Source organism: Calonectris borealis, chromosome 3 (genome assembly GCF_964195595.1).
Source record: "Calonectris borealis chromosome 3, bCalBor7.hap1.2, whole genome shotgun sequence".
Lineage (NCBI taxonomy): Eukaryota > Metazoa > Chordata > Aves > Procellariiformes > Procellariidae > Calonectris > Calonectris borealis.
This window is the reverse complement of record NC_134314.1, coordinates 81,872,219-82,012,701: the sequence shown is the minus strand read 5'-3', so window position 1 is coordinate 82,012,701 and position 140,483 is coordinate 81,872,219. Positions and strand designations below refer to the sequence as shown.

The window sequence follows — 140,483 nt, the reverse complement described above, 5'->3', positions numbered from 1 at the left end:
TCTCCCAATCTGAGAGATAGCTCTCTGTTTTTATTCCAGGTTTATTCACAGAGCGGTTTATTGCTCCGGCTTACAGAAATACCCATGCGTTTTCGTGAGAGGGTGATGGAAAGGGTGCCACGCTGCAGGACAGGGTGGTTTTGGGCAGGGAGGATGCGGCACGGGAATCCCTGAAACTGCCAGTGTGGCCACAGTTCTGGTATCGCAGGAATACAGCCTCGGTGTGCCAACTCTAAGTGCGTTTCTTGCGCCTTTTATGTTTTCTCCTTTTTTCCTTGACATGTTTGTATCTCTGGAGTCTCTTGAATGAATTACGGCAATTTTGGATCATTCAAAATCCAAACCGAAGCAGGGGATAAAATTGGAGTTCTGGGAATGCGCTGCCATTGCAAAGCCAGATTGTTTAAAGGTGCAGTCCTATTGCCACAACCCTGCTTGCTCTGTGGGGTTTTATCTTCAAGAAATAACCAGATATGGAGATTTTGAGTTAAGCCTCTACGTTATTTTCAGTTTTGTTCCCAGGCTTGCATGGCTTTTTCATGGTTTAAATGTCATCAGACTCTTGTTTTAAAACAACTCTGTGCTGGTGTTGGCTGGGATAGACTTAATTTTCTTCATAGTGGCTTGTATGGGGCTGCGTTGTGGAGTTGTGCTGAAAACAGAGTTGATAACCCAGGGATGTTTTCATTACTGCTGAGCAGCGCTTACACAGAGCCAAGGCCTCTTCTGCTTCTCACCCCACCCCACCAGCGAGGAGGCTGGGGGTGCACAAGAAGCTGGGAGGGGACACAGCCGGGACAGCTGACCCCAACTGACCAAAGGGATATTCCAGACCATATGACGCCATGCTCAGCATATAAAGCTGGGGGAAGAAGAAGGAAGGGGGGGACGTTCGGAGTGATGGCGTTTGTCTTCCCAAGTAACGGTTACGCGTGATGGAGCCCTGCTTTCCTGGAGATGACTGAACACCTGCCTGCCGATGGGAAGGAGTGAATGAATTCCTTGGTTTGCTTTGCTTGCGTGCGCAGCTTTTGCTTTACCTCTTAAACTGTCTTTATCTCAACCCACAAGTTTTCTCTTTTACTCTTCCGGTTCTCTCCCCCATCCCACCGCGGGGGGAGTGAACAAGCAGCTGTGTGGGGCATAGTTGCTGGATGGGGTTAAACCACAACATGCTTACAGTGGAGGAAGCTTTTGCCAATCTTTATTCATGTTTACACGCTACTTTAGGGATTGATTTTTCAGGTGACCTGATGTGCTTTTTAATGCTTTGTACATTGGAATCAAGAAGATTTTTTTTTTCCTGTTTGTCATGATGCCACTTCTGCCCAGGTCGATTGTGAAAAATAAAATAGTGCTGACAGCTTTTATGAAACTAAAGGCATTTAAAACCATCCCTATTGTAGATTAAAAGCATCAACAAACCCCTCGTCCTTCCAGGCCAAGAGTGCCTGACAGCAAAAATATTGATTTGGTTTGCTAAGGATGTAGGCGCTGTATTATCTTCCTGCTTATTAACGAATATATTTATTTGTTCTCCTTCCAACCTACCCCCCTTTTTTTTTCCAGATGACAGCTATTTGGAAAAGCTTATGAATATTCTTACTTTATCTAAACCAGCTTATCTTAATTATTTTTTTCAGCTTGCCTGATCTCATTAGATTCTAAGTGCATTTTCTTCACACTCGGGTCCTTTAGACACCTTTATTGCAAAAATCTTTATGCTGGCTTACTGCTCAACTTTGTCATATGAAAAATAAAAAAATTTACTTTTTGGTTTCTCAGCGACCCTTCTCTCAGTTGGCAACCTTATCTAGCCTTCATTCATATTAAATTCATAACAATCCTTTAAAATCTAAATCAACTGCTTTATTTAGTCTGACCTAGTTATAACATGGTGATAATGGAAGCTGGAGTCTTTTGCAGTTATGTCTTTTGGTTACGGAGTACGCTTTTGTTAGCTGTATAAACCTCTCAGTCTTTGTTGCTTCCTAGAATTGAATTACAGAAACGTGTTACTCGTCTAAACTGTCCTTTGCTAAGGACGTTACCTAAAAAAACCCACATTAAAAATACATGTAGTTTATGTCATAAAGAATTAGGCAGTGCCAGAAGAGAGGTGTCCCATACCATTTCCTTACGCAAGTGCATTATGGTGTATTTTTAATTTATATATTCATACGTGATGTTTTTTCCTTTCCTCATTCATTAGGAGGATACACAATGCCTGTGTATCATTTGTACATCATTTACTAGCATTCCTCTTTCCAAATGTGGTGATCTAGACGCATTATAGTGTATCTTGAATTGATATGTTAAGACTTGTTTCCTACAGCCTTTTCTGTGATGCTTTCCCCTCTAATAACTGACTTATCTACAGATGATAATGAATTCTTCTTTACGACAACCCTGCAATAGAAGGTGGTATTGTTATCCACACTGGAACCAGGACACGGGGAGCTAAATGTAGGTCATGGTAAAAAAGGTCTACTAATTTTAAGTGCCTGGTTTGTGATTCCTAGGGATGATTTTCCGCCCAACAACTGACAGAAGGACGTATGCCTCTGCTTCAAGCTACCCTGCACAGAGGGGCACCTTTGCTTAAAGCCACCTTCATTGGAGATCTAAAGTAAGACTCCAGATTTTGCAGTGATGTGGCTAATGTCACATTTTGTCCTCTGTGAAGCAGGGATATCTTAAAACTTGCCAAACAAGATGCACCAGAACTCATCTGTCGGTGCCATTAGCCTTTTTAAGTCCTTTTTGTGTCTGCAAGATGTCTCTCATTGGGTTAACTTGCAGTCAGGATTGCTTGTCAAGGACATGTCAGAATCCAGGTATCACAAACTGGGCATATGCAAGACAAATTAATAATAAGTGACGCATGCTTTACTCTTCCATTTGCTCCCGTAGTCAGAGCGCCTGAGCATACTCTGTTTCTCATGAGGCCTATGGTTTTTATCACTGATGTGGAGGAACAGAGATGACGCTGTTCTGTGGTGCTCTGGGAATGACGTGAAATTCAGTCCTTTGGCTAAGGAGAATTTAGAAGATGCTGGGTATAATTGGCACCTGATATACAATGCTACGTAGTGGCATATCCAAACAGAAATTAGATTTTCAGCTAAGGATCATTCAATTCTTAGGCATCATTTTTCATCAGAGAAGTGGTTTTAAATAAAAATGGCCGAGTCCTAATTTGACACTTTTTTTTCCTAGGTGTATTTCCATATCTATGCCTAAAAGGTGAAAACCCAAGTATGTTCTAACACACAGAATATCACAGTGGCTTTCAGCTAGATCCCTAGCAAAGCGGTATCCTTAGATCTAGAGCAGAGATCCTCCTATTTAAGCTACCTGAGTAAACAGGAGCAATAGTGGGCTGTTAGCTTTTTTATAGGTCTGCTACCACATAAATACCCAAGAAAGACACCTCAGCCTTTATCTGTGGGGTTCAGAACTAACTGCTAGAAACACAGAAATACGAAGATTTGGGGATCCAGGCTTCAAAGTTCTCGATGAAATGTATTCTTGTGGTTATAAACCCTTGTGCGTGCCACTTCCTCTCCCAGCCTGTTCCTCTTGCCCTTGTTGCTGGTTTTTCACCAGTTCCTGTCTTTGTCCTTGCATGGACCCTGTTCCAAAGCAGTGTCCCTTAGCTATGGTCTCTGGTGCCTCGGTTCCTAACCCTGCCTTTTGCTTTTGTCCCTCTTGCTTCAGCTGCCACGCGTGCACTCTCGCTGCTGCCTTCCTCAGCTTCTCTTCGATATCTAATGCTGCCCTTTAGCCCTCTGCAGTGAAGTCAGACTGCTAATTCTTCCTTTGTCATGGAGAACCAAAAAAAGCAAAATTTTGATGATAGGAGAGAACGAATGTGTCTAGGGCATGGGGGATAGGTATGACAGAAAGGTGATTAGGACTGGCCAGAGCAAGGGCAATAGATTCAGACGGAAGCAGAAATCAGACGTTACACGCAGGGACTGGTCTGTAGAGATCTGTAAGTGTGTGTTAGTAACAGTTTCACCACTCAAGGCATCTCCCAGCCAGCAATAACGTGCATGTAGAGTTACTCTTTTTGCCTTTCTGTTTGCAAGTGGCAGCTACTCAAAGCAGAGCTCTGTTTCCTCTCTCCTTTTCACAATGAGGATGGTATGGATTTTTGAACTAATTTATGCCCAGTGTAAAGCAGTGAGAAGCAGTATGGAAATCCGAAGAGTATGTGCATGTGGCAAATAGGTAGTTACATTTCTGCAATGATGAGGGGTCTAATTCCTTTCTCTCGCTGTCTTTTTTACATTGCACTCAGTTACCAAGTGCTGCTGGTTTGTGTTGTGAAGGGGGGAAAAAAAGAATCAAAGTCTGTACTTTCATATCAGAAATTCTGGTTCAGGATTATAGGAAGGATCATGTTCAGGAGAAGTAAGGACTTGATCTGATGGTAAAGTTGATGGGACTTACAGTTAAGGTAACCAACCATTTATTTTCCTGATGATGCCAAAATCTGGCTTATTCACATCTCTGTTTAACCTTAGATCAAACTATAAATCTTCTCCACAGTACATCACTCAGTGCTCTGCAACATTGTTTTAAAAATCTCCTCACTCTGTCCTCTCACTTTATTAAATTAGATGTAGCGGTATCGGTCTTTTTTTCCTACCTCTCCAGTCTCATTGATTCTTCCCCATTATGTGAACTCTAGCAGAAAAAAGAGTTGTTGTTTCAATATTCATATTCCTGCAATGTGTCCTTGTCTTCAGGATTGCTGTTGTAATTAAGGAAGCAAGTCATTTAAGTATTTTGTATCAGCTGGTAAAAGCAAATCCCCCAAAATGAAATGAGAAGCAATGGTAGGCTGTAGGAATTAATAATTTCAGTATTCTGTGAAAATTCACAGCCATGAAAGAACCCAGCAGAGTTTTGTAAGATAATTATGTAATAAACTAGCCTCATGCCCACAGCTCTTAATGGCTCTGAACATCTTCCCTTCATCTCCTTTTACTGTGTCAAAAATACAGAAGAAAAGAGAGACTTCAAAGTGCCTTTTGATATTTTTTCCCCTTTTCCTATGAGTTCAATATAGTTCTGATAAGCATTTTGCTTCTTCAAAAAGATGGCTTGAGGGGGCATTTATTACTGCTGCTCTGCTGTTAGTTCAGTTTGTTAGCCTCACAACACCGCGCTTCTTACTCTTAAGAGTAGCGACTTGACTTGCAGTAACAGCTTTCCAGAATCTGATTACTGAAAGCAGATAGCCGGGGGATCAGGGCTACAGGCTTTAAGGGTATTTGTCTTATTATCCTAGTGACACTGAGCAGACCCTTTCCTTTAGCGACATCTGCATCGGGGTCAAATCTGAAGGATGCTGTCTAAGCTGGGCAGAGGTCGTTTGAGGTAAAAATGACGGGAGTTCTAAATCTGCAGGCAAACTGCACAGCAGAAAGAAAGCGCTGCTGAACAGGGATGGCTGCAGTGTGCAGAAGAAGTAAGAAGGATTTGTGCTTGCAGACTGCAGAATACTGCAGATTCTCTAGTAATTTGATGTTTGCCTTGAAGCATTTTTAAGTGAGGAGTAGCAGTCAATCGTTTTTTAAAAAGAATTATTTATTTCTCTGCAAAATGGTCAGTTATAAGCAAACACGGAAGTTTCTAAATGCTATTATGTTCAACTAATGTTAATAAAGAGATTCTATCTGTTGCTTCTTTCTTCAGTGTTCTCTCTTAGTACATGTATATATGAGATTTTTTTCCAGGCTGAATATGGAAATCTGTTAGATAACTTTTCCACAAGATAGATGTAGATTACACTGCTCAGGAGATAAACACTCCTCTTCAGCTGTGAATGGCTACAATGCTTGCTGGGGAGGGGGGCATAATTTTATATGCAGAGGTACCTGTGTTCTTGAAAAATGACCTTCCTCTCCCACAATGCAAGTAGGCAGATTTGTGCCTGAACTGAATTGCTGAATAATCAAATGCAAATCCGAGGCCATAAAAAAACCCAATTCATACCCTTCAGTTCAGCTGGGCCAAATGCCACTCTCCCATACCGCCCTCCGCCTGCGCTGGAGTACTACCTGGTGGTGCAGACAGCCTGTGCTCCTGTGCAAGCTCTCAGAAGGGGAGAGTGACGAGCAGGTTTCAGCAGGGCCTCTTCCTTCCAGCAGCTGGGGTTGCACGGGATGGACGAGGCTACGGCGATGCCCGAGAGCACAGCATCCGGAAGCCGAATGGAGGCTGGGCCAAAGCTTGTGTGGAGCATCCTTGTATGGACCTGGATCTCTTTGTCTTGTGCTGAAATTGAGCCGTCTCTGAGGTGGGACAAGGGCAATAATTTAACAGAGCATAACATTATTTCTAAACAGTTTAGAGGAGAAAAGTATTCTCTGTAATTGAAAGTTCATTTAGGTAGAGAGAATGTAATTACCTGGCACAGTTAGAGGAGCAAAGCTATTGTGAGTCTCTGATGAAAGCTGTCATCAGTTATTTAATGGCCAACAAGTGATTAGAATTTTTGTTTCATACTTCATACAAGAACAGCACATTCAGCAGCCCAGTGACCCCTAAATTCAATGCAGGGGCACTTGGTAATTACTGACTCAGAGGCAGATGTTCTACTAGCTGAACTATCATCATTGCTTCTTGCAGCATTTTAGTATGTGGCACCCAAACAGCAACAAGACTGAGCCTTATTTAGTACGGGCAATCAACTTTTATAATGGTATAGGCAAAGGAATAGCTTTAAAATACTGTCAGTATTTAAAAATAAAATATATTCCCTGCAGCAAACATGACGCTTGAAAAGAACTTCTTGGTGTGAGTACTTATGATATCAGATTTTTACCTGATGGGAACCTGTCAGAGAAATACTAGCAAAGCAGTTCACATTTCAAATAGTGCAAAACAATCCACCCCTCTTCTTTTCCCTCTTTTCCTATTAGAAATGCCCCTCTCAGACCCTGCAAACTGCGTGGTTGCTTCTCGAGACTCGTACCCAAGAATTGTAGCTGTGCCTGCCAAGGGGGAGGATGCTCCCTCTCATCACGTGCTGAGTCTTGCGTGCTTCGCAGCACAACCACTCTTAATGTATTGCAGCCAGACATCATTGTCTCAGGCAGACGCGTAGACTGAGAGAAACACACCTGGAGCACTGGAGGATCCAAAGGCTCGGTTCATCTTCCCTCCCTGAAGTCCCTCCAGCTTTTCGGAGTTGTTCTTCCTCGGCAGAGCCGTTGGGGAAGAGCTGTAATGCCAACAGCCGTTGCTGCCAGGAGTTGTGCTGGAGTGCAACAATTCCTGCGCACACCTTGGGCACCTCTTGTATCGTTGGAGACAACTCACACGTGGCAGGATCAAACCATAGGACAATGCAGTCTTTTCTTTGCCATTTTACAACTCGGTGCCGTCTGGAGCATGGCACAGACAGAGCCTAAACCAAAAAGCAATCTGCAGAATCTGTTAAGGTTGCAAAAGGAAACAAAAAACTGAAGTAAAACAAAACAAAAGACTAAAACCCCTGCAGGGGGAAATGCGACAACAAATCTCCACAAAGAGGGGAAGCGGCGAAAACCAAACATCTGTGCTGGAAATGAGATCAGACCAAGCCCATCACTGCAGCCGTAATCAGTCGCTGACAGGAACAAACAGGTATACAAACAAGTTAGAAGGAAAGAACACGGATTTCTGAAGTATTTTTGGCAAGTCTGGAAAAATAAGAGTCATTCTGCCTGGGTGAATGTAAACTTGTCTTTCTTTGCTGAATTGGCCAAGGAAGATGGGAGCCTACAGACTGCCTGAATAGGAGCCATCAGAAATACGATTGCTAACAGCTCCAACACTTGCTGTGAAAACAAACTTCTGATAACGTGACGTTGTACAAGCTTCTGTACTGTTTCATAGGCTCCTGTTTCTTTATTTCTGTATGCTTAGTGCATCAGTAACTCGCAACTTTGTACTGATGTATAAATGTAGGTAATAGTAAAAAATACGTCCTAAAGTCAGTTTTAAGGCCTATCCATAACTTGATTTCCACTTGCATCCCTAGAGAGTGCTAGGGAGACAAAAGTGGTGGAGATCTTTTGCAGCTCTTGAGTTTACAGGTCTGATGGGCAAAAGGAACTTGTTCCTTCTCACTCTCTTTACTCTCTCAGCTTCTTTTTTAGAAACTGTGACAGGGTAAACCAAGTGTAATCTATACAAGGCCACAAACCCCTAGAGTGTGAGAAATAAGATTTGGAGTGCAAGGTATACATGCATTGAGTTCAACTTACCATTTTTACATGGTCACTTTTCAGAGTGCAATTGATTTTTAATCAATTATGAGTTGTCAGAACTTTTTGGAATATCAGTGACCTGAAATAACTTTAAGATACCTCACAATTCTTGTCAATTTTCAACTGTAAGCAGAAAATAACAAGAACCAGCTCTTTTATATTTCAATGATTATGAAAATTTTTAGAATAGAATCGACATAATTCCGTCAGCGCTCTGAAAACAGGTTATTTGCGTCCTGTGGCACTCACTCTTTTGATGAAGCCATTTCTATTTACCAACTTTATTCTTGTCGAGTCATTCTTTGCTCTGATATTGCTTTGAAGCAGAGAGAGAGAGAGGTAAGATGATAATTTTATATCACTTTGGTGAACTGTCATAGATCAGAAGACAAACAAGTAATAACTTATAAATACTGTGATTTTTTAATCATTTCAGAACTTAAATACTTTGCTGTCTCCGCTCTAGACTTGATTCTGAAAATGAATTACTTTTAATTCTCATTCATTTAATTAAATACCAGCAAAGCCCTAGCTAGTTAAAACTGCAAGAAGCGTGCAATTTAAGATAGTTTCCAAGATTTTCCTAGGAAGATGCTTCCTCATATGTCCTGGAGACCTCTGGCATTCCTAAGACAAGCCCCACAAAGCCTGATCCAAATCTCATGGAAGTCAGTGACAGTCTGTCCACTGACTTCAGCGTAGAGGGAATTGGATTAGGTCCTAGGACTGAAATAAGCTCCGTATAGAAGGCCTGTGCATGTCCTGCTCATTGAGTAAGTGATAAGTAAGTGAACCTCAAAGATGAGCTTCTGTCAGTTTTTAGCGGAGGCAGCAGCCTGGTTGTCAAATGCATCCCAGCAGCAGCGATGACTCCTTCAGCTGTTCGTAACACATAAACACAGCACAGCGTAGAGCCAAATCAATGCCAATGGGGGATTTTTGAAGCCAGCACCAGATGCAACTATATTGTCAAGGGAGGTATGGCCTCTTTAGCTTTTGATCCTGTACGTCCACACCTTCCTGAACTACACCTTGGACTGTTCTTGGGGAAAATGGGCTTTTTGGGACTAGTGCAAGCCTGTGACATAACAGCCTGAGATAGGTTCATATAGCCCTGCTGAATCAGTGCAGTGATGGTGTTTGGGATTTCTTGTTCACCCCTGGAAGAAACAAGGGTAAACTGAGCTGGACACGGTTGGTCCCACAGATCATTGTGACCAACCACTTCTCCCTGCTCTTAAAAAGCAACTGGATGTCTGTGGTGTCTGAATGTTGAATGTTGAATGTTTCAGAGAAGAGCTGACTGACAAACTTGCTGTCACCCTTTTACCCAGGGGAGCTAGGTCCTTATAGCAATGCTGATGTACCAGATAGAGCTGGAAGGTGCGTAGTAGTCACGTAAACAAGGATCAGGAAAGACAGTGTCATTTGTAATACTAGCCTGCATAAAGGACACAATCAGATAGTTTTATAACAGAAAATGTAGGGAATTTGAAGAGGGATTTCATTAAACTAAATGGGAATGTTTTATCACATTTCACAAATAGCCACTAAAATGTTTATTCTTTTTAGCTGAGGGCAAGCACTTAACGTGTGATTTACAAATGCTACTTCCCATACTGGCAGTACTATGAGACGACCTGAAGGACTGTAGGTGACCATGCCCTGGATTGTTGGTGTAGGGTAACACCACCATTTCTCCGCCAAATGCCCAAGCTGTGCAGTTAATGTGTCCTTAGTCTTGTCCTGATTGGTTTTCATGCTATTACTCCTTCTTGCTGATACAGTTGAGTGTACTTCAGCCTTTCTCAGTTTTAACCTTCAGCTTTCCTCAAGTATTTTCTTTATTTCATTTTTTTCTTCCCCCCCCCTTTTTTTTTGATAGCCATACAGCAATACCTTTACCATTGCAGACTGAAAAGCCTGATTTGATATAATCACTCCTTTTCCCCAAAACTTCTCCTAGAAGTGCTAAGTCAACAGCCACATCCAGTTGATCCTCAACATAGCAGGACTACCGCAGAGCAGTTAGGTTGCGTAATGCACTTTGCTAAATCAACTTGAGCAGATGGGAAGGAAAATAGCTTCAGCTAGCAAAGCGCAACTCCCCTTGGGCACTTCTCAGATGGCAGCGGAAGTGCAGCCTGGCAATGTCCTACTGTCTTAATTTTGTCCTCTCGGATGACAGAGGCAGCCTAGCCTGAACAAAGGATTATTCCCCTCTGCCTTTTCCTCTCTCCCCCAGTTTACAGAACTGTTCGACTACATACTTTTAAACATTTCTTGCATGGTAATTTTTCATCAATCATCATGCATTGCTTCATTTCTACTGGTATTTAGGCAAAAAAATAAAATAATGCATAAATTTAAAATTAAACGCTCGAGTGAAATATAAACAAGAACAACGTAGGTTCAAGGATGACTAAAAATAGTGGTATTAGTAAGTCTTGTTTTATGCTCATCAGGTAGGGAGCCACAGCTGTAAGAAGAAATTAGACCTTGTCAGTTTATTAAAAACCCATGACCACAACTGGTTAATTTATCAAAAACAGAAGGAAGGGAACACTCCGAAGCAGGGCTAAACACATCACTTAATTCAGCTCCACTGAAGTCATTAAAGTCATACTGGCATAAATTTGTGTTTAGCTGGCATCATCTGTTCTCTGGTGTAGAAGCAAATGGTTATATAAAAACAGTGGAAAAATCAAGCTAAAGCTGACTGTTGCAATGGACCTTTAGAGAAAACAAGCTACATTTTAAGACAGTTGAAACAGACTCCATTGGTTTTGAGCAAAAGCTTCACCTGCAGAATTTGTTAATGCGAAATGAATTGCACACATGAATGTCAGTGGCAGTGTCACGGGTTTTAAAGTCCCGGGTCAGCCAGTCAGTGAAGGAGGGACACATCCATGATCTGGCTGGAGGTGCCGCTTGTTCAGGCTGGTGCGTGCTAAAAGGAGGAAGAGCTCAAGTCTGTTTAGCACCCTTGCCCCAGAGCAAGCCATGGCTGTACCTAAGAATCTGCCCGAAGGGCTATGAGAAGATCACGGACTCTTCTCCTGTCCTTGCTCTGTTAAGACCGCAGCAGTGTCTGCCCTCTTTTTCTTCTCGTACTTTATCCAAAGATTCAGTTCATTTCCAACCTGCTTTCCTCATATAATTTATTGATGTCAGTGGTTGGGAAATTGCTAACTACTTTAAGCTCAGGATTTTCAAAAAGACTACAGCCCTGTGTGCAAGGATATTCCCTTATGTGTGTCCTCTGCAACTTAAATTATGTTAGACCTAGTTTAGGATGACGGCAATATGGGCCAAAGAACTGATAAAGCTACAGAGGATTTAGGGTGTCAAATACTTTATAGTCTAGGGACACACATTGACTATTAGAGAGCCTGGGGCAGCAAGGTGCCTTTCTAAGCCAACTTGGTCGTGATTGCCTATATATGCAACAGTTGGGTTAACTAACTTTGAATTTCCAGGCTCTAATTTCTCCTGATCTCCTTTTTTTCCTATGAAGTTTCCTAAGTTTTATACCACTCTGCTCTGTATCACCCTTGCATCTTAACCCAGCGCTGTGTATTTCCTTCACATTTCTGAAACCCCTTTAAATGAGTCATTCTGCAACATTTTGCTGCGCTTCGTTGTCTTGCAAAGGTGGAATATATTTATCCCTGCCTTTTTGAAGCTTCAGTGTAGTGTGAAGCACCAGGGGAGACCTTCCAGCTTTTATTTTCTCTGCAGGAGTCCGTGCTTAGTTTATCGTCTTTGCAGGATACCATGTGAACGGCAGAGTTCATGATTGACATGGGAGGCTCGAAAGGGCTATCGCTGTCAGCGCAGGTAGAGCCGATGCATATTTCATCACTTTGGCAGGGGTTTCGACGGGTCTTGTGATCTTTGCAGGGATCCTTATGGGAGATTCAATGAGGAGAGTCTTCGGAGAGGTTGGAAGACAAGAAACATCGGGGGCAGCTTTGAGGTGGTTGTGTTGGTTGTGGAAAAGAGAGATAATGACATTGAAAAAGAAGCAGTGAAATAAGAAAAAGGTAAAGAGAGAAGAAAAGCCTTTTTTGAGGTTAAGACCTCTGCAGGGAAGAAGGAGCTGAGTTCAAAGATCATTGGGGCTTTGGCTGGAGCAAAGATAATGGGGAGGAATAAAGAAATTTGAAATGTGTGTTTGGGGGATATCGCCTCAGCAGTAGGGTAAGGTGTGTAACCAGTGAGACAATAAAGAAAGAAATAAAAAGAAAGATGTGGCAAAAGGAAAGAAAAGTCTGCTGGAAACAGCGCTGAGAAAAATAGCACCCTTAAAACAGTTATTAAAATCGTCAGCAAGGCAGAAAGGAGAAGCCAAAAGAAGGGGGAAAAGAGAAAACCAAGAACAGCTATGCTGAAATGCATGCAGGGGAGAGGGGGCTCTGATTCCCCCCTTTCTTCTCAAATTTCTGTTAATGTATATAGTGAAGAGCTCTTATTTTTCCATTCACATCTCTCTGTTTGCACCTGCACATGTAGCTTTTCTATATTTACCCATATATATGTGACTTATGGATGGCGTTACCCCATTTTGCATCACCCCTGAGAGTTTTCAGAGAAGTCACAGCCTCAGCAGAACACAGCTGTCAAAACCATCTGATGGTTTGCAGTGTGAGCAATCTGATGGGCAGTAACTGATGGACATTCCTGACACCCTGATTCTCAACAGTTGGAGGGGTTTCTTGTTTACTTCTGAATATATATCAGCATTTGATTTTTGACTGCCACAGAGTCAATTCTTTCATTAAGAGTTGTTGGGGGTTTACAAACCACATGCCTAGGTCTAATGCGGCATGGCTATGCAACATTCCCAGTGAAGACCTCTGCTATGCCATGTCCTAGTCAGGCAAGGACTGTGAGTGGCTTTCAGGGAAAGGTTACAATTTCATCTCTTTCCCCAGGTCTTTGTCTGCAGGAATATGGAAGGATTGGATAGATGGGGGATGTGTTTATTTCAGGAAATACTGTCTCTTCTTCTGTCTCTGAAAGGGAATACATTTGGCGATGTGTCATTGTTAAACTATATACGTGCTCTCTGGAGAGTCTTGTAGACAATGTACTGTATCTGTCTGTAAGAGGAATAAACAGGTACCTGCTGGTACAAAGCCGGGATCTGTAACAAGAGCTCAGCTCTTCATTGACAAGGAAAGTGCAAGTGACATTTGCGCAGGACTTTGCAGCAGCTTCTCACACAATATTACACAGACTGAGAAAAAACAGCCCCTGAAGAAACAGATGAAGACGCGTTTCTCAGGGATTACTGTGTGATGAGACTTCAGGAGCAGTGTGCAGCATCGGTAGCCAGCATCCTGAGAGCTGCCCCAAGGCAGCCTGCCTCTCTAAAACTGGGGGGAGAGAGAGAGTTAAAGGCAAACCTTGACGTCTGGAAATTAGTCAGCCAGGCTGTCTCACTCCTGCTTGCCTGCCTGTTTGGCAGCGGAGCAGGCTGGTGAAATGTTCCTCTGATCACAGACGGTTTGGAAGCAAACTGGCAGATCTACAGCTGGAGCATGTGTCAGCATTACCTTCAATCAAAATGCTTCACTGAAGGATTCACTTCAGTAGCACAAAAAGTAAAGGCTCGACTTAATGTTTTGTCCCTCTTCTCCTTGTCTTGCTCCTTCCCCCGGAGGAACCTCGCGCACACCCCAGTGAAGGGGAGGCAGTTTCAAACAAGCTTCTCCCAAAGGAGCCACATTCCCCTCCCAGGACTTGTACCTGCCTAACCCCAGTTGACTCCCATCCCACAGTTCTCCAAAGCTCCCAACTGATGTTCAGGATAAATCAATTCCAATCCCAGAATCTGTTTTATGTCCTTATGTAGCCCAAACACAAACTTGAGGCTCTTTCTTCTCCAAGTTTTTGCCCATCTCTATGTCAAATGCTGCCTTTGCAGAAACTCTCACCCCAGTTAATCACCTTTCCTTTCTCCCTCCCTGTCACACTGTTTTCTCTCTGCCGTACCACATGTGGCTCAGGCTCTTCTCGTCAGCTCAGCCTCCTTCCCCACGGAGGTCACAAGTCCCCAGGGTGGAGGATGCTGCTGCTGAGAGATGAGGAAGAGCAGCGAGGCAGTGAGCCCCTTGCAAACGGGAGCTGGAGGGGGCTCTTCTCAGCTCTCTGCTTGCTCTCTGATGTACTTCTTGTCAGTCTGGCAGCTCTTGGGAGAAAGTGGCAGAAGGGCTTTTTTTGTCTCAATTTGGCAGGCAACCAGACAGTCAGATAGGGCAGAGGGGTGCGTAGCTACAGATTAAGAAACGAATAAATATCTGAAGTCACTGGAATAAAGTTGCACAAAGCCAGAGAGTGATTGTGAGAGACAGAGACTTCAGACAGCTTCGCTCTACGGTAACCTTCACCATGTTGGAAAATAGTTTTTTACCATTGTTGTAATAGAAGTATTGGGCTTTGACAAACACGTCTTTCAACCGCTTGTTTCTTCTTCCTCTGACAGAACTCTCTTTCAATAATTCAAATAAATTCTCCTTGGGAGCTGCGTTTCTGTACTTGAATAATTAAGATCTGAGATTATTCCCCTAAACTGTTAGACAGTGTGGCATCAATCATGTCTGCCAGCAAGACGTACCTCTGCCGTAGCAGCAGGAGCATTGGCTCAGCAGCGGTCTGCGAACACAAGAGAAGCAAGATAGGTAGGGAGACACAACACTTTTTATTAGACCAAATGATAGACCTGAAGAAAGGCCTTTGTATCAAAAGTTGCCCATTTTCTCCAATAGTGTGTGCTGGTCTAATAAAAGACAGGATTTCTTCCTACTAGCCTTGTGTTGCTCCCATTACCTGTGCTTTGATCAGGGTCTGCAGTTTGCTTCAAACACTTCCCCAGGACATTTGCTTGTTTTAATCACCACTGCCTGTCTCTTTTGCTATCAAAGGAGCTCCTCTTGCTAGCTTTTGATATGGGGAATGCATCACCCTGTAATCAAAGTGGTGTTTAACTCATCCCTGAGCATCTGGAAAGAAACCTTGAACAGCAGTTACTGGCTAAATGTAAAATACATATTTATTAACAGCTGTGCAGGCTGAGGGAGGGTGTGTGTGTATAGATATGTATATCGTTTGTCATGCTGTATTTGTATTGCTGGAATGTGAAGGCAGCTGCTTTTTATATTACAGATTCAAGGCATACTATCTTTACTTTTTAAATAGGGATGTAAAATAAAAAAATAATGCACAGGAAAAACAGTTTGAATTTCTTATTATGTAACACCGTTCAACTGAGTGTCTTAGGACATCACAAAACCACACTTTAATACTTACAGTGATCTTGTGATTATCATTGTAATTATTAGTAGTGGACTGACAAATGGTTCAGCAAAAATATTTGAAATTTTAAATATTAAAGAGGAAGAAGCAAGTGGAAGGCAAGTGCCTTTCTGGTCTCAGTGGGGTCGCCTCAGCAGCCTCTTCCAGAACTCCTGCAGACCTCATTCACTCCTGGTTCCCATCCACATTCTCTGGGTTGTGATGGAGCTACAGAAAAGCAGGCTGAAATTACTTAGAGCTGATCAACAGGTGTGTCTTATGTATATATACTCACACAGAACAGGTTTACATGCGTGAAAAAAAATTCTACTATTTTGAGACCTCTGTTGTCTCAAATAATGACTTTACTGATGCTGTCACTACACATGGGTAATAATACAGGCCAACCTGTGTATCACCCAAGTTTTAGCTTAGAATGTCCTGTCTTTTGCCTGAGCGGGGGATGTTTGTCGGTGGCAGTTGCACCTTAGATTGCAATATTGGTAATTATGGCTTCCGCTGAAGAAGCAGAATTGCCCTACCCAACAAGCTTCGAAGCGAGCCGTCCGGGAATAGTAACAATTTCTGAGAACACAAGGAAGAGCGAGGGAATGTCCTTCAGCATGCAAGAGGTAATAGAGGGGACCAGTGCCCTCAGTGGGGCCGGGGCCGGGCCATCTCCGAGGGCCAGCAGAAGGCTGCACAGCCATGCGGCTGCTCCTGGATGCGTGCCTGGGACAGGCACCACAGAGAACCTACAGTCTCATTGAACCCCGGGGCAAAACGATGACAGGAGAGATGAAGGGCTCTCCAGACAAGGATGCGTGGCCTATTTCAGTGTATTTATAGCGTAGCCTTTCTTTGTTCTGCTCCATGTCCTTGAGGGATGAGGGTCAATTAAGTGTGAATGTCAGAGCTAGCATTGCTACCCACAGTCACCGTATGAACAGAAATGGCTGTCAGCAAGGCCAGAAATAACCTGACGCCCAGAAGCAGGCAGGACAGTGAGTAGAGTGGGGATCTGTTGTACAAACTGGTATTTTGCCAAAAGAATGATGCCCCATCTCCTCTGGCATTCGTGTCTGCAGTACCTCTCCAGCCCCTAGCCGGGGGTGCTGCTGTCTCTTTAGCAGGCAAAGTCCCCCGAGGCAGCATTTCCCTCATCCAGCTTGACCCACCTGAAGGGTGGCTGTCAGGTCTAACCTCGCCAGCTGCCTGGAGCGGCACAGGCGGGCGGCGGGTGGCTGGTCCCCACGGCCGGAGGCGCCTGTCCCGCGGTGGGATGAAGCCACGCTCTCAGGGTGAAGAATCCCACCCTCCACCTCTTGCTTGCGGACCTGCGCTATGCGCAGATCATGAACGGAGACTCAGTTTTACCAAATCAGAAAAAAAAACCCAACCCAGCAGCATTCATATTGGAGACATTCCAATTATTAGGAGCAAATAGAAATCACCGCACTCTCCTCGTGCAAAACATTTGCGGTGCTGCTAAATGAGCCGCTGCAAACGTTGCAATGCTCCACTGATTTTTTGTTATTCAGCAACTACTGTGGTGGTTCAGGAGTGAACAGGCTAAACTGCGTTTTCCTAGCAGAAAAATAATGAAAGAAAATGCAAAGATTGGGACACAGAAAGGGACTGATGACACCGGTGGCACAGCAGGAGGGAAATGAGGAGCAGATGGAAGTTTGGCAGTCTGGAAAGGTTAGGTTGCAGGCAGAGCTCCTGGAAAAGGATCAGGGGGTCACCATCCTATTAGGAGATCAAGGGAAGGCAAGTTGTGAAGCCAAGTGGAGTAATTTAAAAGAAGGCTAGTGAGAGGGAGAGAGGAGGACAGCACAGCATACTACTAGGGCAGAGATCTGCCTGGTTGGGGACAAAGGGGTTTGGTAGGACCGTTATAATCTTAATCTTCCCGTTAACTGAACAATTACAGAAGATGCCAACACATACTTTGAAGATACACGATTTCTGCTTGCAGTTAAAACTGGTTGAATCTTAGGGGCAATATCTCAAGTTAAAAGAAAAAAAAATTAAAAATGAATGGTTGACCAAGTCCCCGCTGCTCTGCCTCTGCAGGCAGGAGAGCTGATCTCCATGCACTGCTGTCAGGTAAGGGAGCACTCATGCACAGCCAAGAGCGCTGCTCCCTGCGAGCACCGCTTCTGCTTGGAGCTGCCTCTCTAGAAATCCATGTGCGCTCACCCATGGGAGTAAAGCCTCGCGTGCACTGATACGGTGCATCTACAGCTGTCTACAAAATTAAGGGAATTATTTTAGTTCCTCCACCTGCCTTAACCTATTTTTCCTCTTCCTCAAATTCTCCTTAGCATTTTTTTTCCCATCTGTTTTGTTGCACTCCTATTTTGTAGTCTTCCCTCAGTATCCATTACTGGCTGCTGTCAAAGACAAGGTGGACCGGATTCATCGTTAGGCTGCTGTGACATGGTCTTTTTTTATGTTCTTCCTTGGGTAACGGCTTGCTAAAAATTAAATAATTTAGTAAAAGGACAAATTAAATAATCTGTTGGGGTACTTTTTTCCTCAGGTAACGTAAGATCATGTATGTTACCTTTTGTTTGAATTAAGGCTATAATCATATACATATTGCTGAAACTATTATGTTTCATAATTTTCTGCATATTTTTCTTTGTGTGTGGAGCTTTTTCCTTCTATTAAATTGCATATCCATGGAGGATTTGGGGGCACTCAGCCAGTCAATCCAATTTGGAGTTGGATGGTGGTTGTAGTGGGCTAAGTCCCTTATCTGTCCCCTTCAGCTGTTTTACTTCTCTGCTATTGACGGAAACATAAAATTAAAAGTGGAATCAACTCAGAGGCAAGAGCCCAGCAAGAGTCTTAGGAGGGAAAAGTTGAGGGGGGAGATTCTGACTAATCTCTCTGCAGCTGGTGTAATTGTGCTGACAGATTCGGTTTTAAATATGCATGCAGTAGATTGGGTGTTTCACAAATCTTGCCATTTCATTTACCTTTGTGGGTATCAAAGCAAGTATAAGAAGAAAACTGAAATCAGGTTGGTAATGGTTGAGGTTTTTTTGGAGAAGTGGGATTTATGGAATTCTGGTTTCCCACGTGGTGTGTACTGGGAAATGATGAAGCTCGAGGAATGAACAGGAAGCCTGAAAGTGGATTAGCCATTCCTACAGGACAATAGCAGAAACATAAAGAGGAACAAGTCAGCAAATATACTTGATTCTGTGCATGCCTCATGTTATGTACACATTACGGTGAAAAGCAGCTCATGCTATTGAAATCAGCGGTTATAATGGTGCAAAATTGACATAAATAAGAATTTGAAGCTGATGGACCAGATTGTCTGGTGTGCTTTGTAGGATTCACAGTTGTCTTTGTACCTTCTGACTCTGGACCAGAGAGGGCCTTGCATTTCTTCTAGGTTAGTACTTCCCTGTAGGCTAAATGGTGACAGCTTCCCACGTCCCTCAATGACCTAGATTGCTGGAGGTGCACAGGGCTCTGGTGATGCTGCTTTCTTCATGCAAACCTCTCTGCTGTGCTGCTGTTTGTGGGCTGGCATTAGGCAATGCACACTGACGAATAAAATCTCTTAAGTGAGGGGTTCTCCCCAGGGACGATCCTCTGCCTCTTGTATCACAGCGATGTGAAAAAGAAAACCTCATGGTCAGCACTGCACCCCATCAGCTGGCTGGTCCTTCCCCTGCCGTGAGGGCGGGAGAAGGGTGATCCTTTAGTGCCTGAGGGACAGGTAGGCAAATCTTCCTCCTCTTGAATGAGAGCTTCTTGCCACGGCCGGTACACAGGACTGATGGGATAAACCCCACCTCTTTGTGTAGGAATCATGTTCTCCAAATCGCTTCCCTCTCGTCCATGGGGGAGACGAAGGTGCACCTGGGGCTGGGCTCGGTGTGAGGTGGGGAACAAGCAGAGTACTGGAAGGTGGAGGCGTCCATCTGTGAGACGAGTGGTGGGAGAAGGGCAGAAAGGCTGCGATGGGCGTCAGGAGGGGAGGGGGAAGGAGAAAGGGAGTTTCTCTGCAACAAGGAAAGAATGGAGTGAAGAGTAGTGAGGGAAAGCAGCATAAAGAAGTGGGAAGCAGAATCTCTGTACTTGTTCAAGAATATTGAAAGATACTATCATAGATGAAAGGAAAACATAGCACAGGGAAAGAAAGGACAAAGGCAGAAACAAGTTGCTTTTCGAATCAGAAAATGTAATGCTAAATGAAGCAATAAAATACATTGCTGGTGCGAATGCAATTGATTTGGCTGACTTCCATTTCCTCCCTCCTACTGGGCAGCTGCTGAAAGAGAGGGGCACATAAAACTCAGGTAAGTGAGGTGGCGTGTTGATGAATAAAGGTATATAAAGCTTGGCATCTTGCGGACTTGCCTCCCCACTTGATTGATGCTGATGTCTCAGGCCACGGACGTTGCTTTTTGGATCTGGTATGAATTCTCAGTGGTGCTGCAAGGGGCCACTCCTCCCCACTCCTTGTGTGGGCACGAGCATCTCTGAATCGAAATGCTGATGCTGAGAAAGAACTGTTCTGGGCTGGATTAATCCTTGTGGCTGTGTGAAAGCTACCGTGAGCACAGGAGGGGCAACGAGAATGGGAGGCTAGGGCTGGTGGCAGGAAGGACCTCCCTTTACAGCAGTGACACAGATTTATGCCAGATTACGGTGCTCGCCTAATGGCCAACTGGCAGGACACGAGTCCCCATGCTCATAAGAGGCCTCTCCTGTCTTCATTCTCTGGTGTGTCATAATGTAGAAATTCTTGTTTACTTAACAGAAACCCAGCTACGAAGAGAAGGGGAAGCCCAAGGCAGCCCTCGTTTCTGCAGCCTGTCAATCTGGGCCTCACTCACAATTATCATCTCCTACGTTTCTCTCCAGTGATCCTGCTTTCTCGGCTCCTACCCCTTATTTCTCCATGCAGCTTCCAAGTCTCCTCCCGATTTTCAATGCTCCTGGATGACATTGCAATAAATAGAGGAGCTTTGATCAAACCCACTAGAACTCCATCTAAATTTTGTCCCAGTAGCTACAGCCAAGGCAGGTTTCACAGGTCTCCTGGTCTTTCAAATACGCGTTCAGGGCACGGTTTCTGGACACCTTGTGGGAGGTTCTGATCTTGAGCTACTTGCAGAATAGAAAAGCAAAGCCCATCTCTTAGGGTATTTATAGATCCTTTACGGCTTGGGGAAATTTTCTCACTAGTTGTCTTTTGCTACATAACAATAGCACTGTTTATCTTTTCTTATGTATAGTTAAGCTGTAGAAAAGCTACTTGGGCCTCTCCTCTAGACAAAAGACCTTTCTCAGTGAGTCAAAATAGATCAGCTCCCTAGCCCAGTTCAGAGAACACTGCCTGCCCTTTCCGGGACAAAAATTCACTACCCCCTTTATGTATGTGTTTTCTTTACACGTGGACAGATTGCCACAGCCACTTTACAATTGTATATACACATACCTAGCCCAGCCTAGCTTCTTTTCCAGCTGTCTGTTTTCTTTCAGCCCGTCCTATGCTCTTAGGAAACGCTGGTACTTCAATGTTAAGATTACTCGCTCTTCCTTTGGTTTTGTCGGGGGTGTTTGCCCCTCTTCTCTCTTCCCTCCCTCCCCCCAACGCTTAGGATGCCATTAGTTTTTCCTACCTCCTTCCAGTCTTCCTGTCAGAAGAGAATATTGGGACAGGTTTGGATTTTATATAATCCTTGGCTAGTTTCTTAAAAAGCAAAATAAGCTTCTTTCCCTTATAGGCATGAGTGGGGTGACCATGGGGACAGCTGGGAAGAGCAGGGAACCACGGCAGGATGGGTGCAGAGGGTTGAGACAGGCTGCAAGTCCGTGCTCAGGACAGCTTCCTATGGCCCTCTCCTCAAGTGGGCACGGGGAACAAAATGAGGAGCCATAACCCAATCTCCGCCATAATACCATTTAAACCAAATCAGCTCTGTGAGAAGTTTACACACGTGCTTTAAAAAAAGGGCAGCAAACGCAACAAGAGCTCTCTATAATAATCATGTTATGAAGACACTGACCATGACCCCATCGCCAATGGTGTTCTGAAATGGGTCCAAAGCAGGGCACAATTTCCTGCTCTCCTTTGCACGCAGCGGCTCAGGGTCCGGCGCTCTCGTCCTCTCGCCTCTCAAAAGAGCAAGCGCCCTTCTGAGGATGCTGCCTGCAGGTTGAACTGTAGCAGCGAAGGAAAGGGTCTCACTCCACTGCAGGAACAGCAACAAAGAGAGGGCTCCTCAGACAGCAGAAAAGCCAAGATGTCCCTGGAGTAATTCCAGAGGCTTGCAGGCTGAGGTATTTTTACAACATCACAGAAACATGAGATCCTGTTTTTCAAGAGTCCTGATTGCAGGTTAGTGCCTTTTGTGCTTTCTTTCTGCTTTCTTTTCAATACAAATTTGTTAAGAAGTGTTGAAACCGACTTGTTACTGAAATTTGTCTGTGCTAACCTACCACTTTTTGTTGGCATATATGTTTAAAGCAGTATTTTCCTCTGTATCGAATTTCATTCACAGATTGCTGAAACAGATTTAGAAGTGTGAGTATTTGTCAAGCAATGTTTAGGATCAAGCATCATTTTTTTGCCATTTAACCATCATAACAAGCATATACCTAGCAGTCAGTCTGAATAAAATTCCATTGTATAGAATTGTCCTCTGCTGCGAATTATATTTTTACGGCAGATTTACTCCTCTGACAAAGAAAATTCAATATGCAGCTGCATTTCTATTACAGATACAGTCTTCTGCTAGCCAACAGATAAGCTTTTTATCAGCAGCCATGCTTCCATGGCACTCTTCTGGGCTCCTGCCAAGCTCTGCCTTCATTCCTTTCATGAACAGATCAATGTGCAAACATTTGAAAACCCGAAATAACATAATAGCTACTTGAATTCATGCTCAAAAAAACCTCCAGAACCAAACCGATTTCAAAACTGTTACACCTACATAATGTACCTAACGCAAATCTACAAAACCAAGGAAAGAAGGGAAAGGGGTAGCACATTGCTACCGCTTCCAAAGCTGCCCTGCCCCACAGACCGTGTACCTCAGCTTTTCCTCTAAGCCAAAGTGGAAGCCTAATCTCCCATGCCTCTTTGCCACATCACCCTTCAAACAGAACATGCAACACCAGCATCAACCGCAGCCAGTAACGTTGGGAAGAAGAGTCTGGGTAAAGAACATGATGAAGAACAAGCAGAGAGGGGAGATTACAGTGTGGCGTCTTGTTTGTTATGCGTTAAAAGCAATGCCAAGGTGTCATGTATGTGTGTGTATCAAAACATACCGCCACTGGTTAGTACTCCAGCCTAAAATTCAGCGATGACCAGCTGCTGCAGCTGCGTTGTCCGCAGGGGTTGCTGAGGGCATCCTCCGCTGATAATCAGCACCATGCATTTACAACGAGGCAGCGAGACTCTTCACCTTACACTGCCACACAAGCTGCTGGCATTCGCCCAGGTGCATTTTGTCTTCTCTGCTCTTGTGAACTCTCTCTCTCTGTCCTTCTTTTTGTAATGGAATAAGCACTTGGGGAGATAAGATGCGTTTTTTCTCTGTTACCCTTCAAACCACAGGATGTGTGCTTGGAGTGATGTCCGTTAGCGGGAGCAACGCTGGAATACTGGAATCAAAAAGCTCCCCATGGGGAAACAGCAGTGGTAAAAGAAGACAACTGAAGAAAGTGAAGTGACCTTGGTGGACAGCTATTGAAGGAAAAAATAAGAAAAAAAAAAGAGGGAAAACTGATAGGGAAGGGGGTTAATGTGTGAAGGCAATATAAAATATAAAAAGTACAAGAAAAGAAATGGGAAAACAATAAAAAAAGGAACAACAAACAGAAGGAGAAGACATAAGCAATAAAACAAGAGAGGCAAAAAGATGAATCAAATCTCTCTCCTTACTGAGGGGTTGTACCGCAACCTGCCTTATCTTTTTTTTATATAAATTTATAAATAAACTTCATTAGCTCTTTTCCTGTCAGGTGGGATATAAAAGATGCTAATAAGTTCTTACAGAGGGTAAATAGTTTAAGGGGATGATACTAGTGATACTGAAGTACTAAAAAAAAGATCAAAGCCAGGACTGCCAGAATAGGGTTTCTAGGTTATCCATACACCGTTACAGCTCTAACAGATTAAAGACTCATTTGAACATAAAAAGAGGAAAAATCATAGGGATCATCTCCATTAAAAATGAGGGCTTGATTACAAAACATAGTAAAGGCCCGATTCTATCAGGCTCAGACCGAACAGTGCTTTTTGAATAGCTCCATTAAAATTAGTGGGATCGGCTCGGTGTGGTCTGTTCCTCAGCAAGAGTAAGGGTGCTTAGATCAGTTTTTGTTCTGGCCTCTGGAGCAGTAAAGATGACAGCAGTGTTTTGGCTGTTCACCTCCATCATCATCAGCGCACTTACAGTTATATAGATAAATATTTGTCATAAGGAGGAAAATCTGTGCTCTGCAACCTAAACCCATCAGAGCATTGAGTATTGTTACAGTAGGTGCTAATTCCACCAGCAGTCTCTGGTGCCATGGGGGTGAAGGTTTCTGTATTCAAACTCTACAATTCCTTGGAAACAATCCCCTACTGGGATCCGTAGGATAGGTAAACAGGCGCACTGGACCACGCAGCTCTCCCTGCTCTCAAAGCCATAGCTCTCCTGGGCATAAACGTTTCAGACAAACTTCTAATGTAGGTGAAAAAAGACCCTGAATAAAGTAAAAGTCACACCACAGTTCAGAGAAGACCAGGTCACTTTTTCATCTGCATTTCAAATGTCATCTATTATGGCGATATGCTCTCAGGCCAAATCAGGTTTGTGGAGAGGAGATGTAAAGTTCAGTTTGAAAGAGAGTGGTTGTACTTCAGAGACCGTTTCTTTCCTGCCGTATCCCTCTGTAGTCAAGCGCAAACAATTCTAAGATTTTACATAAACTCTAGAGTAGCGTTCAAAATGGAAATGTCAAATTCACTGTATTAGAACTCTGGAAGTTGTAAGCCCTGGCTAAAAAGCAGCTATAAAGGGGAGCTGGTTGGGTTTGGTGTTCATACCTTTACATTTCCACCACTTCCTGGCTGATATGTCCAGTTTTGCTCAGATGTCTCAGACCTGACACTACCATTACACACGTTATGATCACTGGCACCTCACACACAGGACAGGTGAAGAAAGCAAGCAAAAGTCCAGGAAAAAGCTACTGTGCCTTCCTAATTGCCTTTAGGATTATGCCTTCCAACATAGAATTGAAATTTGTGACTTGGATTGCAAGAAATCTTCAGCATACATCCACTCCCGCTCCTGAGAGATGGTAGAGCAGAGAACAGAGACTATGAAGATGACAGCATTTCACCCACAGCTTTTTCTTGCAATGTAGTAGCATAAGGTAGCTATGAAATCAATGGTGTTTCAGAACATTTCTTGCACTGCTGAGGCTTCTGGCTGGAGGTAGCCCAAAACACACAGTCAGTCTACAAACCCTCAATCTCAGCACAGAGGTCACATAAAAGAAAAAGATACCTAGCCAGAAGACAGGCAGGTTTGTGTGTGTCATGGCTGTTTCTTTTATGTGCCAGAGGACAAACCTGCCCCTTTTCACCTTGAACTGGGGAACTACAAAGCTTTAAACCCCTCAGGACCTTTTTCCCCCTCGGCTTGTCATGAGAGCAGCTAGGCAAGATACAAGACGGAAAACTGCAGAGAGGAAAGACTGAAAAAACTGGAAGCTTTAATATGTTCCTACTCTCTGGCTCTACTCCTCCTTTTCTATGCATCAACAGTTTTAATAATCTGGCAAAAGCAAAACCTGAAACTAGAAAATCTTTTCCTACCCAGTGTCACAAAATGCTCATCATGTAGTAAGAAACATTATGATGAGAAGCGATGCATTTAATACGTTGTCTCCTTTTTCATTTGACACCAGTTAGTTCTGCATTTTTAAACAGTTGCTCTGAAACAACTAGCTCGTATTTTCAAACAAACAAAAAATTAGGATCTGCTTATGGAACTGAAATTAATACAGAACTGGCTTTTAAACAAGATAGATGAATAAAGAAAAAAAAGCAGTGAAATCACTCTTATGTATAATCTCTTCGCTATGAAAATAAACCACTGTTACATCCACGCTAAGCATATGTAGAGTAAACAAAACAGATGGGGGATTTCCCACTGCTGGTTTCTTTCTTCTAAGGATGGTTATTTTCAGTTCATAAACTCTCAGCTGTCATCCCTGATTTATCTTCGCAGCAAATTTCTGTTGGGGTTCCACTGCTAGAGCTTGGGCGATGCGGCACGTCTCCCCGCTCCCTGCGCTCTTCCGCCCCTTCCAGCCACAGCATCTGTAACCGGGGTTCGCGCTTCCCTTTTAACCCCTTTTTCACTCTTCCCTTTAACAGCGCCTGACATTTTGAGCATCTCGGTTGTGCTCCAGCACGGTGAGGTCTGTACGAAGGGGAAACACACTCCTAGTTTGTTGGAAAGCGTCCTCCTCCCTCCTTCCCTCGGGGAGGGGAGAAAGGGCTACTAGGGATAACGAAACCCCGCCTGCGCTCAACCCGCTACCCAAACAATGGCTTATTTAAACGTATAAAGACATCGCTGTATAGAGATCCTTTAAAAAACGTTTTCGCCGTCCCCAGCCGTAGCGCGAGCGATCACGTATTTGCTGGAAAGGGCTCCTCCCGCCCCCTCCTACTCCTGCCCTCCCTCCTCCCCCGCCTCCCTTCCCCATATATTACTACTCTATGCCACCAACGTTAAAACAGCCCCACCGCGCTCCCTGCCCGCGCCACGGCCGCGAGTGAGCCTTTCCCTCGCCCCAAGCTGCCGCCAGCCGCCGGGCGGCTCCTTCGGCCCCGGCCCCGGCCCCGGCCCCGGCTCCGGCCCGGCCCCGCCGCGCCGCGCGGAGCTGTCTATCCCCGGCGGGTGCTGAACCGCCCGGCCGCGGGAGCGACGGCCGGAGCCCTCCCGGCCTCGCCCCGCCGCCCGGAGCCGAGGTAGGCGGCGAAGGGCGCCGCGGGGGATGGGGGGAGCCGGCGGCTGCGGCGACCCCGCGCCGCCCGCCTGAGCCCGCCCGCGCCCCGCACACAAAGCCGCGCCGCGGCCATGGAAGAGGAGCTGAAGTGCCCGGTGTGCGGCTCGCTCTTCCGGGAGCCCATCATCCTGCCCTGCTCGCACAATGTCTGCCTGCCCTGCGCCCGCACCATCGCCGTGCAGACCCCGGAGAGCGAGCAGCACCTGCCGCCCCTGCTCCACCCGCGGGGCCCCGCGCCGACCGCCGCCGCCGCCGCCGCGCCGGGCCCGGGAGCGGCCGCGGGCTCCGCCGCCTGCCCGGACTTGGAGTGCGCGGCAGGCGGCGGCGGCGGGGACCACGCGGACAAGCTGAGCCTGCACAGCGAGACCGACAGCGGCTACGGCTCCTACACCCCCAGCCTGAAGTCCCCCAACGGCGTGCGGGTGCTGCCGCTGGTGCCGGCGCCCCCGGGAGCGGCGGCAGCGGCGGCGGCTCCGCGGGGCGCCGGTCCCGCCAGCTCCTCCCTCACCTGCCCGCAGTGCCACCGGAGCGCCTCCCTGGACCAGCGCGGCCTCCGCGGCTTCCAGCGCAACCGGCTGCTGGAGGCCATCGTGCAGCGCTACCAGCAGGGCCGCGCCGCCGCCGCCGCCGCCGCCAAGTGCCAGCTCTGCGACCGCAGCCCGCCCGAGCCGGCCGCGGTGCAGTGCGAGCAGTGCGAGGTGCTGTACTGCGCCGCCTGCCAGCTCCGCTGCCACCCGGCCCGCGGGCCCTTCGCCAAGCACCGCCTGGCGCCGCCGCCCGGACACCCGGGCGCCCCCGGCGGCGGCGGCGACGGCGGCGGCGGCGGCGGCGGCGGCGGGAAGGGGGCGGGCGGCGGCCGCAAGCTGCCGACGTGCGCCGAGCACGACCTGGAGAACTACAGCATGTACTGCGTGACCTGCCGCAGCCCCGTCTGCTACCAGTGCCTGGAGGAGGGCAAGCACGGCAAGCACGAGGTGAAGGCCCTGGGCGCCATGTGGAAGCAGCACAAGGTGAGTCCCCTCGGCCGGCCGGGAGGGGCTGAGGCAATGCGCAGCGCTGGGAGGTGTTCGTCCCAATGCCCTGACATCGGGTCGGAGTTTGTGGGACGTGAGGACGCTTGACGTCCATCGTCCTCCCAGACTTTTTTCCCCTTGGCACGGTGCTCTTAGGCCTTCGGTCCTTCTTGACTGCCCCGCGACTCCGCGGCCTCTGCTCAGGGTTAGAAAACCCACAGACTCCCTCCCGTATTGGCCTCACCTTGTCTCAGCCAGCAAATCTCAGGCTAAACCAGGCACCCAGAGACACCTGGGATTAGCGAGTCTGTCTCACTAACTTGTTTGCCATTCACAGGGTCTTTGGCCACCCCATCCTCTCGCAGGTGGCAGCAGCCGCCTGTGAGGAGAAGGAGAAGACAGGATGGTCATTCCTTCCTTTCACCGCCTCCCTTTCACCTGAGTCTCAGTGGGAGCTGCCACAACCATTTCCCACCACATCTTCCTCCCTGCCATTGTGTCAGTGAGGGAGAGTGGCCCGGAGCCACCCAAATGTTTTAGACAGGAAAGTGTGATAGAGAGGATCACGGGACATCATGGCGTCTCCTGGGCCTCAGAGAGACCTCCCCTCCCTCTCAGTTCCCAAAGAGGCCAGAAGGAATGGCTGGAGGGACTTTCGTGACACGAAAATGAGTAAGGAAGAGTAGGATGGATGGGGTCTGGGGACAAGTAAAGCTTTTTCTGATTCACATAACATTGCGATCTGATTCATGCTTCCCCGCAAGCGATGCTCCCTAGCCCTCCCTGGGGCCCCCATGGGAAGTCTTCAGAGCCAGCCGCTTTGCAGCACAGGCAGTTTGCCGGGTTCTAGTAGAGCTGCTGAGTCACTTGGCCACGCTCTCCTTGTTAGAAATAAGACTTTGCCACCATTCGAATAAAGAGCAAGACATGAGCTTAGAAGTTGAAAAAGTATGTGAAGTTAGCTCATTCTTGCTAAGAACGGTGGACTCTGGAAAAATGATTGGTTAAAACATATGAACGTACAGAGGGGACTTCAACACCTGAGCACTGAGAGCAGTCCTTTGCAGCTTCCCGCTGTCCTGGGGGGAAAGGACTTCTCCCACAGCTGTGCAAACAGCGCTTGGCTAGCTCTGCGGGCAGCGGGATTCCCTTCTTCTCACTATGCTGCAGTTAGCAGTAAAGAAAGCACAGAGAGATCCTTTCAGACACTGGAGGAGAGGACAAAATCTAGACTGGTCTCATCATCCCTCAGCCATGGAGTGGCTGAGCACTAGCTAGGCTAAGACATTTGGGAGGGAAAAAAATCAACTTTCGATTTTAAGATTCAAAAAAGGTGCCACTTGGGGTGATCTGCATGGTTTGTCCATCTGAGAAAGACAAACTTCTTCAATACGTGTTTCAGTTTGAATACTCTCTGCCACGGGCTCAGCCATCTCCTCCCTAACGTGGTGGGTGTTTGTGCTGAGGAGACGTTCTCTTGGCTCAGAAGGAGCAGGTTACAAATTCACAGCTATTGCTGCTCGTGCTAATGGCAGGATCCACTGCTGAGCAGAATTATTTTCATGAGCAGGGACTGCGTTCACTGTGCAGGTGTGGCTGATGTTTTGGAGTGTGAGAGACCAGCTTGTGCTGTATTATGGTCTACCTTGAGATAAAACTGTTTGATGCCTTTTGAACATTGTGATAAACTCTGGTGTAATCAAAGTGCACAGTCAGTCATTTTCTTTCTTTCCTACTGTCAAATGTTGTCAAAAGAAAGAACAGTACCCTGGTGGTTTGTATTTTTACTGCATTTTTTTCTGGAGTAAGGTATCACAGAATGTGATTTTCTCTTGATTTACAGACTCAATCAATGTGAAAATTCTAGCAAAAGAAAAAAAATACTCAAAATTAACTAATTTGTGGACTCTAAAATTGTGCTCTTGTGAATAGTATTTTTTCCCAGAACAATGAACTTGGCAGAAAATAAATACAATGGAACCATAGAGCCAGACAGCCTAAATCATCAGCTCACATTCATTCAGATAAATTGTTTTGGAGTTAGATACTTCTGCTTAGAAATAGTTGTCAGATACAGCAATTTCTACAAGTTTATTACCTGTTACTTTGGCCAAACCATAAATTACTTACATTGAGTGGTATGCCAAACGTAATTCAAGTTTTATGTGTTCGCTCCAGATGCTCCAGGTGTAGCTGGTAGAGGCAGGTAGAAGAGCTTGTCTGCAAGCGTTCTTAGCCCAGGAAATTTGACAGACTGACAGCTGTTCACCATCAGCTGATAAGCACCTGCTTATCTCCTTCTAAGGCCAGTGGCTGGTACTCTTCACCTAGGAAATGCCAGAGCCATTTCCCCACTTTTCACAGTTTCATCCCACACCAGCAAACTTGAACCAGTTTTTCTACAGACTTCTAGAACTGCTTCTCCAGAGACCCTGCCTGCCTTCAGCTTCAGAATCCATTCCCATTCCACTTCTGTATCAGCCTTTTGTTCAACCTGTTTGACTGCTCCTTTGTCTGGGCCTTATATAGTGATTTAGTGGCAAATAGAGTGTATAACTTGTCCATACAGTGCTTCAGACAGTGCAGTGAAACGTGCATTTACCCTCAGCTGTACCGCTGGCGTGAAAGCTGTACCAGACTGGTTGGCCCTTGTTAAAGGTGCGGGTTTCCCCTTTACGCTGCTGTATGTAACTTCTTCAGAGAAATTAATAATTGTGTACAATAAAAACAGGGGCCCAATGGCATAAATCAGGGTAAATCCACTGACTTAACTGGACTTTATTATATTCACTTGCATGAACTGTGCACCTAGACCAAAAGTTTAAGTTTATGAAGTAAAACTGTGTAAGTCTACTGCCAAAATGAAGTCCTTTTAGGTCTTCATAACAAGAACAGTGATACTGTTGTCAGATTTAAGTTGGTAGGCTTTTTGACCTACTAATACGAGGAATGATGGTGGACACATTTCAGCTCTGCCCATTCTGAATGGTGGTGTATATATATATACACACACACACACCAAAACGCTGAAAAAAAAAAGCCAAGCTGGGTAGGTCTGTGATGGGCAAGCAGGCAGGTGGTCGAAGGCAAGTATCAGAGCCTGAACACCTGCCTTTATTTGCCAGCCTGAAGAGTTGTCCCAAAACATGAGGGTTGTTTCAGAATTCAGCGCCAGGGTAAGCTTATCTAATCAATAGTTAATCTGCTGCTAAAGAGAGATGGAGGGAAAACAAATTAAATGAGCATGAACTGTTCAGTTGAAAAAGGATGTTGGCATTATCTGGTTCATTTTCTAAAATCAAAGGAAGCATCGGTCTTCCATGCCCATCTGCGTTTAATTACTCACCCTCATTATCTCTCTGTTCCTGTATTTGATAGAAGTAGAAACTTGGTATCCATCTCCAGCATCCACATTTTTGGTTGCAAGACCAGGTATTCAAGTAAAGATAACGCCAGGGAGAATAGCGTTCGTCAGGAGTTATCAATCGTTGCAGTCAATGGAGCTTGTAACATTTCACTTTGGCTTCCAGTAAATATTTCTGCAGCACAAAAGATTGCTCGGTGTGTACAGGGCATTTTTTATGGCTTGGTCGGTTTACTGAGGGCTTAGTCATGTAGCTCCATTTGATTTTAATGGGAAGTGCATGACTAAATTCCACTGCTTTGTAAGGTATCTTTTACAAATACTTGGAAAAACAAGGCTATTATCTCTAAGTAGGTTTCACAAATGGAGATCTGGTCTTCTCCTCGGCTTCACACTGCAGTTGCGTTAATGCAACCACAGGTTTTAACGAACACGGCAATTCACTTATGAGCCCTTTGAACAATGATGTCGTTGCGTTTCCATTGCAGCTCTTCGCGATGGGAGCGTGCCGGGAGCCAGGCGTGACTGTGCTAATTGCCATCGTATATATGCGGGTTACAATTTGTCTGCAGCGATTCAGTTTCCTGTGGCTGCTGTGATGCCCACATACAGCTTTTGGCTCTTCTTATCTGGTGAAATGCACTTTGAGTTGATTTGAGAGCTAGGGCAAATGTTGGAAAAGTGGAAATTTTACTTTTGTTGGGACCAACCATTGGTTTTGATTTGAAAGAAAGGAGCCTTGCCTCCCTGGGACAATTTGGTCGGGTCAGTCAGTGGCAGAGCATACCACGCTTTTGCCACCTATTTCTTTCTCGCTTCCTCCCCAGCTGCTTGGTCATATGCCGCTTCCACCTTGTCCTGCCTCAGCTTGACAAACCAAAGGCTCAAACGTTGCCTTATGGATGGAGCGCAAAGTGCAACCACGACCAGCCCCTGGAGAGCTGATCTGAAATCCTGATTGTCTGATCTGGCAGAAAGGGGCCCTTTCAAGGACTTAGAGTTTTGTTCTGTGATCTCAAGTACTGCTCATATCAAACATCATTGCTTTAAATTTTTGTGAAGTGACAGGAGTTTGTGTAAGAGAATATTAAATATTCAAATATTGAGAAACATACACAGTAACGTGTCTTCCCATTACATTTGCCACAAATGAGTTGTGGTAGAGCATATTTTATTTTCAAATTTAGCGCTAATGTAATACCTACAACTGGGCTGAAAGGAAAAAGTTTGTGTGAATATGAGGAAAAAAACCTAAGACGGCTTTTTCTCTATAATTCAGTCCCAGCTGTCAGTCAGGGTTTGTACCCACTTCCCGCAGAGCCGTGTGGGGTTAGGCAGTGCCTCTGCCTGCGTAAGGCTGCCTGCCTCGGAGCTGGGCTGGGAAGTGCCCAGAAGGAGCTGCCAGGGTCTCCTCTTCCCTCTCCCGCGCGAATGAGCGAGCACAAGGGGAGGATGAGTAGGAGACATTCAGGCAGGAGGTAAGCACAAAACTTTGGGAGCCTGAAGAAGTGAGCTGTGCCCTTTTCAGGGATGGAGTAATTTACTTCCCTCCAGGAGCAAGAGGGAAGCAGAGAATGAGTGCTGACTTATTGAATTCCAATTAGGTCTCCTCTTAGAGGCTCATAATCTTTGTGCCTTCCTACATACAAGGCTCTGTCTCGAGGCACGCTCTAGTCCTAGGGAATCAAGAAGAGGAATTAACCTTCTGAAAGCCTGACATGAGCAAAGATACTTCGTTTTTCATTTCCTGATGTCAGTTGTCGTATCCATTTGGCGAGAATAATTAACTGGGCATTGGCAATCTGGTAATTGCCAAATCTGCCTGAGGGGTGGAGCCACGAAGAGAGTGTCTAACCTGCAGGACACTCAAGATGGGACCTCTCTGGTCACTCTGTGTTATGTCTGCACAGAGGAGTAATGCTGGGGTTTCCCATGGGCTGACAAGCGGAGCAATACAGTTTCTGTAATCCCAGAATCCCGCTTCCCGGGAAGCTGCGCCAGCGCTGCTCGGCTCAGACCGCGGTGGTTCTGGGTCTTCCACAGCGGCAGAACCACCGTTTCCTTCCTGTCTTGGAAGTCCCTCAAGAAGCTGCTTGCTCATTTTAGAGATCTCAGGTACCAGCTGAGGAAAGAGGATGTTGCATCTTCAGTGTGGACTTAAAATAGATACAGTCCTTGTCTCTCACCAGTCAAAAGTTAGAGAAAGGTTTTTTTCCCAACTTTTCTAGAAATAGTCACCATTTTGTTGGGTTGGAGCATGGGAAACCGGAGCCCCAAAGGGACATTACTATAAAGTCTGAAAATGCAGATTTGTCTTAGTCCTAGTGTATCTCAGGTTTGGTAGAATCAACGACATGTATAAAAAAATCAGGCTTTGATGAAAAAAAAGTGCCATTTTGGAATGCACGTGGGGATTTTTCAGCACAACAGATGCTACTGTGTAAGTGTAAGACTATTATTTCCTTATATATGTGGGTAGCTGTCTTTTGAAAAGGTATTTTGACTTACCAAGTCACTGCACTAAAGTGGAATGTGCAGACACAATACTTGACTGCACCCACATGCATATTTTACCTTTATTAAATCCTATTACAATTAAAATTTTAACTGTTCTTTTCTAGCACAAACACTCTGTGCATGTAAGAACACATGTGACAGCAAGTAAGCCCTTTAGCACATTATTAATCATCAAAACCAAGGATTAGTAAGAAACAGATTTGCATTTTATCTCTAATTTTTCCTTTTTTTCCCCCCTTTTTTTCTTGCAGGCACAGCTGTCTCAGGCTTTAAATGGTGTTTCAGATAAAGCAAAGGAAGCTAAAGAATTTCTGGTTCAGCTGAAAAATTTATTGCAGCAGATCCAGGTAACTGTAGAATATTAGCTGTTTTGATAATACAGTAATCAATAGAACTGAGTGAATAATTTATTTGATGACTTTGTCTCCTGTGCTGTTCTCATCTTTCCTGGAATCATCTAACCTTTCTTGAATGGATTTGCTAGGCAAAATTATTCATCAAATAATGCCTGCAAGACCCTCTTAGCTTCTAGATTGTTTGCTGTTTATTGCAAGAAACTGATACTCAATACTGGACATCTGAGCTGTGTTGATCAGTATTTGATTGAATCTATCGGTCATGCTTCTGGGCTCCTTCCTGACTGCAATTGCTTCAGTTGGGCATTTAGGATAAGTTCTCATTTTAACACATTCAAAATTTACTACTCATCTTACATTTTCTAAAAATGTACTCGTTTCTGGACAAAATCCAGTCAACCTGTTTATTAGAGAATTTGTAGGAAATCAAAAAAAAAGAAGAAGAAACAAATGCTGCTAAATCAATGTGGTCATTTATTGAAGCAGAAGATATTTTCATGCCTATAATTGCCCAGCTTTAATAGTCAGAAGAGGGCTCATGGTGAGTGCAGTAATTGAGGGCACAAACCCAAACTGAAATAAGTCCTGTTTTCAACCAAATTTAGACTGGTCAGTGCTGGAGATCAGACGATCCTCAAGGTCCTTCTCACCCTGCAGAGTGTGGCTGGAAATATGCTGCCGTAGTTTGAGCTTCACAGCACCCGGGAGGGGACACTTTTATCCGCAGCAGCAGTGCTCTGCGGCGGTGGTTTGTCTGTGGGATGTACATCATTTGGTCTGCGATATGCCCGCTCTGCTGCTTGCTCATCTTTTATCAACGAGCAAGTCCTGTGCCTGTTACTAACAGAAAGCCAAAGCGGAAGTTCGAACACCTGTATTTAGTTTAGAATTTAATCATTCAAATATTCCACTTAACACTCCAGATGATGAATTCATACCACAAATGCTGCCCAAGCTCTCAGGTTGCCACAGGGCAGTGTAGCTACCCACCCTCACAGTCTTCTGCAGCCACGTGGGCAAGGGAAGAAACCAAAACTGGGAAACTGGTAAAAAAAAGCACATCTAACTGAAAGAAACCAGTGCGAAGCCACCGACTGGCACCTGTCACATGCCACGTTTCGGTCACAGTGTGAGGTTTCTCTCAGCTGACTTTACCCATCTAAAAGTTAAGTAGCTCATCTAACCTAGTCCTTAGGGCTTCTTTCATTGTCCAAGGAGAAGGACAGGCACCTCTAGAGAACAGTTCTTCCTGACTCTTCTTGAGTCACCTAGCCCTATTAAAAATGTATTTTTCCCTCCTGAAACCTAAAAGTGGCCTATTACAACTATTTATGACTATGCTGTAAAATCCTTTAATGTGTTTCAATAAAATCACTGCCAAATTGCTTTGCATAAGGGAACTGCTACAATTAGATCAAAAGACCAAGCCATTTCTTTGATGCTGCTCATTGCTTAAAATGCTAGAGGAGAACACCGAAGAGGAAATTGTATCCAGCAATCACTCTCTAACATTTAGGCATATCTGGGCACAAAGCTGGATCTGAACCTCACGTGTTGAGCCGGTCTCCAGCATGAGTCTGAGTGAGGACATCAAATGTCAGCAAACCAAAACAGCAGGACTAATCAGCTGCATATGTATTAATAAGTAAAACAAGGCTAGGGCATAACTCTGAGTGCTAAAGGATGATCACCCACGGAGTTTAACCCTTAATGAGCTCCCTGGCATGGTTTTGTCCCGTGACAAATTGCACTCTTCCCAGGTGATGCCTGAGCAGCATTTGATGATAGCACATACCAGGGAATACTCCTGGTAGGCAGGTTTGGTACAGCCACGCTATTTTAGGGGAAAGGATTTAGATGTATCATGAGCTGATCTGTGCCTTTTGGCATCTGGACAAAAAAAACAGTTCTTGGACTGTTATTTGGGGGGGAATAGCCTTTGTGTGTAGAACCAGAACCATGTATCTCAGAGCAGGTTATTTCTAATGGAAGTATTATGATGGTTGCCACACACAAACATACAGACATTTACCCCTCAGCAAAAATGTCTTTAAAATGTATGTTTACACAAAGGAGTGAGCAATATGTACATTTTATTACCCTGTCTCAATGCACAGCAGACCAGACAGCCATCTGCATTCTTTATCTCCTCTCTGAGTTTGCCAGAGCTACCAGGAGCTACGCTTTTATCTTGCCTGCGGCAGTTTGCAAATTCATAATGTACTTTTCTTTTCCCTGCTTTGCAGATCTCTTGTTTCCCCCTCTTTTTTCCTTCCCTTCTCCTTTCTGAGGTCACTTTTAAAGCTCGCGGTCTCTTCTTTTCCGAAACTGCCTGTTCCTCATTGCCCCTCTTGCTTCCTTGCTCCTTCTCGTTGCTGTCATCATCTGATTTTCACATTTTCCTATCTGCTGTAACAATTTTATCGTTCCTCACTTGAAAGAGGCACAGCGCCAAACCCCCCGTTTGATGTGTGAACAGGAAATCAGGGGAGAAGTGGTTCAGGCTTTGTACACAAACCAGCACTTCAAGAGTAGCTGGGTGGAAATGGGCTTCAGAGGGAGTCGGGTGTGATAAAAGCCGAGGAGGGAGAGATGCAAACAGGAAGAGTCTGAGACAAACCTGTGAACAGTAACTGAGCCGTCTGGTGTCTCTCCCCCCACCCATCTTGCTGGCGGGGTCTGGGACTGCGGCAGGGGCCTCTCAGGGAAGTGTGACCCTGCGTCCCTCAGCTGGAGAACGAGATGCATGGATCACAGTGAGGGAAGGGAATACAGTGCTGAAAGTTTTGCCCTCTAAAGAATGAAGACAAAGCAATGAACAGAAAAGAAGAGAAAAGCATAAACAAAAGAGCTAAGAGGTAGTGATCAGTTAAGGGTGTGCGATGGCTTTCCATGGAGATGCTTCTCCTTCAGCACATGTTTACAATCTTCTCGCATTTAATGTTTCTTTTTTGTTTTTTTTTTTGTAACTTGGGGGATTGGGAGGAAAGCTCATAGAGCACCTGAATATCTCCTGGAAAGAGGGGCTTGAAAGCTTTCTCCTTCTTCCAGTCTGACAAGCAGGGGAAGCGAGGGAGAGCCTCCCTTTGAACGGGTGCTACAGCATCAGTTCCACGGCCAGAGAAAGCCATCCCTAGGAGGGGCAGCTCAGGACCTTGTAGTACCATCTACTCAGACTTCTACAGCTGCAGTGGGATTCTGTGGTAGCAGGGTTTGTTCCCAATTGATAGAACAAGGGTTTATGTAAGGCTAAGTGATATACAAAATCTGAGGGATTTGTACCTGATTAATTTCCTTGTAATAAGCCTGTAGACCAGATTCTGGTCCATAATTCTCTTCTAATTGCCACAGTGTAGAGCCAGAGATTTCAAAGCTGCTACAGTGGGATAATTAAAACAGAATCAGGCAGAACCCTCTTACGTATACGTATGCACTGTGTATGTTAGGTTTAGATTTTACATTATGTTGTACTACATCTGTTGTCCAGAAAGTGCCAGTAAATCAGGGTTTTAAATAAGTCCATTTTGTGGCATAGCGTCTTACTGTTTCATTTTATAGCATGCAGCTATTACTGGTACAGCTATAATGAAATCAGAAAGGCAACAGAAATGCTGAAGTCTTGAAAGGAAATCTTTTCTGAATGGAAAACCAGGTAAGAATGAACAAGGTGTAAAACATGCTTTCTTTGATGAGTATGACTCTTGCCTTCTTCTAGGAGAACGGGTTGGATTATGAAGCCTGTCTTGTCGCTCAGTGTGATGCCTTGGTTGATGCTTTAACGCGACAAAAGGCAAAACTGCTCACAAAGGTGACCAAAGAACGTGAGCACAAGCTGAAGGTGAGCACGACTCTCGTCAGCTGAGCATGGCTGTTGATACCTGGCGTTACTGTGCATTTTGTTAAGTCTCCAGCCCTTTACACCATGAAAACTCCTAACGACCGAATCTTAAAGTCCTTCAGCAGGTTCCAGTTCAGCAACTTGGTGGAACTGTGCTTATACACTTAAAATGAGGCTTATACTTCAGCAGTTTGTTGAATCAGGCCATCATTCTTTATTTATCTGATCGTTTTGGGCTGTCTTTTGAGAGGTGCTTGTCGGTGAAACCTGTGTGGTTTGGATTCTGGGACCTTCCAAATGCAAGAAAGCCCTTCTGCCCAAGTGAAATGTTGGGATTTTGGTGTCTCTTCAAACCTTTGAAATTCAGGCAAGCCACCCCCAGAAATCCATGTGCTTACTCAAAAGATATTAAAGAAATGCAGTAAAGGGAGGGGTGCGAGAAGAAAGCTATAAATGGTTGAACAAAGTGGTAGTCAAGAAATGTTTGAACAGACACATTTCTTGAAACGTCAAACTGCATATGTGATTTTGAGGTATTCAACTGTGCCAGTAACATTAATAGTATCTAAGACAGAAGGAGAAATTGAAGTGAAAAATCTAACATGACAAACAATGAATAAAATCTACCTGAGATCAGCATTTAAAAAAACCCCATGCTTAACAAGAACTAAAACTTAGGACATACTGCAACAGCACAGCTAATCCTGCAGTTTATTCCTGTTAGGCTGTTGTACCTCAGGCGCTGTGCTATCGAACACAGTGCTATTAGGCCTAGTGTACAGCCACGTGGCAGCAGAATCAAGTCCAAAATCTGGAAAAATGAAATGCAGCTTTTTTATTTCTTAATCCCAGCAATGCGTTCTTAAGCAGAGCAGGATCAATGGTGAATTGTGAAGAGAATGGTGGAGTATAATCTGCAAGAAACCTCTCCTGCAGTTATCCTCTATAATATTTGCTTTTTATGTGAAGGATTTTTTAAAAGCTCAGACTTCAGTGAAAGTGTGATGGTAAATGTGAATACTGCAAATGCAGAAACGTGTTCTGTGCTCTTTCTGCCCTGAGCAAGCCTGATCTTTGAGCAATTAATCTGCTCTGAAAATTGAGATTCCCTGTGCACAACATTTTGCCAAGCTAATTATCGGTATTTACAATACAGAGCGAGTGAGTGTAGCTGACGGAGATATGGCAATAGCCATATGGCAGCTAAATTAAGCATAGCTTTAGCACACTCTTCCATTCGTTGTCTCTTCTGAAATAATTTTATACAATTCACTGTGAACTGAGGCAGTCATCAGAACTGTACTGATGCTTGTTCTCCAGGTTGTTTGGGACCAGATAAATCACTGTACACTGAAGCTACGCCAGTCAACGGGGCTTATGGAGTACTGCCTAGAAGTTATCAAAGAAAATGATCCCTCTGGGTTTTTGCAGGTATTTTTCTTTCTGATGTTCTGGGGAAAAAAAAGAAAAGACATTATAATTAAACTAAAAATGGATGGCTTTGCTAATTAACCTCTTCCACCTCCAAGGCAGGTTCACCTTAGCTCCTGTTAGTGCTGTCTAAAAGCTCAGATAGCCTGGTGACTGCATGAATGTCCCAGCGCACTCTGACCGGGGTGTGGAGTTAGCGGTCACACCTGACTGCTGACGTCTTTCCTCTTGCCAGCCTTTCCTTATGGGCCAAAAGAGAGATGCTGTGCAGTTAATGATAACTTTCTGCAGAATACTATTTTATTCTCACCTGAGAAACCCAACACAGCGCCTCACAGAGCTCTCTGATTAATTTGGAAAGGTCTATGACTCAACAGAGTAGTAGTACTCCCCTTTCTGCTTCTCCCCTTTGCATTACTCTTTCCCATGTGAAAGAGTCCTTTCAACATCTCCCCTGTGAGGAAATCCAGCCTTAAGGGCTTGCGTGTAGCTTTGCTTCACTGGGGTTGTTGCACCTCACAGGGCTACAAGACCTATCGTGTAGCTGGAGGATCCAGGTACCCCCTCTTTGCAAAATATGGCCAACAATTGCAGGATATTGTTTCTTAGGTGCAAGAGGTGAAAGTGTCTATTGAAGAGATATAACAGTTTTAATATCCAATTAATTATTTTGCCTAATTGATTCTATTATTTTTATTAATTATTTTATTTTGCCCTATTAGTTTTGTTGCCTTATTAATTGCCTAAGGAGAAAGGCACATCAAATAAAATGATCTGGACGTGGCTGTCAGCTGAACAGGGCATGCCACACACATGAATGCATGAGTGTCAGGGGGCTGTCACAGCATCCCTAAAAAGCAGGATGAGAATTAGCCAGCTTAAAACCTGTTAGCACTCCAGATTGATTGTTACTGTCACGTCTGGTCTCAGGCAAGAGTGGGGAATGTGTGGTGTTTATTAATCTCAAGACTATGCAGATTTTAGCAGGCTTGTCGGCAGGACAAATGAAACCTTTAGGTCTTATCTACATGCTAGCTAGGTACGTGCTTCGTTTTCATTTCAGCTTACTTTTCCTGTAACCTTTGTGGCTTCATTCTTTGCAGTCACCTTTTACAAAAAAATACTTTTGTTTTTACCTTTTCCTGGTTTATCGAATGATGCTTTCAAGGCAACCAGCAAAACACTGAGACACTGCCTTACTTAGAGCAACTGCTTCTGCAGCCAGGACATTGAAAGACAGCCGAGGGATCCAGCATCCCAGTAAGTGACTCCAAGGTTGCAGGGAGGCTACAAGATGCTTCTCCACTTCCTGCACAGACTGACTAGGAGCTGTTGATGCAGGGGCTAAGACAGGAGTGTCTTTCATTAACAGTAATGAGAAAAGGTATCTGAAACTCTCTCTGACCTATCCAGAAGAAAATTCAGCTCCCTGTGATTTACAGGAGGCTCACTGGGAGGGACTCCAGGTAGCCAAATGGCAGCTTCACTGAACTCAAGGACGGTTGAGTTCATTGATTTCTGCAGAACCAGGATTTCACTTCTAGACAAGTCCGTTGCGATCATCTTAGTCTGACTTTTGGCCTAATTGTCTGTGGGCTGAGCTAGAGCAAAGCTTTAAAAATGAAATTCAGTTTTGATGTAATGATAGAAAATCCATCATATTCTTCAGAATTCTATCTGACAATTTACCACCCTCACTGTGAGAAATACACACCTTCCTTCCCATTTGATTTTTTTATTCTTTTCGGCTTTCATCCACTGAATCATCTCTGCTGAATGGAGAGACCCTCTAACATTTAAGCCTGTCTTTATGCAACTGCTTTTTAAACAGGAGAGCAAAACTAGACTGTGCATATCAGAGAGCAGAGTGCAGAAGTATATATGGCATTCAGAGGCGTGATATGTAACATAATCTTAACTGGCTTTATAAATGCGATTTTTACTTTCCTACCCTAAGATAAGATTTCTTTTGAAAAGACGAGGCGAAAGGATGCAACATAAATGGAACTCACCCCAAAATGACCAGATCCCGTCTCAGCTGTCGTGCTGTCATATTCCGGGTTTCATTGTGCTGTATCTATCTCGCAGGCATTCTGCCACTTTTAATGTGTGCATCTGCTGTTTCATTATAAGCCTGACACTCTCTTTCAGATTTCGGATGCTTTAATCAAGCGTGTTCAGGTATCTCAGGAACAGTGGGTCAAAGGAGCCTTGGAGCCAAAAGTGTCTGCTGAGTTTGACTTGACTCTGGATAGCGAACCTTTACTGCAGTCGATACACCAGCTGGATTTTATTCAGATGAAATGTAGGGGTGAGCTTTTATGATTTTCTTTTTTCTGTTTTTCATGCATGTGTTGAAACAGTGCTGGGAAGAAGGGGGACATGGAGAGAGGAAAGAGGAATTACTTGAGATTGCTGGGTAGTTTTAAAAGGTTTTCAAGCAAATTCAGATTACTGGGTGTTTCCTAGAAAGGTGTGCTCACCTCACACGCAGTGACCTGAACAAGCTCAGACAGAGATACCAGGTGCAGTTAAAGATTTGAAAAGAGATTCTTCAGAATAGGACCATCTATCAGCTTTGAAGATTAAAAAGACATTAGCTGCATGAAACTTTATACCATTTTACAGCATTCCTAGATTTAACATGGTTAATTCAAAATACCAGTTACCCCTATCTTGTCAGGAACAGCTGAAGTAGTAAATAAATATTCCCGCACACACACATATGCTTGAATAGGGACACCCCCCTCCCGCCGCTGCCATTTGACTTATATCTGGACTGTGCTGCTAACAGTGCCCAGCCTAAAAAAAAATCGTGAGGCAGAGATTCACAAGGGGAAAGTAGCTCCATGGCTATACCTTCCTTGATTCCAGGTATCTGAATGATCTCGAGGGACACACTATAGGGAAAGGAGGTTAAAAAAAGTATTTAAAAGCAGAAGCTGATGAACGGTAGATGCCATTGGCAAAAAAAATACTAACATCATGTGCTTGTAATGAGCTTGGTTTACATGGAGCAGGATGAGAACTGCATCAGAATTAGATAGATCCATAGACCGGCTGGATTTGAAGGCCATTGTGCTCCCTGGGAATGATGCCATTAGCTTCCTTCAGTGGTGATTCAAGCCTTAATTATACATGCGGGTGACAGGGTAGAGGCTGCCAGAAGTCAATGAATGAGTTAAGGATAATTGTGTCGTGATGCCAGATGTGGGGTTTTTTGACGCCAAGCAAGCATAAAGATTTCTGTTCAGTTTATCTGTCCTCTCTGGGCCTAATTCTGAACCTAAGAGACCCAAGATGAAGTAATTAAGGTGGATAATTTGGCAGATAAATATGTGGAGAAACAAGGATAAACAGTTAAAGGCCAAAGTCTGCTCACCAAGAATGGTTTGTATCTTGGCATAAATGGGCTGCATTAAAGTTACTCAAAAAACACCTGTGAAACGTTAACAGCCAGGAAAGCGGAGTCAAGAGACAAAGACTATCACTGATAAAACTTCTCCGAATACTGTCTGCACTTATCTTTTTAAATCAGTTTCTATTTAATGCTGGCCATAGTTATTGTTGAATATATTTAACACTAATCTTCCGCCAGTCTCCTTCCCAAACATATGAAGAATTTAGTTAAACTATCCACTTAGATTGCTAATTAACCACAGGTCACTTGAGGTGAGAGCAGCTTGGGTATTTGGCTTTTGGACATTCATCTGGCTTTAACCTTGAAGACTTAGAGACTTTAATTGAGCCAGATTCACTGGAGCTTTATGAAAGGTAGTGCTGTCTGCTGATGCTCTCATTTATCATATGATCGCAATGAAGCTCTGGTACCGAGGAGCAGAGAAGAGGACAGGACTGCTTCTGCCCAAACCTGCGCAGAGGTTATGAACACCCTGGGGCTTTGCTCCCCAAGTGCTTCTTAACAGTTAGACCTCAGGAAGGGCTTTTGCTTGAGCTGTCTTGGCCTTGACCAGGGAGTACCTGCTGCGTGTCCCATCAAGTCGGTCAGCACACTGGCGTGACCATGTACACGCCATGCAAAGAATGGTGGAAATGCCATTTATCCTGACTACGATTCCTTCATAATGAACTGCATTATTCTTCCTCACACCCCTGTGTGCCCAAGCAGTACAAGCCACTGACCGGTCCCAAGCTAACATTCATAGCTATTGAGGATTGTTTAGTATATAGAGGTGTATTTGTATTTTTCAGTTTATGACTGCAAATCAATTTGCATTTGAACTGCTCAGTCTGACACTTTTGCAATTTTTTTCTGAGGTTTCCCTTCATGACTGTTGTGGTTTAACCTGGCAGGCAGCCAAACACCACACAGCCACTCACTCGCTCCCCCCCTGCAGTGGGATGAGGGAGAGAATCGGGAAAAAAAAGTAAAATTCATGGATTGAGATAGACAGTTTAATAGAAGAGAAAAGGAAGGGAAAATAATAATTATAATAATGATAGAATATACAAAATAAGTGATGCACAATGCAATTGCTCACCACCCACCGATGGATGCCCAGCCAGCCCCCGAGCAGCAATCGCTGCTCCCCGGCCAACCCCCCAGCTTGTATGCTGAGCATGACGTCGTATGGTATGGAATACCCCGTTGGCCAGCTGGGTCAGCTGTCCTGGCTGTGCTCCCTCCCATCTTCTTGTGCACCTGGCAGAGCATGGGAGGCTGAAAAGTCCTTGACTATTGTAAACATTATGTAGCAACAACTAAATCATCAGTGTGTTATCAACATTATTCTTGTACTAAATCCAAAACATAGCACTATACCAGCTGCTAGGAAGAAAGTTAACTCTATCCCAGACGAAACCAGGACAATGACCTCAACCAGCTCTGCATTATTTTTTTATGCACAGTGGTCTTGCATCTAGAAATACAGGTACCACAGAATAAGCAACGCAGCATTTCAGCAGCGAGCACCCAGACTTACTGGGAACATCACTTTGCTGACTGTGAGGAGAAGCTGGTCTTGCAGGGTGATGTTTTGCTATTTATCACCATCAGGACTTGTATATTTCTGAGCCTCCAATTTCACAAAGAAAAATCTATGTGTCTCCACATCTACTTCTCTTTCTCCAATCCTACCTACCCCAGCGCACCAACAAGTCATCAATCTTCACCAAATGTTGGTGTTGAGGGGAGTGTTATTAAGTCAGTATACTAGTTGATCTGACAAGAGTAGATGCATTAAAGATATCAGAGATGATCTGTAAAGGGAGTTTTGGGGAAACCTAGGAGAATAGGGCCAGCGTGGCTTTTACAACTGCAAGTTGTTTTGTTCCAAAAGCTTTGCAATGTAAGGTCTGTACTATTGTTATTGATGCTTAGTGCATGACTGAACTTCTATTTTTTTTTCAAACTCTGGCCTCATTCAACCTCAGTGAGTTTGCAAGGGTCATTTAGAGTGAAAGCATGCTTGTAAGTAAACATTGATTCACTGCGTTAGACAAAGAAGAATGAAAATGAGGACAAATCACATTACATTTGCTTTGATGACTTGTTCATGTTCCTTACTGGTAGACTCTGTGTAAGCCCATATCTAAAGCTAATCTCAATAAATAAAGATCAGGGGGTGTTTTTTCTTTTTGCAGAAAGGAAAAGAAATTCGGTAACAAATTAAATGTGCAGAAATGTGATAGCTGCAGAAGTAATACTTAAGCAGTCATGTTGACCAAAGGGTCTCACTCATAGCCCTTTGGCAAGAGTCCCATGCTCCCCAGGCTAGCTGATCTGCTGAGACACATGCACAGCTCTAGTAATTGCTGGCATTTTGAGCTTTCCCAGAGCCCTTTCCTCTGTCCATGTTTTCTTCTCTCTTTTGCTTTTTCTGAGTGCCTTAGCACAAAATTCCTGTCCTCTTTGATGACTGGCTCAATGTGTACATCAGATTTCATCAGTTCAAGCTATGGGCATAGGCAAATATGTGTTCCAGGTTTGTTTTGTTCAAACAGCTGGAACTGTCATGCAATCTTGGTTTGTTGTAAAACAGAGACTAGGCACAAAATAGGAAAAATACAGCTACTCTCTACTTTTCTGTACCACCTCTGAATACTCACTCATATACCCCTTCTCCTTGTCAAGAGTGACTCCTTCCCTCTTGTGCAAACTAGTCCATGAAGATTCCCCAGACATATCTCCTGCCACAAATCTCTGCTTCTCCAGCCACGAGCTGCACAGCCCTGATAATGAAAGAGTAACCGTTTCGTCGTAGGCTTTATCACTGATTCTGTCTGCTCTGCGTCATGGACCCAGGTCTTTTTGCCTGTGGTCTTTCCTTCTCTCTCGAAAACACTGTTTGTAGGGCACTTGCTACAGCAGTGACTCAGGCTATTAGAGGGACGTACTGCAGCTTTGGAGGAGGTCAAAGTTTTCATGTTTCTGAGGGTCCCGTTCTTTCACTGCATTTAGTCCTTTAAAAATCAATCTGGAAAGGTGGAGGGCACCATTGCACTACTTGCTTGTCAAGAGGACAAATAACAGACAACATCTTAGAGCAGCCCTGAGAGAAGATCAGCTGTGAGATACATTGAGCAATGGGTTTTTGAGACTGCTGAGTTGACATGAGACATCAGTATCACATTTTTTAGCTAAGTGCGACCTGCATGAAGCACTTTTAAAATAGCAGGACATCATTCAGACTCATTAATAGGTCTTGCTGTGCCGATGCAGTATCAGTTCTCCCTTTATATTTTTAATCTTTTACTTCAAAAACTCTCTAGAGGACTTTAAGTTGAACAAGAAGTGGGACAGTACTGTGATTTAACATCTGAGTCTTCTTTTTTTTCTGACACTTAGCCTATATTTTTCTTTTCTTAGTCCTGTCCCATTGCTCTTCACTATGAAGTATATCCCAGTGTCTTGATTATTCAACTCACTTTGCACTTTCCTGTGACTTTTACAAGTCTTTACCTTTTCTCCTCCCAGAGGGAATCTGAGATCAAGGCAAATCTCAGCCCATCCGTGTCCAGGGGAGGAGGCAGGAGGGCAGGCGCAGCAAGCATCATCCAGCAAAGCTGCACAGCTGCTTGGTGGGAGCTCCTTACCTCTCCTTCAGCTACTGTAGGTTGTGCAGTTCAGGCCACAGGCTGGCCCAAAGGGAGCAGGAGGCTGAAAAGGGTTACTCACAAAAACTTAAATGTCCAGTGACACAGTAAAGAAACCCAGGCACTTCCCCATAGTATGTGTGACTCTCGCTCGTAGGGCCAAAATTCACACTGCCCCTGGGACGTGGCAACAACAGCACTTTACCATATGAAAACATATTCTAATCCTAGATGACATTCCTGTTTCCATAATTAAAAGGGACTCGTAAAACACTTACCCTCCCCCAGAAATTCTGCTCTTTTTTTTCAGCGTTGTGCATTACGTGAACAGTCCCTGAAAGCCTCCCGTCAGTGTTCCTAGGAGATCTTTGCAGGGCGTTGGAGAGGTTAGTGGTTTATTCAGAGGTGGGGGGATGTTGCCTATTTTGCACTTTATAAACTTCAGAAATTAGATTTTCATCCAGTTTTGCCAGGGGGAGTCTCAGAAGTGGGGAGGACCGAGCGAATGCCTCCCGAGAGGGTTAACCAGTTAGCTAAAGTGGCAGGAGTGTGGATGGCTGATACAGCCCTATCTTCGCCCAGGCTCATCAATCACTGGAAATACACAAGCTAACAAACACAGACAAAACCCTAAACTTAAAGTGGTTCACTTAAAAAATCCCATTACCTCTGAATTCCTTGTTTTCAGGCTTTTGACTCTTGTAATGTCACATTTCTGTTACTTCTCTAGACACAGTGTCTCCTAGAGAAAAGTCTGAACTTTCCATGTGAAAAAACAAGGAGGTTTTCATTTATGACACCCTCTGAGTCATCCTTAAATATCAAGGAATAAGAACAAGGCTTTTTTTCTCTTTTCACAGAAAAACCTTCAAGAGCTAATTTATAAAGCTGTTTTGTTTCAGACCGCAGTCGTTCTTCTGGGCTACCAACCATCCGCGTTCACTGTGGTGATGGATAATGCCAGTGGAAAGCCACGGTAGCTTCTGCGTTGTTTATCACAAGTATGATGTTGACTTTCGTGTCATTTCCAAAGTGGGGGTGAAGCCTTAGCCCCGTCACACGGTAGCGTCCACTTTCCCACAGACTGCTTGGTACACAAAACGCGAACAGTCCTCTTTTATCCGGAGAGGTAAAATAGGACGAAAGGAACAGCTCAAGGGCTTAGGTCTCACGCAGACAGAGGGAGGAAAATAAACTAGAGGCTCAAAGCAGAGTAGATAAAAGAAGAGCAAACTGACATTGTTAAGAGCTAAGTCAATGAATGCTCAGAGCACTCAGCTCCTTTTAAGACACGGTCGAGCTCTGCAGAAATGATCCTGAACGGTGAAATTCAGCCGTGGGCAGAAGACCAGGCAGGCTCTATGCATCACTTATCCCACTTTTAACCTGTGCGATTTCAACAGTGCGTAAGATACGTGCCAGATCTCTCCAGAAGACTGAATTTTCACTTTATAATTTCCAGCAAAGAGTAAACGGTGAGAGTTTAGTTGTGTTTAGCAGAGAAGGTGTGGTGGAGGCCTCTTTCCCACAGAGGCATGGCTGAATGTTTTACTCTATTTATTTTTGTTTTTAAGATGCTGGTCCGGTCAACAGTCTCTTGGTGTTTCTCCTGAGCGAGTCACTAAAAAGGCGTGTTGGTAGATAACTTTGCACCTGTAATTTCTGAGAGGAGAGAGCCACAAGCAGTCTCCTGTGGTGCAGAAGTTCCTTTTGCCACCTGAACCAAGGGATTTAGATAAAATTTGCAAATGGAACAATTTTCTTCAACAGTTTCTTTTAAGTATGGCTGCCATAAAGATAACATATCCAGGGTGGTTTTGATGAAAAACTGGGTGGGTGGTGGTGGTGTGTTAGATTAGATTTAAAAAAAACCCAAAAACCTATTGTGAAGAATTATTTTCCTGCTGTCGGTGTCAGGCTCTATCTCGCCGCCGCGCTGGGAGGAGTGGCTGCTCTGCTGGTTAATAACCCAGTTCTTCGTTAATGAGCTGGGCTTCCTGGCAGCACTGCGTCTTCCATGCTGCCCCGTGGCCCGAGACGCCCCCTGCCACCGCTGCTCCCTCTCTCCTTTTGGGGACAGCAGGGGCAAAGTGCTCTAGCGTGAGACAAAACTCTTCCAGCCCGTGACCCCTGGGAGGGAAACCAGAGGTGAGGACCCCAGACTGTCGTTCTTATGAGGCACCAGAAGCATGTCCAGATACATTCCTGCTGATGTATTCCAGCCAAATGATTTGTCTAACCGAGTAATGACATTTTGTTATATCATTTTTACTGCCTTTTGTTTCAAGGAAGGGAACGGGCCCTCTTCCTAACGAATATTGACTCCCCTGCGAGGGGAGGGAGGTGAGCGGTCGCCATACTGCTCGCGGCACAGACTAATGGGGTAGGGCAGAGTTTCACTAATCTGTACCCAGTTCCTGTTCCAGTGCCACCCGTCCCATTACTGCAGCTGGAGAAGTGTTGCACCAGAAACAACAGCGTGACGTTGGCCTGGAGAATGCCACCTTTGAGCCACAACCCGGTGGAGGGTTATATCTTGGAACTTGATGATGGAGATGGTGGCCAATTCCGAGTGAGAATTTCATTCAGCATTTATTTGTGTTTCTTTGTATGTGAGTTTCTTCAGGATATGGATTTGTGTCTGTCCGAGGGTGGGGAGAGGGGGTAGGAAATGTATGGATTGTCAAAACATCCCTGCTTCCGTCGCATGAATGTAGAAAGCAGTGCAGATGCTGCTTATTAGAAGGACCCCCAGCTTGGGTAGGAAATTTGGTTGAGGTTATTCTCAGGGCTCTAGCAAAGAGGGCCTTGAGTGTACCAGAGCAGAAAATCCCATACCAGCCTACAGGAGCTGAAAGTGGTTCATTCCATAAAACAGAGATTTCTTTGAAACCCCTACTCTTGTCTGTCCATAGCAACTCGTTTCAACAGCTGAGATCCTTGCTCCAGAAATGCAACTCAATTTTTCCTGGTTTTCTGAGTAAAAATGGGATCCTGCATAAAAACACGGGATTTCTAAATCTTTTCTCTGGGAGTGGAGGAGACCTGGCTGGTGGAAGCTTTCCGCAGACACGCTGCGATGGGGTCGGTAAGCATGGGGAGGCATCCCGAGTGGGGTCTTTCCAGACCCTCAGGGTGATGCCACAAGTGCTTGCTCCTGGCTGCAGATGCAGGGTACTTATAGGCTCCTGTCCCTTCTTGCCACATCCCGATAAACAAACTACAGAAATAATTCAATCAGCTTTCTGCCAGCCGTGTCCTGCTGGAAGCTGTGGCCCTTCCTCCTCATGCTCCTGTTGCTCCAGGACCAGGCTGGCCCAGTGTGTTCCCTAGGGGCTAGTGCCTTGAAAGCATCTAGAGATCATAGAATCATAGAATCATAGAATCATACAGGTTGGAAAAGACCTCTAAGATCATCGTGTCCAACCGTCAACCATGTCCACTAAACCATGTCCCTAAGCGCCTCATCTACACGTCTTTTAAATACCTCCAGGGATGGTGACTCCACCACTTCCCTGGGCAGCCTGTTCCAAGGCCTGACCACTCTTTCAGTAAAGAAATTTCTCCTAATGTCCAATCTAAACCTCCCTTGGTGCAACTTGAGGCCATTTCCTCTCGTCCTATCACTTGTTACTTGGGAGAAGAGACCACCACCCACCTCACTACAACCTCCTTTCAGGTAGTTGTAGAGCGCGATGAGGTCTCCCCTCAGCCTCCTCTTCTCCAGACTAAACAACCCCAGTTCCCTCAGCCGCTCCTCATAAGGCTTGTGCTCCAGGCCCTTCACCAGCTTCGTTGCCCTTCTCTGGACACGCTCCAGCACCTCCATGTCCTTCTTGTAGTGAGGGGCCCAAAACTGAACACAGGATTCGAGGTGCGGCCTCACCAGTGCCGAGTACAGGGGCACGATCACCTCCCTACTCCTGCTGGCCACACTATTCCTAATACAGGCCAGGATGCCGTTGGCCTTCTTGGCCACCTGAGCACACTGCCGGCTCATGTTCAGCCGGCTGTCAATCAGCACCCCCAGGTCCTTTTCCTCTGGGCAGCTTTCCAGCCACTCTTCCCCAAGCCTGTAGCGTTGCCTGGAGATCATTGTGGAGTACAGCTGCTCTGTTCACAAATGGGAAATTTTGCCAAAAACATGTGACGTCATTTCTTCAGGAGCTGCAAACTGGCTTCTCACTGGAAACCTAAAGGTTTCTCAAGCTGAAAATGGCCTGGCACGGGTCCACCTAAGGAACTGCCTCCCCGTGCCAAACCGCTACACCCATAGCCAGCAAAGGCACCTGATTTGGACACCCCTCATTAGAAGAATCAGCGATATTGGCAGGGCATTTTGAAGAGGGCACTGTGTTTCTCAAGGGTCTCCTCGGTTCCTTGGTCCAAGTATCATTTCACATGGGTTTGAAGAGGCTGCACTCCACTACTGAAAGTGTGAAAAGGTACCTTTGTGAATGGCTGCTGGGGGCTGCCGATACAGTTAATATTAGCAGGTAAGGCTGTTATTAGTGTGTGATGAATGAAGAGTTGGGAACAAGGTGTTATGAATTCCAGTGTCTTGGATAAACCTTTTCAAGTGCTATTCACATCTAAATAAATACTTGTGAAAAAACAAGATTTCAGGCTGGCGCCTATCCAAGCCCATTTGGGGGGGGGGGTTTGTAACTGGCAAAGATTTTAGGACTGCCAGCGCTGCCATGTCAAGATTTTGGATTGAAAAAGATACAAAACCATCTCAATCCTTAAAAATCTAGGGTGACAGCTTCTCAGGGGAACGCTTTGCTTGCTGTGATAGAAACACCCTCAGTTTCACCCATTGAAAGATAAACTGCAGGCTTCTCAGCAATGCAATTTCAATAAGAGTTTGCTGACCCTTTTTGTGAAGGATTATATAGCTGAAAGCAATGACACTGACTGCACTTCATCAGTATTCGATGGGTGGATTTAAAGAACGGTTTTTGTCTCCCATCATAGCAGAGAGCATCAATCTGAATAAACACAAGCAGCGAACAGTGGTAAAAATATGAAATGAATTAGAAAATGTGAGAGTTGTCCTACAAATACAACTTTTTGCACGGACAGCATATGTTATAAGATGGAGATAAATTAAGCTGTTCTATTAAAACTCTTCTTTCTCTCCATGAAAAATTATCAGCTAACTTGGGACCCAAGAGATTTTGTTATTTGCAGCAGCCGCCATAGTAGCAAAGTGGACAAACACATGGCCTGCTGTACACCTAAGTAATCCCTTTCTTACTCATCACATACTTAATTCACTTTAGGTTCATATCGAAGAGCCTTAATCAACAGGACTACTCTTAGGCATATACTTAAGTGTCTTAACTGAACTGGGGCCCAAGTGGTCTGCTTAGTCACAGCCTTAAGCTCTTTAGGGCCTTTGCTACCATAAATCTATGGATTTCACAGAATTGGAGAAATCGGAGGTGGGAAGGAATTGTGGCTTTCCACCCGCTGCCAAGACAGGATTTTTTCCTTTTCTGTCATTTTCTGTTCAGTTTTCCAACAAACTTGAATTTTCTAGGCTTCTTTCAATTCATCGTAGACTGTATAATCTGACTGATCCTCTTCATTAGTCTGCCTAGATGTTCCTCCACCTGAAATATTTCACATTAGAACAAGTGCTTGCTGTTTAATAAATCTTTGCAGGCTTTTATGATGTCTCTGTTGTCTAGTTGTTGTTTCATCGTGTGATGCATGTAATCCTAATCTTTAGGAGATAGTTTCTTCTGGCTCTGTGTTTGCAGGTTTCAAAATTATATTTTAACACAGGCATGAGACAACCTTTCCAACAGAATAAAACTGTGCTTACTTGGTTTTTTTGTTCTTCCACGCCCCCCTTTTTTGGTCCTACATAAATATAAGAATGGCCACAGTGGGTGAGACACTGGGACTACTATCCAAAATAGTGTTTTGGAGTAAATATTTAGGAAAAGAGGATAAAATTTAAGATCTTTCTGTGTTGCCCTTTATTGCTGTACCCTTCCAGCTTCATCTTCACCTTAGCGTCTCCACTGCTAACTGTCCTTCATGTCTCCACTGCTGTGGCTGTCCGCGTTATAACAGCGTAACTTCTACATCCTGGGAAGCAATGAGAAGCTGTTCACTTGTGGCTTATATATAAAAGTCTTAACGTGTGATCACAAGGCACAGAGGAACAGTTAAGCTATGTCCCTCTTTCTCTCTCTCCTTTTTTTTTTTTTGGAATGCTTAGGAAGTATATGTTGGCAAGGAGACTCTCTGCACCATCGATGGCCTTCATTTCAACAGTACCTATAATGCAAGAGTCAAAGCTTTCAACTCGTCGGGAGTTGGTCCTTACAGCAAGACAGTTATTTTACAGACGTCGGATGGTGAGTTGGGTTTTTGCCAATTTCTAAGTGAAAAGCTGCAGGTCTCGGTGGCAGGACGCTTGCATCCCTTTATACCCACTAATATCTTTGGCACTTACAAGCATGGAGTTTTTGGATCATTTGAGTGGAGAGGCCAGGAGCTGAGTGTGCACAGGGACTGAGCTCTCCGCCTAGCACTTTTTGGGATTTTCCATTATCAGTAGCACTTCAGGTTTCAAATCATGCAATAACTTTGGCTGTAGAAGTCTGGGGTCTAATTAAGATTATAATTTGCGTTACTATACAGAAGCAGTTATGCAACACACAGGGTATTTTTGTGCCACTTTGTCTCCACTTCTCCATATATCTTTGGAATTTGCCTTTTTCTTCACTACTGCTTCAATTTCACAGCAAGGTTTGATAATGCAGAGATGGGAATTCATGCTTGTTCCTCTGTAATTATACTTGACATCCTTACGGGCATTACAAGAAGTTCACCTTCGTTAATGATATTGTAATGAATCGAGAAGTGCATGCTATTATCACTTCCACTTTTATGCTGTGTTGCCAAAATAGGCCAGTATAAAATATTTATACTTTAAGAGCTTTTTCTGTTTTTTTTTTCCTTTTTTTCTTCCCCTTTGATAAACTAGTGAAGTCAGTCCTAACCAGCACGGACGCAGTGGAACTCCATTTCCATTAAAGGCGATCCTGAACCAATTCACCTATGTGAGCAGTTTCCATATCATGGAGAAGCCTTTGTCAATGACTTTCTTGTTACTGTGTGAGAACAGAAAGTCACTGCCCTTAGCAGCTTACGTTCAGAGGAACAAGCACAGATAATATAAGGCACTTCTGAGCTGAAAAACAGCAGGGTACCGGCTCAAAGCAATCTTGTGTAGCTGCCTGCAGTAACGAGGAAAGATTGTCTTTATTACCTGAAAGTGCAGTGGGGTCTTTAGGAAGGCAGAATCTCGTTCTCCTAATTGAAGTAAAGCAGTCAACATTTGAACACAGCCCGTTCTGCCATAATCCTGCCTTTCCTTTTCCCCTTCCACAGTGGCATGGTTCACCTTCGACCCCTCCTCAGCTCACAGAGACATAGTGCTGTCGAATGACAACCAGACTGCCACCTGCAACAGCTACGACGACCGGGTTGTTCTTGGCACAGCAGCCTTCTCCAAAGGCGTGCATTACTGGGAACTGCATGTGGACCGGTATGACAACCATCCGGATCCAGCCTTTGGTATTGCCAGGATTAACGTCGTCAAGGACATGATGCTAGGCAAGGACGACAAGGCATGGGCCATGTATGTTGACAACAACCGCAGCTGGTTCATGCATTGCAATTCTCACACCAATCGGTAAGCGCCACTTGCATCCTTTTCTCATTACTGATGGTTTTTTCTGCTTTGCATCAGAGGGAGGGGTCTCAGCAAGCCATCTAGTCCATCTCCCTGCTAAAGGTAGTTATTTTATTCCTTCTTAAAAATCGCTAGTGACAGCGATTGCACCTTAGCAATCTGTGTTGGTGTTTGTTATCCTCACTGTTAGCAGTTTTGTCCTGAGATCTAGCCTAAATCCCCCCTGCTGTGATTTAAGCCCGTTATTGCACGTCCCACCCACGGTGTCCACAGACAGGAGCGCAGCGTGCTGGGATGCAGGATTTCTCTGTCATTGCAGGAGGAGCGCAGGGAGAAAGGTGGTTGATTCTCTTCCGTAGGAGCAATCTTGGCTGCAGGGTTGCACAATAATTAGGCAAAGCACTGGTGATCGCCTGTCCAAAATGCAGGTGTTTATTGCCAGTCTTGAAAGCTGATTAGAGGTAATGCTGTAGGTCACACCGAGGGTGATCTGGACACAAGGGACTGTTTGGCAGTGAGGGCTAAGTGACAGCTTCCGTCCGACTGAGCCATTGTGCTGAAGAGCTTTGAAAAGTGTCTGGACTAGTACAACCAACTTACACAAAGGAGGGTTTCAGAATGCCCCTGAGCCATCGTTACCAAACCCCTCTTTCTCCCACCGCTCAGAGGCTCTGTGTGCTCTATGCAACAGAGCGGTGGGGAGACATGTTCTAACCGAAGCAACCTCCAGGGACGGATCACACAGAGACGACGTGTATCTGCATAGATCCAGTGTTGTGCTGACAGGGTTGCGTGGCTTTCAGCGCTCAGGATAGTTACCTCTGCCTGGTGCTGGCTGTGTTTCCTTGACGTAATGGTGGAGGGGAGATATGGTCAACTTCGCTTGAAGCTCCCTGGGGTATCGCCAGAGCAGAACTGCACTGCTCCCTCTCCGTGTGCCATGAGAGGGTCAGCCCTAGCTGAAGGTCAGCTGGGTACTACGGGAACTGAGACCCTGGAGAAGATCTCCGCCGAAGAGTGTGATTCAGGATCCTAAGTCCCTTGCTTATTTTGGAAAATGGTGTATTTGTATACCTACTCTATCACGATGGGAGATTGATGTACGAATACAATGACTGACCAAGGATACGTAGCAGGTCTGTGGCGGAGCGGGAATCAATTTCTACTTAGTTTTTTACTGACCGTCCCAGCAGGTCTTCCACACTCACTAGCTCAGGCATTGTTTCTGTTATACCAAGTGATTAAAAGAAAGGCTTGCAGTGATTTTTAAAATGCTCAAATGCAGGTATTACTTTCTTAAAGAGGTAAGTTCATGCCAGCATTCACTGTTTCCTAAAGCTGGTTGTAATGTCTCCTGTTGAATAGTCATTTATACTTTAAAGCATACATGTATTTTAAGTGAGTGTACTGCAATTGCTGGGAATTTTTGTTCGAAGCATAGTTTGATTTTGCAGTTCGTTACAGACAGGTGGAAGAACCTTGTAGCTGGACCAAAAGCTATCTGAAGTCAATTGGAATATTTTCCGTGGGTCCAAAGACCTTAGATCATGTCCTAAGACAATATAGAGTAAAATAACATCAGTATAATAAATATATCAAAAGGTTCTCTGTCCCTTTAATATCTTGTTTTGATTTAGGGCGGAAGTAATGTTAAGCTGTATTAATTTTAATGCTCTGTGAAACACCTTATGTTTTCTGGAAAAAAGCTGGCAACCATTCTGGCAACAGTGTACTACTGTCCCAGAAACCTATTTTACGGATTTGGTCCTTGGCATGCTCCTCCCGGCAAGCAACACACGAGCTAAGCAAAAGCTTTTTTCTGGGAAGCCAAACAATGGAAACACTTTGGATTTCCAATCATCCTGCTTAAACAGGAGAACAAAGTGCTTTCTGTCGATGGTAGTTTCCCAGTTTTTACTAGATAAAACACAAAGGCTTTGCAGGCACATCCGAGGCATGGATAGACCCATGGAATATCCGATCAGGTGAAGTACACTTGTAAAGGGCATGTAGTCTTATGAAATCACATGCGCTTCAATGAAATTAGGTCTAGGCATTATATTTTTAACCATGACAGTCAAGTAGGTCAGTTTTTTAACTCATTAGCTGTAATAGTCTTGTGGAAACAGTTGTTTTTCCCTACTGGAGACAAGTGCATGGCAGCACAGTATCACCGTCCAAAGGAAATTTATTGTCAGCTTTTATCCTCTTGGATGTTATTGTGATGGAGATTACATCTTAGTAATCATTTCATGCTTCCTAATCTTCATGAGAATAAATTAGGGCAGTAAATAAATGACTAGCTTCAAGGATAAGCTGAGGTGGAGCTTCAAAGACCTATTCATGGGACCTGTCATGTTTAGAATACTTTCCTGTTCCTTTTACTCACAACATGCAAAATTGAACCTGTCTACATCCTTAAAAACTAGCATGACTTCTGTAATGCTAGAAGAGGCATGAACAGAAGACTCTAATGCTATCAAAACCAGAGGGAACCTTTGAGAACAGGTTGAGCAAACTGGTTAAGAAAACACTTCAGGGCTGGGATATGGCTTTGTGAGGTACCTTTCAGCCTTGTTGTTCCTGGAAGTAATCAGTTCACACCAGAGATGATGTATGCCCATTGCTAAGAGGCACCGGCATTCATTGCAATAGATCCGTTCCTTGGCAAAGTTCCCAAGAGCAGGAGTACCTGGTGCTACAGGCTATTCTCTAGCCACTACATGGTTATGTAAAGAAAGAGACGGAAATCACATTGAAATGTTTTATGCTGAAAGACAGTGGGACGTCAAAATCTAGAGAATTTGGAGGGTAGTCTTAAAGCCCCCTGCAATCAGGAGAGTCTCTTCACTGACTTCAGAGATCTCAAGACTAGGTTTTCGTCACACAAAAGGGTTATAATTGAATGAAAAATACTGTCCTTGACAATAGACATGGTAAAGTCGTTAAGTTACTGTAAAGCTTATGATTAAAATACTGTTAATGGAGAGTTAAACTAATTCTTCAGTTTATTAAAGCATTCACAAATTGTTAAGCTTTATTTTTTAATAATTCCTCAAGCCAATCCATGCAGTCCTATTCTGCACATTGTCCAAGCTGCTGCTGAAAGCATCTTAGAATAACAGCCTCCACTGCCCCAGGCAATGGCATTTTTCATGGCAGCCAAATTCCCCTATCTGTACTCCGACCTTCCAGGCTTCCGCACAGCACTTCCACGCTCAGGACTTACCATTGCACACAGAAATAAAAATGTTCAGGACTGTGAGAAGAGAGGTGTGAGAAGCGGGATTTACTGGAAATAATGAGAGAGTGGTGCATATCTTCAAAACTGGATTATCATTTAATGAATGCGAAGTATTTATTGAAGAAATATTGTAATAAACAAACAGTTGTATTTCCCTTTTACATGGCCTGCAGATTACTAGGGGCCTATGGTATAACTGTCATTAAGTAGTTTAAAAAATGCATTACAGTAAAGCAGCAGCTTTTTTACATGCTGCCACAGAAGGGTACCAGGAGAGAGCAACATCAGTTTGAGCCTCTTGAGCCAGCTGGCTCCTTTTATTGCAATAAGGCATTTATTAGAAAAATTATCCTGTAATACTGTCTAAATGTTGTACAGAAGAGTGAGGAAATACCTTGCATAAGTTTGCTCATGAAACTTTGACTCTCCCACCTCTCCTCCTAAAGAAAGAGACTATGACAGTAGTCCAAAAAGCTCTGGAATCCTCAAAGTACTGTTCCCAGGGAAATTATGGGATGCTCGAGAAGAGCAGCTGTTCAGCCCCAGAAGAAGTCCAGCCTCCATGGTGGGAGCACAGCAAAGTGCCCCTGCTTGCCTTTGCCCTGGCTTCGTCCTGCCAGAGCTGGTTGCTCACTGTGGGGAGGCGGCGGCCGAGGAACGGGGCAATCTACCTGCTGAAGCCCTGCGAGACTTGCGGCAGCAAGGGAGGGAGAGGGTCCCCATCCCTCTGCTCTGCCCCTGTGGCTCCCGGAGGGGCCCGAGCTGGGTCCTGCACTCGCCTCGGCTGGGCTCTGCAGCAGCATCTCTCTCCTCTTCAGCGGGGCTGTCCCCAGGGGCTGCCGAGGAGTCACTCAATGTCACTGTGCAGCACACAGCTAATTAGCCCACAAGAAGCAAATTAGCTTATCATACAGGAAAGAGCATAATAATCTCAAAAAGGCAAAGTTGCTGTTTCTGTTTCCCTAAGAGAATCAATGTCATTTAAAAGGATGTCATAAAATTTATTTTAAAACACTGCAGGATATAAAACACGGTGCCCTACAATCAAAGCTGCTCCTAAACAGAGAAAAAAATAATGTAATCTATTTGTAAATAGCTCTAGATCGTAGTACTGTTGCTTCCCACAATCTCATCGTGAGTTTTATGATTGAGTGCTTTTAATAAAAACAGTCTAGATACTGAGATACTAAGGATAGGTAAGCATCTTAACTTTTGCTGGAAAATAATTTACTTTATGGTTTTGGAGAAGAGCTCAAAGAGAAACATATTAATGCTTATAGGACCAGAAAGCAAATAAAAGGAACCTGAGAACGGTAAAGTTTGAAATCTAACACATCTCAGAGCCAATTCGTGATTCTCAGCTATACTGTTATTGATTGAAGAGCTTTAAATAGAGAAGTCAGAATAGTATTCTATACTATTATGTCACAGGTAAAACTCCCTTTATCTTCAGAGGAAAGGCCATGTGCCGCATTTAGTCTAAAGGAAACCAGTGTGTGACACCTAGTGGACAAGATGAAAATTTTTTACCCTGCACCATATTCTTCCTAATCATATTTTGACACACCCCCCCCCCGCCTTTTCTTGATGTTTTGCCTACCTATTGTGATAAATTTTATGTTAAAATTGCATTAATCTTGTGAGTGTTGTGTGCCTGAGGGGAGTGCGTGGGACAAAAGACAGCTGCTTCCTCTCCTACTGCAAATTATTTGAAATCTGATTTACCCTGAACAAATTGTGTCAGGCTGTAAATCCATGGCAGAGCCCCCATGATATTAGCAGAGTAGCAGTGCCTGTGGCCAATCTGCATATCTAGTAGATTTTTTTTGTTCAGTGCTCTTCAAAGTAATACTGGGTTTGACTAACCCCCAAATCAAAGTGCATTAATGTCAAATCGCTGAAGCGTGTAATGGCTGGCTGAGTCCGTCCTGGCAAGCTCCGATACCGCGGTAGCTCTCAGCAGCTGCTCCTGACACAACCAATTATCGCTGGTATTAGTAACCGTGCCTGCACACTTGAAACAGCTCCCAGCCCTATAGCTGAGCACCTTGTCAGTCAGGGAGCTACGCTGTTCCCTAACCAACGCCACCTTCCCTTCCTCCCCAAAACCACTATCTCTTGTACCTGTGCTGGCTTCCTGGTCTCTGGAAAGCTGGGTCCCCTTAGGGGATGCCAAGACAAGTACTCGAACTGGAAGTCGGAGTCAGGAGCTGTTAGGAGGCGGCCTGCTAACAGAAATGAACGCCTGGGAAACCAGCTTTCCGCTTTTGCATTCCCCGCTGTGCATCACATCACTATAGCAGGGATGCTCTGAGGAGCCGTGTCCCCAGGACTCCTGTCCCGCCTGCTCAGTACTGACCTGACCTGCTCACCTCCCCGTCTCTCATCAGCCGAGGGGACCTGTTAGCTCTGGACCCCATTTTCAGCTCTTAGATTGCAGTTGGAGGAGAGATGGACCTAATTTCTCTTTAGGATCCTCCCATGAAGCTCCCATGAATGAAGCTTCAGATAAAGGTGTGGGTCAAACGCCGCGGGGATAATTATTTCACCGTGCTGCTCCACTCTCCCTTTGCTCAGTAAGACTGCCGTGTCCTAGAGAGGGCAGCGGCGGCGTAGCACTCTGCCTTCCCCAACAGCGTGGTCCCTTTTTACCCTAGGACTGAAGGAGGAGTTTCTAAAGGTGCCACCGTTGGCGTTCTCCTGGATCTGAACAAGCACAACCTGACCTTTTACATAAATGGGCAGCAGCAAGGGCCTCCAGCGTTTGAAAACGTCGAGGGTGTCTTCATGCCTGCACTGAGCCTCAATCGAAACGTCCAGGTAAGTCTTCTGCAGTTCAGTCCCACTTACCTTTCTCATCTAAAGGAGAATGTATGGTACCGGCCATTGCTGCTGGGGCTGATAACGCCATCTATAGGTAGTCAGTATGGATAGGGGCTCTTTCCTTCTCAGACTGACACCTGGGCTATTAACACTTTTTGTGCACTTGACCTTCTGCCTTGCCTCACAGATGTGAGGAGCAATGCTGTAAAAACAAGTAAAAGTACCTGCACACACAAATTCCTACACTTACTCTGCTGCAACGCTCCACTTGGAAAGCAGCGGTGCTAAGGCTTCCTCTGCCAGTTTGACTAAAAAACATGAGTATCCTAATTCCTCTTAGATCTTATGTTTGGAGATTATTAACATTGGCAAAAGACAGAAATGTGAGCAGCACAGCGGTAAGGAGAGCAAAGACACTGTAGGTCAGAGAATTAGAGCAACAGAGAGGACCCAGTCAGCGCATCATTCCTGCTCTTTCTGAATTTTGGAGATTGCTCTCTGTTCTCAAGAGGATCTCCTCTTGGAGGAACCCTCTTTAAATATAATGCATTTTTACTTCAAGACCACTGCATATAGCTAGAAACAGGATGTAGTGTAAGGGAGAACCTATAGAAACACTCAGGAGCCTGAGGACTGAAGGAGGTCAGCATAGGTCAGGCAGGACCAATGCAGCCAGGGTGGAACACTTATCATTTAGAACACCCAAACTGAAACCAGGAACCTCACATGGCCTTATTAGTACATGAACATTTAGCATTCGTTACTGGTGGCATCCAAATCTTTCAAGAAGATTTCATAGCTTTATTGTATTTGATGCACCAACATGGAAGACACAGGCACTTCTCTGGGCACCTCACTGCTATATTCAACACAGATTTTTACTCACAACCTCCCTTCAGTTTTAGCTACCTACATCTTTTAAGCACCTGGCTTACATTTCTTACCACAACTGAGTTAAGGCAGAGCGTGGCCGACAAGGGGGCGGGGGGTAACTCTAAGGCTAAGCTTGTGTTTGCTGTTGAATGGTGCCCTGGTACCTCTGTGTGGGAACCCTGGCCTTGTCAGGTTATAGAAGGAGCACTAAAATGTCCTGTGCTCTGTCCTTCCAGGACAGCAAAGATAAAAGGATTTTCTTATATTTAGTACATGGGCTCCACTGTGTGATCCCTGTCCTGAAGTACTCGGGGTCCCTCACACACAGACGCCGTCCACCTTGTGTCTAACAAGCAGCACTGCTGGAGACCTACAACTGGTGGCTGGATTTTGGAAGGAGATACGGACACCTGGCTTCTAGACCCCAGGATGTTCAGGAGGGAAGGGGGAAAAGAGATTTGTTTGTTTCAGGGGCTCAGTATCATCTCCATTAATATTCTTGATAACTTAAACCTGGACCTAAAGTCCCACAGCCCTTCCCCTGTCATTTACTTGCTCTTGGCCTTCATGAATGCTTTCTGCTGAGGACGTCCCAGTTTTGAATCTACCTGTTACTTCTTCTTTGTGCAGGTGACCCTGCAAACGGGACTGGAGGTGCCACAATGTGTAAAACAGCCCAAGTTGCCCAACAACTAATGAAGCCCCTGCCTGACCCTGTGCTGGCTTCCGTAAGCTTTCTCGGTGTGATCTGGCACTTTTCAGTAAGTCAGTAAAAAAGCATTCCCTTCCCTGACTTAAAACATTGTACAGCGTGTTGCTCACCGAATAATCCGCTGGTTACAGCTACCCCACTCCATTCGTAATTTAACAGCCATAGCAAGCACACCCACTGAACTGGCACTCGATTGCAGATGGGTACCTGAACATATCTACACTGCATTGCATACGTATGTACACACATGTGCACACACACACACACGTACATTTATAAAGCAAAATGTTAAATGAGTGTATTTTCTCTCTCATGGCTGTATTTGTGCTTAAAAGATACTGGGGATGCTAGAAAAAATGGGTAAGACTCAGACTGAGGGACTCAGCTGTTGGAGCAATTTACCAGTAGGTGAACTGGATTCCCTTGCCACCTGAAGTCCTTAAATCAAGAAAGCATATGTTTTGACAGCTGAAGTGGAGGCTGTGTGCTCAGGAATCCTGGTTGTCCATTACATTCAGGGGCTCAAATGACCATTAATTATTCCTTCTGCCTCTAGACTGCAGTAAGCAATGGGATAACGTTCCCCTAGAATTCAGTGGCAAAACTTACCTCGTTATCTTCAACGAGAATAAGATTGGTTTCCAAACACTGCCATGTAATAGTTGCGCTCATTTTAGCTAACACCGTGATACATGCAGAATTCAGATACGAAAAGTAGAGAGAAAAATATCCTAGATACATTTTAGTGTTTGTTATTTAGGTGTGATTGTGGAGACTATCACATACAGAAGACCTGATTGTGGTTATCAGCACAGCTCTTGAAAAATGGTGCAGGGGAGATCCCTGTGAATTGAATTGATAAAAGATTTATTTAAATGTAGCACATGCAAAGTATCCCATATAGAGAAATGCTGCTTTCCAGCCTTGATCCTGATAAGCCCTGGGCAGCTGTAGTTCCAATGTAGCTTTGAGATCAGAAGCCTTAATTTTCTATTAGATTAGTGTGAGCTAATTAACGTCTTGATCCTAATGAAGCACTTGAGTGAGAGTGATTCACAGCATTAATGTGAAATCCATCCCTAAGATTTTTTCTGGATTGGGACATAAATCTTGTGTAAGACTTACCTGTGTCTGGCATCTCCCATGAAAACAAGCAGCAGTTTCAGGTGCTGCCCATGACAAGTGGAGTCTGACTGACAGGGAACTTTTCCCACAGCCATGGCACTGTCACCTGCATGCTGTTGTCAGAAAACACATTGATTTGTGTGTGTGCTTCTTTTCCTCCGAACCCAGTTCACGTATGCAAGTGTGTGTGTGTACAGCGGCAATGCGTAAGGACAAGATGCAGCAGACTGTGTGAGGCCATGACATCTCGGACTCTGTCACTCTAATCCTACATAAGTGTGGTGCTATCAAACAAGAAAAGCATGAACTCTTAAGTCCCATCGATGTACTATTTCCTTTTTTTAAATCCTGTTGCTTATACAAATTTTCCTCTCCAAGTATACATATACGCACACACATATTGTTATCAGACATGTAATTATTAAACCTGAAAACAAATATTCTAACCAAAATCCAGCTTACTGCCTTGTATTAAACCACAGCCACAGGACAAAGAGCCCAGGCCTGCCTTCGGGCAGCCTGCCAGCCCCCAGGCATCCTGCTGCAGGGTCCATTTCTGGTCTCTGGCCGGAGCACATCACACAGGTAGTGCTGAGCGATGGCAAGGCTTCCCTGTGGCGGAGCGGCCAGGATCCTCCCTGGGGTCGTCCCATCTCGCAGCCGTTGTGGGGAGCGGGAGGCAGCCCAGAATGAAACAGTCCCGGGCTATTGCACAGACAAAAAGCAGTCTGCCGTCATGCTGCCTGTAACCAGCCAAGCATCCTGTAGCCCACCTCTCCTGCAGAACAGCAGTGCACCTTCAGTGATGTCAAGACCGAAATAGGAAATAAAACCAACGATGGGAAAATGTGACATAAGCTTTTAAGCAGGAAAGCAACGGTACTTTCTTCAAAGTCTGGAACGGATTGTATTAGTAAACTTGTAGACATTGGAATAACTGTGCTACGCTCATCTTAAAGAATATTCTTAAAGAATAGCAGAGACCAACTGTGTTATAATTTTTGGTTTCGTTCAATACCATATGAACTCGTGCAGGATTTTCTAATTAGTGGGTCTGTTTTAACCTACCTCAGCTAGAACGCTACCGGACCCCAAATTTCCTCTTGAGTGTGCTCCTCTATGAACCCAACAGTTGTCATCATAGCATCGGCTTTGGGTATTGCCAGTCAGAGCAGTGTATGGAATACTGTACATAAGTTGCACATAGTTTTTTATATTGGGAAACATCCCGTGATAATTTTAATACAGAAGGCACTTCAATTTCACTTGTATTAAAAACAAAAGGGCGTTGTTTGTTTTGGGACTGAACCTTTGTCTTTACTCCCAACTTCTGTGAAGGAAACTCAAATGAATTTACATCTTTCCAATCGTCAACCATTGACAGATATTTAAAATTAATTCTGAATGGGTTTTAGAATTGTTTGCAGTACTCTGTTTTGGTTTTCATAGTTGCTTTGGTATCGGTTCCTGGTGTGTTATACCTTGGGGAAAGCACAGTCAGTGATACAGGTTACTAATTTCTAATGGAAATATGGACATTAGGTAGGGACATGCTTCAGAGCTGTAGAGAAGCTCGTTTGTTATCCTCTACACATTCTAACATCCATAAAAGTAGGGTACAGACTAGCTACCTAAAAAGGACAGTCTCCTTTTTAACCTAGAGGAAATGCAAATAAAATAAAAGGAATACAGTTAGAAGTAGGTAACCTACATCAGTAAGACTAATTTAACTTAGGTCAAAAACTAAACAAAGTGGTTGTATGTGTTGGTTGTGTACACGTTCAAGGACTTGGGTTTGGCATGGCCCATAGCAATAAACCAATTACCCCAATAGAGCGTAGTCTCATGACTTCAGCTGGATACATTTTGGTAGTTTGATTAACAGAAATAATGCTTAAGTAGCTAGAATTACACTGGAAATTAGGAAATAATTAGGAAACTAATTATTCCACACGTGAATATTTATGCAGAGCATCCAGATGGCAGTGGCCATCTGAACATAGACAGAGCAGAATTTTCCCTTTGCAGAACAGCATCAAGTGGGGAGAAGTGGGGCACTTCCACCTCTCTGCTCAGGCTGGAGGTAGTTTGCTTCTCTGCAGGTAACTGCCCTGAGGTCCATCTTGTATAAACCCAGCAGTTCGCATGTTCTTCATCTACAGCATCTCTTATACCAGTTTTTGTTTCTTGCAAATACCTTCTCTAGGAGAGAGTCAGCCTTTGGTACTATGGTCCTTGCAGAAACTGTGTTGCTGACTGTCCAGGGAGAACCCAGGAGGCTGAAGAGTAGCATAGATGATACCCAAGGGGACCACTTTGGATGTTCTTGCTTCCTTTTGATTCCTTGGGGTATTTGTGCAGCTCTCTGGGACTCCAAGCTCCTCCAGCACCTGGACCCGCAGAGACCTGCCTTTCGTGGGACTCTTCTGCTCCTAGAGGCCAGGCCGCTCCTTATAAGCGGGAGAGCAGAGCCTTTTGCACTGGGATGAATCCCATCCACTATGGTACAGAGCCCACACAAGGCAGCTGTAAATTGACCTAATGTTTTAAAAAAAAAAAACAAAACCAAACCCAAACAAGCAAACCCTCCTCTAATAAACATAGCAAAGCTTGACTTCTGCATACACCAATTTGGAATCTTCGCACAGCTGCTAAATAAATACAGCAGGCAAGCTTTCTGTCCTGCAGAGCAACAAGGGACTCTCAGTTTTCATCTACCGCTGTGAACCCCAACCTTAGCCTTTGTGAGCCTTCTTCCTGGCTCTTTCCTCTGCAAATTTCCCTGTTATGTTTAGTGGGTACAAACAGAAGTGTGCCATCAGGAGCATTACTGGATTTCCCAAGGCATACAATGCTACACAGTTTCCAATCCCTTCTTTTCTCTCAACTCAAAAAGAGCTCAGAAGAAGATCTCTTATAACGCTTAATGTCAATATGAGCACAGGCCTAGCTGACAATCCCTTACTACTTCTGCCGTGGAAAGGTACGTGCTATAAAATAGATGTCAGTGAGGACAGTAGCATACTGTGATGTATCATGAATTTGGAAAGCAATTTGGCTTCTAAAAACATAGAAAAGACAGGCAAACAGCATTGTCACCTCCTATACTTGCCTATTCAGTTAAGATACATAGAGAAAAATATATTGGACTGAACAAAATAAATAAAATTAAAAAAGCATGAGCTTACATATATCAGAGTTTAAGAGGAAAAGTATTAAATGTAATTTATTATATGCATAATGTTCCATCGTGTTGTAAATAATGCCATGATAGTGTATTGCCGTAGTTTGTTCTTGGCTGGTGATAGAGCTCTGTCGTAGTGCTGTGTAAGCTTTTATTTTTATTCTGGGTTTTTTTTTTTCCAAAAGCGTAGTTAGTAAAGATGGCAGAGAGCACCCAATACTCTGGTTCCTGAGTTGTTCTAGAGCAAGAAGAAATGTGAGATGCAGCTTTTTTTTCTTTCTTACATAATAATATTTCTTAAATAAGGTAAGAGATGAGATCAAGGCTAAGCTGCCGCTACCACCGTATGAAAAACACTGTGTTTGCGACTGCCAACAAGAGGTGGTGCATTTTTGGACCCCAATTCAGATTACCCGTTCCTGCGAGAAGGGATGCACAGTACCAACAACCTGGTAACAGCAGCTTTCTGGTGCCATCTAGTACATCCTTTGCTCACAAACAGAAAGATGAGGAAAGAGAGTTGTTAGACCTAATCTCAGGCCTTACCAGCTTTGCAGCATTCTGCTTAAATAGCAAAGTCAAGAATTCAACTTTGAACCAGGCAAGATAATATGAAAACCCCAAGCATCTTGGCTAGATCAACTTTGGAAGGGAGATTACAGTTTCAAAGTCCTTCAACAGGCTATGGTAACAAATCAACCACATTGCAAATGTAAAGGGCACTTGTCACTGAAAATTACCAAACAAAGATGGAGAGTCTTTTTTTTTTTTTTTTTTTTTTAAAGTGAGCTGCTTCTAGTTTTTACTGACAACATTTCTGGCGATTCCTCTGCCCAGCGCTCTGAACGCTGCACACACACAACCGGCTGACGCGGCAGCCTGAAGCACAAATCCATCATAAATGAGACGCACTTGGTCTTCTTACGTGCAGAAGCCCACATGGAAGCCACAGAGACTAAATGTGCGGGGCTCCTGCATCTTTGCACAATACAGGAGACAAACGTGCGTTTTACTGACAGAGGCACTCAGCAGCATTTTCCCCTTCTGTTAAGCAACCTTTTTGTTACATTTGTTATTGCAAACAGATCCAAGCGGAATTAATTACAAAATTATTTTTTATGCTAATTGGAGGATTTCTAACATTTTCCTGTGAAGCAGTAGATAGAAATATTCCTGGATCCCAATTGCTTTCCTTCATCCTCCACCTCCCTTAAATGTTGTCAATAAAAACACTAACCTTTCTAGGTAGCATGGTGAGAAGACATTAGTGATGAATATCAAAAATAAATGCATGAGGTAAACGTGCTGTTATTTCTGATTGTTATATGAAGCATGAATAACACTAATTTAAATGTTGGCAACCAAAAAACTGCAAAGGAATAAGATAACGGTGTTCACTTCTGGTTAAATGAAAGACAAGAAATTGTTTCTGTGTTTTCTTCTTAACCACGACGTTTTTTTCTTTATTGTCATTTCCCATAGCTTATATGAATTTGGAGCTGGTGAAATATACATCTCTGCTGTATGTGTCTGTCACCAGATCAAGAGGAAAATACAAACTTTTTATAATTTTGTACCTGTAGCAAATGTTTGTATTTTTTGAATTGGGAACAATCTGCTTTTTGTCTTTTGGTCCGACTAAAAACTTTGTGTATTATTATTATTATTACTACCCTTTTGGAAAACCTGACATATGAGTTTATGCTGTTTTACAGTTTCTAAATAAATTCTTATAACATTGCCAACAAATTCAGCATCAGTACTCCATTTATTATTACAAATTATTCTAAAAAATAGGATGTCAGAATGTAGATGAGGCATTTGCGCAGGATGCACACCTAACTCTAATGTTGATACCTGCTTTGTTACCACAGTCAAGAATAACCCGGTAGCTGGAGAAAGCCAAGAGTCCTCCGTCAGAGCAACCACCTGTGCCTCAACTTCAGACATACCCTGGATTCAGTGGCGTGAAACACCTCTCTTTCCCAGCACCACTCCGTTAGCTCCGGCTCGTGTTGGTGATAGAGTACCTGGGGATGTGTTATTTAGCTCCAGCCCATCTTAGACACTTTGGGTGATTTCTCCATAAATTTCTGACAGTGGAGTAAGCAGAGCCTGGAAATAACTGTGACACTAGTAGGATCCTTCGGGTAAGCATAAAAGTCAGACTGGGCAGAAAGCTTGTCACGGCAGGAAAGACAAAACTTTGTGAGATGGTTTAAAATGCCATGATCGTCTTGGAGCTGCACGCCTCTATCAAGCAGATGCCTCGTGAGGGACTGAGCAATGCTACAGAGGCAGCACACTCAGCCCCTGCAAAGCTGTGCGACCTTCATAGATGTCTGTTAATAAAGCAGAATAAAGCATGCCGAGACACTAACAGCAGCACCAGGGTAAGAAACAGAAACCCGGTTAAAACAATCAGGAGTAAGCACAGAGAAGAGTGTGGAGACACCATCTGTCGTGGCCTTTCTTTTTTTTTTCCCCTGCAAGAGACAACAACTTGGTGTCAACTCCTCCATGGCAAAGGGTTTGACTGGGAGGAAAGATAATCACAATTGTTTTAGCATATGGGGAAATGAGAATAAAACTAACTGTCACAGGAAAAGGCATGCAAAAGAGAGCAGATAAGGAGAAATCCTTGCCTTCTTCCTTTATCCCTCATTCCTCTATTTGACTGCAGGTAGAGGGCAAAATAAGATGGTCCCTGCTTTCCCTTGCCCATAATTAGTCAGTTATTCAATCAACACTGGATTTTGTGTATCACTACCTGCTCCAAAAGCAACACAGCTTGCTGCCTAACATACACTTACTGTTAATTAATAACACACGCCAGTCAGGAGAAACACTAGGTGTGTAACAGGTTCTCAACAGTTTTGTTTGCCAGATGGTGGTTGTTATCATCTTTGTTAATGCATCTAGTAACAAAATAAGACTCAATGTACCACGTTTATCCGATAACAGCATCCTACAAGGATGTAGCATGACCAGCTCAAATCACCTTGGGGATTTGATATAAAAAAGCAACCTATCGCCATGTAACAGAAACTTTTCACACTGTCTACACACCGATGTTAAACGAGTGAGAAAATGCAAAATTTTTAATAAGCTTTTATTTTTGTTTTTTTTTCTCCCAAGCTTTCATGTTCCACTCTCATCTTGGCATTTTAGTTTTCAACTTTTTATTTTAAGACCTTTTTTTCACTCTTCTTTAACAGAGCTTACAAGCTTGAGATCAGGACAGCAAAAATTAGACACTCCATTCTGACCAAGTTTCACTCCTAAATAGCTTTTGGGAATTGTGGAGGTGGAAAGTGAACCCTTTAAATTGCCAAAGCTGATTGAGGACATAAACTCCCACAATACATTATACCCAAAGCCAGCTGAACAAAACTTTATCTAGAAGTGAGCAGTGAAAAACCAAGCTCAAGGATTAACTTAGGAATTAAAAATACAGGTTATCCCACAACATCCAAGCCCATCTGTTGCCTCAACAAGTCTCGATGCTCTGTACTCAATTCTGCTTGTGATTACACCTCCACACGCAATCGTGATTTGACATTTCTCTAAGTCTGTAAACAGATAGGATTGTTAATTCTGGTTTGAATCTGCAAGCAATAATGAATAAGAAGAAATTGAATTATGCAATTTTGAAATGTGATAACAGTATTTAGCAACCCGACTCTGCACGCCCCTCTTCTTCCCACATGGCTCCAGAAACACTCCCTTCCGCTTTTTACCTGGTTCTCGTTTCCTCCGGGCCCTCTGCCTCCTCTTAGTCCTCTCTGTGCTGGCAGGGCACTTCTCCAGGACCTGAAAGGAAGGTGGAAGGAGCACGCCAGAAAGCATCCCTTTCTGTGGGGTGGCCCTCCCCACCCCAGAATACTTTCCTATCCTGTGAAGGGGGCAGCCTCCGATGCTGCTGTTTGGGGAGAGGACTACGCTGCTGTTCTTGTTGCTAGCTGCAAGCTGAGGCAGATGAGAGAGCACCGTACTCGGGCTCCCAGGCGGCAGCCAGGAAGCGTGCTTCGCTTCCCCAGCCCGCAGGGGTACGCTGAATTTCACCAGTACACCTAGAAGAAGTTTCTCCAGTAAGGGCTGTTTTCCTTCTCGTATACACCTGCCTCACTGCCAGAGCTGTTCACACAAGCTCCAGATAACCTTGCATATAAACAACACAGCATGAAGTTTTTCCTCCGTCATTTAACAGTTAACCTTATTTTTGCCTCCCCCTAAAATATTCAAGTTCCTTTAGCTTGAGGTAGAACAGAGAGGACATTTTGGAAGGTTACTAACCATTTTTTGGAAGGTTACTAACCATTGCCATTTCTAATGGAAACACAACCTTAAAAACAAAAAAACCCTTAGCTACAGAGGACAAAACTGTTCTTTCAGAAACATCAAATTGCTGAAATCCAAACAGCACTAAAACTTCAGTTTTGACAAAGATTTGATAGAAAAGCCTTATGAGGCATGGGAACACTGATCAAAACAAATATGAGTTAACCATGAACAACCAGTGGCTATGGAGTGTCTATGCCTCATTTGGCTCAGTCTTACATGGTTTTATTTTTAAAAACAAACCAACCAAACCACCATTTGAAACAGTGCTTATTTGGAGATCTCTGCAGATATATACAAGTTGAGTCTGTAACTCTTACCTGGGACAAAACTTCAGAAAATCTCTTTTTCATTCCAAAGCAGGTAATTTTGAAATCTTAAGAGGTTTTGCTGGACAGGAAAACTGTTGTGCAATTCCACTATCCACTAACAATTCATAAAGATACAGAAACAGATGTATGCCCAATAAATGTTTGAGAATACCTACTTCAGGTTCAAGCAATTTTTCCATATTCCTTCCAGATGAAAACAAAGAGCTACATATTTTAATCCATTAATTAATGGATTAAATGAATATTTTACTTATAGCCAATTCTGGAAGGTGAAATGCTTTCTTTAGCACTTATTGACTAATAAAAATAGCCTGTGTAACATTCTTAATAAAAAGTCTTATTTTTATTTATAAAATGGTAAATTCTCATCTTCTTCCCAAGGCAGAATGGAATATAGAAAATCCTGCAACAACAAATAAGGTAAAAAAAAAAAAAAGGATATGGTGGGAAGGCGAGAGGCTCTGTAAGTCTGTGTTGGTAGCAACGTGAATTCTATCTTACGCGTATTGTCCATTTCACTCTGTATTATAAGTTCATTTGATAACTTTCGATGATTTAATTTTCTTTATGTCATAGCTTTGCAGAATCAAGGTCCCATCTCTGAATTTTCCGACTTGTCCTGCAGGCCAAATGCTAGGCACTGATTTCTTCCTTTTGGCCTTCCTGAAATAGGAAAAGATAAAAAAAGAATTAAGAGAAACAACAGAAACTCAGGAAAAGGTTTAATATGGTGAAAAATGTCACCTATTTATGCAATCAGCGTTTGGTATTACGGAGTATCAAATCATAGCAGGTAATGACCCCAGAACATTTATTACCTGCATAGCCATTAAAAATTTGCAGCACATTACAGAATGATTTATATTTTTAAAAGTTTAGAAACACGAAGACTTCTGGATAGAGAAAGAAGATAAAGAGAACATTTCAGTGAACCTGCTACACTATGATTAAGAATGCCACTTCACCTTTCAAGCCTCTGTATACTGTAGCTTCTGTTTTGCAGAAATTATTTCTCAGGGCAAATGCTCTGAGTAAGTGGCATATCCTGGGTCTGCACACAGGGATTTCCATCCATCTCACCTCCAGCTGCAGTCTTAGACATGTTGGGGCAGAACTGATTTTCAGTTAAGCTGCGTTAACTAAAGCCTCTGAAACTGTTAGACACAGAGCAACGTCACCATTTTGTGACTGAGTTCTTCTGTAGTTGGAGAAGTTCCTTCCACTGTGATCTGCATGACTTCTGGTGTGCATAGTTCCATAGGGGAAAGAGACTGGGGTTTACAGTGTCAAGCAAGTTAATTTTAACCACGTTAAAAACGGCTCACCTCTCCTTCTGTTCTTTCTTCTTCTTCTTAAGAGAATCACCTTTATGTTCCTGTTTTTAAAGATACATATTTTAATGGAGAAGGAACAGAGCATCTTGGCTAAACAACCATCTGCGCACAAAACATGCGGTAGCCTTTGCTTCATGGAGCAGCAGGCATTTAAAGCAGGTTGGGAGACCTTCTGACAGGCCAAGTGATCCAACGCCTTACGGAGGCACCGCTAGGAGTGCCCAGAGCCCCTCCTGTCACCTTATGGAAAGCACAGCATTCCCATGACCCACGCGCTGCCCCTGCTACGTGAGGAGGCACAAATCCGGCCGCATGAGGAGAGAGGCTTGCTTCTTGGGCATGTGACAGATCCTTGGATCAAAAGGTGGACTTGCTACCAGGCAGGTGTGCCTAGTCGCCTGACAGCGTACCTGTCAAATAACAGGCTTCAACCATGTCTGGTCATGCACTGGATGTACTTTGTGCCACATGACAGAGGAGGAGAAGCAGGTCCCCTGGGAAAGAGGGTGGCAGGAAACAGGCTGATAGAGCAATTAGCCGCCCCGCAGCCTCCTCCCACCTACACGAGAAGACTCCAGGGGGAGGCAGGGAGTAGGCTTGGAGCCAGATGGGCCGCGCTGGAGGATGGATGCAACAGGAACGCCACCCTTGCTTTAAACAATGAGCAAGATCCTAGATGGAATTGTGCTGATATAAAACCAGCTGAAGATCCGGCTCTCTGTGGTTAGACAACATGCAACAAACTTTAATTGAAGGCCATTTTTTTTCCCTTAAAAGGCAAGGAAAAAAAAAACCTGCTGATTTTGTGTCACCAGTCTATCAGCCTCAAAGGATGAGGCAGTGAAACCCATCACAACACAAGCCTAACTCTGTGCCCTTCATACTGCACACAACCAGCTTTTACTGATGAGATTAGTCCTGCTGGAGCCAGGAACCCACTCCACGGGGAGCAGCAGGTGTCAAGTTTGGGCACTCCTCCTGCGCCTAAGGCATTATCTGTCAGGCTCTTGGGCTAGCTTTTACATGCTGTCTTTGTATAGAGAAAATTTCACACCAACCTTTCCCTTATCGTCATCATCCTTCGCTGTTTTTTTCTCCTTCATTTTCTCTTGGTACGTTTTGTAGTTCATATGTTCCTTTTTGGGGGGCTGCAATAAAGATTGGGAGGGATACCACTGACGAAATTTTCAAATAGGTTCAAAAAATATTCACACACTTGCATGGACAATATTTCTCAGGTAGTGGTGGTGAAACATTAGAAATGGTTTATTTCCTTCTGAGTGAGAGGAAGGGACTTAAGGGATGTAAGATGGACACACAGAGACCTTATCTTTCTTGGTGGAGACAGTAGAGAGGGATGTTTATGCTCCATATCAGTCCTACAAGGTTTCCACATACACACTGAGCTAGAAAGAAAACCCATACCCCTCCCTCACCCCCCAAAAAAGACATACAAAATTAATTTTTTCTTTCACACTACTGATGATAAATAAAACTGAAAAGTTTTCTCCATCTTTAACTCACTGGGAGAGTGAAGCTTTAAAAAGCAAGCCCCTCCCTCCAACAATTTAGTATTGAATGGCCTGATTAAAAATTAGTAAATGTTGTTTTCCACCCCAATCAATCGTATTTCATCTATACAACATCTCTGATAACACAATCATACTAATTTTCCAAACACCTACAGAAAACAGACAAGACAGAATAGAAAATGTAAAAGTAAGGATGAAGTGGAAGGAGGGTCAGGGCAGGAGATCTTGTGTTTTAAAAAAGTAGTGCCAAACCCCCCCAGTGTTTTTTACCGCTTTCCTGCACTGTAACAGCTGGGTGACCACCCAGCACAAACCAAGCGACAATTACCTTGGCTCCCAGCATGATAGCACGCTCCTGTTCCCAAATGCGTTGTTCCTGCTTCTTGTAGCCAGTGATTCCAAACTTGTGCACTTCCAGACGAGCCTAGAGCATTACAGAAAATTGCCAGCATTTTGTAATTTGTCCAGCCTGTTGTAAAATAACACTCGACAGACCACAACAAAGTCATACTCCCAAAGAAACCCTGGCTAATACCTGAAATCAGGGTGCTATAAAACAAAACTAACTGAGTTTGGAGCTGTACTGCAGAACAGTTAACCACTGTCCATCTAATCTATGGATGGTGAGGACTGCCAGGGGGACAATTTTCGATTCTCCTCATTTCACAGAAAACAAGACATGGAACGGATCTCCTCTGTATAAAAATGAATCATGCCGTGCTGCACAAAGAACAACGAAATGTATTACCCACAGCACCCAATGTTTACAGAGCGTCTTCATTCCTTGGCTGCAGAGCACTTAACCACTGAGAAACATGGATGGACAGATGGTGAAGTGGTTTGACTACACGCATATGTATAGTTGACGCTACACAAGAATACCCTGGCAAAACCAGTGGCGAACTTATAATCTTTTTAAAGGCAGCGATTAAATCCCCGCTGTTTTCAGCAGTACGGAGCACCACACGGAATCTCTAGTGAGAGACTTCACTGGATCACAGCATGTCCCTGAGCAAAGATCAAGCATATCAAACAACTTGCAGAGATCTGTAAACAAATCAGTATCTAAGAAGGCCAATGCTACTTATGCTCATATAAGAACAGATGAGAACAAAAAAATAAATGGAAAAAAGTAATCTGCTGTTTCCAAAATAGATGCCAATATGCTTTTTTCCCCCCTCACACGTGAGATCAGAAATCCAAGATTACCACCATGGGCCTGAAAGAGCTATGCTATACATTATGGGTACTCACATAGCTTTACACAGCCAACATACAGTGATCCTCCTCAAATTCTCACCAAAAGATCAGAAAGAAAGGCCACAGAGTTGTAACACACCTCTCTTCACACAGAGCAGTTGACAACAGCCAGCATGCTCCTCCTTTGGCATGGCATGCAGCCAAAATTACCTATTAGAAAATCCTCACCTACAAGAGAGAATCTTTTCTGGAAGCGTTTCCCACCGTAGCTTTCCCAAGCATATAAATATACACACCTGCAAACTAAAATAGTGAGATTAGATAGGTCCTGCTGACTTACTTTTTCGAAGTTAAATTCTTGTTCATTCACATTTTTCTCTTCATCCAATATTTTGGTCTATAAACAAAATAAAACATTTCAAATTAATATAGCAAGTAACACCAGTTGAAATGTTGACTGTGATAGTTTTTTGGAAAGCAGCGAAATGTAAAATGAGTTGTAGGGAAGAGTATACAGTTTTCCAGCAGTATATTTTTCTAGCTTTATTACCTGGATTTATTAAAACAGACAGTCTCAACGGCATTTTTAATATGTGGATATTATAGGGTCTTACTGGAACAACCTTGCATAATTTATAGCACAGTACACATAGCTTTGTCCGGCATTTTCTTGCCTGGATCATCTGCTAACACTTACAAGGAGTTTCATAATTCAGAAAGATGTTATTAGCTGCAATTAATTTTTATGCCTTCAAGTATAAATCACATTTTATAAGAGAAAAACTATCACATGTGAGCTATGCATCACGCATATTCCCATTTCCAAATCCATACCAAACTGCTAATGCAGGATAGGACATGAACTTTAAGTCATTTTGTTTGAGACAGAGAGCACAGTGGTAATATTGCATGTACCGATAGCTGGTGGCAACACGCAGAACAAGCTTAATTTGTAACTGCATAGACATATGTTAGTGCATATATCCAGCTTAACTAATGCAAGAGAAACAACTCCAAAGGAAGCACTGTCAGCAAACAGCAGACACCACTTAACGCTGTTTAGAAAAACTACTTGCTCAAAATGAGATCAGTGAAAACTATATCTTTTCTACTCTGCGATTTACACAGAGATCTTCCATCAGCAGTTCTCAGTTTGGAGGGGAACTCTGCAGGGGGCACAGATTGTATCCGAGGAAAAAAAAAAAAGCAGCGCAAAATCCCCAGGGAGAACTCCACGCCTGCTCGCTACGGGAGCGTCCCACATGGGACACTTCAGAGCAGCAACAAATCTCCCAGGGTTATTTTAGTTTGCGTCCAACTCCTGATTTCGGGGAGGACATGCTGAACCACCTCTCTGAGCGGATGCTCTGTCCACTCCCAAGCGTGCTGACGCAAGTAGGCGGCACTGGCAGGGAAACTGCGGTCTGTTCAAGAGTAGCATCCCCTTATCTTTCCCTGTTTACTCTCAGGGGCACTCTATCCCTTCTGAGGAAGCAGAAGTAATACATATGTATTTAAACTGAACCTGAATGCTTTTAATGCATTTCTTTTTCACATCTCCAGAATGTTAAGTCACATTGAGTCATGAGTTCAGGTCCCAGGGTTACATTAGGGCTTCCCTCTGCATCCACCAGAGCCAAACCCAAACTTCTCTCAACTCTGCAAAAGCTTCTGTACAAAAATTGTCCATTTCAGCCGGAAAAAAAAACCCTGGTTATTTTCAGAGCATTTTACTAACAAGTCTAACATCAGTCTTTTTGGGCAGAAAAACTTAAGTTGTAAAAAGCAGGAGAAAATAAAAATCATTTTCAGAGTAAAACATGCCGGAAAAAGCACAAAAGTTTATGCATTCAACCCATTACTTGGTCAGTCTCTCGAACTTCCCAATTCCAAGCACTCAAACTCCAGATACCAGTAAGTCTCTCTGAATTCAAGACAGCCATGTGTTGGCCCATCAGAGCTTACTTTAGAATTGGGCTTCTCATGTTATGGTCATAAACACGACTCAAAGAAAACAACCAGAGAACCTATAAGATCTGGAGACCAACCAGCGAGCATCAGCATGGAAGGCAGCTCTGCTTCCAGCCAAGCCTAATGCGGGCCTCTCTGTTGAAGCAACTCAGCTACAGTTTTTAGTAGCACAAGGGAATTTAGCACCCACAAACCAAACCAGAGGACTGAGATCTAATGCTGTCGTGCCTTCCCCCATCGACCACCCAAAGCTGGTCCTCCAAGATGCACGCTGCTTGTGAACAGCCAAGTGCTGCTGTGATGCCAGAGAAGAGAAGGAAGCTTTGGCACCTCACATCCACACCTATTCGCAAGAATAGAGCGGCACACAAAATGCTTAGGCAGAGAAGCATCTAAGATGCTTTGCTTTCCTTTTCATTCACTTCTTGCCGAATCGGCAGTCCTATCTGCAGATCAACTTATTTTGTTGGGATACACCTATTTCAAATACAGGATATTTATCCAGAGATCTTCTGAAATTGGAAAAAAAGAGTCTTCAAGTCCTGCCCCCACCCCTGCTTCAGCCCGCCCCTGCCAGCAGCCCTGTTGGGCATCAGCAGGACTGGATGCCATCAAGCTGGGCATACAGATCGCCGAAGGATCCCGGATTTACAGGCAGCTGCATTAGCAAGAGGGAAGAAACTAGGCACGGGAGGGGCGGAATTACGGAAGGTATCTCACAATTTATGGTGGCAACTGTGGAGATAGCAAAAAAACCCCAAACATGCAGAGGGTTTTGGTTGTTTTTCACTGTCACCAGGAAGGGGCATCCCGGTGCAGTACCCGCTTCGCGTGAAGTCGCCGGAATGGCTTTAAAAAAAAAACCATCTGTGCTTTGAAAAGCTGAGCTCTGTTCATCGGTATTGGTGCCGTGCCGGGGGAGCGCGCCGCTACAGGACGGCCGCTGCCAGGGGCCAGCGGCACCCACGCCTGCAGGAGAGGTTGGGCCGGGGGCAGAGGAGACCACCCGGCAGCCCGCCCACCGCCCGGCCCGGCCCTACCTGGGCACCGCCGGTGGGTGCTGCCGAGGGGGTGGGCCGCCCCTTCCTCTTCCTCCCGCGGAACACGACGACCTCCACCGCCGGCGGCGCGGCGGGGAGCGGCGGGATGGCGGCGGTGCCCAGCTCGGCCCGCAGCTCCCCGAAGAAGTCGCGGGCTCCGCGCCGCCTGCCCGCCGCCCCGCTGGTACTGCCCGCCGCCGGCTGCGGCCCCCGGCTCTCCTCCGTCGCCGCTGCGCTCGCCTCGCTGTTCTCTGCGGCGCCCCGAGCGCCGGGCTCCTCACCTGTGTGCCGGAACACATGCCCCGGGTCAGCTGTGCGCGGCCGCCGTCGCTCCGCTTCAGAGTGAACACACCCGGCCCCCTCCCTTCCCCGGCCCTCCGGGAAGGCCGCGCTGCCGCCGGCCTCGGCGCAGCGCCCGGCCCAGCCTCACTCCGCACCACCGGCAGCCCGTGGCACGGCCCCGTTCACTCACCCAGGTCGTAGAGGGCGCCGAGCACCGCCTCCAGCCGGCGGCACGGCTCCCGCGACCCCATGGCTGCCGCGCGGCCGCGGGCGGAAGGACGTTTGATCCCGAGCGGCTCCCGTCGCCCCCAAGATGGCGCCGCCCATCGCGCGGTTCCCCCGCCCTCCCCCGCGCCCGCCGCAGCAGCGCGCCGGGCAGCCGAGCCGGGGCGGCGCGGGGCCATGGGCGCCGCGGGAGGCGGCGGCGGGCGTGAGGCCACCGCGACGGGGTAGGGCGGGCGAGCGGGGCGCAGGGCGGCGCGGCGGAGCTCGCAGGACCATGGCGGCGGCGGCGGCGGCGGCAGCGGCGCCCGGGCGGGCGCGGCGAGGGGCGCCCATGTACTCGGTAGGCGGCGGCGCGAGGGGACAACGGGGCGCGGTACCGCGGAGGTGGGGCGCTGCCCGCCTCAGCCCCGCGCCGTGTCTGTGCCGTTCATTCTGAAGCGGAGTGACGGCGCTTGGCGCAACCCCTGCTTCCCCCCGGTTTGGGGCCCGGGCGAAGTGGGGGCCGCGCTTCGGAGAGAGGTTTCCGTAGCCTCTGCTGGGCGCGGGTGTGCCGCGCACAACTTCCCCGGCCCTAGCCCCTTCGCCGGGCGGGGGCAGGCGGCGGCGGCGCGGCCCTGGCGCGGGGGGTTGCGCTCTGCGGCGCCCAGGAGAGGTCTCGTCCCCTCCCGAGCCCCAGCGGGGCCAGGTCGCGGCCAAGCGGGAACCGGGCATTCCCCCTCCCAGGTTCACCTTCCCCAGCCGCTGCGGGCCCTAACGCGCTTCTCTCACCCACCTGCTTCACTAGTGCCTGTCGTGTCAGTCGCGACAGGCAAAGCTCCTGATCCCGAGCGCCACTTCTCCCCTCAGAGACGCCGTGAAACGCCAGCCGGCTTAAGAAAGATGGGAAGGGGCTCGGGCTCCTCTTGGAGAGGTTTTGTTCAGCAGCCCTGCAACCAGGCCTGGCGGAGAGGCTGGCCGGGGCGGCGGGTGTCCCAGCACGGGGCACTTGGCAAGGCAGCCCCGCAGCTGTCGTGTGGGACAGAAACCCACCAGCGATGACGATTCAGCGCTAGAAAATTGTTATAGGGATGGAGTGGCTGAAGCGGGTTTTCCTGTGTTATGTGGTGGAAATGACTTCGTTGACCTTGGTTTTTCCCTGCAGCTCCTATGCCAGCCTCAGACATGGAGATTTGGGTGTGGGGTGCTAAACCCCCCTTTCTGCTTGGATTTAGAGGAGGGGGCTGGGGAGAGAGGGAAACAGCGCCTGGTTTTGGCAGAAATTCCCAAACTTCTGCGTCTCCTTGGCTGTGTGCTGTTATCCCAAGCACATCGTGAGTGCTCCTGTTTTATTGCTTTCAGAGGTTATATGGAAGCAGAGGAGTTCCAGGCTCCTCATGTTTTGCTTTTGTACTTTATCAACGTCACAGTAACTGTGCACATAACTGAATTGTCTGATGTCAAGGTTTCCAACAGCATATTTTCTAAATGTGTCCTCTACAAATTGGCAACTGAAGGTGGGACAACAGCTTGGCTGTAATGTGCAAAACCAGCGTTTCTTTTCTTTAGTGGTTGGTAAAGTATGTGTGTTTTGGCTCCCTCAGCGCTACTTCAGGACAGGGCTTGAAAATACCTGTTGCCATGGAGAGAAATCAGTTGCACATCAAATCTGGAAACGTGAAATGAGGAGCGGGGCTAGAGAGGTGACTTTTCAACTGGTGGTAGCCTTTGCAAAACTCCGCTCACCAGAGCCGTGTTGGGGAATGGCTGTAGCAGCACCGTGACTGCTGATGTGGCTGATGATACCCGAGCTGAGTGCTGGGTTTCTTTGTCTGGGTTTCGTGTAGTTGCACGTTGCAGGATTTAAACTTTGGTAATTGAAATAAAAGTTGCTTAGATTTTCTGAGCAGTGACTTGTCACATACTGATCTAAGTAGGTGTATACTTAGAGCCAGCTAATATTTTCTGATGCTATTCTGAGCTGTCTTTTTTGCTATTACAGGGTATAAGGTTTTTTTTTTTTCTGTTTTATTTTTAATCATGGGGGTTGATGTAAGGTGTCAATGGCAACAGATGGCTAATACAAACTATTTCCGGTTGTCTTAACTGTTCTTAGCTTACTTGGCTCTTGCAAAACACCAACTAGTTGAAAGCTGTGGAAAAAGAAAGATTGAAAACTGCGAAACCATACAGGCAAAAAACCCAGAAAGTTTTAAATTAATATGGGCCTGGGTTTAATACCTTGTGTAAGATTGTTTTAAAAGTCCCTGGAAAGTCAGTTCTGCAGTTACTGTGGGACAATTCTCTAAAATACAGTAGCGGAGGGAGAAGTTAGATGATCTACCAAATGCTGCTGTAGTAGGAGGATGGTATCCAAATTTGACTACACTGTGGGGGGAAAAGAATGAGAAGGTCAAACATTATACTAGGATTTGTGTTCTCTGATAAAATGAAATTGCCTTTCGATACAGTTGAGACTTTGAAAGATTTTTTTGTGGTTCTTAAGTGGAGATATTCTGATTTGAGGTTTTTTGTTTTGTTTTGCCAAATTATCTTGTGCTGATGAATGGACAGGAACCAAATGTTTGCTCTCTACTTACTTTAAACGTCAGCTGTTTTTGATAGTGTTGCTGATGTGGCTGTGGTCAGCTGGCAGTGAAACCTGACTCCCTCTCCCAAGGTTGAAAACCCAGCCGTCTTGGTTTTCATGCCCACTGCTGGGCATTTTGCTTATTTGTTCCTGGTGTTCTTCTGTGTGTTTGCTGGCCACCAGAAAAGGTCACTGTAAGAGCCCATGAAACAACATGTTTTATCCTTCATTGGATTGGTTCTGCACAGGTTGTGTATAGGGAGAGGAGGCAGAATGAATGAAAGGGATGCCTGTGCTACCCTTCAAGTGGTGCTGTAAAGGAAGACATAAGCATTTTTATTTTAGCATCTTCTTCTAATAAATATGCTTGATCATAACCAATACTTTTATATTTGTGTTTCACAGAGGCTTGCTCCAGTTGTCTTGCTCGTCTGGTGGCTATTGCTGCTAGTTTGAAGTTTAGAGAAATACAGTTTCGGTTTCAGGAAGACTGAGGGGTCGTTCACAGGGACTGTGGTGTTATAGGATGTAATAGGAGACATCTCTCTCCAGCGCAGGGGATGCTTACTGGCTCAAGGGGAAGAGTTTTGTCACTGAGATTTCTGCAGCGGGACGGATCCGCAATTAGTTCTTGATATACCGTTTGTTTTCCTGCTTAGCAGTGGTGTTGGTTACTCAGAGGCTGCGCTCTCTTTTTTACCTGTGTGCGCACCATATTGCATTGTGATCTTTATATGGCTGATAATGGTTTTTTTGGTTTGTTCCTGCCTGGCTGTGTTTTATGTACCCTGTGTCCAAGCTTGATGAAAGCCAGCACAAATCACCAAGGTCCCAGATGCAACTTAAAGTAGCAGGGATTATTTTTTTGTGTTGGTGATTGTGTTTTTATGATGTCATTCATGGCATTGTCTTCATGCAGCTGTGAGAGTTGGAATCAAAGGTGTTTTAGTTAATACCTTTTAATCGTGGAGAGGCTGGAGGCAAGGTGCTTTAGCTTTCAAAGCCCAGGTGTTCTCTCAGCTTCTTCCTGTTGGGCAGAATTAAGTAATGTGGCATAGGGTGATTTGGGGATCTTTGCAGTTGGAAGAGGTTGAGGTTTTTTGTTGGGGTTTGCTTTTTTTTTTTGCTTTTTAGTTTCTTTCTATTTGCAGCATTGTTCCAAGCAGGTAATATTTGTTCATGCACTCAGAATGTGGAATGCAGACACTATAGAAAGCTAAAAATAACCCGCAATCATTGCAAAAGTATTGCACGCTGTTATTTTGGTACTGTAGCCAAGCAGACCACTGAATGGCTCAAGACAGTGTCTCATTCTTTATTTGTATGTTCCCAGCAGAAAGAGCTCACGTCAAAGAAAAGAGATGAGTTTGAAGATATCTTGGAGGAAAGACGATTGTCCAGCGACTTGAGATATGCGATGAAATGTTATACTCCTGTCATCTACAAAGGACTTTCACCTTGCAAGCCAAGCGCTATTAAAAGTGCTGTTCTCCAGTCAGAGCAAGTTCAATACGTTATCAAGCAGGTGAGGCTGGACACTGAGCTGTAAGATGAGGTAGATTGAACACAGCCAAACTTTGTGTGGCAGCAGGGAAAAAAAGATTATTGCTGATGTTGTCAAACACAATAGCTGTAGTTTGAAAGGTGGTCCAATAAATCAGTAACTTGAGAGCCATACTTTTTTGGCAGAAAGAACAAATACTGATTTACCACGGAGTTGCCACTAAAGCTGTTAGATAGCTTGTTCACAAAATAGTGTTTTGATTTTGCATATGTGACATTTCACCATCTAACTTATCCAATGTGCTGGTTTTTTTTTCCTCCCTCCTCCACTGTCCTCGCCACAGAGCAGCATTGTGAAAGACATAAGCACTCTTCTTCTAAGTAGACGTTTTTTACTTTGTGGATGTCTTGTAGGAATTTTATAGGCTAGTGATGTATTTATGAATCAGCCATAAATGCTACATTCCCTAAAATGAGAGTTATATTTCACAGAGAATTCTTTGAATTCATCTTTGAATTCTTTGAAATCACTGTCTAAGATGTAACCATATTTTTGTTTTAAGATGCAGGGCAGCTACTACTTTGTAATGAATGAAATATTTTATATTCAAACTGGCTCATATTTTACATTGTGTTGTAATGGCTGAAATAAGAGTGTGTAAGTAGTATGAAATAAGAAAAATTGAATCTTTCAACTATAGAAACACTAAAACATTTACTGAAAGAAAATATTTTACGGAGGATTTGACATAAAGATATTTGTGTAATGTTTTGTTCTGAAGTGCTGCTTTTTTGGTGGAAAATTATTTTGATGGGTATTTTCCCAGCTAGCGTCAGTGGTTGAAGGGCGTTAGCAGTCCTGCCATTGCAACCTAGTTATCAGCTTTGCACTAGAGATTACTGAAAGTATCTAACTGGGACTAGCTTGGGCGATATGCCCAACAGTCTGCGATTAGTGTGCCTCCTGTCTGGGCAGAGTTTACACAGCTTTACACAGACATACTAGAATTTGTTCTTGTGACAAATTGCTGAGGTTACTAATGTTCAGTATGTGAAGTTAAATGCATTTGTTTGTTTTAGCTTGCTTTATGTGGCTGGTCTGGTTTTTTGATTCCTGATTTTGGGGAATAAGTGCTTAGCTCTGGAGTGGATGTGCACTTAATTCACACAGGATCAACTGTGTAAGCCTTTTACTGGTGAATGAGAACAATATCTGTTGCCCTAGTGAATAATTAAAGAAAAATTTTTTGGCTTCCTAAGAGAGATTGATTTTCTAATGCTCAAGTGGAAGCAGTTTTTGGCTTCTTTACGTGGTTATAATAATCAGTTATAGCTACATGTGGAAATATGCAGGATGAAGGATAATGCATTTATTAAAACACAATTGAACCAGTAGATATGATCGTAAGGTGGTATATGGAGGTAGATTGGAGGAGATGCATTTTCTCATATGTCACAAAATAGAAATAATAGGTAAGCAGTGCTGGCCTCTAAACAGAGCCTTTTTCTTTTCCTCCTCTTTCCTCTTCCTCCGTGTTCAGTAAAAGGCATGTTCCTCATTCCATAACAGTAAGAGACTAACTTTTCAATTACATATTTCTAGATTCAAAGTATCAAATAGGAGGAATGACCATTATTTAAGTCTGTTTTAAGCAACTTCAGAAGGGAATGCGCATAGCAACAGAAAAAAGGTCATTGATATGCAAAGTTGGTAGAGACAGTGCTTTGTATGCATTTCAGCTAGCCATTGCGAAAGTAATACATTACGAAGAAATTCAAGTGTGATAGGGCGGAGGTTCTTCAGCTAAGTCTTAAAATCTAACCAAAATGCACTTCAAAGATTTACGTTGTGAATATCTCTGCAAACGTAAGTTTCATTTTACTAGTCAAAGAAAACTGTACACAGCTTTCTTCAGACCAATAATAGAGGAAATGTTCTTCGAACTTAAATCTCCTCTGAAGATGCTACAGGTTAAAACATTCAGATGGTGTGTTTGGGGGGAAAAATTGCTGCACACCCTCCCCCCCGCCATTGACATCTAAGCTCATTCTTGATTTTGAACAGCTTTAACTTGGCTTTCTCTTGTTGGCTGGCACCGAACAGATTCTGTATGATTAGATGCATGCCTGTCACGTAAAATAAAATCTTGCTGACTATTGCAGTAGTTCTGCTGTAATTGTTGTGGCACATAGAATCGTGTGTATGGGCAAGGAGAAGGGAACAGCATCTGACTGCTATTTTGTTTGTTTTGTTTTTCTTTAGTTAGCAAAAGAGATGGGAGAATCACCTGATATTATTCAAGAAGAAGCCATGGAAATCCTGGATGAGATGGGCCACAGTATGCAATTAGGAGCTGTCAGATTTTTTGCCTTTACTCTGAGCAAAATATTTAAACGGCTTTTCCAGAGAGTTTGTGTGAATGAAGAAGGAATGCAGAGAGTAAGTACTGGTGGGGAAAAAAAAAGTTATAATATTTTCATACCAGTCACTTGGACAAAGACTCTAATCTTCGCTCCAAGTAACAAATATGAAAAAAAGACTGCACTTGTGTTTATTACTGCATTTCTTAATAAGTTGGAGGGGGGGCGGGGAAGACAGATGATATATAAGTATTTTAGAGGCAAACTGTCAGCAGGACTTTTTGTACATTTTCCAAATGCTTCCTACGGTAGGGAATACTTGCTGTCATGTGTCAGTGATTCTGTTAGGTCAGCCACTGAGAGATTTTTTCTATCTGATATTATAAATTTAATGATGCATTTAGCTGAATTGGGGATGAAAACCTAATGTTATGTGGCTGAGTGGGTTACCTGTTCTGCAAAACCTTCATACAGCTGAGAGTGGTGAAACATTGTGCACCTCGGAGGCAGGAGATGCTTTAAGTTCACCCCAATTCCCTGGGGAGCTGTTGTGCCGCTGTTTCATTGCAGGATGCCACAGTTCTGGAGGGTGCAGTGCATTCCCTCGAAGACAGCAATGTCAGCCCTTACATCCCGTATTGGATTTCCCATCCCCATCAAAAAGGGTTTGAATTAGACTATCACGTAATGAGGTGGCCCTGGCTTTTGAGTCCTGTCATGCTTGTGAACCACAGGTTCCTAGTCTGGAAACTACTGCTCTAAATTTCCTATGGTTCCATGCTGAAAAAGCTATAGAGTGTGTGGACAGAAAAACCACCCTTAAACCAATCAGCTTCTGTTTGCCTTAAGCCGTGTGAAGGTCTGTATTTGCAAATTTCAACAGTCATTCTGTAAATATTGGAACAATATTGTTTGTGCCGTTTTTTTTTTAGTTGCAACACGCCATTCAGGAGCATCCAGTTGTACTGCTGCCCAGCCACCGAAGCTATGTAGACTTTTTGATGCTGTCTTATTTGCTATATACGTATGACTTGGCTTTGCCTGTCATTGCTGCAGGAATAGGCAAGTATGTTCTTTTAACAATGCTTTCAGGATTCAGAGAATCGGTAGCAAGGGGTCTTGTAGCTGCTACTATAAGTAGTTGTGTTTAACTTCTGTTCCAAATATGTCTTGTTAAAACCTCCTTGGGTGAGATGCTTACAGCGTCTGAAAGCTGCTCATCGGTGCTGAGTCCAACCAAAGATGAATTTTTTCAGAAGTACCCCAGCTGTAGACCCAAGGCTGGCGTAAAGATAGGTGTTGTGGAGAAGACTTCTATATTGCTTTTTTTTGCCTGGGAACAGGTGAAAACTTGCCAAAGAGCTACTGTGTATGCAGAACCTTTTGTGATACTTTATACAGTATAAAGTGCAGTCATAGTAGCCAGATATGAAGTGCCAGCCACCTCGTGCTTGTTGCTGATGCGACTCTTTCCCTTGAAACATTGGCAGAACTTTGTTACCTGAAGTGCTGAGAGCAGAGCTGGCTGGGAAATGAAATTTCACATCAGAGGTCACGATTTTGGACATACTTAATTCTAAAGCAGATGAAGCCAGTATATTTGCGGGAAACAATTCTTGAAGACTTTAACAGTAAATATCTTCTGAGTTCATGTGCTTTTTGAAAATCTGGGCTCTGGCAGCACTTAACCGAGAAACCTGATCTTGGAAGTGTTGGGTATCAACCAGGTTGTCTAAGCAGGCAGGCAACAACCTCAGGTCTGGTGCAGCGCTGTCATGCGCACAGGCAAGCTAGCAAAGGTCTGGGAGCCTACTACTCTAGTGTAGTCTACTTTTACAATCAAGAGGTTAGGAAGACCAGTAGAAAATGAACAGAAGCTAGAAGAATGTGCTTGCTGGGGAAGACAAGATTCTGCTGGTCTTTGAGTTAGTGGTATCTTGCCTCTGGGTGGTGCAGGTTAGATTCTGGTGAATTCAGAAGTTCATGTCTCATAGCTGCCTTGATCAAGGTGTTGCAATTGCTTATCTGTCACGTATTGTTCAGAATCTGCTCACGTGCTGTCATAGGTATTGGTGTAATCCTTTGCTGACCTTTGGATTAGAGCCTTTTTGAGTTTTGGGCCTCAAAACAGTATCTTAAGATACTATTAGTTTAGCTTAGAGGGATTTTTTTAGTGATTAACATTTTTTTAAGTGTTTTGGAGTCAAAGTTCTTCAGAATTAGGGGCTTGCAGCTTGATAATACTACCGCATGTGTGTATTATTTTAAATTCCTCTGGAGAAAATGCAGTTCTCTATGGTTGTAGTGGTATTTACTGCATATTGTATTAGAGGTTCACAAGATGTGGTTTACAAACTCACTCTCAAAGTGGTACTTGTGCTGAGTGGAGGGGCACTGTCCTGATATAGGTGGTGAGTGCCTCTGCTTTGTTAGTTATCGCTTGGCTTCAAGTAGCATATGGATAGATCTATGGGGATTAGCTAAGGGAAGGTGAACAATTGCCGGTAACACCAGAGTACATGCTCATACAGAACATTAGTGGGAATCCCAGCTGGTGCTGGGATCGTGTTTCTGTCTCAGGTCTTTGGAGCAAGTCAGATTAGAGGCACAGAGCTGGTGTGGGCTTGAGGTACGTGACAGGATGCGTTTCAGTCCCAGTTTGTGGGGTGGCAGCGTGTGGTGGGGTGAGGCGTTGGGCATGCAGCCAGCATCCTGGTTGCGAGGTTGAGTACGCGGCAGGAGAGTGGAAGTAAGGGAGGGGATAGAGTCTATGTTGTGATGAGAGAGGGAGGGTAGTAGGAGAGTAAGGGAAAAAGAGGGACCTCTGTACATGGGAAGCTCTGACAGCTGCTATTGCTGCCCAGGGTCCTGTAGCCAATTTGTTTTTATCTTTTTTTCCTTTTCTCTCTCTCTCTCATATATGTGTGTATATGACATATTATATGACATCTTCAAGGCAGTCACTGTCAGCGTTGCAGCTGGAAATGTGAAATTATTTTACTGAGTGAATATCTGTTCTCAAGTGTTTCATGGATTGGGGTGGCAAGGAGGTTGAAGTGGCACATGGCCAGCTGCTGTGTAGACTCGTTTTAAATGCTTCCCTAAGAAATTTGTTAACGTTAAGTGTTTCCTGGTTTCGACAAGTTGAGCATTGACTGTCATTGCTTAAATCTAGAAAACTATAAAAACTTTTAGCTGGTTTGGTGTACACCTCCTGAAGTGATGAGTCAGGATCATAAATGGTATAATACAGTGTAATTGGTCAGTTAATTTCTGTGTCTTCTAGGATACATTCAGTGGTAACTGATCTTTCTAAAGATGAGTGAGACAATGTACTTCAAAAACTTAGTCTTTATTATGGTTGAAATCTGGCCATCTAAATTATGAAAATAAATTGCTCTAAGTGAATGCTGCTTACAAAGAAAATGGAAAGCGTATTATAATATGCCATTCATGTCTACATAAGTCTTGCTAGTCAATCTGAAAGCAAATAAAGGTATTTGCAACAACAGAATCCTTGAAAAAGATCATCTTTATTGAATCAGTGTATTAGAGAAAGTGGTTGATTCTGTTGGCTGATATTAATCAGTAAGTTTTGTGTGTGTGGTTTTGCTTTTTGTTTGTTTTTCAGATTTCTTAGGAATGAAAATAGTTGGTGAGCTGCTACGAAGGGCAGGTGCCTTTTTTATGCGACGTTCCTTTGGTGGGAACAGACTCTACTGGGCAGTGTTTGCTGAATATGTAAAAACGATGTTAAAGGTAAATAAATTACTGAACCCTCAAAATGTATGCTTAAGAAATACTCTGTTGGAACGATTCATGTGAACCATGCACGATGTTATAGCTATGTGATTGAAAGTCTTCACTGCAATCTGATTAAATGCCTTTTACCTCAGAATTGCTGTAGGTGAAGAGCGTGCATGCACTCTGTTGTTATAGTTCAGCAGTAGGTGGTAAACAAATTGCTGCTAATCAGTTGCTTTGGATCGTGTGCCCATATCTCATGACAGACACAATATTTTCATTAATTTAACTATATGGTGTGGCAAATACAATGGATGAATATAGGCTTAGAGATGACTGAAGTTAGACATGCATGGCTTCCATTAAAAAAACCTTACTTACATTTTAAGTATTTAAAACTATTTGTGGGCAGTAAAGAAGAAATGTTTTTATTTTTCTAACCAGCTTTCTTTTTTTTGTTTTACTTTTGAAGAGTGGCTATGCCCCAATTGAATTTTTTCTTGAAGGGACTAGAAGCCGCACCGCCAAGACTCTGACTCCAAAGTTTGGTAGGTTTGTTGAAAACTTGGAACTTTTTATGATTATTAGTGTTTTCATTAGCGGCTATGTGCTTGGTAAGTTCTTCAGACAGGAAGGGATGTTAAAGTGGTAGGAAGTTGGTGAGGTCTGTCAGAGTAGTGGAAAACACTATGGTTAGGGTTGCAAGGCCATACGAAGAACGGCAGTAACCCATCTCTTGCACTCTGCTGCTTTCTCTCCCTTTGCCCCATTGTCTACTTAATTGCATAACTCTTCACCGTTTTCTTTCTAGAAAAAAGGCGTCCCCTTACCAGCAGAGCAATATTGTAAGCTAACTGTAAAAGTATTGGGGAATCTTTAGAAGGAAGATGCTGTGCGAGTGCAGAGCAGTGCTGCTGAAAAGAGCACAAATAGTTGTCCAAATGTATTGCTTACATTTACCTTCTGTTTTAAAGCTCGGGCAATGTCTTGTGCTTCTGCTTGCTTGAAGAGAGAACAAGCACAGTGCACACGTATTAGCAGTTTCTAAAATTTGAAGATACTTTTTTCAAAGTTAAATTGCAGTTGCTTTTCCCTCCTTGAAAAAGACAGGTGATTCACTTTTTTTTCTTTTTTTTTCAATTTGCAGGTCTTCTCAGCATTGTGATGGAACCATTTTTTAAGCGTGAAGTTTTTGACACGTACCTTGTTCCCATCAGCATCAGCTACGAGAGGATATTAGAAGAATCTCTCTATGCATATGAACTCCTAGGAGTCCCAAAGCCCAAAGAATCCACATCTGTATGTAAATTCCTTAAGAACGGGACATAGGTGGATGTATAACACCCTGTAGCACCAAAATTTGAGTTTTGCTCTTCCCGTTTTCTTAGGGGTTGTTAAAAGCCAGAAGAATCCTCAGTGACAATTTTGGTACCGTACACATCTACATTGGCCAGCCAGTATCACTTAGAACCTTGGCATCTGGGAGAATCAATCGGTGCCCATACAATTTGGTTCCCAGGTACCACATGTTTCCATCGTGTATACACAGGAAAAGCATTTGTTTAGTCCTTGCCTATGTAAAATAATTAGGATGTTCTCTTGTACTTTGTTTTCAACTTCGCTCATCTCCCCTCCATCTGACTATTTAGACCGCTGAGCCTATTTTGTCTGAGCAGAGGCTTATCATGCTTGTGATTGGGTATTTCTGAAACAGGTTGTTATTTGCATAGCTTTGTACTGTGTCAGGAAGATGCCATTTTAAAAATGAATCATGATGCATGAGCCAGGCAAAGCTCTATTTTCTGAGAATTTGGTGATTTTGCCACTTAAAAATTCCGCCTTTCTCTCCCTTCTTGCTTTATTACTGCAAACTGTTATGTGATCATGTGCTAGGGAGCTGTAGCTATGACTGGATTGGGTGGCTTTTGCAATTTGTTATGTAAAACATAATGCTTTTAAATTTTTTTTGAAGATAGCAAGTGTAGAGCATCAATACAGAGATCTGTGTTTCAAATAGTATCGTGAAGCTAGTGATGTTTTGCTCTGTACTTCCGTTCTACATAGCACATAGATAGACTCACGCTCCAGATGTTAGGTGCTATAAAGTAGTTATGGATCTGGGAGCAATAGGGAAGAAATAAGGAAGGGTATGATACATATTCCAGTTTTTGGAGCTCTTTACCTTGAACTGCATTTTTCTCTTCAGGCATCTTCCCCACAAGCCATCTGAGGATATCCAGGAATTTGTCAGTGACGTAGCTTATAAAATGGAGCTCCTGCAAATAGAAAACATGGTTTTGAGCCCATGGGTGCTAGCTGCTGCTGTCCTGCTCCAGAATTTGCCAGCCATGGATTTTGAACTTCTAATAGAAAAGACCCTGTGGCTTAAAGGCTTAACACAGACTTTTGGAGGATTCATTGAATGGCCTGGTATGCAGAGAAAGTGTTATTTCTCTTCCTTCTGTTGTTTATGAAGGATAAATGGTATTTCTGTGGAAAGAGTGCATGGTGACAACTTTACAGAATGTTTTCCTCAGAGTTGTAAATGGATTTTAGGATATGCTAAAAATGATGCTAAAACCTGATAGGTTTTGACTTAGCCTGTAGAAGATAATACTTTGAAAAACAGTTAGGTGGAAACAGAACAGATATTTACTGTTATATCCTGAAGTGTGGAATGAGGGGGAAATTATAAGGTACTTGTATTAGGGTACTGAACGCTATGTAAGTCACAGGCAATTACCTGATCTGCAGCGATTAACTTGGTGTAATGCTATGTTTATTGCTTAATATTGACTATAGTATAAGTTGTTGCTGTGGCAAAGAATTAGCGGAAACAAATGGGTGAGAGAAAATCAAAACTATAAGTTGTCTGTTTATTTTTAAATTTCACTTTATGCCCAGAAACAGTGATGACTTTTGGGGAGAAGGCTTCTTTGGTGGTTTTATTTATATGTTTATGCACACACACACTCTTTTTTATATATATATCTATCTATAATGTATATGTATATATTGGCTGCTGAAAGGTTGATTCTCCTTCCAAACTTTCTGAACAATTGTTTTAAACTTCTCTCTGTGAGCCAAGGTGGCAGAGGTAATTAATTTTAGAGCCTCACAACGTAAGTGGTAAAGCTAGCAAAGAAAAATAATGTGTAATGCAAGTACATTTACCTTTTCACTGTAGGTAGACTTAAACCATGGATCTTTGCTTTTGTAGTCGTGTATAATCAAGGATCCCTCTCAGTACTGCAATAAAGAAATAGGAGCAGGCTACAGTTACAACAGAATGCTGTCATTTTTGGAAGAAAACCACTTCTCCTTTCAGGGATCTGCACTGCAGACAAGGTCTGCTCCTGCCAGACTGGTAAAAGGAAGAATTTCATGGCAATATTTAAACATCATTTAGACTCTTACTGCACAGTAAACTGAAAAACATACCACATTCGGGTTTGCTTATTTATTTTGTTTATTTTCTTAGCAACAATGAATAAGCTTTTGCTTCAGTAGAGTTGTGATGTAGTTAGGGAATAGCAAATAGGCATGGTAACGAAATAGAGGAATGACGACAACTGAGCAGGTTTGAGTGTGCTGGCCCTGCTCTAGGCATCAGTTGCATAGAAAGAGGGTTTGTTGTTTTGGTTTGGATTGTCAATAATTTGAAAGAATAAATATATTTTAAAGGCTAACTTGGTGACGTCACCAAGTCAGCAACTACATGTACCCTGTCTGTTTTTCTGCCACCAAACAGCTGGTTGTTTCTGCCTTTGTCATGCTGGTTGGTTGTTACAGGCAGAACATTTGCTTGGCTTTTAGAAATTTTGTATTAAAAACAGGAACTGCAAAATTACTTACTCAGATTTCTGCTTCTTATTGCATTGAGAAACTTGGGAGCTTTAGCAAAACTGGAACAAAGTAGGCTGAAGGAGTAAATAAGGTGCAAGGAGATTCTACATGAAATCTATGTTAAGGGGAAAGAATATGATTTTTTTTTTTCTGTCAGAGGCTATATTGATTGTGGTGCTTGTGGTGCTGTGAACATATAAAATGTATTTTAGTGTTCTGTAAGAAGTTCTTACTGCTTCTTTCCTTGCTTGCCAAAGAATGCGCATTTGATGCAGGGAATGTTTTGGTAGTGTTTAAAGTGTAAGGTATTCTAAAAAGGGGAGTGCATTTTCAAGACTTGAGATGCTGCTCTTTATCTGAATAAAATTCACGGTGTGTCACACTGACAAAAAAGCTTGACCAAAGCCCACAGGTCTGTAAAACTCATGCCTGCCTTCGAAGAGCTTTGTTGTTTAAAAAAAAACAAAACCAAAACCACACACTTCCTTGCTTTAGGCATTTTAAAAGGATTATCTTACGAAACAAGAAGAGATTTGGGTTTAAGTACAGTCTGATTTCACTTTGAGCAGGTATATTATGTAACAATACTTCCGTTAGGATTTCTTTAAACTTAATTTGGGATGAGGCCTTCCTTGTATAGGAGAGTTGAGGAAAAACATTGTAAAGACTTGTGCATCTGATTCAAAACTTGTGTCAGAAATCCCTAAGCAAAAGTATGGTCTCCATTTCCTTAATGATGAATGATTCCATCAAACAGATCTATCCTCTTTTATTTGGAGGCTCAGAATACTTGTTCCAGGGACAAAGGAAATATTTGTCATTGTTAGCAAGTGGAAGAATTTAAAGTGCTTTAATTACAGAAATGTCTGCAATTTGTTCTCTCCGTCTCATACTATGCCTAGGCTGCCAATTCCTGGTATGGATTATTTTAGAACATCTCTCTAAATGAACGTTTGGTGTAATAATTGGTCTTCAGTGATAAAACTTAATTAAATACTGGTGCATTTTAGGCTGTTTCAATAGAGTTATGTTCCCTTTTGCATTTTCCTGAGTGTTGCGTTTTCCTGCTAGATAACCTGTGTGCCAAAAAAGCAGTCGCGTCTGGCCTCACCCTGCATTCCAACATTGCTCGCCTTGTTGATGGCCATGTGGTCCTAAATGACAAAGGAGTGGAAGATGGAGCTGTAGAGGAAATTGTCTTTAAGCGTGCTCTGGCCATCCTCATGTGTGCCACCTACAGAAACCAGCTGCTGAACGTGTTTGTGCGTCCATCTCTGGTGGCAGTTGCCTTGCAAATGACACGCAGCTTCAGAAAAGGTACGTTTGGGTAGCTCTGAGAGCCTGCTGGCTTTGCTCCTTGTGCTGTCAGCGGTGAGAGGAGCACAAGGTTCCTGCGACTGCTAGTGGGAGCTATCTGAGACCATTATACTCTGGAGAAGGTCCCATGGCATAAGGTTGATGTGTTGGGAGGGGACGAGGGTATTTTGCTTACCTTTTTTGTTTGTTTACCCTTTGATATTTTTGAAAGTAGGTATATTCTGCTGAGAGGGCAGGGTTAAGATGAGCTGAGCCCAGTTCCTAAGCGTCTTATTTTGTTGGCGTTTAGCAGTCCAGCTTTTTAGGTTGCAAATTACACACAGTTCACACTTGCACACGGTGCAGCCAGTTCTCAGTCTTTCTTCTCTTCCCATTACTGTTTCTGAAGTATTTCAATGTTTTCCAATACTTGGCTCTTAAAAGAAACTTTTCAGAATATGTGCAGCATCTGATTATGTGGTATTTAATGTATGTTCTGAGAAGCTACAACCCCATGTTCCTTCCTTTTGGAAACAATTGAATCAAGTGCTTTGAGTACTTGCTGTTCTGTTGTGGTGATTTCTGCTGTATATGTATGTATGCTTTTAATGTCAAGTCCACATTGTATTTGAAGTAAGTACTCTCTCTAAAATAAGGAGTGAATGGCTTTTCACTTGCATGTTTTAAATTATGTTTTTAAAGAACAGTACTTTACAATACTTTTTTCAGAGGAAGTCTATAGCTGCTTCAGCTTCTTGAGAGATGTTTTTTCTGATGAGTTCATCTTCTTTCCTGGCATTTCATTGAAGGTAAAAACATACTTTTTACAAAAATACTGATAGTCAGTAACGCAGCCAACTAAAATAGCGTCTGATTTCAGGGCTCTGCCGAACGAATGCTTTGTGATAAACACCTACAGCGATATCAACTTGATCTGTAAGTGGGAGGGAGAACTTAAAAGGGGGTCGTTTGGTTAGTTGCAAAACATTGTCTGAATCCACAAGGTTGCATATGCAATCTTCCCCCCCCCCCCCCCCCCCCCCAGTAAAAAACTAAAAATCCTGAAATTGCCCAATTCTGAACTATTAAACTGAACTGTAGCAGAAGTTTGGCTTTTTTGCATAAAGCTACCAGTCTTCCAGCACAGATATATGTAAAGCAGTCTTTTAAAGTGTAAATACTGTCCTCTTGCTCTGCAGTTATGGAAGAGACCTTAGGCTGTGAAGAAAAAAGTGTTAATGTAGGTTTAATTGAATTCTATCACGGAGTGGGTATGTTCTGTCAGCGCAGAAACAAAACAGGAATTCTCCTTGAGGGCACACGAGGATAATTTTCCCTAAGACCTCTTGCAGACTGTGTAGCAGAGGGGCACTGCTGCTCTTTCAGAAGTTAAACTATAGATATTACACCAATTAATGATCAACCATTGTATGCCCTTGTTATCTTTGACAAATAGAGTATGCAATTCTATATTTAAGTACCTATTGTCCTCTGGTTGATTATACTCCTTCTAGTGCAGCTGTGCTCAGTTGTTTTGTGTAGCTCCGTGCGTGTGGTCTGTGATGACAGGGCTACCAGAGGACTGTGCCAAACACTCAGTGCCTCATCAGTTAAAGTACACCTCTGTACCCACCTCTCCTTGACTGCACAGCATGGCGGTATCTACTCTGTAGGGTTTATGCAATGGTTAATGTTCCTCTTATGCCTTGAACTCTGAAGGTTTCGATGTTCCTGTGCATTAGTAAACGTTTTTTTTTAATATTTTGATGTTTCATGGTTGAGCCCTTTTAGCTTTTTATTACTGGCATTTATCTCGTGTAGATTCAGATAGTACATTGCGAGCACTATGAGGGAAGTGCTTATAGTAAAGCCCGATTTAAATTTCTGCAGCCAAAGTCTACAGAGTTGAGGCGATGCAGCCTGTGAAGGTTTTTGAAGTGAGAACTTTCCTAATGGCCTAACAGTGCCCCTCATAGAGTCGTATGGAAGCTCTAGTTGCATCCTATTTGATTGAAAAGAGTTTCCCCTCGTTTCACCCCCCCGCCCCGTACAACCATTGCTCAGACAAAGCCAGTATTGTTCCTGCATACTGCCTGTTACAGGGCTCGGTATGCCTGCGTGCTCTCCTAACACAGCTGGACACAGGCAAGCGGTGAAAACTGCGGGCAGCGCTTTGCTCTCTGCAGGGCTTGCTGGGTGAGTTTGTACACATCCTGCTGGGTCGGAGCTGGCTCCCGTCAGCCAGCTTGCAATGCAGGTGAGCACAAGTTTATTAGTAGAAGAAAATGGTTCAACGTCATACCCAATATAAACTGGCAAGTCCACGTGTAGTTTTTATTTGGATTTAGATCTGATTAAATGTGATTTTTATCAGTGCTAAGGCCAAATATCTGATGGTGATATTTGTCATCTTTCCTGCATTAAAAAGAGAGATAAGTAAAATTTTTGTAAGAATATTCAAGACTTGCGACTATAGATTTTTATATAGAAGAGAATTGGGCCTTTTTGTTAAAGGCTGATTGGCACCATTATGTTTATTTTTCATTGTTTGCAATTGTTGCCTCTTGCAGCTTTTTTTAAGTACAAAAACCAAGCAGGGAACAGGAAGGTGACTGGCTATGACTGACTTTACTGGAGTCAAATGAAAGAGTTGCTATAATGTTAAGGGGTCTCTTAGCAACCCACCCCCCTAGTCATCCATGTGTCTGTCGTGTCTGTGTCCCATCTCCTCGTGTTCTCTGCATGTGTGTGTCCTGCGTCCCCTCCCCCTGACGCCGATATCGGCAGTAAAATGGTTTTGTCATTGACATTTCCATAATTTGTAACCTTTGGCCATTGTGTTGCCTCTTTTGTCGAGGGCAGGTCAGTGAACTCTGTTATCTTTTATCGCAAACAGTGGATATGAGATAAAGGCAAACAGTGACTTTAAAAATAAAATTAAAAAAAACACCCACAGAAAAAACCCTAAACCAGACAACCTGACCCTATTCTCACAAAATCCTGAGGGAGCTCAGGCTGGCCGTTACAATATCAGCCACAGCCGCTTTCTTTGCTCCTAGGCCTGTTGTGCATTGAGATACTGCTGTGTTTAGGAACATGTTCCCACTGCCTTCTTATAAGGGTGTTTCTGGTACATAGGAAAATTTTGTTTCGAATCTCTTGAGAACTGAGTTCAGAAATGGAAGTGGTGTCCTGTTGTGTGGTTTTCGTTGTCGATTTTGTGGGGAAAGGTAGCTGCACTTACTGTAAATGTTAAAATTTCAGTTACACTTCTCTCTCCCAGGATTTTGAGGAAGGATGTTTTCTACTCACAAAATGTGATGCCATTCAAACAAGTCAACAGGAAATCTACCCTACCGACAAAGGAAGTGTTATAGTATCTTTCTTGTCAGCCATGTTCAGACCTTTTGTGGAAGGTTATCAGGTATGTTGTTCTTCAGAAAATTATCTTTTTTTCTCCTGTGTTTTATAGGGAAACTAGGAGAGCTGTGATACTTCTGCATTATAAATAGTCACTCTTTTCATGGCTGCGGAGTGCAAGAGTTGAGAAATAGCAGTAATAAATATCTTAAACACCCAGGATCCTCTCCCCAGGATCCTGATTTTAGCTTTTGGCTCAGACTTTTCCGGTTGACGGAGGCAGAAACTACCTCGTAATGTGATGGCCCGTTGTGGGTTTATAAGCTTCACGGGGAGTGTGCTGCTGCCAGATTCATTGCTCTTTCTTACGAGGAGCTCTCGCTCAGTTCATGTTATGTGGGCTGTCCTGCCAGGTGCAGAAATGAGTTTGCATCTCATATCTGATAGCTTTTTTGGGAGTCATTAATTGCATCCATAGCTCTTTAAATTCTTTTGGTTTTCCAATGTTTTAGTAAGACTAAACACTTACATTCTTGTAATAAGCAATGTATACAAAAACAGGAGGCTAAAATCTCAGGTATGTCAGCATAAGATTGGTGGGACTGTAGACGTTTGAAGCTAGTGGAATCTGTTAATGATCTGGTGCTTGACTGGGCTCAACTGTCCTGATTTGCCCAGTTTTTCCCATCTGTAAAACAGGTATTGCTAAAAAAATTACACTGTTTTTGATTGTGAGAACAGGAATGTTAAATCAGTGTGTGAGGTAACTATTATAGTAATACTGAATCTTATTTTAATATTAGGATTCTCTTGCCTGTTAAACAGTAATAAAAATTTCAGATGCTCTATGTAATGATACTTTTTGAGTTCCTCTCCCACACTTTTCAAAGTCTTAACAGTATTACTTATGAGGACACGTCTGTTTGCAATTCATAACAAGCTGACAATCAAAAGGAAAGAAGTGCTAATTTTTTTTTAAATGTTAGTTAATTTTCAGGTACCTCTCAAAGGAAACAAAAGAAGCCTTTACCGAGAAGCAGTTTATACCTGGAGTCCGCAACTTTGTTTTTCAACTTCTTGAGAAGGGTATGTACAGCCATTATGCAGTATGATTTTACGAGTGTAGCCTGTTAATGGACAGTGATAAAACTTAATTGTGTTTCTGCTCTCTCTGTAGGGAATACACAGTGTTATGAAGCGCTGTCTTCTGACATGCAGAAAAATGCCTTAGCAGCTCTTGTGCAACTGGGTGCAGTGAAGAAGAAGAAAATGTAAGTAACACTGTCTTTTTGGTGTATAGAAGTCAGTGTGTGCTCTTACTGGCAATTCTTAATGACTGAGCTGTCAGTAGGAAGCAGAACAGCAGAACCCCGACTGCCTGAGCACCACTCAACTGAAGGTTGATTGCATTTACCTGAGTTGTGGTGAAGACCAAGGTAGTTCCTTTCTTGTACACGTTGTAGAAGACGACTGGCACCCCCACCATAGTGAAAACACGCCTGTGGGACCCAGCAACAAAATTCATTAACTCACTAGTAGGCTTCTTCTGACTCCCTTTAGCTTTTGGTTTTAAAGTTTTTCTAAAGGCTTTGATAAGCAAAGAGAAACAGTCTTGCTTATCTTTAATACAAGAGTTACTCTGTGTGTAACAATAAGCCTCATCAGACAATGTAAGCAATAATCAGGAATACTACTAATTTTTGGGGGGTTTCAGCACGGACATCTCAAAGCAATTTAACTGAAAGCTTAGTCATTAAAGTCTTTTAACACAGTTCATAGTTTATAGGCCTGAGATTAAAAACCAGCTATTGTTATACAAAAATACAGTGACAGGCATTTCTTGTTATCAAATTAATTTGTGTTGTGGTGCTTCTTACTGTATGTAAAAGTATAACCATGGAAGTCCCTGATACAAGTCCCCACATTGTCTTGAGTGTTTCACACAGAAGGTAGTTGGCAGCTGATGATCCTGAGCTATTTTCTTATGCCTCTGTTCAGGAAATGAGTTGGTTAAGGTTTGTAGTGCTCTTGGAAAGTGCACAAAGTACTGTTGTTGTTACCTCCCCTGCCATGTCACTGTGCTAAATAGATGTCTATAGCTAAATTCCCCTTTCAAGTAAAAGGAATAAATCGAGTGCAACGGAATTTGACATCAGCTGAAGATTTGGTTCAGTTTCAGAGAGATAGTCTTGAAAATTATATGATTGAAAACAAACAAATATTCTCTTCCTGCAGTTGTCCCTAATAAAAATCAAGGGGAGAGAGAGACATGGGCACTGTGAACAAGAGAAAGGATAAAGAAACCATAACTGTCCTTGAGACATGGGCACTGTGAACAAGAGAAAGGATAAAGAAACCATAACTGTCCTTGAGTACAATCTGCTTAGAAGTCTGCCATGTGTCCTTAAAATTAATGTGTATGCTGGTAGGATGAAAAATATGATGTAATTAGGAAAATGTTTAATTTGGGTTATTTGTATAGAAGTGACTGGAATGAGAAATATTCATTGAAGAAATAGGTTTTTTTTCCTTTAACTGTAGGTCCAATGGATTCACTTACAATGTAAATCAAGAGGCTGTTAATAAAATCCTGGACATGTTTGGTAAGTGTTCTCTAATTAATTTGAAGAGAGCTTCTCAAGTTATAAATTACTTTGGACAATGCACATAACGTTAGGTGTAGTGTTTTTTCCCTAGTAGTTCCTTAGATTTATCTGTATAAAAGTCCTAAGGTTTTTTTTTCTTTTTACAATACTTTTTCTGGTGTCATTGACTGCAGCTTTGAATGTCCCTTCGTTATTTGAAATACAGTGCAACCCAATGACCAAGAAAAATAAAGCAAAAAGTAGTTTAATGGAGTGGTATTTACAGCATTTTGATGATGTTTACTTTTTTCCTTTTTTTTTTCTTCATTAGACGCTAGGATACCTGTACAGAAACCTGTGGCTGCCCGACTCTGAGTGCTTCCTGATGCTGTGAGTGGATGTAAGCGCCTGCCGAGAACACCGACCGCCCCCCGCCGGAGCAGGGACCGGAGCAGGCTGGCTCTCCATGGCCACTTAGAAACTGTTGCTGCCGAGGGTTAGAGTTGTATTTGTATCCTCACTGTGTTTTGTTTTTTAAAACAGATTAAACATTGTCTTTTTTTTTTTTTTTTGGATAACTATTTAAAGAGATGTGCACAGTAATGGCTGCTTAAATACATTTTTCTAGACTTCTAAGAAGGAATGTGATTGGTTTCAAATATTTCATGGATGTGAAAATGTTAACAGGGAATTAAAATACTTGCTATTAAAATTAATATTTAGAAAAATACATTGCTGGCTGGCTAAATGTAAGATAAGGCCCTTTTGAATGAAGAGCGCAAATCAAATCTTGGGCAATAACTTAAATGCTAATTTTTGGGTTGTGTTTTTTTTTTCCCAGGCAACTTGGCATTATTTTAATTACTTCATAAATGTTATATTTAAAAGTCGAATTAAAGCAGCGTCGTTAACGTGTCTCTTCTCTCTTCCCCCCCGATGACTACGGTGTCCGTTCAGGCGGCAGAGCTCAGCCCTCGCCTCTCGGGCAGCGCCTCCTGCCCCTCCCGCCTCCGCTCCCTCACAAAGCCAAAGCAGCGACAAGCGGGGGGAAACGGGAAACAGCGCAGGGCCGTTGGGGGCGGCGCGAGGCGGCGGTTGGGGGCGGCGCGAGGCAAGGCCCGCCCCCCCTTCCGGCGGCAGCATGGCGGCCGGCGTGGAGCTGGGCTTCGCGGCGGCGGTGGGGCCGGGCGGCGCCTGGCGGCTGCGCAGCGCCTACTTTCCCAGCAAGGTCGGGGGGCGGCCGGCGTGGCTGGGCGAGGCCGGGCTGCCGGGCCCCGCCGCCCTGCGCTGCGGCCGCTGCCAGCAGCCCTGCGCCTTCCTGCTCCAGCTGTACGCGCCGCTGCCCGACCGCCCCGACGCCTTCCACCGCACCCTCTTCGTCTTCGCTTGCCGCGGCGCCGCCTGCTACCGCCTGCCGGGCCCGCGGGGGCCCCTCTGTGGTGAGGCGGGGGGCGGTGAGGGAGGAGGGGGCGAGGGCCGCCCGCCGCCGCCGCCGCGCTGACCGCCGCCTCTCGCCCGCAGTGTTCCGGAACCAGCTGCCGCGGCGGAACGACACCTACTCCGAGGAGCCGCCCCCCGAGGAGCCGCCGCCGGGCCCTGCCGCCGCGCCCCCACGCCGGCTCCGCGGCGGCGCCGCTCTCTGCCGCGTCTGCGGCTGCCTGGGGCCCCGCGCCTGCGGCCGCTGCCGCCGCGCCGCCTACTGCGGCCCCGAGCACCAGGCGCTGGACTGGCGGCGGGGGCACCGGCGGTCCTGCGGGCAGCACGCCGCCGGAGGTGGGTCTCGGGCGGGGGGGCGCTGCAGGTTTGCCGTTGGCTCCGTCGCTTCGGAGCCGTGGTGGGACGCGGTCTGGTCGCACGGGGCTCGCCAAGAAACGTTGCCGTTGCAGAGCCGGCAGTCCTTTCAGCGTACCGAGCTTGCGTGTTAGTGGGGTAAGGACCTGCAGAGGAGAGAAAAAAGAAGCTCGTGTGTTTCGCGTTCTTCTGCGATTTGTAAGGAAACTGTCAGTATTTTTCTGCTTTTTTCCCTCTGTTAGGTATTTACTTCAGTGCCATAAGATCTTTGTTGTTCCTGGAAGGCTGACAAGTTTAAGGTGTACCTTTGGTATCTTAGAAAAGACTTTCTGTCCGCCTTCTGTCATAAAAAACTGAAAGGATGTAGACCAATTTTTTCCCTTTGCAGGCTACTTTTAGAATGGCTTATTCATAAATTGTAAAGGAACATACAAAGGTGATACCTTCACAGGATACTGCGACGGTCAGTAGATGAAGAGAGTACTGTCCATGAGTGTGCTATTTTAGAGACCCTTTTCTTAAGCCTTCCCCTCTCCTGCTCTCTTGTCTCATTCATATGCTTCTTTGTTTGCTGGTTGTTAAAGGGACAAGTACAGAGTAAAATATTTTTTTAGTCTTCAGAAGTATGGCATTAATAATGGTGCGATGAAACATGATGTATCTCCTGTCGTATGTTGTGGGATGCTAGCCCCAAAAACTTTGATTGTAGGAAGTGGAAATAAGCAGAATGTTAAAAGTTGATTTGTGCAAATCAAGTTATGGGTCAGACATTTGAAACATTTAATCGAAACAGTGGAAATCTGAAACGTACTAGCACGTAGTTAATACCGTCATTGCAGAAGGTATACTTGATGCGTTTGTGGGAACTTTGCCTACTCACAACATGCAAAGGAAAAGTAGAAAAAATGGTATGGCCTCGGGGCACCTGACGCACGCTTGACTTGTGTGCATGTGCTAGTCAGAATGAGATCTGCACAGAGCTGTCAAACTGCAGGTTTGGGTTTTTAAAATGCAGTGGCTAACACTGTTTAGTCTTGTCTCGTAGATTTACAAAGATTCAAAGCAACACATCACCTATTGTAGTTTTGTACCGTCCTTAATGTAAAATCTTCCTTACCTTTAAATCAGGTTTAGCAGTGATGTAAATCGCTCTTGCTCATGCAATGTTTGTGCTGTATTTTTGCTATGTAGTTTGCTGCGTAGCTTTTGGGGAGAAGGATGCGTAATACAAGATGACATTGTGAAGTGGTGTCTGTTTTCTGTTTTGTAGATGACTCGGCAGATGCAATTCCAGAGCATAACGAATTCCTTTTTCCAGAATATGAAATTTTGATAGAACCTGAGGAACCAGAATTTCCTGCTGACAGCAGCGTAGATCCCGATGATGAACAAGGAGCTGTAGATACATCGAAGGACCCAAAAGAACAACAGGAACTCAGAGCTACAGGCAGTGCAGGTAAGAAATAAAGATGCTGTCTAAATCTTCCTAATGAAGCCTGTATTACATCTTTAAAATACAAAATACTGTGATTTTTAAGTGTTCATTGTTAACTACTGGTGACAAAAGGCTAAATCTACAGTCATTTGTGATGCAAGTTTTTGTATACATCCGTAATATAAGTTGCTTTTAGGGGAGAGACTTACTAAGCCCCAACCCCAGGAGCTGTTGAAGCGGCTGTTGCTGCAGTGAAGCGGCAGGTAGCTGGGAGTTACTCTGTGTCCCTGTGTGCTCCCTGCAGGTGAGGAACAACTCAAGGGAGAAAAACAGGGCCCTCAGCATCTGCTGCTGGACACTGTTGGAATCAGGAGACTGAGTTAGATGTCTCGGCTTGACTCGGTTCAATTTGTCTTAATTTACTGAAAATACTTAACAAATCTTCCTTGTGCAGCCCGCTTCCTCAAAAAATTCAGGATGTGTTTGCAGCTCGCCACACCGGCTTTGCACAGACCAGGGTGGAGAGCTGGTGGTGTTACGGGGGAAGGCTGCTGGGCTCCCAGCTGTCCCTTACTGAGGTCTGAAGCTGTCTCAAGACTGCTCAGTGCCCCACGCCGATGTGAACATAAGAGTGTAACAGAGACAGTCTTCAGTGCTAGAAACTGAGGTCTGGGACCTGCACGGCACGGGTGGCCTTTTCCAGATGTCACATTCTGAAGGTTCAGCAGCCTCAGCGATACCTGCTGGGAGCCATAAACTTTGGTGGATTAAATCCTTCCCTTTCCAGCGTTCCACTACTGACATCTATGTTTAAAATGCAACTAAAACTAGTAAATGGATCTGTGTGTGACTGAATCTTAATATGTCACAGGGAAAAAAAAAGTCTTAGTGATTTACACTGGGAATGATTCTTGAGAGGAAAATGCACTTACAGGTACGATATTGGTTTTAATTTTTGGCTGTCTCGCATTAGCCTGTAATCTTTGGGGTTTTTTTCCTTGCTTAGGTGAAGCATTTCAATCCTTAGATGAAGAGACATTGGAAGCAATGGCAAAACATGAGACTGAAGAAGACAAGATCTTCCAAATATTTAAAGAGCGAGTAGCTGCTGAACCGGAGCAGGTCAGAAGATGGGGCAGCCTTACAACTTACAGGTTCTGGCAGAGCATCGTGCTACACCTGCAGAATGTTTCATTGCCTTTCATACCTATGGTTAGAAATGGCGATGGGGATGCCTCCTTATCCTCCACACACCTTAACTAGCACACCCTAATCTTCCTTACGTGCAGAACTTGATTTGTGCTGAAGTAAGAATTTAGCACCTCCTCATCTATCTCAAAAAGAAATTGGTCAGGATGAGAGGGCACAGGGGTGCTGAAGCCCACATGGTGGGGGGAGGACCTGCCATCCTGTGAGGTGGTTCTAACCAAAGGAGGTGGTGAAGCATCGCTCTTCCCCAGTCTTTGGCCCTGTTGGCTTTCTTCTCAGCAGAACCAAAACTTCAGAGAGAAGCTCCGTCACAGTCACCAGCTGCATGGGGGGTTGGTTTGGCTTTTTTTAAGGTTGAAGAAATTAGTGATGGCTTTAATGTCAACTATTGAAAACAGAAATCTCCCCCCATGCTATTTCTTGCTAACACAAGAAGCTGAAAAAAGTCACATTGTCAAATAAAAACATGGTTCCTGGTTCCATTCAGAGGAAACACAGGCCTAAGTCCGTGAAAGTGGTGGAAGAAGTAAAGAAATTCTCTCGATGTTTTACCTCGTAGTAGAGGGGTGAGGGTGCACACCCAGAAAGCAGGAGGGTTTGAGTCTGTTCCCTCCTGTTTGGGGTAGATGCATCACCTCCCTCTCTGACCATCCTTATACTGACTGATCTGCGTAAGAGTCCTCTTGTTGATAATGCCTGATTTGCTATATAACTATTCAGATCGTAACGGAACAACAAAGGATATGAATGTCTGAAAATACCTCCTTCCTGGACATTAGGACAGTCCCCTTGCATTTAGATGCAGAACTGCAAACAGAAACAGCTGGGTTGCATTCCTGACTTCTGTACACTTCTGTCTGCTGATCTATCAATGTGCTGTTCCTCCATCTCAAGGCTATAAAATACTCATCTAGCATTTCTGGGTCCCTTAATTAGAGAAATCAAATCATTGCAATTTATCCCTGGATCATTGAAAAAATGCTATATGAGTACTTGCATGATTCACATAGTTAAGAAAACTTCTATAAAGAATCTGTCTTATTTAGAATACTGCATTTGCATCTGATAGACTTTGCCATGTGTATTATTTGAAGGAACTGACCTTTTTCTGCACCATCCTACCGCTTTCTCTATATCAGTAAATACCAATTTCATACCAAGATGAAAAGACAGTCTTGAGAACTTAAACTTCTGCTCTGTTTCAGATTATTAGGTACTGCAGAGGAGCAGAAGGCCCAATCTGGGTATCAGGTGAAAATATTCCTGAAGAAAAAGATATCCCAAATTGTTTATGTGGTGCCAAAAGGGTTTTTGAATTCCAGGTATGTAAATTCATTTAAAGATAATATAGGTAATGTAGTTCAGACTTAACGGGCTCAAATTATATAGGTGTTGTCTTCTTATTAGAAGCAAGGTAGTTGAAGTTGCTACAAACTATGCTAAATTGTACAGAGCCCTCATTTGCCATTGTAACTGCTTTTTCCTGTAAGACTTTCACATACAGAAGGTAGGTTCCCATCTGATAATTTGCACCATCTATAAAATGGTGCACATATGAGTATGGAACCATCTCTTAAGTAATAGGAGTCCGATATGTCTGGCTGGAAGTATTCAGCTGTAGAATTTTGAATGCTAGAAGCATATGTATGGTGAGTATGCTTTATGTCATGCAAAGACAAAACATAGTTATGACATTAATTTCAATTGGAAGGAAGCTTACAAATCAGGCAATGCTTAGTTAAATAAAACTTGTGTAGATAAAATAAATAGGGCCATGTCTTTCATTCCCTGTGCATCTACTACACTGTTTTGGGAATTCCAGACTTACTTTATTTGAGCTGCTGCATTACTTAGTAGCTTTGACTGGGATTTTGGTGTAAGAGAACATAAATGAAGGCAGGACCCTTTTTGGGAGGAGATGCAGGGAGAGGGTAGAGAGCTGTGGCCTGCCTCTGAACCCTTGTTTTTCCTTGAAGATTATGCCACAGCTCCTGAACCACCTTCAGGTTGACAGCCTCGGAGAGAGCGTCGACTGGGGAACGCTGGTGGTGTACACTTGTGCTGACAACTGCGGTGAGGGAAATGAATACCTGGAAGAGTTCATATGGAAACAAGACTTCTCTGCAGGCGCTATTTAACTTCCACCAAGTTACTAACTTGGGTCATCTAAGTAGAATACTTGCCCTGTTTCAGTGCATCTCTGCACTTTGCAAACAGGTAATTGAACTGAAGTCACTAATAACTGCATATCTTGTAACAGTGATAGAACTACTATAAGTAGACCTTGACAGCCTCTCTCTCGTGCTCCACAGGAGCTTTTACTTCAGCCTGGTAATGAAGCCAGATGCATTTGTTCAGTAAATTTCACTTCAAATCTCAATTCTGAATGTTTAAATAAAGGTGAAATATTTTTGGATTGGTGAAAGTATCTTTTGTTGGTGATGGAACTTCAAGAACGTAGATTGTGCTACTCAAAAATTAACATTAATTCACAGAGAAAAGGAGACTAATGTAAGAGCACTTGAGTGCTTATGCTCAGGAGGTGTAAAGAAGTCAGAGCTAAGACAAAGCTGCGTAGCCTTTCACTGTGGACCTTAAATCCACTTCTCTTTCTCAGAAGGTACACTGAATCTCATGCATATGAATATGTTACATATACATATACACAGTTCTGAGTGAGTGGTTATTCAAGATAAATGCGCAAAAATTGTTTTATCTGACTTAAAACTGTTAACTGAGTTCAACTATTTCTGCATGGGACTATCTGGTACAGAAGCAGTTTAAACAGAGCCAGCCATACCAGAACACGTTTGTCTTTTTACTTACTGCCTGTAGCAGCAGATTTTCAAGCTGAATTGTACCTTAAGTCTGCCATTTTTGGTGAAGTTTAAAAATAAGTGCCCTCTGCAGGGATTCTTCTGCTATTTGACTGCCAGATAGCTGAGGCAAAAGAAAAGTGAAACCATAATGCTGAATTTACTGGGGTAGTTGCTTAACTACTCCTGTGGCTATAGCTAAACTTGCAGAAAAGATAAGGCTTTTTTTTTTGTGTGCCTCAGTAGAGAATTCACTTCAGTTACATATTCCCTTATCCTGCTCAAACTACTCATGTCTGCTTACCAGTGATTCTGAAGGTGACTTTATGAAAGCCCTAGGCCCACTGTTGGGTTTTTCTGTATTAATTTAGATGTTGGAAATACTCAAATGAGCAGGCAGGGAATGCTTTACATATAAGCTGTTTGGTCATCACAGAACGTTATTTCTAAAAGGGTGGTTTTAAGCCTTGGTATGTGTCATGGAAGAGCAAACAGTATCTTAAGTTACAGTACAGCTTGACTGATTTTATTGAAAACCATCCCACAGTTACTTAAGGCTCCAAGTTTTCCTGCAGAGTTGAGAGTTTTGCAGATAAGTTGGTAATAGTTCAGGGTCCTGCAACAGCATGGACAAGTCATACAGTTATGTTCAAGAGCACTCAGGAACATCCATTAGCTCACAGCACAGAGTGGTGTGGCACTGAAGGCCATGCAGTGTTTGTGTATCTTGACTTACCCTGGCAAAGCTACGTTATTAAACAGCAGCTTTCTGATAAGATCCAGGAAAACAATTATTAAAACGCCTGGAGAAACACGGGTGTACGCCACTATGGGGGGAGTAGAGAAGACTAAGGATTAAGGTCACCCAGGATTTGCAAACGGAGCAGTAGCACAGCCAGCCAAAACTTCATTTTGTCTGGAATGAAACACCAACTTAGTAAATAAAGAGACCATGGTGACATTGGGGTTAGTTTTAGATAAAAGCTGTTTGAAAGAATGTGCAAGTCATAGAAAGGAGGTTACTATTACTGAAAATTTACTGGAGAAAAAAACGTTTATTTTTAGTTCTCAGCCCGTTAAGCTTCAAGCACAGTTCAGAGGGAAGATTATGTACATACTGACTCTAGGCGGAAGGGCTTTGACATTTTACAGGAACACTAATATAGTGAGACTGTCATAGTTGGTAAAATACAAGAGTAGTAATTTAATTTAAAGAAATTCTAGAAGCTAAGCAGGGATCTTTTGTTCCAATTCAGTCAAGTGTAGTTAAATATTTAAGACTTGCATAAATCCCATCTGTTGAACATGAGGCAACACATACTCGAACACAAACTTCTTTAACTGGTCATCTCTTTTGCTTTAACGTACTAGAAATGCTCAAGCTAGACATTACCAGCAGTCATATCCTTGGCAAGCAAGCCAGAGCATTTTAAGATTCTCTCAAAATGACAAGTCACTTACAGTAGTGCATATGCTATTGAAAAATCCAGATTAAATTCAGGAAAAGTTTTCAATGTATTTCACTCTACCAGCTGGGTAATTTTAAAATTCATTAAGACAGTTCCCATAATTGTATAAACAGGGTTTATTGTACATGTGGAGCTGAAGGAGGAAAGAGAAGGAAGTATATATTATATATATATGTACAGTGAGCCATTTTTATTAATAAATTTATTCTGTCTTGCTTAATACTGGAAAGAGGGAATGTGTCTGGCACCAAAGAAATTTAAAATTGAAAAAATTTAAAAGCTTAAGTTCTGAAAATTATAAAAACCATGGTCTTATGGAAGAAAGTTAAAACATATATACATGGCAATTTAAGTGGTTTATACAGTGAGTGACACAGTTGCATTTGTCTTTTAAACCAACTTATGGATTTTCTATTAATAGAACTGGCATTAAAACTATTTAAAAGCTAGAATATAAATAAAACTTGGAGGGACTGCTCCAGGAACAGCCCAAGTAAAGCAACTCACAGTAACTCAGTAGACATAATCAATAATACAGTTCCCCTTGAGCATCAGGGAAGTAGGCACTAACTGGGAAATAGTCCAAGTCCTGGTGTTGCAGCTTCACTGGAAGTCCATCTCTTGTTACTGCTGTGCCATACGCAATACCTTTTAAAATATACCCCTGATTTCTCTGAAATGTGTAGAAACTGTTACGTTGTCTTTCTGAATCCCTTTAAAATAGGATAGATGTTTTCAAATGCTTCATAGATTTCTGCTCGTACTTTAGCACCTAGAAAAAGAGAGGGAATTAAGTTAGTATTTCGCCAAATAAGTAATTTTAGCTTTTAGAATGTTTATTTGAATGCAACTCTCTATAAAACCTATGCATATCCAGAAATCTCTATTCTTACGATCTCTTTTTTTTTTTTTTTAAATACACATTGCATGCATATAGAGCATACGCTACCAGCCTTCTCACTGTTTATTCTGATAACTGGTAAAACTTTCATTAGCATCTTTGTGCTTATGCTATACTTGCAAACGGGATTTTTCTATACGTAATTTCTGCAGGAGACCCAACTACAAAGCACAGCCCTACAGGATGCTTCTGCAGAAAGGCCTAACTGCTGCAGCTTTCTTTGAGGGCGTGAGTATCTGGGGAGCAAGGTCTGGCAATGGAGACGGCTGCATAGGCCCACCCACCACTTGCCGTACTGCAGGGACATGCTCCTCCTTTTGTCTGCGAGACTTGTGGGTTTTTTCTCCATAGTAAGACTGAGCACGAGGGGAAAAGGAAGGGTGTAGGTGGAGTGCCTGGGGTTGAGGAGGTCCTAGAGCTGGGGTATCTCCCCTTCTTTGGCTGCTCTATCAAAGGAGAACGGCAGCAGCCTCCAGCCAAGCTGTCAAAGAACAGTTAGCTCAGTCACACACACCCAGCACACTAAAACAGACTTTCAGATTTTGCCAGAAACATTACCTGCGCCCTTACAGCTTTTTGGGCACCCGCATAGTTGATTAGGGTTCATGATCATTGCTTGTATGGATTTAGCCAAACATGGTTTGCTTTGTGCGCTCTCATCCACAGAATATTGTGCTATCTGTTGTTTCTCAGTACTGTCTTCTCTACAGGAAAGCACTTAGCAAGTTACGCACCTCTGGTATCCTTGTGTGTTCTCTGTAATACAGTCTAAATGTAACCTACTGGAGTAAGATACTGTCTTCACTTACCAGTTAAAACCACTTTTCCAGAAACAAAAATAAGGAGAACAATTCTTGGCTTGATCATTCTGTAGATTAAGCCAGGAAACAATTCTGGCTCGTAGCTGTAAGAGAAGAGAGTGACAGTGTTTGAACACGCTTGCAGACAATGTTCCAGTCTTTCATCTGTAGGATTACAGGAACGGGCAGAGCAGATGTAGACCTCACTGAAATTTGGAGCTTAGGTGGGAAAATCACTTTGATGGGTTCATATTACGCAACCGCAGTTACACCCGAGGCAGAGCAGCGATGGGAACAAAGATGCAGGTTTCCCTCTGGTGCAAGGGACTAATCTAAACAGGTGTCACTCTCTAAGCTAGTTAACACGCAGCAAGAATGAAACATAAGCAAGCCTTTTTTTACCTGCTGAACTGCTGGTGTGTGAGTACCAGTCCTTCTAATCTGATGGGAAATTTCACATCACAGCTGCCCACCATGTTCTGAATTTTAAAATCCAAAAATTTTGCAGGAAAACCCAGTTTCTGAACAACTCTTGCATACTTCCTTGCTGCCAGTCTGGATTGCTCCTCACTGAAGTGAGAAAAGGATATCCGTATTATTTCCTCAGTTAAGTATTACTTGAAGCAAAAAGCATTAAACCACAAATATTTAATTGGGACAAAAATGTCTGTGTTGAAGGGGAGGGGAAGGTCACATGCAAAATTTTTACAGCCAAAATTAACAACTAGCACTGGTTTGCATGCTAATTTTGGTACTAGGATCCTGAACACCATTAATGTTGTACTCACTGTTCGTGAGACAGAAAACAGTGAATTATAAATCCACATATGTCACACTCTTAAAATATCAACCTGATATTTTAAGTCCCTCTAATGAGACCTGAAAACTGTTACTTAAGTAACAATATTGAACAACTACTGCCAGAAAACACGTATTTCTATAAAAATCTGTAAACTGCCAAAATCCTCTGCTTGAGTCAGCCCAGGCATTCAAGCCTGGCTTTAAATGCAACTGCACGGCCTTACACGCTGCTGCAGAACTCAGTTTGCTTCAGTTTTGTAAACAGCCGAGGATCTGGTTGCTTCTAACACAGAGTAAGACAACTTGAACTTCAAGCGTCACCAGGCAAAGAAAGCGTTTCCTTACAGCTCTATTCACTCATCTCTGCTCATTAGCTTATTCCTTCTGGATTCCTAACAGACTTCTTCAGAGCAGAATTTCTCTCCTGCCCACCAGAGTTAAGCTTCTGTTAGTCCTCAATTCCTATGCTTCAATGATCATGTTAGGAACAGATCAGACTTCAGCGACCAGAGACTTGGAGCTCTTGGCCTGTGATGAATGAAACTACTGAAATATAAAATCACTCTTCTCTGCCACTGCCCCTACAGTTTAAGCAGTTCCAGTGCATAGTCATTGAAATTTTTAATTCTTAGGAAAAAAAAAGGTAACTGCAAAGCCAAAAAAGTGAATATAATAACCTCCGCAAACCAGTTTATCAGACTGTATGAAAGAGCTTCAGAAACAGAGCCACCGTTTCCCCATTCGCAGGGAAGTCTTTTCGGTCACGAAAAGACATTTTGTGAAGAAACATGTATTAGTCTATTTGAAATAACTGGGAAGCAAGCTTAGTTGTACCTGTACAACTTTGTTGTGTATATAAAAATACTGTATACAAATAATAGTATTTCTAAAGCACCACGGTACAAGAGAAAAGACAGCCTGAATTAGTTTGCTTGTAATGCCTAAACATACCTTTTTGCTCCTGTGCACACCATTTTTCCAGAGCTGAATATAAGTGCAGTAGTACGTGGTTCTCTTATTCTCATAATAACAGCAGCAAAACGCTGAAATGTGAGTATTGAGACTATTAGTGATATATTGCTGTAATCATTACATTAAAATCAAACTTGCATAATCTAAGTAGCAATTTGCGCTGTATTGCAAAGAAATACTAAGTTCAAACATACTTATGGATCACTCAAAATTTACTTGAAATGCTTAAATTACAAGTAGCTTCAAACACACACGCTGAGAATTAGAGTCAGACAGGAAGGACATTTACCATTGCATTCCTATTTTACTAAGGTCGTCTCTCATTACTGTATATGCAACATATAAATAATGCTAACATTTGCAACAGAGCAATAGAGACAATCTTAAATAAATAAAAAATTTCCTCCACATGTCTTGAAATTTTATTTGTTATAAGCAGGATGGAAGACTATCTATCTGCAAATATTTTATGGTCTGTTTTGCTCCTGTGTCTTAAAAAATTGGACAGTGTTAGAATACCAGCAAACAGAACAGGTGGAGATCAAAGTTCTGTGTAAACAGAAGCCACCTCAACTACCGCAGTAGAACTCAGCAGCCCAGTTACCTCTAGCTTTTTATTCTAAGTACTGTAACATCTCTGCCTGCATTTCCAAATACTCTTAAACTCTTCGAAGCAAGAGATACTGGAAACTGATGTAGGTATACACACACACACATACACACAAACCCCTGTTTGCCTGTTATATTTAACTTGGACCAGCTCACCATGCAGTCCCATAAACTGTTCTGCTGACATAGGCGGTAGCGTGGGTCCTCAAACCATGGCTTAAATAATACAGCCAAGCAACATCTTCCTTTGATGGATGAACGTACTGACTAAAAGTCAGTCGTTATGTAACCCTGCTTTCTCTCCACTGTGGAAAACAGTATTTCGTATGGATTTTTGTAGCCTACAAGTTTTACACAGCCACCTACCCCTAACTTAAGAGTTACCATGGCATGCTCACTAATATCTTACTCACATGCAATTATGTAACAGCATCACTGATATAAACCTACAGCAGCAGTTATTTACCACAGATGCCTGCATGCGTGCTTTAATCTTTGAGAGCAGAATTCAGGTAAACTGTAGCACAATCCCAAATATTAAAACAACAAAATAACCACACCCCAGGAAAACTGAAGCTTTCCCAAGGCAAGTCAATTCAACTACACAACATCTAAACTGTTATTAGAAATAGTGTCCAACTACTGGGGTTGCAAAGGTAACATTTCCAAGAGGAGCCATCCGAATGAAAAACGAGGCAACATAATTTTCTTGATTCAACACTCCAGGTCCTCTGCTGTTGCTCAAAGTTTCCTGAGCTAAAAAAAATCCCATGGTTTAACAAACTGCTATTTAGAAGCAGCAGGCAACTTAGAAGTCGACGCGAAAAAAAAAAAATCAATTTCATTTTGTTGTTCCACCAAACCTAGCCATCGGGAGCAAGGAGATGGCGGGAGTACTGGGGGACAAGATATAGGAATGGAGCTCGGAGGGGAAGCAGGACTGTAAAAACCCAGTGACTGCGCTGCAACCACAAGAATTCCAGGGGACCAGCCAGGTGGAGGAAGCCACAGCATATACAGGACAACCGTGGCTCTGGCAGGAGCCCTGGAGTTGAATTCCTCCTTCCTTTCTCCTTGTTGGGAGACAGGGAACAAGACTTCATCATCAGACATTTCACAGTAATATGGAAAAGGAACTTCCTGAGCACTAGGAACAAACATGCCCATATGAATAGCAGCAGAGGCCAGCTCTACAACAAAAAACTTTGCCAGTGTATTACGCTGTTGGTTAGGTTCTCCCCAAATATGTGGTGTTCTTTCTAAATCTACCAAATTACAACCTGGTGTAAAACACAGCTACATCAGTATAAAAATTCTTTTTACTAGTTTGACAGAATGTTTGAAGTTTATTAAAGATCTCTTTTTTAACCACAGTGTAAAACTGCATCTATAGTAGGAAGGTTTTTCAACCTATTTCAGCAAACTACACCCACAACCTGTGCCTTTGACATGTCTGTTATAGGATTAACTCTAATGCATTTCTCTTACCTTGGGATTATATTCAGCATTGCGGGCACGAAGCGCAATAGTTTTTAGGTCAAGTTTGCAACCAAGATTCACCGTGGACACAATATTCCTGAAGACAGTTCAGAGAAATACATTAAAAAGACAATAAAGAATTCATGTGTCTTCCTCATTTTTAACCATGCTTGATTAATTTTATTTGGTTTTTTTTGTGTTTTTCTTTTAATTTTGTTTCTCCAAGTGAGTTTGAATGACATCTTTCCTACTGACAGGAGCACTGAGCAGTGTTTTGGCTCAGGAACCTCCTTTTGTAGGGCAGTAGCTCCTAAGGCATGACTGCTGATTCCTCCTTATCTGCTAACTATTGTGAAAAGTGTCTCATGAGAAGAACCTCTATTTCAGTTTGGCAGGAAAAATTCTTGATGCTGAGAGCCCTCACCACAATCAGGGAAGCTGCTGGAATCAGGAGAAAATGAGGTAGCACTAGTACCATCTGAAATTTTCCTTGGTATGCCCTTCAAGGAGGAAGAAGAGGTGCAGGACGAAGTGGGAATGACCCAGGAGGTAAACCCATTGCCAGGCGATAGGAAAGCAGGTCTCTAGAAAGTTTAAGAGAAGTTCCTAGATGCAAAATTTCCTTGGAAACTTGTTTTCTGGGAAAACTCTGAAATCTAAAGGTCCTCAACGGGGAAAAAAAAAAAAAAAGACAGATGAGGAACTACTCTTTCAGTAGTAGCAAAATTCGTGTTATCAACCATTTCTCTTTGGCCTTCAGTAAATTGCTGTAGAAGTCTCTTTAAAACTAAAGTTCAGTGACAATACTTTCATACCTAACTCAGCTGTAGCCATGAACTAGAAAAGGGAACAAAGAATATTAAGTACAACTCAGCTCTAGCTCCTAGACTAGCAACTAGTTTCTTCCCCTCTACCCTTCTAATTCCCTTTCAGCCGTGATAGTTCCTGTATTCTGCTTTAATACCTCACTAACAAAATTCTACGCACAGTGAAGTGCGTAGCTGTTTGCAAAGTGGAGCTCTTTGCTTTTCTGTGAACAGGTCACAAATATCCAGTAAATTATAAACGAGAATATGTTTCAAGGTACACATACTTTGAAATACCAGATTATCAACCCAGACTACTTTATAGCTAAAGCATGATGAATTCCTAAAGTGCATAGAGTTAAAAGTTACAATGGTGCTAAATGAAGACACGTATAACATCCTCCGCTGGTATGCTTAGAAGATGTATGGTTGACAGATCACCAAGAAACTGTTTATATTACTAAGTGGTTAGTAACGAAGCTAAGCTAAAAATAAAAGCAAAAATCACTCATATCGCTAGAGAAGACCCATAAATTCTCAGGACCTCCCTTTCCACCAAAATGCAGTACTCAACTCCTGATGTGGCTCTGGTCCTAAGTCTTTAAAGGACATGCTGCACTAACACATGGGACACTCACTGTAGCTGTGGCACTATCCCAGAGCTCTCGGACGCCGGTGTTGCAGGAGTTATTGGAGTCATCGGAGTCATTGGAGAGGGGTACAGAGGTGTGGTTCCCGGTAAAGGGGCTGTGGTAAGAGTCTGTGAGTGGAAGAGCTGGGGAGTTTGACCAGACGTTCCCTGTGTCGCTTGCTGTGATGTAGATTGCTGCGCTGCTTGTTGCTGCTGCTGCTGCCGCTGCTGTTCCTCTAGGATGGACAGACTGTTGGTGCTCTGGACAGGCTGTGGTGTCAGTCCTGTCCCATATGGCATCATCGGGCTAAAAATGGGAATTCCTGGAGTCATTGCACCCTACAGAAGAAAGCACGAAACAGAAACCACAGATACTGTTTACTCCATTTTGTTTTTAAGAGAAAAAGTTTTCAGGAGTTGTCTAAAAATAAATCAACTTAAGTTGATCATATCAAACCCAAGGCATATAGTAGTAACTCGCTAAAACCAGAAAGCCCTTGGAAATGCAGTTCTTCTATAGAATAAAATATTACCTCTAGAGATCTGTCAGTTCTAGCATTGTTCATCTCCAGCCAGTCATGCTGATACACTTCTCACACCACCTTGCAAGCATGTCTCAACTCTGACCCACAATTTAACTTGCAATTGTTTGAACAAAGACCGTGCCCATCGTACCAAATGTATTCACAGCACAGCTACAGTCCATTATGTATAAGTTAGTTTAAAGGGCAATCACCAAAATTAAATTAGTATTTCCAACTTGTCAGTCATGTTTCAACTTAAAGGAATCCCATAGATCTGCATGTTTCTTATACCTCTGGATATACAAATTGATGGTTTTAAAATTCTGCTTTATACTAGTATTATTCTATACTAGAATAATTCTATATTCTATATATTCTATACTATAGCAGAATTTTTCAGATCTGCAAACAAAAACACTGAAGTTACATGTAAGAAACAGAAAACTCTTTCACAAAGAAATTCAGATCATAATTGCATATTAAATAATTTGTTTTTACCTGAGGGGAGGCCAAGCCTTGAGCGTAGGGTGGCAAGCTGTTGTTCTGATCCATGATTCCAGTTATTTCTTTGGTGAGGCCAGAAGTATTTCCTTCAATTAATTTAAATTAACTTCAAATCCTAGAGGATTTTTAACCCTTTAAAACATTTCAGCAAAGTAGCTTTTTAAGCCAAGCTGAAAGTGTTAGGAAAACATCAGGTCCAGAAAAATGTGTTATGAGTCTAAAATACTAATCAAAGCCTGAAAAGAGAAAAAGTTGTATCTTGAGAATAGTATCTAAACACAAAACCAAAAGCAAACCTATCAGCTGCTGAGTTAGATAAGAGACAGCCATGTATAAATACACGTAAGAACATTCACACACACACGCGTGCACACACATGCACAATCCATACAAATAACCTTTTTCAGGCACACTCTATAGAAGCTTTGCAGCATGCTTCTGTTGAAGCCCCTGACAGCTAACCTGACTCACGTGGGCAGGCTTCTGTCTAACCAACCCTCCCGCAAGAACCACTCAAGCTGTTAATGCTCATTCTACTCCAACCTTTTCTTTAGCTGGAAAAGCACTGATTTTTTTAGAATTGAATTCCACTGAGTACTAACCAACAAGCTTACTGACACATTGCTTGTAAGTCTCTTCCTGGCCATTTTGAGGTTTGGGCTTCCAAAAATATTTTTTCTTCTATGGGAAAAGTATCACTGTTCAAATCAGAACTAGGTAACCCTCTTCCATCTACTTCCACAAAATAAAGCACTAACACATTTCAAACAACAATGACATGTGCTTTATGAGAAAAAAAGAAATACGTGACAGCCAATTTCAGATACACAAGTAAAATGTATGTATGATTTTTTTTTTTTTAACTATCCTTCTGTTGCTGTATTATGGAAAGAAACAACACAAGCGAGGAATTTAAACATTACACCCTGATATCACATATTTTTCCATTAAATTATAGCTTTCTTAACTAGATACCTATTGCCCAGAAATACTCAAGGTCATTTTTTGGCCAGAGGTAGACCACCTGAAAATCTGATGAAAGCCTATTCAGCCTTTTTTTGTTAAGGTATGAGAACTCAGAATTACATCAAGATTCATACTGCAGCTGAAAAGGCATGCTTTTTTTCCCCGTGACCGTAAGATAATATTATCTTTACCTTCACCGAAGGTATCAAACAAAGCATCCAGGTTTTACAACCTGGAGACAGGGGTAAATGAGAAGCCTAAACATTACGCCAGTAAAAACAAAGCCAACTCCTCGACAGCCCAGTAAGAAGTCTAGATACCAGGCGTGCCAGAACCGGCTCTTAGGACACCACCTACGCAGAGGTCCATCTTGTAACCAGCTAACCGCGGCTTGCTCCCATCTCCACTACAAACGCTGGGGAACGTTTTTGTCGAGGCAACAGAGGCCAGAGACATCTCGGAGGAGGCCCCGACCCACCCCGAGCCCCCTTTCAGGATCTCTCCCCTAATACACAGCCGCGCTCGCAAAGAGCCAGTTTCGGCATGAGGCGAACCCTCCTGCTTCTCCCCGCCGTCCAGGCCCTCACCCGCCCCAGCAGCGCGCAGCCTCCCCCGCCGGCAGGGCCGCGCCACCGCCGCGCCTCCCTTCCCGCCCGCCCTCACATGGGGAAGGCGGTGACCGCCGCAGTCACGCCGCTGCCCGCGGTCATCCCGCCCCCGGCACCAACGGCCGCCGCTCGCCCCCGAGACGCGCTGGAGCCCCGCGAGGCGGCGGGCCCGCCGCCACCTCCTCGCCGCGGGAGCTCCTCCCCGCTTCCCCCGCCGCCCCCCGCGGCTCAGGCCGGCCCGGAGGGCCCCGGCGCTGCGGCGGCGCCGGCGGGGAGGTGCGGAACGAGCCCGGCCCCGCGCACCGCCCCCGCCCTCCAGGCCCGGCCCGCGCCATCGCAGCCCCGCTGGCGCTGGCACCCGTCGCCCCCTCCCCGGGCAGCGGGGCGTGCGGCGACCCCGGGGGCGGAGCGGTGGGAAAGGCGGGCGCGGCGCGGACGGTACCTGCCGCCGCCGCCGCACAGCGCCCGCGGGAGCCAAGCTGCGCCCCGCGCCCGCGCCGCCGGCGCGTCCCGATCTCGTCACTTCCGCCGCGCGCCGGCACCGCCTTCCCCGCCGCCATCTTCAATGAGGGCGTGGGGAGATAGGCGCTGGGGCCGAGTTGCCGGCTTCCCAGCCCACGCAGCGGGGTCGGCCGGCGCCTTGCCTGGGCGGGCAGGGGCCGTTGTTGCCCGGCGATGCGTAGCGTTGGCACGCGTGGCTCCTGCGCCTGGCCTGGCTACAGGCTCGTGTACCGGAAGGTTGCTCCCCTTTTTCTAGCGGTACAAATCGCCGCCCCTTGCTCATTGCTGCAGTGGCACGCGCCGCCGCCCCGCGGTTCTGACCGCTGTCGGTGCACGGTTCCCGCGGGGACTTCGGCAACAGCGGCTCTTCCTCCCGAGCGGAGGGACGCACTTCTCCTCTAGGGGACCACACGTGTCCCCTGCAGCTCCCTGCTCCCCCGTTCTTCTCCCCGGCACCTATTCGTGCCCCTAGCCCGGCCCTTCCTGCTGGTTTCTGCTTGCGCCGCGGTGCCTGGCACCGCACCCCATGACCCAGCTCAAGGGCCTCGTGTGCCCCCTGACCCTTAACTCTCCACAGCATTTCTCAAGGTGCTCCCCCCTGTTCCACAGCGGGAGCCACACTGCCTGCTCGAACACAAGGGCGTCTTTGATCACCTCACCACAGCTGCCATCAACCTGCTTGCGACCGTGAGCAGGCACTCAGAAGACAGGGGCTGGCAGCGCTCGGACCGGGCAAGAACCGGTGCCGGTGCTGCGCGCCGTGTCCGGGGGTCCCGCCAAGCTCCGGCTGGGAAGGGCCCTGCGGGGACAGGCAGACGCAGAGCCCGCAGCCTGCCCGCTGGCGGGGAGCGGTGGAAGGGGAGAGGGCCGCTGAGAGGAGGGCACCGGCCACCGCCGCTGCCAACGGCTGCAGGCACGCGGGCACCCCGGCGCCAGCGCCCCCCACCGCCCGCCCGCGCGGGGCTTGACGTCCTCCAGAGCAGACGAGACGAGGCGGCCGCTGCCCTCCTAGAGCGGTGGATCGCCACTTCCGTGTCCTGTGCCGCCATTTTGCCGTGAGACAGCACCGAGCGGGGCTACCGGGATGTTGTCCACCGCTGGTTACGCGGACTCCAGGCCCGAGATGGGCTACGAGCTCGGTGCGCCCCTGCAGTACCGCTTCTCGCCCTACACCTTTAACGGAGGGTGAGGACTCGCAGGCAGGGAGTGGGGCGGGCTGAGGCACCCGCCTGGGGGGTGGGGGGCCTGAGGAGAGTGGCGGTAGGGCTGGGTCTTCCTCCTCTTACTCTTGCCTCCCTCCGGCACTCTCTGAGGGTTTGTCTCCCCTTGCGAGCGCCTCTTTGCAGAGAAAGGGGGGCAGCACGGGGGAGGGCTGGGCTCGGCCTTGCCCTGGGCTCGGCCTTGCCCTGGGCTCGGCCTTGCCCTGGGCTGAGCGTCCCGCGGGTCCTTGCAGCTCTTCGGGGTATTCTTGCATGTCCGTGTGGCTTTTGGCACACTCGGGTTCCCTGAACTTTTACGGCTCAAAATAAGCTCGTTCCATTCCCCGCAGGGTTGTTTCTTTATAGTGACTCAGGAAACCCATGTAATGGTCATATTACCAGCTTTTAAACCCATAACTGGGTTGAAAGCTACCTTGTCATAACTGTTAAAGGTAGGTGATGTTTTACAGACGCTTGCTCTGAGTTGGTGACAGGATCTGGCCAGGATAGTGTTATTTAGATTTTTTTTTTTTTTTAAATAATGCCTAACTGCTTTTTAAAGGACATCTGTTTGTTACTTAATGGTAGCACACATGTGGCCGTCACAAAACTAGCTGTTTGGAAGTAAAAAACATAGGATAACATCAGATTTTAAAAGTGATGATAATTTAAGTATAATGATACTGATGCTTAGTACTTGGCTGGAGTGTTTTTGCTTGGAGAGCCAAACTGGTTTAGAAGGGTGAATCTTTCATTAGCAGGCATCTAAAATTGCCTGGTTCTTGCATTGTATAGAAAGTCTGTTTTACCAAGTTTCCATACAGTTTTTAGTCAAAGTAGAGAATCACGTACATATATTTTCTTCAGTGTGTCTAGTATCTTCTTCCTCCAATCTTGAGTCACGTGTAGGGATGTGCATAGTGGGAAACATAGCAAGGAATACAAGATGCTTGACAAAACGTGAGTCTGGATATAGAACTATTATCTAGTCTGTTCCTCTGTTGCCTAAGAAAATATTTGTGCTGAAAGTCATGATTATATGAATGCTCTTCTTTAAGGACTGTGTTGGCAATTGCTGGAGAAGACTTTTCTATTGTTGCCTCTGACACACGACTGAGTGAAGGTTATGCAATTCACTGCCGGGACAGTCCAAAATGCTACAAACTGTAAGTCCGGATCTTGTAAGAATTGATACAGATGAAAGATCTTTTTATATTGATGAGGATGTCACCTGCCTGGAATGATCTATCATTTTCTTTAAGCAGAATTCTCAGGAAAAAAAGGATAGTAACAAAATTGATTTTGGAGTCATGGTGACTCTGGCTGTAATGCAAGATAGGATGTGGTTTTGTAAATACAGCCAGATTTCTTGTTGCATGCTCTTGAAGTTAGCTGATAACAACATTTTTAGCGTGATACAAGACTTAGTGTAAGCTAGGTGGTTTTTTGGCTGGATAATCAGAAGAACTTTGGTCTAAACTGTAGCAAAACTTAATCCTGCGGTAACTCATTCTGCTTTGTCAGGACACCTGGTGTTGGTACACAAGTGTGCCCACTGCTGCCAGTTGTACTGTGTATCTCTAGTCAACCATCTGGCACTTTGAAGAGGTGTTTGTTTGAGGAGAGGTAAATCTGTCAGTAGTTCCATTACTGAACTTTTTATGCTCATTGTATGCTTATCTTGACTGACCTAGATAGCATCCCCTTGGTTTAAAAATACATATTGTTTACATTCTTTGGACTGTAGCAGGTGCTTACCTAGTAGGCTGCCATCAGCAATGTAAACAATTTTGTTTGTTTATGTCTTTTTTTTATTGATGACACAAGATCATATGAACTTACGTTTCTCCTGGCTAGCTCCTTTGACTCTCTGATACTGTCCAAATGGAAATTATTGTGGTACAATCTGCATACTGCACATGATGGCTTTATGTAATTCCAGTGACAGGCTGAGAGAAGATTTCAATTTAAATTGTTTTCTGAATGACTGTTTTGTGTTAGTCTATAAGTATGTGTGAATGGTTGTAGACTCTCAGTAATTTACTAAATTTAAATTTCAAATGTGCGTTCCTGTAGTTAGCGTTCATGAAACGTTTTGAAACTGAGCGAAGAGCTAACCTTCTACAGTGCATCCACAGCCAGATAACTTCTGCTGTGCTGACACAGAAAATCACCTACAGCATAAGTGTACATAACCATCATACAATCTTAACGCAGTTCTCTGCCTAGGTGGAGTGAAACTGGGCTGAGTGATACGACATAACAGGCTCCCCATCTCAAAACAGATGCTCTAGCAAGACTGAATGGTAATAGCTAGAGTTAGGAGTGCATGAAGAAATTAAGAATTTCTTTTTGTCAGTCTTGCTGTGGAAGTCAGTGGATTGCAGAAAGACATCTGTGTGGTCCTGCACTTAATGAGTCCTCTCCAAGATGCAGGTTGCAGTTACCTTTTGTACACAAAATACCTGTTACTACATTTTAGACAGCTGTTTCTGATAGCGCTAGAGAAACTGAAAATACATTTGGTGTTTTCATAATAATCTACCGTGTAAGAAAGTGGTATAGTTCATATTAAATCTAAAATCACAACAAAACTTTACGTTTTACAGAACAGAACAAACGGTCATTGGATGCAGTGGTTTCCATGGTGACTGCCTTACCCTTACTAAAATTATTGAAGCAAGATTAAAGGTAGCTAACTATCTTACTGTATTTAGAAACTTGTATTCTAAATTCTAATTGATATTAGTATCAATTTGATACCAATAATATGGTATGTTTTAAATATAATTTTTGCTGGTTTTCTTCAAGTGTTACAACCGTAACTATGGCTGTATTGCTAGTGAAAGATCAGGCAGGGGAAATTGATGCTATGTTCTTACTAAGTGCAACATCACGAATTTAAAGAATGGAGGACCTGGAGATGATAATGTTAATGAGGCAACATCTATTTTTTGCAAAACTTTGGAGAAATGTTAATTTTTGGCTTGTAAGAAGCCTTTACTTTTAGACCAGTGTGATTTCAGTAATCATGCTAGTTAATAATCTTGCTTAGCATCAGATTCTTCTGTAGTGAGGTTACAAAAAATGTAATTCTGGTTGAGTGTAAAATTCAGTGTTTGACTTTCTTCTTGGACATGTGGTACCGTTTGCAGATGTACAAGCATTCCAATAACAAGACCATGACTACTGGGGCTATTGCAGCAATGCTGTCTACAATTCTGTATTCTCGACGTTTCTTTCCTTACTACGTTTACAACATAATTGGTGGACTTGATGAAGAAGGTAAGACTTTAAACAAAAAAAGAACAAAAGAGGGGCTAAACTTCTGTAGGTGAGTAACTATCCTTTTACATCTCAGGTGTAGTGATGGAGTAACGACATTTGTGTTCCTATTCCTAATACCTACCTTTAGGCATTACAGTACTTACACAAGTCAAATGCATATTATGCATCTGACTTGTTTCCTAGTTTCCCCTACTAACTTGATCTTCCATTTTTGAAGGTCTGAAAGTCTTAATAACTATGTTATAATTATTTGATTACAAGTGAAATCTGCTAACGTCGCTTACCTCTCGTACTTTACTCTAGACTGGAACACTTTATAACAGCTTTGCTGGAATTCTTAATTGTGTCTTTAAAGGAGATGTTAGCAGTAAAATCGTATATATTTTACTCCAGCCTGTCAGTGTGGTAGAGCTTATTAAATATGAAAGTTTACTCCAGAGACAGGTTTCTACGAAGAGATTTTTAAATGTTAACTAATCTCTAATGAAAATCATGACTTCTGTATGGAAGCTGTAGTTTAACATATAGCCCTTCGAGGACTTACTGGGCTCTTGTCCAATGATTTGGTTGGGTTGCTAAAATACCGTGTTCTCTGGCTTTAAGCAGGAGCTCAGAGGTGGTGTTGTTTGGATAATTTCAACCATTTCCCACAGTTTGTTGTTACCATTAAGTTATACTGCTTTCCCAGTCTTGCTAAGACATGTCTACGATATGTGGAGTCTGGAAAGGGATTAGTTTGCCCTGCGTAATGGTAAATCTCCGATTATGAGGGTGCTGTAGAATTGGTAAGAATAAGAGTGCAGGTTTGTGCGCATGGGCTTAATTTGGGTGCAGCAAGGTTGATTTGTCTGATTTAATGTTACTTTCTGGATCTCTGCTAGCCTTCTCAGGGCTGCTCAGCTACCTGTGCTGTGCTGCCAAATGCACTGGCCAGTTTATTAAATCAAGTGCAGCCTGTCTGAACAGAAAGGATGAGTTTGCCAGGTGCTGCGTTTTGACTAGTATGTCCTCATCAAGTGCTGATGCTTCAGAGGTGCAGTGTGTCTGCATCTCTGATGCCGGTGCAAGCTAATAAGCTTTGCACAACCTGGCCTGACTGCAGAGGGAAGTGCGTAAGAGACCAGAGCATCATCCCTGGTTCCAGGAAGGTGATGCAGAGGCATCCGAGCGCGCTCTCTGGACGTAGTTCAAGAACTGTATTGTTCAAGAACGATGGCTAAACTGCCTCTGTGTGCTAGCTTTAGAACCAGCAGAGCTCTTTGTGCAGCACTGCGCTCTAGCACATTCTCCTGCTCTGATTATTCTCTATCAGCACTTTTTCTGTGGTGAGTACTGTAGAAAATGTCTGTTAGAGCATGGTTATAGCTTAAATATTGAAAATAACCTTGCATATAGTACCAGGTCACAACCATAGTGAGCTTACTGTACAAAGCATCGTCTGAACATACTGCAGAATTTGGTAAAGGTTTGCTGGTTTCTCTGGTATTCCAGAGACTGCTTACGGAGAGAGCTAGTGTTTCATGCTTATCTGTATTGAGAATCTTTCTGGATTGTGATTACATACTTTTTTTTTCAGGGAAGGGAGCAGTATATAGCTTTGATCCAGTGGGCTCATACCAGAGAGATTCTTTCAAAGCAGGTGGATCAGCAAGTGCCATGCTGCAACCATTGCTTGATAACCAGGTAAAATAGTTCTCTTTTTTTGTTCTCTCTCTCTCTCTCTCTCTCTCTCTCTCTCTCTCTCTCTCTCATGATCTCAGTAAACATTTGTGACATTCAAATTAATGTAGCTTGACTTTTGGGGAATATTACTTTTGAGAGAAGTTTTAAATGTAGGATTTTAAAGGTAGGATTGTTAATCCGTACATTTATAAATTGCGTGGCTTTACCTTCTCAGGAGAAATCAAAGTTTTCCTTTAGAATCTGTTCAGGTTTTTAATACGCTACGAACGGTGGACTGCCTGTTTTTTTAAAATACAGGTAAAATGTTTTAATTGGGGAATTATATTTCCCATACAAGCTATTTGGGTTTTTTTCTGTTTTTTTCCTCTAGCTGATAACATAAATATGCCTGTTATTTAGCATGAAATAATACTAAATGAAGAAGATAGAATTAGTAGGTGTATATAATACATTTTATCACTTAACATACACTTGCTCAAAAGTCTTAAGTTTTTTACAGCTCAGACGCCATTTTCTAAGAATGTTCTTACATAAAACCGCTGGAAACTTATTCAATTAAATCTGTCTAAAAATACTTGAAGAATATTTTCATATTAAATCAAAACTGTTAATTGTTGAATGAGAGAAATATCAAAGCATGTTTTACTCATTTTATTTTGCCATATTGGCATTGGTATTGTTTAGTCAGTTGAGCCTGATGTCAACACTTTTGTGCTTAAAAAAGCCATAAGCACTCTTAGTTCTTACCAACTGAGAAAGGAATAGACTCTTTCTTTCTTTCTGTTTTTTCTTTTCAACAACTCCAGGTTCTCAGCTTTGGCTTAGTTTTGAACTCTTATTAACTGAAGAAAATAAAATATCTTCTGCAGAAACAAAGTTGTCATAAGTTGTTTTTTATCGCTTATGAGTCTGAGGCCTAGTAAGTGACTCTTCCCCTCCTTTTCCAGTTCTAATGCTTAAGTGGACACTTAAGTTTTTATCAGTTAAAATACACTGTTTCATAGGACTGGTTATGCTCCAATATAGACTGTTATTTTTGAATCCTAGGTATGTTTAGGAATATTTGCTTTTAAGAAATGTTCCTAACTACAGAATGACTAGAGAAGAGGCTTGTGTACAGTTCTGATACTGCTAACCCAGTGAGAAGTTTCTGAAGAGTTAGATCGGTTCAGATCTGAACGTTCATCGCGATCTTGTACGTGCTGAATGGGTGGGAGGAGCTATGCTGGCTGTATACTGGATCTGCTTCTAGTTACTTTTGTAAGAGGATCAACATTGGCAAAGTTCTGATCATGCAGCTGTAAACTGTGTGGAGGAATACTTTTGCCAGCTTTGGGTTTCTAAAACAGACCAACCATTTCTTCTTTTTAAGTTGTCTAAATCTGCTCCTTCTAGTGCAGAGACTGAAACAGCTTTTGTGCTAGATGGATCATACTTCCTTTAAAATGCATTTTCATCTTTTCTTAGATTGGCTTCAAGAACATGCAAAATGTGGAACATGTACCTCTGACCCTGGAGAAGGCTTTGCAGCTGGTTAAAGATGTCTTTATTTCTGCTGCTGAGAGAGATGTGTACACTGGGGATGCACTTAAGATTTGCATTGTCACAAAAGATGGAATTAAAGAAGAAACTGTCCAATTACGAAGAGACTAATTCAGTTCACTTATAAACACGTAATCTATGATGTACGATTTACCTGTATTATGAAGACATTTGTCTTATTAAATTTTTTCAAGAAGTTCGACTACTGTAATGCTGAGTATTTTCTACCTTTGTTAGAGTGATAGTGTATTTTAGAAACCAGAGCAGTTCATGGTAAGGAAGTGACTAAGAGTTACAAGTCAGTTTTGTTCATCTCATCTTAATCTATTGATCAATCTAATTCCAATGTCAGTTTAATCCCTTTCTCGCAATCCCGTATGCTACAATATGGAGGAGTTTAAACTTACTAAAATTTAGGTTCACGTACTTTCAGTTCAGCCTTGGTTTAGTGAGAAAAGCATTTGTTGTGTTCGTGCTGCCGTCTCTGCACTTCCTAGCTTGCTTTTCCTATCTTCTCCTTTATCTCTCTGACATCCTGTCCTGGCAGTTGACCTCTCTGTACTTATTTACAGAGACTATAAATATGAGTCACCTGAAACCGATTTCTCTGTGTAAGAGGGAAGAATGTTAAATGGAATCTTCCAGAGTTTAGTCCTGAACTCTGCATCTGGGCTCACCTCTACATGTTTCTGTTCGGTTAATGCCCAAAATCTGAAGCAGCATCCTTTTATGGCTGCTGATGGAAAATAACTTAGTATGGAGATTGCTGAATGCCTCTTAATGCCTGGGGGCTTTGTTAGCCCTACTACTACTTTTGGTTCTTGGGAATTCTTGGGATTGCATCACATGTAGACTGACTGTCTGATGTGCTGTATGGCACTCCTGGAAATTGGCTTGAGTGCTAGGACCTTTAGAAAAGCAGAGCTGCATCATCAAGGGCAAAATAATCTTCTCTTGCCCAGGAATCCTTTCACAGTCTGTACCTATTTAGAAAAGGACATATAAAATATCTCATTGGTTGAGGTGGCATACTTGTTTTTTAAAAGAGCAATTTTGCTGATGTGTTTGTACAGTAACCTTGCCTCCTGTTTGGAGGTGGCTGTCTGTCTTCTGTGCAGCGTCCCAGGTGCTGTGCATTTTTCCTAGCTCTGGGTAGTCTTCACCAGCAATAGTAGTCTCAGGCTTTCTAGACAGTTTAAATAGAGGGTAGCGTTTTGAACCTCAGTAGTCAAACAGCTGGTGCATTTAAACCGCCTCTGGCTGTGTTTAGGAAATCCAGTGAGTGGGAACTTGAACAGTAGCCGTGTCCCCGAGTGTTTGTGGAAACAGTTGACCGCTGGGTGCCACTGTTGGGCAGAGTAAGGAGGGAACACCTCATCCTTGGGTAGCTGGGCAATAAGGAAGGAGCACAGCATCCCAGTCTGAATAACACTGGGGCTGAAGTCACTTGGTCACGCAAGTCGGAACTTTCAGACAGGTTCAGGTAACTTAATGGGATGTTTAACATTATTTGCAAAAGTCGTCTTCAGTGGACGCGGTTAATTGTATGAATGACTGTGTAGCTATACGCTGTTCTGTACTGAGCAAACTGCACACGGTGCAATAATTCTAAGAACAGAAAGCTTGTGTATATTTAAAGTACAAATCATCAATACCAAATTAAATACATGCTCTGTTACTTCTATAAAATTCAATTAAAGCACTTGAAGTGTGGCTGTCTTTGATACCAGATTGATGTTGAATTGCTCGAGTGTTTCACAACAGATTGTTACAGCTTTATGCAGAGTTGGTGAAGTCTAGTGAAACTGAAGAGTAAGTTGGAAAGAAAAGCAGCTGAGGATAGCAAGTTGACATGCCTGCCCTTGGGACAGGTCCGTTTGCAGTATGCAAGATCTAAACAGTGAAGGGAAGGGCAACAAACAAGGGGAAATATCTAATTTGTACCTGAATTAACGTAATGTTCTTACAGGATGCCAAGTGTGCAGAAGAGTTGCACTGATTCAATTTAAAAAATGTTTTTGATAAATTTGGATGCTTTTATATTTAAGGGTAAATTTTACATCCAAAGTAAATGCATGTCCAACAGATTTTAGGAATTACTTGTTTTAGTTTGAGGCATCTAGGCCTGTCTCTGTAAGTTGTTTTAGGAGAAATAGGAGGTGATTAGAGTGTTCAGGTCTCATTTGCAATCTCAGAAGAGATACAACAGCAGATGTGGGGAATGCAAGTTTTCCTGTCACCGTGTGTCAGTGCTATCCTGTTGGAGCACTCGTGCAGATGAGATGGCCATTTTTTATCCTTTTCAGTTTTCCATTTCCCTGCAGAGTACATCTGGCTGAAGAACCAGCAGGGGATGGAAGCTTTTTCACAGATCCGTTGGGCTGAAAATACCAAATTTCTTTTACAGAAGGTAGCACTGCATTCAGTCCCTCTGTTTTTGGAACCAGTGACGTGGGAAGGTTTGTTTCTCAATTTGTTTTTAACTTCCTGGTTATGCCCTTCCCTGATGTCATCACCACTCATGCTCAGAGTTGGAAGCTGCAGGAGTCAGAAGATGTGGGAATACAAAAATGTTCATGGGGCCGCTCAGCTAGAAGTTACTTGCTTGCTCATTAGTATTAAAACACATTAAAAAATCACAGATGTCAGATGCGTCTTACAGATAAAAGGCACCAAGAAGGTTTTTTTTTTAATCCACCAAGTTACTTAGCTTTGTTTGTGAAGATTGTCATCACTTAGGGCTGAAAGGTAGGAATGCCCTGACTGTCTGCAATTCTCCTTAGTTCTGTGCCTGTACTTCCTATGTATAAATCAGGTCAGTAGCTATCTCGCATTGTATGTCTACAATGTAAATTAATAGTTTATGAAGCACTTTGAGCACTATCTCAGTTACAGAACTGTCTAGGCAGGTAGGCTATAGAGGCACAGCTAGGCAAAACAAATGCAACAGTACCACTGAGGGTTGCCAGAAGCAGAGGTCTGCGGTTGGCAGATTACTTGGCCAGGGATTAGATGTCTTTAATAAAATTTTATTATGTAAGAGAAAGGAGGGAGAGGGAAAATGTTTATCGTGCGATACTTTTTCTTAATATTAAATACGTTACATGTGTATTTCAAAAGAGAGCTGTACTGCAGGATTTGACTGATCTTGGAGCGAGCACTTCTAACCACCTTGTTCAAGAACGTGCAAGTGACGGGGTATGTAACAAGAACAGTGCAGAGCAGCAGCAACAGCTAGCTCGGCTTCATCTGCAGCGATACTAAGGGCCACCTTAAGATGGCAATAGTTAGTTGCTGTCACAGGCTTCAACACAATTACACACGGTGTGGGTAAAAATAGTCATACATACTTTACCAGTTTCCCACTATAATGTGCTTTGCGGTACTGTTTATTGAGGAGATGGGAGGCTTTATTTTGATCTCAGCCAAATGGCAGCGTACTGTTGCTTATGTAAGGGACCGTGCAAGGTCAGAATCGGCCTTAAAAACTAGGTTTGTAATAAAGTAGACCTTCCTTCATTTCTGGACATGTTTTCAGCAATATTGGTTATGCATCAAATCCGTTTTGTGTACAGGGGAGGGGGCTTGTTACTATGGAAAGTGAAAGTGCTTGACAGGACATATATATTGCGTATATGCTTCTAAAAGTTTAGTTCACTGTATCATTTGCTATATCACTCAAGGATAAGTTTAATTTTCCTTTAACTAAAACCAAGACTTTCTTAAGGCTGAATCATAAAATGATGTTTTATAAACCAAGTACTGAGCTTTCTCACTCTAGGATGATGTTTTTCCTTTTACAGTGAGATACGCCTGTAGCACTACATGTGCCTCAGTGGGCTGGCAGTCAGGAGCAGGCTGCTGCTATTTTATTGCCATTTCATTTAAATGGAAATTATTATAAAACACTATTTGAAGTACAGCAGTTTGAAGTGGTCGTACTGCAACTTAGTCCTTTACTTTATTTATTTACTTAGTTGTAATTTCCCACACTTGAAAAACTTTTTTTTGATACCCCAGAATCATCTATCCTGGAAAGCAAAAGAAAGCTGCCTTGGCAAGTGATCTTGATTTGGTGATTCAGGATTTTACAAACCTAAGCTTGGGGAGAAGTGGCAGGAGCAAGTAGGGAATGATTAAAGCAGCATTCATGTGAATCCGAGCAAAATAAAGTAGTCCTGTTTCTCCCCAGTGTAGTAGAAGATAGTTTTAGGAGTATAAAGTAATTCCTGTCTTGTTCAGGGTTTCTGATCCAGAGTCAGGAACCAACTTTTGAGTGGAAGGGATTTGGAAATGACAGCTTTCCAATTCCTCCTTCTCTTTCTTTCAGCCATTGCTTTTGTTTAGTGTGAATGTCCTTTGCTTTTAGGCCATTTGGGGCAGTCGTAAACCAGACAATATGGCACATGGGCCTGAAGTTAACTAAGATTTGTCTCCAGGTCTGCCTTCTCAAGCCAAATTCCTTTTGAGAAGGGTTTTGTCTGTGTAAGTGCAACAGAGTGAGACCAGCCTTATATTCTTTCAACTCTAATATGTAGTTAGTTTAATTGTATGGACCATTTTATGTGCACTTCCTTTTCTAAGCAATTTCAACGAAGTATTCATAATTACAAAAACATGGTTTAGCAGAAAACCAAACAAAAAATCCTCAGTATCTTTCCTGTTAGGCTGTTCTTGGCCCTTTTCCTAACAGTTGCTGGCAAAGTTCAACTTCACTGTTCATTTCAGAGGCTCAAGTGGGGGTAGGGATGGACTTCACTGTCGCCTACGATAATTAATATTCTTTGGCACAAGACACACATGAAAGGGGTACTGGCAAGAGAGTAGTCACGGTACCAAAAATTCAACCAGTCCTCTGCACTTTAGATAAAAAACAACATAAAAGGAAAGTTAAAAAACAGGATTCCCATTTTTGCTGAGGAAGAGGAACAAGATGTGGAAGATTGCAAGTTGTACTACAGCGTTATAGATACTTCATGGTTGGGGTAAAGTGCTTTTTGGCTTACCCGAGACCTGACTTCTCTGAAAGTTAGATATTTCCATTGCGTGGCTTTCTCCAGCCACACGAGTTTGATGATCTCCTTGGTGGTTCTACAAGCAGTCACTGATGTGCTGATTTACCTCGGTGCCCACCCAGTTGTGGGTACGTGACATCTGCAGTGCCTGGCCCACTAAGGTGGCTTAGCTGAACAGGATTACAACCCCACTGGACCAATGCTCTGTTTAACCAGGCTTTGTGAAAAACAGTTGTAATCAGCTTGGCAGTCGGGTCTGGTGGATGATCAAGCTGTTTGTTGGTCTCTCAACGCTATGCTCTCATACTGGAGAGCCTTGGGTGGCTCAGCTGAGTGCCTCTTCTTCTCCACAACCAACCTGGGCTGCTGATGGAGCTGTACCCAGCTGGGGGTACCTGGGAGGTGAGAGATACTGTAGAGTGCCTCAGGAGTTTGTCCTCTACCAGGAGCCCATCCTCAAACATACCAGTAGGAAACGTATTTCTGTTTGTAGCTTGCTTATGCAGCCTTTGCGAAGAACCTCATGCACTGAGATAGCAGAAAGTTAAGAGGCCTGGTGGGGGGGAGGGGAGGGAGAAGAAGAAAGAGAAGGGGGGAGGCTTTTTCTCAGATTTTATATAAGCAACCGTTTTGGAGAAAGCTGCATTCCAGTGTCACTGCCTTATGCTTCATCTGAACTTTTCTTGACATGTACCCTTGAATGCAGCACGATTAACACAATCTCCATTAAGTCCCATGGCAAACAAACATTTTGGTGCGGCTGGTATTTGTTTGCTAGTTGCAGACAAGTCGATCTCATTAGAATTGCATTTACAACTTTTGCCAAGCATTTTGGAACTGGTTGACACGCGCAACAGCTGCCTGAGCTGGAATGGCATTCCATTCCCCGCCTCCATCTTATTAGCACAGGGGATGGCTTGATTAATGACAATTAGATGGGATTTTTAAAAATGAAAGATAATTTGTCTTTGGAAGAGCCGTGCAGTGTGTTTTTATTCTCTGATTTAAAATAAGCCGCAAGTCTGGGGTTTTATGGCTTTTCACAAAAGCCAAGAGATGTGCTCACCCTGAACTAACCCACAAAATTTGAAGTAAAAACATTTTAAAGGGTGATGCAAAGTGTTTTCAGCTGGTTGTTAGTGAGGCTTTTACATTAAACTGCTCTTTAAAGAAACACAACTGAACAAGAAGATTTCAGTGGTGCCACTTAGATTTTTCTCATACGACTCCAACATGGGGATCACCGTGCGAGGTAGGCGAAGGAAAACTTTGCTGTCCACACCCTATTGCACGTTAAGTGATGCCAAACAGAATTCATACAAGCTCTTGTGAAGACCAGTGTGATACGTGGCTCAGCCTGGGCTACACATTAGTTAGACTGATGCATAACAAAGTTTATCAACACTCCTTAACTCTCTAAAGATGTCACCTGGGTGGCCAGTGTCTCCTGGCCAGCCATCCTGTTTCAGACAGACCACGCGCTTAGTCACAGCCAAAAGCGTTTCCGCAGGAACACGATTCCCCCTCTTTCTCCAGGCCCTCGGGGCAGAGCTGTTGAGCTTACAGCCTCGAATGCGCAGGCTCTTGATTCAGTGCAGGCTATTACATTTAAACCATCAAATGTATTTTTTTTGGCTCTACAGCCTTTACAGTCAGGGGCTGCGGTGCCCTTCGCCTCTGTTAAGATGTTTTTCTGTCAAAGGGACACCCTGCATCAAACTCATAGTGAAGCACCAAACAGCCAAGATGCTCTTCTCTGAGTTACAGTGGCCAAAGAGGCATCTATTAAATTAGGCATTCATGTGCCTAATTTAACCCATAAAGCTCCTGCACAAACATTTAAGAGTGGTTTCTGGCAGTTTAGTTTAAACCCCATGTTCCGTTTAAGCCCGGTGTTGGCAGGAAAGCTGCCCTCATTTTCACTCTATGCCCAGACCTGGAGCTCTGAGCTCCAATTCATGCTCCCAGTTAAATTCAACTATGGTGCTAGAAGAAGTCATCATTGCAGTCAAAATAAAAAAAAAGGACAGTGAATCAGGTGCTTGAAATAAGTCCTTTTGCCTAGTTGGCTCAGATTTTTTTTTTTTTTAAAAAAAAAAGGACTTCTCATAAAAGAATTCAGTTGCAGTGGTTTAACTAATATTTTGACCTGCACAGGTAGAGATTTTTTCATAAACTGTTTCCATTCAACGCCAAAATGCATTTTGGAGCTACTCCAAGAATTTAGTTTCAATTAGAGACTACACAAATCTGCCCTTTTCTTGCACCATTTCCTCCTCACACTCTCGCTAACAAAAAGAAACATCAAGGCCAACCTATCCAGCAGAGACTAGTGGATGGTCCTTGAGTGTCCAGTCTGAGATCCCAGAAGTAGTCTTGTCTCTGAACTGGAGACTAAAACCCTCCTATCTGTTGATCTTAACTGAATTGCTCCAGTTAGTCTCATTGCAGAGAAGGTAAAGTCGGAAGTGGGCTGATATACATTCAAGCTTCATCTTAGAAGATGTGGGATGAGTTCACAGAGATGCAGGTTCCCATCGACCTCTGCATCCACATCCCAATCCATGTGCGGGCGCTTGGTCAGCCAGTGTTGGACTACAGGATTGCTGCCTCGTAAGCGCTGATTGTAAGTTTTAATGAGACAACCCAATTAGATGGCTTGACAGACCATCACAACAGTGACGCAACCGCGCTCAAACCCCATTACAGAAGCAGCAGAATTTCAAAGAACTGCTTTAAAAGAAAAGTCACAGAATAGCTTGCGCACAGCCCTGCAAACAACAACATCACCCACAGGCTGTGCGGAGCAAGGGGAAGGACTGTGAGAGTAAAGGCAGAAACAAGACAAGTCAAAGGAATTAATCCAAATACTGATTTTCCCTTTCTAACACTCAGCATGGGTGCAGCTTGGGTTTCAGGTACCACCTATGGAATATAACTGCTTTACATAACTCCCACCATATTGGTTTAATGGTGCCTACAGAGAGTTATAACACAGCCTTTGCAAAAATACACGTGTACCGAATCACTTGTGCCAGGCGGTGCATTACGTTGTCCTGCAGGTACTGACTGATGCACAGGGCTGTTTTCACTGATCCTCCCACACCCACAAGGCATTTCCTACCCAAAAGCCAGAGGAAGTTTTTATCACCCCCACCCCCCCTGACTTCAGAGGATCAATAGATGTGGATTTTGGAATTTTTTTCTCCCTTTCATCCTCCAGTCAGGAATCGTTCATACCTCACCTGCAGTCCTTCCTGGCTCGAACTGGGTAATAAAAGTTGCTGGCTACTGATACTGCTGTGGCTTGTCAATGTTATTCTCCCTAAATTAGAGACCCATACACACACCCCTGATTGAACTGCATGATGCGCGCATCAGAGAAGGAAATCTCAAGACCTGAGCTGATGCTGAGAGGAGCAGTTATTTGTCTTACCCATGAGAGTGAAGGCGACCCTTACGGTGCTGCTGTAGTACACTGAGGGAGATGCTGGCAGTGGCTGCGTGGAACATCTGCTCTGCCCTATAGATGCTGTCCAAGTCTCTCCTCCCAGCCTACTGCTAGACGCTATTCAAAGAAGTATTACACAGAGACATCCTCTCCTTTGCCATCCGCTCTGACTGAGCCCTGTCCCAGTAAGCTGTCGATGGGAAGCATCCACTGAGGACTGGGAGGGCACCGTACTGTGGTTTTAGTCTCAGATCCAGTAACCGTAACACAGCTGGAGCTGCAATGCCGGCCACCACAGGCTGCAAACTCAGTTTCCCCCCCTGCCTGCTTTTCACGTTAGTATAAATCACTTGAGACCACGTGAAATATCGCTGCCAGCTCTGACAGCCTCTTGGGAAGATCCAACAGACTACTACATGTCAGTGGGAGTTCTGCCTTAACAAGTCCAAACTGAGCTACCCCAACCCTTGCAAGCAAAGAGCAACACTTCAGGAGGAGAACAGATGAACCTTGTAGCACTACAAACGTGTCCGTATTTGTTTCTGCGGGGTAAAATATCCTGTCAAGCAACAGGTCATTAACACATAGCTAGCTAAGTTTTCAATAAGCTGGTGCCCAGCTACTGTGGTATTAAGTGACAACCCAGTGCCTAATAGCATCAGTGAAATCAAAGGACGTCCCTCTCTTAACCACCGCGCAGTCATAGCTCTGGAGGCTCTGACATGCACGGCGATACGTGATACGCTTTAGGGAGAGGGGAGATAAGGCAGGGCAACGCGATACGGAGCAGAAAAGCCGGTCTGCAGACAGTGAGCTCACTGTAGGTGCACGGCGTGTAATAGGTTGGCAGGGTGGGAGATACGCACCCCGGAGCTGCCCTTATAGCCCTTATCCCAGCCCCAGAGAAAGGGATGCGCCTTGAGAGCGCGGCTGCTCCGCACGTGCATGACAGGCGCCAGCGAAGAGCTGCCGTCGCAGGGATGTGGTGGGCAGCATGCGCGACCGCTGCTTTCTAGGGGCATGGGCTGGTGGGGGGGAGACAGCTGAGTGCGGCAAAACAACCGCCTCGTTTTCCACACTCCATCCAGAGCGCTAGACCCAGTGGTGGGTCAGACCTCTGCAGACATATGTCAGGGTACAAATAAATGCCAAACTGCTGTCAACAGCAAGTGAGCCTGCAACTGTATGCCGAAACATTGACGCAGGTCTGCAGCGTGCCTCCCTCGCAGGGCACCCTGACACCTTTCTGCTGGCAGAGTCCTTCAGCCACTACTCAGAAGGCAGAAAATCAAGCCAAAATGAAAAAAAGCAAGATGGAAGAAAAGCATTCCAAGTGGCTTACAAGGCCGTTAATTGCCAGGCGAAAGTCTCAGATGCCGCGACTGCGTGGCTAGGCCAGTCAGTGAAACTCGGAGCAGCGTGCAGCAATGCCACCGAGGAGGAGCAGGGCAGTAGCAAGTACTGCGGTTTACAAGGCTTTCCCCGGCGACAGCTTTGATCCCTACGTCCATCAGTCAAGCGGATGAAATATGAACTTGAGATAACGCACAGGCACAGCGCAAGGCTCCGAGGCCTTTCTGCCCACAGCCCCTTCCTTCCCGTTTACTCGGGCACCTGCGCGACAGAGACGTCAAAACGCAGCATCGCGGCTCGGTGCTTGACGCGCCTCTCCCCTCTGCCCCCAAAACCTGCCCGAATTTGTCACAACGGCTCAAGAGGGAGCGAGGCCAGCTCTCCTCCGCCGGCCCCCTCACAATAGAGGATCGCCCTATTTGTGTGCAAAGGAGAGGGGCTGCCGCCCGGGCCGCAGCCCTCGCATCTGTAAGGGCTGGAGACAAGCCGCACAGATAGGCAGAAATCAATAAGCTGGCGGATCAGAGGGCCCGGCGGAGGAGCCGCTCCGTGCACACGCACAGGGGCCGAACATCTGTCAGGCAAACAAAAAGCAACCCAAGCGGAACAAAAGAGAGGATTATTTTCACTCAAGTTCTTCTTCAGTCTCAGCAGGCAACGTTCAAGCCGTCCTCGTATTCAGACACTGAGGCCTTATGGAGTACGGGCTGTCCGGGAAATGCCAAACGCTGTTACCAGAAGACAAAAGAGGCGGGAAAAGAAAAAAAAAAAGTAGATATGGAAAATTCAGACTGTCTTGTTGAGTGCGATAGAGCAGGGGGAAGGTGGAGGGGGCACCGATAAGGGGGTGGAGGGCAGGGTGGGGAGGGGAGGAGGACGACGCGACGAAAAAGTAGTTGATGACAAATCTCCACAGCAGTACTTGAAAACAAAGCTGATTATATCAGACGTGCCACAGAAGCACGAAATACTGGCGCACAGCTATGGGTTCACAGGCACTGAGGCTGCACCCCCGGCTCCCTCCCTGGCGTGGAAGGGCAGAGTCGCTGCAGACCTTTCGCTCCTGCAGGCGATCCCGGGGGAGCCGGCAGAGCTGGCCCCACTCCCCCGCGCCCTCCTCACCTGGAGGGGTTCCCAGCTTTGCCCACAAACCCCCGGCACTTCGGGGGGAGCGAAGGATTTAGGATAAGCTCAGAAACAAGCTGCCATGCTCGGTGTTAAGACAGCGGACACGGTTACTTTGCAGCTTGGTTTCTCCAGCACAGCTGTCTCTTCTAATCGGCATGTCATATACATGTTAGAAATAGGTGCAAAAAAGTAAATTCGTGATGAAACAGATTAAGTAAGATCAGATTTCGGCTTAAAATGTCAGAAACCTTCATCCTTTCTGAAAGAGAAGGCTTTTGTCCTCCAAATAATTTTGCAGTTTAGAACTCCCTGTACTGTTCACGTGCTACTGCTCTGCTGCCTTATGCCGCTGTTGGCTTGGTACATTTTCAAACTTAATTTAGGGAAAAACACCCGCTAGGTTTTGGATTTCCTTCAACAGTTTCACAGTATGTAAGCTGCCTTCATGGCTGAAAGCAGGAGCTGTTCTGGATAAAGGTGAGCTTGCTTAGTCGGAAGATTCGCACTCTGACCTTGCAGTTTGTGCCCGTGGATGCATGCACCCATCAAATCCTAGCCCCCAGCATCCTGCAAAACAGATATATGTCTCAGCCTTGAAAGTGACTGGCCATAGAAGACATGGGGTCTTGACGGCATTTTAGGGAGTATTACACAGGTGTTTTGAGCCAGCTTCATTTTATTCCATTGTGTTTGGGATGGGGGAGGGATGTGAACTGGAAGAGGTTTTGACTTAGGGAAAACAGGCACCGGTGTTAAAAAAATCCCAAAGTAATGACTGAAGAAAAACCCCAAAACACATACTTAGCTGCTGCCTTATCTTAGAAACGCCTGAATTTCCTTTGTGTAATTTAGGGCACAGGCTGGCTGCCTCAGTGAGAGCTCCAAAATGACCCTTAAAACTGAGTAAGCCCTGTTTTTTGTTTTGCTTGAGAGAGTGAAGGAGAGGGAAGGACTGCCTTCCCCATCCCTGGGAGGGGTCAGGGCTCTCGGTCCCAGCTGGCCACGGGCAGCTTCCTGGACCTCTTGAACTCAGCCTCTACACGTCAGGGAGGAGTAAGTGAGGCTTCGGGGGACTTATGCCACCTGTCTATTTTGCTCACACGTACCACCCACCTGAGAGGAACCAGAGGCAGCAGATGAGGGGCTCTGTCAGCAGCCGGGGACAGGCACAGCAGCCTGGTGCCAGCAGCGTGTTCCTCCATCACCGGCAAACGAGGGCATCTGCCATAGATACAACACCTCTTCTTCCCAGGAGCTTTGCGGACCGGGAGCATCTCGTAGCTCGTAGGCAGGACACTAACCTCCACCAGCCACTGCAGCTGCTGCAGATCCAGGTACCTTCACCACACATACGCCAGCGTTTGTGGAGAAGACAAAGAGGTTCAAGCAGCAACAGACGTAGCCTGCATGCTACACCGCAGTTCTGTGCATGGAGAGCGTATCCAGCCCCCTGAACATGGCCTACACAGATCATGCACACACACCCAGACTGTCTCTCCGAATACTGAAAGGGCTCACAAGGCCAGAAAGATCAAACTCTCTTCCTAAAACAGAGTAACTCATATGCCAGCCTTTGGCATCTCCTTATCCAAGCTTCACCAGTCCTGAGTTGTCACCTCTTCTGCAGGACTACAGGGAGTCTAGCCCAGCTTCCGCCTGGGAAGACACCCAAACCCAGGAGCAGAGTCTGCTTCCCACTGTTGCTCTTGACCTACCTGGGTTGCTGCTGACTTTCCTTGGTCAGCAGCTACCCAACTCACCCAACCTTTCCTGGATGCCTCCACTCTGCCTGTGCTGCATTGTTTTGTAAGAAGTATTTCTAACTGACTGCTTGGTCATGTCTCAGGAATGTCAGGGGTCCCCTATTTACCTTTTGCAAGCAGTTATCCTATAGACCATCAATAGCAAATCAATACCTTCTTATCTCATGGTTAGGATATTACTAATATTTGTCCATAGTCAATGTTTTCCCTTAAAGCCAAAGCACACGAGTTTCTTTTGCTCTTTTTGGTTATTTTTTGCAAGCCTTGAACCACATGCAAGTACTGTCCTAAGCCATACTTAAGCAAATATTTTTATAAAGCTGGGCTTTAGGGGGAGCGTGTTAAAACAAGGAGTTTGATGATATGTTGATAAATAATAAAAAAATAATACAAAGCTGATCATTTACAGGAGAGAAAACTGTTTCATATGAGGAACAGTATCCTCATAAAAAGTGTTCTGGTAAGGGAACATTGTGCAGAGAAGATTTTGTCCTTTACTTCCTACCACAGAAATCTGTTCTTGATTCTCCCTGCACAATGGCTCCTCTGGAAGCTGGATAAGGACCAAAGGAGAAGACAAGAAAGGAAGGTAGTAAAAGTAGTAAAAGTAATAGATATACGTACATCTTTTGTGCGACATTTTGCAACTTTGCCTTTGGAAACCGAGCATGTTTGATGTGTTTAATTTTGTCCTTGCCTACGGGCAATGAAAGAGAAGCCATCTCATCAGTAGGATCTTTTTTGGAGGGGATTGGTTTTGGGTCAATCTGGCTGTGAGACACTCTTGGGTTAGGAGTCTTTGGAGGGGTCGTCTTTGCGCACGAAGTATGATATGGCCAGTTCCTTAGAAAAACAGGTTTTGGGGTTGCTTTGATGCCTGTGAGGTTGCCCCACAGGCAAAGGATAGATCTGGAAGACACAAGCCAGGGACAGGGAGCCTGGCCAGCAGAAGGCACTGGTCACCTGGGAGTGGAGACCGGCAGAGACATGCTCTGAGAGCAAACCTGACCTGTCAGTTTGATGGTCCTGGTTTCCTCTGGAGCCACGGAGCACCCTGGTGTTTCCTGCAGCCTGTCACACTTCTTCTAAAAGTGCTTTTAACTGAAACATTAGAGAGACAATGCCAGTGTGCAATGTACGGCTTTGCAGACTATTGACTTGGTCCATTAGACTGCAGCTTGGGAACTCCTGCCCCAAGTGCCTAAAAGAGAGACAGGACTAACCAGCAACTCTCAAACAAGCAGTTGTGACACGTGCCATCACAGTAAATTAATGGTGGCCACAGTTTTGACAGTTTAAGTCAAAACAGAACCGAACAATCAGCGCAAGTTTTTGTCTTGTGGCTGCAACGAATTCCCTGGTGGCTGCATGCAGCCACTAGTATTGTCTTTGAGAGTCACTGCCCGAAGAGATGAGTTCTTTAACAAGTGAACAAATAACTCAATTAGAAATTAAAACAGTACATTCCTGAGAGGAGCTCAGCGGCCTCTTCTCCTGTTAGCAACAGTGGGAGTTGCCATGCTCTGCACCTCACCGAGCGATAGCTATTCTCCCTCCCTTCAGCAGATGACTCTGCTGTAACCGATTGCTTCACAATGTCATTCCAGTTTGCCTCTTTTGGGTACCATTTGCTGATATGTGGGAATGCGCTGATTTTTGGTTAAGTTTCAGACTAGGAAAAAAATCCAATTACACAAAACAAAATGGAAAGGGCAGGGGAGAGGAGACCAGATTTATGAGTTGATGAGTGAACTTTTTGTTGAAAAGTAATTATTGAGTACTCACTTTGTGGATGAGCTTGCTCTCCCAAGGAGAAAGGAAGATTAGTCATCCTAGGATCT

General features: G+C 44.0%; 6 protein-coding genes and 1 long non-coding RNA gene across 22 annotated transcripts; 4 read left to right on the top strand and 3 right to left on the bottom strand.

The window, feature by feature from the left end:
• Positions 1–26,683: 26,683 nt before the first annotated feature.
• Positions 26,684–68,022, top strand: TRIM67 (tripartite motif containing 67). Of its 9 annotated transcripts, none has more exons than XM_075146365.1 (11): positions 26,699–26,849; positions 26,937–27,637; positions 33,773–33,868; positions 37,593–37,715; positions 39,036–39,146; positions 41,298–41,451; positions 48,629–48,774; positions 52,438–52,728; positions 53,588–53,919; positions 59,821–59,983; positions 61,490–68,022. In XM_075146365.1, the coding sequence occupies exons 1-11, from the start codon at positions 26,699–26,701 to the stop codon at positions 61,553–61,555; spliced, it is 2,334 nt and encodes a 777-aa protein (XP_075002466.1). In that variant the 3' UTR covers positions 61,556–68,022. The 9 variants fall into 9 exon arrangements, with proteins under 9 accessions (XP_075002469.1, XP_075002466.1, XP_075002464.1 ...); XM_075146363.1 differs by having other exon boundaries at positions 48,617–48,774; XM_075146368.1 differs by having other exon boundaries at positions 26,684–27,637; positions 41,298–41,457; positions 48,617–48,774; positions 52,438–52,576; positions 53,616–53,919.
• A 327-nt stretch (positions 68,023–68,349) lies between these two features.
• Positions 68,350–70,167, bottom strand: LOC142080625 (uncharacterized). Its single transcript, XR_012673068.1, has 2 exons — positions 69,621–70,167; positions 68,350–69,452 (listed from the first exon to the last, which is right to left on the bottom strand). It is a non-coding gene; the product is annotated as an uncharacterized LOC142080625 (long non-coding RNA).
• Positions 70,168–70,874: 707 nt separating this feature from the next.
• FSAF1 (40S small subunit processome assembly factor 1) lies at positions 70,875–78,199 on the bottom strand. 2 transcript variants are annotated; one of them, XM_075146383.1, is made up of 7 exons: positions 78,103–78,199; positions 77,631–77,911; positions 74,960–75,016; positions 73,748–73,843; positions 72,946–73,035; positions 71,879–71,928; positions 70,875–71,216 (listed from the first exon to the last, which is right to left on the bottom strand). In XM_075146383.1, the coding sequence occupies exons 1-7, from the start codon at positions 78,161–78,163 to the stop codon at positions 71,087–71,089; spliced, it is 765 nt and encodes a 254-aa protein (XP_075002484.1). In that variant the 5' UTR covers positions 78,164–78,199; the 3' UTR covers positions 70,875–71,086. The 2 variants fall into 2 exon arrangements, with proteins under 2 accessions (XP_075002484.1, XP_075002485.1); XM_075146384.1 differs by lacking the exon at positions 71,879–71,928.
• A 26-nt stretch (positions 78,200–78,225) lies between these two features.
• GNPAT (glyceronephosphate O-acyltransferase) lies at positions 78,226–100,309 on the top strand. Of its 2 annotated transcripts, none has more exons than XM_075146373.1 (16): positions 78,226–78,477; positions 82,037–82,228; positions 84,470–84,646; positions 85,500–85,629; positions 88,199–88,326; positions 88,784–88,859; positions 89,459–89,610; positions 89,700–89,830; positions 90,518–90,741; positions 93,229–93,474; positions 94,183–94,262; positions 96,737–96,877; positions 97,800–97,899; positions 97,991–98,084; positions 99,355–99,416; positions 99,730–100,309. In XM_075146373.1, the coding sequence occupies exons 1-16, from the start codon at positions 78,226–78,228 to the stop codon at positions 99,771–99,773; spliced, it is 2,229 nt and encodes a 742-aa protein (XP_075002474.1). In that variant the 3' UTR covers positions 99,774–100,309. The 2 variants fall into 2 exon arrangements, with proteins under 2 accessions (XP_075002474.1, XP_075002475.1); XM_075146374.1 differs by having other exon boundaries at positions 78,388–78,477; positions 82,040–82,228.
• A 213-nt stretch (positions 100,310–100,522) lies between these two features.
• PDCD2 (programmed cell death 2) lies at positions 100,523–106,247 on the top strand. 3 transcript variants are annotated; one of them, XM_075146378.1, is made up of 6 exons: positions 100,523–100,837; positions 100,920–101,171; positions 102,460–102,645; positions 103,631–103,778; positions 105,039–105,155; positions 105,810–106,247. In XM_075146378.1, the coding sequence occupies exons 1-6, from the start codon at positions 100,540–100,542 to the stop codon at positions 105,826–105,828; spliced, it is 1,020 nt and encodes a 339-aa protein (XP_075002479.1). In that variant the 5' UTR covers positions 100,523–100,539; the 3' UTR covers positions 105,829–106,247. The 3 variants fall into 3 exon arrangements, with proteins under 3 accessions (XP_075002479.1, XP_075002478.1, XP_075002477.1); XM_075146377.1 differs by having other exon boundaries at positions 100,525–100,837; positions 102,508–102,645; positions 103,631–103,746; XM_075146376.1 differs by having other exon boundaries at positions 100,525–100,837; positions 103,631–103,746.
• Positions 106,248–108,219: 1,972 nt separating this feature from the next.
• TBP (TATA-box binding protein) lies at positions 108,220–118,226 on the bottom strand. 4 transcript variants are annotated; one of them, XM_075146380.1, is made up of 8 exons: positions 118,162–118,226; positions 116,140–116,381; positions 115,125–115,456; positions 113,690–113,777; positions 111,572–111,663; positions 110,222–110,389; positions 109,829–109,923; positions 108,220–108,890 (listed from the first exon to the last, which is right to left on the bottom strand). In XM_075146380.1, exons 2-8 carry the CDS (start codon positions 116,191–116,193, stop codon positions 108,811–108,813), a joined length of 909 nt encoding a protein of 302 aa, XP_075002481.1. In that variant the 5' UTR covers positions 116,194–116,381; positions 118,162–118,226; the 3' UTR covers positions 108,220–108,810. The 4 variants fall into 4 exon arrangements, with proteins under 4 accessions (XP_075002481.1, XP_075002482.1, XP_075002480.1 ...); XM_075146381.1 differs by lacking the exon at positions 118,162–118,226 and adding an exon at positions 117,775–117,923; XM_075146379.1 differs by lacking the exon at positions 118,162–118,226 and adding an exon at positions 116,748–116,988.
• Positions 118,227–119,062: 836 nt separating this feature from the next.
• On the top strand, positions 119,063–126,134 carry PSMB1 (proteasome 20S subunit beta 1). The gene is made up of 6 exons (XM_075146385.1): positions 119,063–119,405; positions 120,478–120,585; positions 122,029–122,110; positions 122,575–122,704; positions 124,284–124,390; positions 125,858–126,134. The coding sequence occupies exons 1-6, from the start codon at positions 119,305–119,307 to the stop codon at positions 126,041–126,043; spliced, it is 714 nt and encodes a 237-aa protein (XP_075002486.1). The 5' UTR covers positions 119,063–119,304; the 3' UTR covers positions 126,044–126,134.
• Positions 126,135–140,483: the final 14,349 nt, after the last annotated feature.

Bases quoted from the DNA above. Each gene is read 5' to 3' on its own strand.
- TRIM67 (XM_075146363.1), top strand. From the start codon at position 26,699: ATGGAAGAGGAGCTGAAGTGCCCGGTGTGCGGCTCGCTCTTCCGGGAG. The intron at 48,775-52,437 runs GTGAGAATTTCA...TGGAATGCTTAG, and splicing joins GAGATGGTGGCCAATTCCGA to GAAGTATATGTTGGCAAGGA. The intron at 53,920-59,820 runs GTAAGCGCCACT...TTTTTACCCTAG, and splicing joins TGCAATTCTCACACCAATCG to GACTGAAGGAGGAGTTTCTA.
- FSAF1 (XM_075146383.1), bottom strand. From the start codon at position 78,163: ATGGGGTCGCGGGAGCCGTGCCGCCGGCTGGAGGCGGTGCTCGGCGCC. The intron at 75,017-77,630 runs GTAGGGCCGGGC...TTTTGTTTATAG, and splicing joins CACCCACCGGCGGTGCCCAG to ACCAAAATATTGGATGAAGA. The intron at 73,844-74,959 runs GTAAGTCAGCAG...GTAATGCTCTAG, and splicing joins AAGAATTTAACTTCGAAAAA to GCTCGTCTGGAAGTGCACAA.
- GNPAT (XM_075146373.1), top strand. From the start codon at position 78,226: ATGGCGCCGCCCATCGCGCGGTTCCCCCGCCCTCCCCCGCGCCCGCCG. The intron at 89,611-89,699 runs GTATGTAAATTC...CCGTTTTCTTAG, and splicing joins AGCCCAAAGAATCCACATCT to GGGTTGTTAAAAGCCAGAAG. The intron at 89,831-90,517 runs GTACCACATGTT...TTTTCTCTTCAG, and splicing joins CCATACAATTTGGTTCCCAG to GCATCTTCCCCACAAGCCAT.
- PDCD2 (XM_075146376.1), top strand. From the start codon at position 100,540: ATGGCGGCCGGCGTGGAGCTGGGCTTCGCGGCGGCGGTGGGGCCGGGC. The intron at 100,838-100,919 runs GTGAGGCGGGGG...TCTCGCCCGCAG, and splicing joins CCCGCGGGGGCCCCTCTGTG to TGTTCCGGAACCAGCTGCCG. The intron at 101,172-102,459 runs GTGGGTCTCGGG...TCTGTTTTGTAG, and splicing joins CGGGCAGCACGCCGCCGGAG to ATGACTCGGCAGATGCAATT.
- TBP (XM_075146380.1), bottom strand. From the start codon at position 116,193: ATGGATCAGAACAACAGCTTGCCACCCTACGCTCAAGGCTTGGCCTCC. The intron at 113,778-115,124 runs GTGAGTGTCCCA...AACTGTCTTCAG, and splicing joins GGGATAGTGCCACAGCTACA to GAATATTGTGTCCACGGTGA. The intron at 108,891-109,828 runs GTAAGTGAAGAC...CTCTTTTTCTAG, and splicing joins TGGAAAAGTGGTTTTAACTG to GTGCTAAAGTACGAGCAGAA.
- PSMB1 (XM_075146385.1), top strand. From the start codon at position 119,305: ATGTTGTCCACCGCTGGTTACGCGGACTCCAGGCCCGAGATGGGCTAC. The intron at 119,406-120,477 runs GTGAGGACTCGC...CTCTTCTTTAAG, and splicing joins CCCTACACCTTTAACGGAGG to GACTGTGTTGGCAATTGCTG. The intron at 122,705-124,283 runs GTAAGACTTTAA...TTTTTTTTTCAG, and splicing joins TGGTGGACTTGATGAAGAAG to GGAAGGGAGCAGTATATAGC.